Source organism: Saimiri boliviensis, chromosome 15 (genome assembly GCF_048565385.1).
Source record: "Saimiri boliviensis isolate mSaiBol1 chromosome 15, mSaiBol1.pri, whole genome shotgun sequence".
In the NCBI taxonomy this organism is placed as follows: domain Eukaryota; kingdom Metazoa; phylum Chordata; class Mammalia; order Primates; family Cebidae; genus Saimiri; species Saimiri boliviensis.
In genome coordinates, this window is record NC_133463.1 from 29,160,241 (window position 1) to 29,289,303 (window position 129,063).

At 44.9% G+C, this 129,063-nt stretch overlaps 1 protein-coding gene and 2 pseudogenes across 1 annotated transcript; 1 reads left to right on the forward strand and 2 right to left on the reverse strand.

Annotated features, from left to right (window-relative positions):
• The first annotated feature begins 7,840 nt into the window (after positions 1-7,840).
• On the forward strand, positions 7,841-10,900 carry LOC101052764 (AP-1 complex-associated regulatory protein pseudogene; annotated as a pseudogene).
• LOC120362151 (proteasome subunit alpha type-3 pseudogene) lies at positions 10,875-11,862 on the reverse strand (annotated as a pseudogene).
• A 32,392-nt stretch (positions 11,863-44,254) lies between these two features.
• On the reverse strand, positions 44,255-110,417 carry LOC120362152 (lysosomal-associated transmembrane protein 4B-like). Its single transcript, XM_039464402.2, is given in 8 exon segments — positions 44,255-45,775; positions 57,635-57,730; positions 61,497-61,595; positions 66,568-66,690; positions 67,708-67,781; positions 77,789-77,900; positions 109,888-110,309; positions 110,312-110,417. Coding segments are annotated over 8 exon segments (1,095 nt in total). The 5' UTR covers positions 110,403-110,417; the 3' UTR covers positions 44,255-45,697.
• Positions 110,418-129,063: the final 18,646 nt, after the last annotated feature.

A 129,063-nucleotide genomic window follows, 5' to 3' on the forward strand; every position in this document is an offset into this window, starting at 1 on the left:
AACCTGTGCAAAATATTTTTTTTTAATGTGCAGAACTATGTTTTAAATTAAAAAACTGTTTTTAAAAAATGATTTATGGGCCGGTCGCAGTGGCTAATGCCTGCAGTCCCAACAATTTGGGAGGCTGAAGAAGGTGGATCACTTGAAGTTAGGAGTTCAAGACTAGCCTGTTCTACATGGTGAAACCCCCGCCTCTGCTAAAAAATAAAATAAAATAAAATAAAAAATTAGCCAGGCATGGTGTTGTGTGCCTGTAATCCCAGCTAAGTAGCTGGGAGGCTGAGGCACGAGAATCACGTGAACCCGGGAGGCGGAGGTTGCAGTGAGCGGAGATCGCTCCACTGCACTCCATCCTGGGCCATAGAGTGAGAGTCTCAAAAAAAAAAAAAGTTTACTAATGCCTTGCTTCTTTGTCAGCTGAATTTGTGGTGGCTCACCATAATCCATATCACATAGAAAAATATAGATGAGCTAATAAAATCAGTACAAAGAAAAGGAAAAGTCAGGCCCAGGCGCCGTGGCTCATGCCTGTAATCCCAGCACGTTGGGAGACTGAGGCAGGTAGATCACCTGAGGTTGGGAGTTCAAGACCAGTTTGACCAACATGGAGAAATCCTGTCTCTACAAAAAATACAAAATTAGCCAGGTGTGGTGGCGCATGACTGTGATCCCAGCTACTACTCCGGAGGCTGAGGCAGGAGAATCCCTTGAACCTGGGAAGTGGAGTTTTCAGTGAGCCGTGCCACCACACTCCAGCCTGGGCAACAAGAGCGAAACTCCATCTTGTTTCAAAAAAAAAAAAAGAGAGGCCGGGCGCGGTGGCTCAAGCCTGTAATCCCAGCACTTTGGGAGGCCGAGGCGGGTGGATCACGAGGTCGAGAGATCGAGACCATCCTGGTCAACATGGTGAAACCCCGTCTCTACTAAAAATACAAAAAATTAGCTGGGCATGGCGGCACGTGCCTGTAATCCCAGCTACTCAGGAGGCTGAGGCAGGAGAATTGCCTGAACCCAGGAGGCGGAGGTTGCGGTGAGCCGAGATCGCGCCATTGCACTCCAGCCTGGGTAACAAGAGCGAAACTCCGTCTCAAAAAAAAAACAAACAAACAAAAAAAAAAAAAAGAGAGAGAGAGAAAAGTCAGAATAAAATGAAAGGCCAGGAATAAGAACACAGATAATCAAGTCATAGGAGCTTACATAGTTATTAAAATTGGGTCATACATTTGGCTCTGAGCTTCCTGGTGGCCAAAACTAAAAGGAAAACACATGTATGTGCTTTTCTCACTGTCTCTAAGAAGAAACACAGTGTTCTTGGAGACTCTGTGTTTCCCTAGTTGCAGCTTTCAATTTTTTAGGGGCTTTATATAGTGATTTTGAGTAATAAGCAATATCCTTGTTTTCATTACCTATTGTTGGGTAAAAATCTCCCCAAATTTAGCAGCTTAATAAACAATACGCTTTTTTTTTTTCCTCACAGTTTCTTTCTTTCTTTCTTTCTTTCTTTTTTTTTTTTTGAGACGGAGTTTCGCTCTTGTTACCCAGGCTGGAGTGCAATGGCGCGATCTCGGCTCACCGCAACCTCCGCCTCCTGGGTTCAGGCAATTCTCCTGCCTCAGCCTCCTGAGTAGCTGGGATTACAGGCACGCACCACCATGCCCAGCTATTTTTTTTGTATTTTTAGTAGAGACGGGGTTTCACCATGTTGACCAAGATGGTCTCGATCTCTTGACCTTGTGATCCACCCGCCTCGGCCTCCCAAAGTGCTGGGATTACAGGCATTAGCCACCGCGCTCAGCCTTTCCTCACAGTTTCAATGGGCTAGGAGTCTGGGTGAGGTTACCTGTGTCCTCTGGCTCAGGCTCTTATGAGGATACAATCAAGCTGTCAGCCAAGGCTGCACCTCCCTCAAGGCTTGACAATCCTCTTTCAAACTCACTCCCATGGCTGCTGGCAGGCCTCAGGTCCTCTCTGTCTGTTGGCTGGAGGCCTCAGTTCCTGTCCACTTCATAAGAAGCAGCTGGCTTGCCCCAGGGCTAGGGAGGAGAAAGAGGAAGAGAAAGAAAAAGAAAATGAGGGAGAGATCGCAGCCATGTTGTCTAACCTAATACCAAAAATGACATCCCATCACTTTTATGTACTCTATTACTACTCAGAAAATAGCACCTAGGTCCAGCAAGGCATGATGGCTCACACCTGTAATCCCAGAATTTTAGGAGGCCCAGGCAGATAGATCACCTGAGGTCAGGAGTTTAAGACCAGCCTGATCAATATGGTGAAACACCATCTCAACTAAAAATACAAAAATTAGCTGGACATAGTGGAACACCCCTGTAATCCCAACTACTTGGGAAATCGAGGCAGAAGACTCACTTGAACGTGGGAGGCGGAGGTTGAAGTGAGCCAAAATCACACCATTGCACTTCAGCCTGGCCTAGAAGGCAAAACTCTGTAAAAAAAAAAAAAAAAGAAAGAAAAAGAAAAGAAAGAAGAAAGAAAGGAAGAAAGGAAGAAAGAAAAGAGTTCCAATAGTCCTTATGTCCAGCCCTTGCTCAAAGGGAGAGGATTATACAGGATGTAAATATGAGAAGGCTGTTTACCACAGTCCTCAAAAACATCCTCACTCTGCCCAGGTGGGGTGGCTCACAACATTTTGACAGGCTGAGGCAGGATGATTGCTTGAGGCCAGCAGTTCGAGACCAGCCTGAGCAGCATAGGGAGCTCTGGTCTCTGCAAAAAATATACAAAATTAGCTGGGTTGGTGGTGCATGTCTGTTGGTCCAGTCACTTGGGAGGCTGAGGGGGGAGTACTGATTGAGCCCAGGGGTCTTGGGATGGGGGTGTGGGTTGAGGCTGCAATGAGCCGACATTGTCCCACTGCACTCCTACCTGAATGACAGAGTGAGACCCTGATTAAAAAAAAAAAAAAACCTCACTCTGCATCCCTAATGATTTTCATAAATCTAAGTGGACTCCTGTAGCTTCCCTTTGTGGTACTGGAGCCAGCATAGAAAGTCAACACCAAGGGCCGGGCGCGGTGGCTCAAGCCTGTAATCCCAGCACTTTGGGAGGCCAAGGCGGGTGGATCACGAGGTCGAGATATCGAGACCATCCTGGTCAACATGGTGAAACCCCGTCTATACTAAAAATACAAAAAATTAGCTGGGCATGGTGGCGCGTGCCTGTAATCCCAGCTACTCAGGAGGCTGAGGCAGGAGAATTGCCTGAACCCAGGAGGCGGAGGTTGCGGTGAGCCGAGATCGCGCCATTGCACTCCAGCCTGGGTAACAAGAGCGAAACTCCGTCTCAAAAAAAAAAAAAAAAAAGAAAGTCAACACCAAGACAAAAGTATGCCAAATTGCAGGGTCTTTATTGCTGGTGGCCACGGAGGACTTACGTCTCTCCAACCCACGGCCCTCCAAAGGAGGGTGTCAAGACCTTCCATGTCCATAAACCACCTCGGGGGTGAGAGTGAGGGGCTTCAGACATTCCGAGGGCCAGTGGATTCCATAAATCACCTCCTGGGCAGAGATGAGGGTGAGGAGCTCTGGACATTCCGAGGGCCAGGGGACTTTGGACATTCCAATTGTTACTTAAGTGCTTCACAGAAGTCAAGATAAGCATTAGTTTACACATTGCCTGGGTAGGGTGGAAATTATAGACCTTAGTTGCTTATTACAAGTTGCAGGGGCCAAGATGGCGTGGGTTTGGATTGCTTGCCTGTCACATTAGGGTTACAGAGAGCAGTTTCAACAGAAAGCCGAGGTATGGTTGAGGTATGCAGTTTTATGGGCTTTTACCATGTCACACCTTCTTATAGATTCCTTTACTCAGTTAATGAGATCTCTTGATCATCTGGCTTCTTTTATATCTGGGAGGTTTACCCATGTTATTGCAGATAGTGACTGTTACTTTTCATTACTGTGTAATAATCCATTACATTACGTAGCCACAATTTTATTTATCCATTCTATTGCTGTTGGACATCTGGCTCATTTTTAGCTATCATGAATTAAGTTGCTATGGATATTCTGTAAATGAGTTTTGGTGGACATAAGCCCTCATTTCTTTCTTTCTTTCCTTTTTTTTTTTTTTTTTTTTTTTTTTGAGACGGAGTTTCGCTCTTGTTATCTAGGCTGGAGTGCAATGGCGCGATCTCGGCTCACCGCAACCTCCGCCTCCTGGGTTTAGGCAGTTCTCCTGCCTCAGCCTCCTGAGTAGCTGGGATTACAGGCGCGCGCCACCATGCCCCGCTAATTTTTTATATTTTTAGTAGAGACGGGGTTTCACCATGTTGACCAGGATGGTCTCGATCTCTTGACCTCATGATCCACCCACCTCGGCCTCCCAAAGTGCTGGGATTACAGGCTTGAGCCACCGCGCCCAGCCTCTTTCTTTCTTTTTAATTGGAGAGAGAGTTTTGCTCTTGTTACCCAGGCTGGAGTGCAGTGGTGTAATCATGACTCACTGCAACCTCTGCCTCAGTCTCCCAAGTAGCTGGGATTACAGGCATGTGCCACCACAATTGACTATTTATTTATTTGTTTTGTATTTAGTAGGGATGGAGAGTCATCATGTTGGTCAGACTGGTCTTGAACTCCTGACCTCAGGTGATCCACCCATCTCGGCCTCCCAAAGTGCTGGGATTACAGGAAGTGTTGGGATTACAGGCTCATGCCTGTAATCCCAGCACGTTGGGAGACTGAGGCAGGTAGATCACCTGAGGTTGGGAGTTCAAGACCAGTTTGACCAACATGGAGAAATCCTGTCTCTACAAAAAATACAAAATTAGCCAGGTGTGGTGGCGCATGACTGTGATCCCAGCTACTACTCCGGAGGCTGAGGCAGGAGAATCCCTTGAACCTGGGAAGTGGAGTTTTCAGTGAGCCGTGCCACCACACTCCAGCCTGGGCAACAAGAGCGAAACTCCATCTTGTTTCAAAAAAAAAAAAAGAGAGGCCGGGCGCGGTGGCTCAAGCCTGTAATCCCAGCACTTTGGGAGGCCGAGGCGGGTGGATCACGAGGTCGAGAGATCGAGACCATCCTGGTCAACATGGTGAAACCCCGTCTCTACTAAAAATACAAAAAATTAGCTGGGCATGGCGGCACGTGCCTGTAATCCCAGCTACTCAGGAGGCTGAGGCAGGAGAATTGCCTGAACCCAGGAGGCGGAGGTTGCGGTGAGCCGAGATCGCGCCATTGCACTCCAGCCTGGGTAACAAGAGCGAAACTCCGTCTCAAAAAAAAAACAAACAAACAAAAAAAAAAAAAAGAGAGAGAGAGAAAAGTCAGAATAAAATGAAAGGCCAGGAATAAGAACACAGATAATCAAGTCATAGGAGCTTACATAGTTATTAAAATTGGGTCATACATTTGGCTCTGAGCTTCCTGGTGGCCAAAACTAAAAGGAAAACACATGTATGTGCTTTTCTCACTGTCTCTAAGAAGAAACACAGTGTTCTTGGAGACTCTGTGTTTCCCTAGTTGCAGCTTTCAATTTTTTAGGGGCTTTATATAGTGATTTTGAGTAATAAGCAATATCCTTGTTTTCATTACCTATTGTTGGGTAAAAATCTCCCCAAATTTAGCAGCTTAATAAACAATACGCTTTTTTTTTTTCCTCACAGTTTCTTTCTTTCTTTCTTTCTTTCTTTTTTTTTTTTTGAGACGGAGTTTCGCTCTTGTTACCCAGGCTGGAGTGCAATGGCGCGATCTCGGCTCACCGCAACCTCCGCCTCCTGGGTTCAGGCAATTCTCCTGCCTCAGCCTCCTGAGTAGCTGGGATTACAGGCACGCACCACCATGCCCAGCTATTTTTTTTGTATTTTTAGTAGAGACGGGGTTTCACCATGTTGACCAAGATGGTCTCGATCTCTTGACCTTGTGATCCACCCGCCTCGGCCTCCCAAAGTGCTGGGATTACAGGCATTAGCCACCGCGCTCAGCCTTTCCTCACAGTTTCAATGGGCTAGGAGTCTGGGTGAGGTTACCTGTGTCCTCTGGCTCAGGCTCTTATGAGGATACAATCAAGCTGTCAGCCAAGGCTGCACCTCCCTCAAGGCTTGACAATCCTCTTTCAAACTCACTCCCATGGCTGCTGGCAGGCCTCAGGTCCTCTCTGTCTGTTGGCTGGAGGCCTCAGTTCCTGTCCACTTCATAAGAAGCAGCTGGCTTGCCCCAGGGCTAGGGAGGAGAAAGAGGAAGAGAAAGAAAAAGAAAATGAGGGAGAGATCGCAGCCATGTTGTCTAACCTAATACCAAAAATGACATCCCATCACTTTTATGTACTCTATTACTACTCAGAAAATAGCACCTAGGTCCAGCAAGGCATGATGGCTCACACCTGTAATCCCAGAATTTTAGGAGGCCCAGGCAGATAGATCACCTGAGGTCAGGAGTTTAAGACCAGCCTGATCAATATGGTGAAACACCATCTCAACTAAAAATACAAAAATTAGCTGGACATAGTGGAACACCCCTGTAATCCCAACTACTTGGGAAATCGAGGCAGAAGACTCACTTGAACGTGGGAGGCGGAGGTTGAAGTGAGCCAAAATCACACCATTGCACTTCAGCCTGGCCTAGAAGGCAAAACTCTGTAAAAAAAAAAAAAAAAGAAAGAAAAAGAAAAGAAAGAAGAAAGAAAGGAAGAAAGGAAGAAAGAAAAGAGTTCCAATAGTCCTTATGTCCAGCCCTTGCTCAAAGGGAGAGGATTATACAGGATGTAAATATGAGAAGGCTGTTTACCACAGTCCTCAAAAACATCCTCACTCTGCCCAGGTGGGGTGGCTCACAACATTTTGACAGGCTGAGGCAGGATGATTGCTTGAGGCCAGCAGTTCGAGACCAGCCTGAGCAGCATAGGGAGCTCTGGTCTCTGCAAAAAATATACAAAATTAGCTGGGTTGGTGGTGCATGTCTGTTGGTCCAGTCACTTGGGAGGCTGAGGGGGGAGTACTGATTGAGCCCAGGGGTCTTGGGATGGGGGTGTGGGTTGAGGCTGCAATGAGCCGACATTGTCCCACTGCACTCCTACCTGAATGACAGAGTGAGACCCTGATTAAAAAAAAAAAAAAACCTCACTCTGCATCCCTAATGATTTTCATAAATCTAAGTGGACTCCTGTAGCTTCCCTTTGTGGTACTGGAGCCAGCATAGAAAGTCAACACCAAGGGCCGGGCGCGGTGGCTCAAGCCTGTAATCCCAGCACTTTGGGAGGCCAAGGCGGGTGGATCACGAGGTCGAGATATCGAGACCATCCTGGTCAACATGGTGAAACCCCGTCTATACTAAAAATACAAAAAATTAGCTGGGCATGGTGGCGCGTGCCTGTAATCCCAGCTACTCAGGAGGCTGAGGCAGGAGAATTGCCTGAACCCAGGAGGCGGAGGTTGCGGTGAGCCGAGATCGCGCCATTGCACTCCAGCCTGGGTAACAAGAGCGAAACTCCGTCTCAAAAAAAAAAAAAAAAAAGAAAGTCAACACCAAGACAAAAGTATGCCAAATTGCAGGGTCTTTATTGCTGGTGGCCACGGAGGACTTACGTCTCTCCAACCCACGGCCCTCCAAAGGAGGGTGTCAAGACCTTCCATGTCCATAAACCACCTCGGGGGTGAGAGTGAGGGGCTTCAGACATTCCGAGGGCCAGTGGATTCCATAAATCACCTCCTGGGCAGAGATGAGGGTGAGGAGCTCTGGACATTCCGAGGGCCAGGGGACTTTGGACATTCCAATTGTTACTTAAGTGCTTCACAGAAGTCAAGATAAGCATTAGTTTACACATTGCCTGGGTAGGGTGGAAATTATAGACCTTAGTTGCTTATTACAAGTTGCAGGGGCCAAGATGGCGTGGGTTTGGATTGCTTGCCTGTCACATTAGGGTTACAGAGAGCAGTTTCAACAGAAAGCCGAGGTATGGTTGAGGTATGCAGTTTTATGGGCTTTTACCATGTCACACCTTCTTATAGATTCCTTTACTCAGTTAATGAGATCTCTTGATCATCTGGCTTCTTTTATATCTGGGAGGTTTACCCATGTTATTGCAGATAGTGACTGTTACTTTTCATTACTGTGTAATAATCCATTACATTACGTAGCCACAATTTTATTTATCCATTCTATTGCTGTTGGACATCTGGCTCATTTTTAGCTATCATGAATTAAGTTGCTATGGATATTCTGTAAATGAGTTTTGGTGGACATAAGCCCTCATTTCTTTCTTTCTTTCCTTTTTTTTTTTTTTTTTTTTTTTTTTGAGACGGAGTTTCGCTCTTGTTACCTAGGCTGGAGTGCAATGGCGCGATCTCGGCTCACCGCAACCTCCGCCTCCTGGGTTTAGGCAGTTCTCCTGCCTCAGCCTCCTGAGTAGCTGGGATTACAGGCGCGCGCCACCATGCCCCGCTAATTTTTTATATTTTTAGTAGAGACGGGGTTTCACCATGTTGACCAGGATGGTCTCGATCTCTTGACCTCATGATCCACCCACCTCGGCCTCCCAAAGTGCTGGGATTACAGGCTTGAGCCACCGCGCCCAGCCTCTTTCTTTCTTTTTAATTGGAGAGAGAGTTTTGCTCTTGTTACCCAGGCTGGAGTGCAGTGGTGTAATCATGACTCACTGCAACCTCTGCCTCAGTCTCCCAAGTAGCTGGGATTACAGGTATGTGCCACCACAATTGACTATTTATTTATTTGTTTTGTATTTAGTAGGGATGGAGAGTCATCATGTTGGTCAGACTGGTCTTGAACTCCTGACCTCAGGTGATCCACCCATCTCGGCCTCCCAAAGTGCTGGGATTACAGGAAGTGTTGGGATTACAGGCTCATGCCTGTAATCCCAGCACTTTGGGAAGCCAAGGCAGGTAGAACACCTGAGGTCCCGACTTTGAGGCCAGCCTGGACAACATGGCGAAACCCCATCTCTACTAAAAATACAAGCATTAGCCTGGCGTGGTGGTGGATGCCTGTAATTCCAGCTACTTGGGAGGCTGAGGCAGGAGAATCGCTTGAACTCAGGAGGGGGAGGTCCCTGCACGCCATCTCGGCTCTTGCCGCGCGGCTGCGGCTGCTGAGCCTGGGTTTGCGGCACTGAGCAGGAGGAGGAGGAGGGGCGGCGGCGCCTGGGCGGCCGGCGATGGGGAACTGCTGCTCCACGGAAGGAAGCGGGGCGGCTGCCGCGAGTAGGCGGCGGCGGAGGATCCAAGTATTTTAGAACCTGCTCAAGAGGTGAGCACTTAACGACAGAGTTTGAGAATCTGGTAGAAAGTGATGAAGGGGAGAACCCACGAAGCAGTCATGGGCCTCTTACAGAGGAAGAAACTGTTGCCCTAAGAGAAGGGCATTATGATTCTATTGCCGAAAAACAGAAAGATCTTGACAAGAAAATTCAAAAAGAGCCTTGCAGGAAGAGAAGTTAAGACTAGAAGAAGAAGCTTTATACGCTGCACAGCTTGAAGCAGCCAGGGCAGCAAAGCAGCGAAAGCTCTTGGAGCAAGAAAGGCAGAGAATTGTGCAGCGATAGCATCCTTCCAACAATGGAGAATATCAAAGTTCAGGACCAGAAGGTGACTTCGAATCTTGTTGAGGAAATACAAAGTCACAGTATGAAGTTTTTCGAAGTAGTAGACTCTCATCAGATGCTACAGTTTGGACGCCTAATACAGAAAGCAGTTGTGATTTAATGACCAAAACTAAATCAACTAGTGGAAATGACGACAGCACATCCTTAGATCTAGAGTGGGAAGAAGAAGGAAGGAAGGAATAGAATGCTTCCGATGAGAGAACGTTCCAAAACAGAGGACGACATTCTACGGGCAGCACTTATGTCGTGGACCGTCCGGACAGGTAGGCACGTCTGCCCGGGGGTCTCTCGACCTGCAAGAGGGTCCCAATACCTGGAAGAGGGAGTGCGCCTGAGAAAATAATAAAGACAGAGAGAGAGAAAGCGAGGCGTCTGGAGGGCTGATAGGCTGTGCCTAAACAGCAAATTTTATTTTTCAAAGGCCAGGAATAAATACACTTTCTTTGCTCTGGTTTACGTCATAGTAAGAGGAATGTAAATGTATGCCTCACATGGCCTATACAATAGAGAAGTCAGATACACAATGGTTGCAAGAGGAAATGCAAATGTATACCTTACATGGCCTATACAATTGAAAAGTCAGATACACAATCAGTGGTTGTAAAAAGTAACAGAATTTCCTGTAATCACAAAGCATGTTTGCATCCAGACATTATTCCTCCTGGCTGCAGGTATCTCCGGTTTGATCTTGTTTTAGAACTGAGATGTGAAAAGGTTTTCTGGTTTTGCTTATCAGAATATCTTTTAACCAGATTCTCCTTTGTCTACTCCTGACTCAACTTAACTCAATTTCCCCATTCAGGAATCTCTGAGTCAGGAATCAAAGCCATCCCTTATGGTGGCATTTTGCTTTGCAAATATTGACAGTTAAACCATTATCTAGGGTACAAGGCAGTCTGGTAAGTAAGGTTTAAGGATTATTCTTAAAGTCATAAAAAGGTTAAAAGCAGGAACCGGTTGCCGGCAGGGGGTCACTCGGTCTAGCAGCAACGCATAGTTTTAGGCCCAAATGATATTGTGGTTGATATTAGAAACTGATCATTCATCTTTCAGTTCCTATATTTCCGGATAGCTCGACTGCCTCCAGTAGGAAACTGTGTTTGGGATCAAACTCACCGTATAGTGAGACTCATGCCTTTTAGGGGTCTCACATGGAAGTGTTCCCCACACACTTAAGTATAGCAACGAGAAGACTGGAAGTAATCCTACATCAGCCTCTGATGATTCCAATGGGCTAGAGTGGGAGAATGATTTTGTTAGTGCCGAAATGGATGATAACGGAAATTCCGAGTATTCTGGATTTTTATTTTTATTTTTTATTTTTTTATAAGACAAAAATTTAATGAAAATTGGACAGTGAGTATTTATAATCCACAGGGCTAAATAGTTACAGTGGAGGAGAAATTTAAAATACAATAGATGCTGGAGTAAATGTTACATATTATCATCATCTGATTCATCTTCTTCCTTCAGAGATTCCTTAGCATATTTCTCTGCTTCTTCCCTTATATCTTTTGGAACAATTTCATGTCTTCCATTAGTTAATTCACCAACCCAGCTGAGTTCTAGTTCAAAAGCTTTATCCTTAACTTCATCATGTACTATGTAAATTATTTTTGCAACTTCTTTAACAATATCACGGCAGGTCATTCCTTTCATCTGAAGCTTCTCTATTTCCGTCTTTGCAGCTTGCCTCGCTTTGCCGATGGCGCAACCCCAATAACCGTATGAAACACCTGATGGGTCAATCATGTAGAGTTGTGCACCGTCATTTACACTGTAAGACCCTAACATGAAACTGCAGCCAAAAGGTCTAACAGCACTGTAGAGTGTATATGCATGCACATACATGGCCACTCTGTCTGCAAGATGTTTTAGTGGAATGTTGTAGCCAAAGTTAGATCTAAAGTTGGAAGCTTCTTCTCTCGCTATGTCTGCTAAAGAACGAGCATCTGCCAACAAACCTGCTACTGCCATTCCAACATGCCGATCAACATTAAAAAGTCGTTTGTTGGAACCTTCTTCATAAAGTTTAGAAAGGACTAATTTTTCTACCCCAAAGACAACACCATCTTTACATCTGATTCCAATAGCTGTACTACTGTTTTCCACAGCCTTCATAGCATATTCAACTTGAAAAACTCTTCCGTCAGGAGAGAATGTAGAGGCTGACAGGTCATACCCGGTGCCGATGGAGCTCATCGTGCTGAACCCAACCGGAGGCGCAGGGCTTCCAGGCCTAAAGCTCTTCCCCTACACCACAGGACACTGCAGACTAGTAACAGGCCAGCTCATTGGCTGCACCACCAACCAATAGCCTTTTTCTCTATGGATTTTTAAATCCTGTATTAGAACTGTCTGATTCTGGCATAAGGTATTCTGATACAGATCAACAGACTCGATAGGATAAAGTCGTGTGACCTTGTTTATCAGTTATGACCAAATGTTAAAAACCAACTAAAATGTATAAATGATTGTGCTTAGCCTTTTTGTAAGGGAGACGTGTAAGAAACCATGCTGTAAATACTTATTTTATTAGAAAGGAGTATGGATGATAGGATCTGAATTGCTTCAGAATTAAGTGCAATTTCATCATTTGCCTTCCGCTTTTCAATTTAATGGTCCTGTCATGTTACCAATAAAGTTTACTTTAAGTCTTTTCTTTATAGCATTTCTGTTAACTATGGTAGATTTCCACTGTAAATTTTTTTTTTTTTTTTTTTTTTTTTTTGAGACGGAGTTTCGCTCTTGTTACCCAGGCTGGAGTGCAATGGCGCGATCTCGGCTCACCGCAACCTCCGCCTCCTGGGTTCAGGCAATTCTCCTGCCTCAGCCTCCTGAGTAGCTGGGATTACAGGCACGTGCCACCATGCCCAGCTAATTTTTGTATTTTTAGTAGAGACGGGGTTTCACTATGTTGACCAGAATGGTCTCGAACTCTTGACCTCGTGATCCACCCGCCTCGGCCTCCCAAAGTGCTGGGATTACAGGCTTGAGCCACCGCGCCCGGCCCCTTTTTTTTTTTAAGATGGGGTTTCACCATGATGGCCAGGCTGGTCTTAAACTCCTGACCTCAGGTGATTCACCCACCACAGCCTCCCAAAGTGCTAGGATTATAGGCGTGAGCCACTGCAGCCCACTCTTCCACTTTAAATTTTTTAAATTAATTTTACTTTGAATGATTTTGAAGCCTATTTCATTGTCTAACTATGAAAATATTAAGACTTTTTTTGTTAATTCTCAGCAGATGGGAAGGTAGCATGAGGAGGGATTGTCAGATTAAGATTTGGAATATTGAGCCGGGCGCGGTGGCTCAAGCCTGTAATCCCAGCACTTTGGGAGGCCGAGGCGGGTGGATCACGAGGTCAAGAGATCGAGACCATCCTGGTCAACATGGTGAAACCCCGTCTCTACTAAAAATACAAAAAATTAGCTGGGCATGGTGGCACATGCCTGTAATCCCAGCTGCTCAGGAGGCAGAGGCAGGAGAATTGCCTGAACCCAGGAGGCGGAGGTTGCGGTGAGCCGAGATCGCGCCATTGCACTCCAGCCTGGGTAACAAGAGCGAAACTCCGTCTCAAAAAAAAAAAAAAAAAAAAAAAAGATTTGGAATATTGTTCCGTTTTCCAGCATTTGTTTCTATGACTTCTTTGGATTTTATTATCTAATAATAAGCACAATCGATTTGAGTAGATGACTCTAAGAAATGCTGAAGTATTGGTTTTTTTCTATGCTTATTACATGTCCTAGTGTGATAATATTGATTCAATCTGAGCAAAAGATAATATTATAAAAATAACTCTTCGGAGTTTGGACATTTCAAATTGGTAATAGTAAAAAATAATATTTAAGAAGTTACATAATTTAGGTTTTTCCACTTCATTTTATATGCCACCATATTGACTTTAAGTTAATTGATATACAGTATTAAGTTTTTAAGTACCATTATTTTTTTAAAATTCTATATTTCCAATGAATGATCTTAGATAGAGTTTACACAGAACATATTCTCTGCATTATTTAAGAAAGAAAAATCTAAAAAGGTAATACAGGTATCTCAAATAAAATTATTTCTGGTATGAAAGCCTCCATTGATTTTTATTAAGCTTTCCTTTACCTTGTAGTACAAGGTGCTTTAATAGGATAGAACTAAGCATATCAATATCTGTAACTGCATTTTGTGATAGACAGTTAACTGTTCTTTTCTCTAAAATGTATGTGTCAATATAAAAGGCCAGGGATAGAAAACACTCCATAATTGCTTTCCTTCATTTTGCTGAGGATTCGGTATGATTTTAGGAAGCAAACTATTTTTTGTTTTTTCCTTAGTGTTTTTAAATTTTCTTTCTCTTGCAACAAACAAGAACAGTGCATGTTCTTGTAAATATAGGAAGGTCCCGATATAAATAATAACCTGAAGTTCTTGCTGTACTTAAAAAAAAAAATCATGTGGCCCTTTCAATATTTGAACTGCTAAGCAACATCTGTAGTTTTATCTCCTTTTTTATGTTATAGAAATTAATACAACACTTTAAATATGTAAATAGAATACATTAGGTAATGCTATTACTTATAACTGTCTTAACATAATTTAAGTTGTAGCTGTGTCTTGTAAATATTTTTAAGGTAATCTATATTCACATTGTCTGTGTTAATGCTTTTTAAAGTTTGTATACATCAGATGTATATTTTTGGTTTGGCATAAGCTACTATTGTAATTTTTCTTGGCTTTTTGTTCATAAAGAAGTTTTTGAAGGAATGGTAACAAATGGTAATCCACAAATGGTTGTGAATAAACACATTTTTACACTTAAAAATTTTAAAAAATTTATTTTTAAAAAGGCATGGAGCCGGGTGCAGTGGCTCAAGCCTGTAATCCCAGCACTTTGGGAGGCCGAGGCGGGCGGATCACGAGGTCAAGAGATCGAGACCATCCTGGTCAACATGGTGAAACCCCGTCTCTACTAAAAATACAAAAAATTAGCTGGGCATGGTGGCGCATGCCTGTAATCCCAGCTACTCGGGAGGCTGAGGCAGGAGAATTGCCTGAACCCAGGAGGCGGAGGTTGCGGTGAGCCGAGATCATGCCATTGCACTCCAGCCTGGGTAACAAGAGTGAAACTTCGTCTCAAAAAAAAAAAAAAACAAAACAAAACAAAAAAAGGCATGGATGGACACAGTGTCACATGCCTATAATCCCAGCACTTTGAGAAGCCAAGGCAGGAGGATCACTTGCGGCCAGGAGTTCAAGACCAGCCTGGGCAACATGGTGAGATCCTGTCTCTACAAAAAAATAAAATTATTAGCTGGACATAGTGGTATGCATCTGTAGTCCTAGCTACTCGGGAGGCCGAGGTGGGAGGATTGCTTGAGCCCAGGAGGTGGAGGCTGCAGTGAGCCGTGATGGAGCCACTGCACTCCAATCCTATCTAAAATTAAAATTAAATTAAATTGAATTTAAAAAATGAATATTCATGGAGAGCGTACTGACCACCATGCAGGTCTGACAACTGTTTGAGAGCTCTTCAGAGAGCCCAGAGCAAACTGTCCACATAGAAGCTGTTTGTAAGGCAGGAATGGCCTGAATCTGGAATCCCTTGCATGCAGAGTCATTGGCTGGTGCAGCCTGGGAAAAGCATGCCTCAGCATGAAGCCTGTGGTGGGCCCAAGTATGTAGCAGATGGAGTGTCTTAGCCAGCCAGACCTCTTGCAGTAGGCGCTCTCTCGCTCTCTCTCTCTCTCTCTCTTTTTTTTTTTTTTCTTTTTGGAGACAGAGTCCCGCTCTGTCACCCAACCTGGAGTGTAGTGGCATGATCTTGGCTCACTGCAACCTCTGTCTCCCAGGTTCAAGTGATTCTCCTGCCTCAGCCTCCCAAGTAGCTAGAACTAAAGGCACACACTGTCACACTTGGCTAATTTTTGTATTTTTAGTAAAAGTGGGGTTTCACCGAGTTGGCCAGGCTTGTCTTGAACCCCTGATCTCAAGTGATCCACCTGCCTCAGCCTCTCAAAGTGCTGAAATCACAGGCATGAGCCACCATGCCTGCCCCAGTATATATATTTTGAATGAATAAATGAATGGCCACTCAAAAGATGTTAGCTATTAGTATCTTTGCACAAACAATAGACCCACAGCAAATCTTTTCCCAAATAAAAAGGAAGTCCTCACCACAGAGATTAATTATTTCACCACTCCAGACCAAAAAAAAAAAAAAAAAAACAAAAAAAAAACATGGAAACTTTTAAAAGAGAGTTTTGTAGACTGGGCATGGTGGCTCACACCTGTAATCCCAGCACTTTGGGAGGCCAAGGCAGGCAGATCACCTGGGGACAAGAGTTTGAGAGCGGCTTAACATGGAGCAACCCCCTCTCTATTAAAAATGCAAAATTAGCCGGGCATGGTGGCACATGCCTGTAATCCCAGCTACTCAAGGGACTGAGGCAGGAAAATTGCTTGAACCCAGGAGGCAGAGTTTTCAGTGAGCCAAGATTGTGCCACTGCACTCCAACCTGGGCAACAAGAGGTGAAACTCTGTCTCAAAAAAAAAAAAAAAAAAAAAAGGAGCGTTTGTGGTGGAGCACAGAGGCTCACGCCTGTAATCTCAACGCTTTGGGAGGCCAATGTGGGAGAATCGCTTGAGGCCAGGAGTTACAAACCAGCCTGGGCAACATAGCAAGGCCCTATCTCTACAAAAAATAAAAAATAAAAAATTAGCTGGGCATGGTGGCACACACTGTACCCCTAGCTAGGAAGCTGGGGCAGAAGGATTGCTTGAGCCCAGGAGTTCAAGGCTACAATGAACTATGATCGAGCCACTGCACTCCAGCCTGGGTGACAGAGAAACACCCTATCTTTAAAAAAAAAATAATGAATGACATTGTGTTTTGCCTTCTGTTCTTCTGCTTTCCTGAGGATGTCAGCATCCACATGGATGAGCATGCAGTTCACCTGACTCACCATCCCACGTCTTCCTCAGCTCTGAAGACCTTTGCTTCCACTCCCCTTAAGCTGCCACATGAACAGCTCTTGTGATCTTTTGGATGACTAGATTTCTGAAATCTTAAACTCCAGCATTCTTTCTACTTGCCCTCTGTGGCAGATTCTATTTTCCAAGGTGGCTGCAGCAAGTTCTGCCATCCCGTGTGCTCTTCTTTTTTTAATTTTTAGATTTTTAATTGATTAATTTTTTTTGAGACTTGAGTCTCACTCTGTCACCCAGGCTAAAGTGCAATGGTGTCATCTTGGCTCACTGTAACCTCTGTCTCCCGGGTTTAAGTGATTCTCCTGCCTCAGCCTCCTGAGTAGCTGGGATTACAGGTGCCTGCCACCACGTCTGGCTAATTTTTGTATTTTTAGTAGAGACGGGGTTTCTCCATGTTGCCCAGGCTGGTCTCAAACTCCTCACCTCAGGTGACTTGCCTGCCTTACCCACCCAAAGTGCTGGGATTACAAATGTGAGCCACCACATCCAGCCTAATTTTTAAATGTTTTAAATAGGAAACAGTAGACATTGTGGACTACTAGGTGGGGGAGGAGAGAAAAGGGTCTGGGTTGAAAAACTACTTATTATGTGCTGTCCTCACTACCTGGGTGCTAAATACCCTTGTAACAAAACTGCACATGTACCCACTGTATCTAACACAAAAGTTGAGAGCCAGAGCAATGGCTCACGCTTGTAATCCCAGCACTTTGGGAGGCCGAGGTGGGTGGATCACTTGAGCTCAAGAGTTCAAGACCAGCCCGGGCAATGTGGCGACACCGTGTCTCTACAAAAAATACAAAAATTAGCCAGGCATGGTGGTGTGTGACTGTAATCCCAGCTACTCAGAAAGCTGAGGCAGCAGAATCGCTTGAACCCATGAGGCGGAGGTTTCAGCAAGCCAAGATCAAGCCATTGTACTCCAGTCTGGACAACAAGAGTGAAATTTCATCTAAAAAAAAAAAAAAAAAATTAGCCAGGCATGGTGATGTGCACCTGTAGTCCCAGCTACTCAGCGGGCTGAGGTGAAGATTGCTTGAGCCCAGGAAGTCAAGGCTACAGTGAGCCATGATCACACCACTGTACTCCGGCCTGGGTGACAAAGTGAGACCCTGTCTCAAAAATAATAATAAAAGTTAAATTTTTTTTTCTTTTTCTTTTTTTTTTTTTTTTGAGACGGAGTTTCGCTCTTGTTACCCAGGCTGGAGTGCAATGGCGCGATCTCGGCTCACCGCAACCTCCGCCTCCTGGGTTCAGGCAATTCTCCTGCCTCAGCCTCCTGAGTAGCTGGGATTACAGGCACGCGCCATCACGCCCAGCTAATTTTTTGTGTTTTTAGTAGAGACGGGGTTTCACCATGTTGACCAAGATGGTCTCGATCTCTTGACCTCGTGATCCACCCACCTCGGCCTCCCAAAGTGCTGGGATTACAGGCTTGAGCCACCGCGCCCGGCCTTTTTTTTCTTTTTTAGACAGAGTCTTTCTCTGTCACCCAAACTGGAGTGCAGTGACAATCTCAACTGGCTGCAACCTCTGCCTCCTGGGTTGAAGTGATTTTTCTGCCTCAGTCTCCTGAATAGCTGGGATTACAGCTGTGCAACACCATTCTTGGCTAATTTTTGTGTTTTTAGTGGAAACAAGGTTTCACCCTGTTGGTCACACTGGTCTCAAACTCCTGACCTCAAGTGATCTGCCTGCCTCAGCCCCCCAAAGTGCTGGGATTACAGGTATGAGCCACCATACTCAGCCAAATGTTAATTTTTTTTTCCCCCAAAATGGAGTCTCACTCTGCGATCCAGGCTGGAATGCAATGATGCTATCTTGGCTCACTGTAACTTCCACCTCTTGGGTTCAAGTGATTCGCCTGCTTCAGCCTCCCAAGTAGCTGGGAGGACAGGGGCATGTCACCACAGGCTGGCTAATTTTTGTAGTTTTAGTAGAGAAAAGGTTTTGCTATGTTGTCAGGCTGGTCTCAAACTCCCAACCTCAGTTGATTCACCTGCCTTGGCCTCCCAAAGTGTTGGGATTACAGGCGTGAGCCACCCCACCCGGCCAGTTGAATTTTTTAATAAATAAAACCGAAAAAATGTTTCGTCTATTTAGCAGGTACAGGTGCAGGTTTTCTTACTGTGGAGCACTGAGGTCTGGGCTTTGAGTGTAGCCATGATCAAATAGTGAACATCGTACTCAACAGGAGAATATTCACCCCTCACCCTCCTCCCATCTTTTGGAGTCTTCAGTGTACCTATTGTTTAATTCCCAGGCATGAGAACCATCAGTATTTGACTTTGTTTCTGAGTGATTTCACTGAGGATATGCCCTCCAGTTCTATCCACACTGCTGGAAAAGGCATGATTTCATTCTTTCTGTGGCTAAGTCATGTTTCATGGTGTATACGTACCGCATTTTCTTTATCCAGTCATCTGTTGATGGACACTTAGGCTGATTCCATATCTTTGCTACTATGGATAGTGCTGTGATAAACATACGAGTACAGGTACTTTTTGATATATTGATTTCTTTCCCTTTGGGTAGATACCCAGTAGGGAGATTGCTGGTTGAATGGCAGTTCTATTTTCAGTTCTGTGAGAAGTCTCCATACTGTTATCCGGAATGGTTGTACTAATTTACATTCCCACCAACAGTGCATAAGCATTCCCTTTCCTCTGCATCCTCAGCAATATTTGTTGTTTTCTGACTTTTAATTTTTAATTTTTATAGAGATGTGGGGTCTCATTATGTTGCCCAGGCTGGTCTCAAAACCCTGACCTAAATGATCGGCCCACCTCAGCCTCCCAGAGTAGGGGGTTAAAGGCACAAACCACCAAATCTGCCTGTTTTCTAACTTTTTACTAATAGCATGTGCTGGCTGCAGTGACTCACACCTGTAATTCCAGCACTTTGCGGAGCCTAGGTGGGCAGATCACCTGAGGTCAGGAATTTGAGACCAGTCTGGCCAACATGGTGAAACTCCATCTATACTAAAAGTACAAAAATGAGCTGGGCGTGATGGCACGTGCCTGTAATCAGGAGAATTGCTTGACCCCAGGAAGCAGAAGTTACAGTGAGTCAAGATTGTACCACTGCACTCCAGCCTGGGTGACAGAGCAAGACTCCCTCTTTTTTTTTTTTTTTTTGAGGCAGAGTTTCACTTTTGTTGCCCAGGCTGGAGTGCAGTGCCATGATCTCGGCTAACCAAAACCTCCACCTCCCAGGTTCAAGCGATTCTCCTGCCTCAGCCTCCTGAGTAGCTGGGATTACAGGCATATGCCACCAAGCTCAGCTAATTTTGCATTTTTAGTAGAGATGGGGTTTCTCCATGTTGGTCAGGCTGGTCTTGAACTCGTGACCTCAGGTGATCTTCCTGCCACGGCCTCCCAAAGTGCTGAGATTACAGACATGAGCTACTATATCCTGCCCCAAGACTCCCTCTTAATAACAATAATAATAGCATATGCGTCTTCAAACATGACCTTAACATTGCTCCATGATGAGATCAGGTCTGTGCTCCTTCCCTTTGAATTTGAGAAGGTCTGTGACTGGCAGAAGTGATTCAAAGTATATCATAAAAGGTGACATGATTTGCCCATGGTCTTCCTGGGATGCTTGCTCTTTCACTCAGTCGCCATGCTGTGTGGAAGCCCAGATCACAGGGAGAGGCCACAATTTGGTCTTCCAATCCACAGTCCTTGCACAGGTTTCAGATGACAGTCAACATAAGTTGCCAGACATGAGACTGAAGAAGGCTTTGTGATGACTCCAGCCCCAGCCACTGCAACAGTATGAGAGACCCCGAGTGAAAATCACCTACCTGAACCCAGTCAACTCCCAGACCATGAAAAAAAAGAAAAACCCAGATTGTGTTTTTTTTTTTTTTTTTTTTTTGAGACGGAGTTTCGCTCTTGTTACCCAGGTGGAGTGCAATGGCGCAATCTCGGCTCACCGCAACCTCCGCCTCCTGGGTTCAAGCAATTCTCCTGCTTCAGCCTCCCGAGCTGGGATTACAGGCAGGCGCCACCATGCCCAGCTAATTTTTGTATTTTTAGTAGAGACGGGGTTTGACCATGTTGACCAGGATGGTCTCGATCTCTTGACCTTGTGATCCACCCGCCTTGGCCTCCCAAAGTGCTGGGATTATAGGCGTGAGCCACCGCGCCCGGCCCAGATTGTTATTTTAATCACCCAAAGTTTTGGGGTTATATATTATGCAGTAAGAGTAACTCCAGGAGGCTGAGGCAGGAGAATTGCCTGAGCCCAGGAGGCGGAGGTTGCGGTGAGCCGAGATCGCGCCATTGCACTCCAGCCTGGGTAACAAGGGCGAAACTCCGTCTCAAAAAAAAAAAAAAAAAAAAAAAAAAAAAAAAATTAGCAAAAAGCTTTACCTTGTTTTATTTATTTATTTGGTATTTTCCAATATAACTAATTCCGCTGATAACAGAAATTTTTAGAAGAGGCCTCTTTGGGTTAAGAACAATGCTTTCGCCGGGCGCAGTGGCTCAAGCCTGTAATCCCAGCACTTTGGGCGGCCGAGGTGGGCAGATCACAAGGTCAAGAGGTCAAGACCATCCTGGCCAACATGATGAAACCCCATCTCTACTAAAAATACAAAAAATTAGCTGGGTGTGGTGGCATGCATCTGTAATCCCAGTTCTCCAGAGGCTGAGGCAGGAGAATTGCTTGAACCTGGGAGGCAGAGGTTGCAGTGAGCCGAGATTGTGCCACTGCACTCCAGCCTAGTGCCTGGTGACAGAGTGAGACTATGTCTCAAAAAAAAAAAAAAAAAAAAAAAGGTCAATGCTTTCTTTTTAATTGCTCTAGAGAAGAGGAAGAAGAAAAAAGAACAAAACCCATTTAGGCAATTTTTAGCCATGTGTAGAACACAGAACAATGAAAACTTTCTCTTTTATATAAGAAATATATTTTGGCCAGGTGTGGTGGCTCATGCCTGTAATCTGAGCATTTTGGGAGGCCAAGGCAGATCACCTGAGGTCAGGAGTTCAAGACAAGCTTGGCCAACATGGTGAAATCCTGTCTCTACTAAAAATAGAAAAATTAGCCAGGAGTCGTGATGGCTGCCTATAGTCACAGCTACTCAGGAGACAGGCAGGAGGCTTGCTAAAACCTAGGAGGCAGAGGTGGCAGTGAGCTGATATTGCGCCACTGCACTCCAGCCTGGGCAACAGAGTGAGGCTCCATCTCAAAAAAAGCAGAAAAAACATAAACAATTAAAAAAAAAAAAATCAATGTAGATTCTTGGGCTTTGTTTCATATATGATTCCCACCAGCAGAGAGACCTAAGAATGTGCTTTTTTTTGTTTTTGAGACAGAGTCTTGCTCTGTCACCAAGCTATACTGCAATGGTACGATATTGGCTGACTGCAAGCTCTGCCACCTGGGTTCAAGCAATTCTCCTACCTTAGCCTCCTGAGTAGCTGGGACTACAGGTGTGTACCACCACGCCCAGCTAATTTTTTTTTTTTTTTTTTTTTTGTATTTTTAGTAGAGACAAGGTTTCACCACGTGGGCCAGGATGGTCTCGATTTCCTGACCTCGTGATTCACCTGCCTCGGCCTCCCAAAGTGCTGGGATTATAGGTGTGAGCCACCAAGCCCAGCCAAGAGTGCGTACGTTTATCAAACCCTCTAGTGACATTTATGATTAAGCAAACTCAGGTAATCACAGCTGAACTGTAACCCCTTTAGTCACATTGATTGAAGGGTTGGTGAGTGCATATTTTCTAGGTTTAAATGATATTGGACATAGAGCAGCTGTTCTCAATTTTTTTTTTTTTTTTTTTTTGAAGTGAGGTCTCGCTCTGTAGCCCAGGCTGGAGTACAGTGGCACAATCTCAGCTCACTGCAAACTTTGCCTCCCAGGTCGTGGTTCAAGCAATTTTCCTACCTCAGCCTCCCAAGTAGCTGGGATTACAGGTATGAGCCACCATGCCTAGCTAATTTTTGTTTTTTGTTTTTTGTTTTTTTTGAGACGGAGTTTCACTCGTTACCCAGGCTGGAGTGCAATGGCGCGATCTCGGCTCACCGCAACCTCCGCCTCCTGGATTCAGGCAATTCTCCTGCCTCAGCCTCCTGAGTAGCTGGGATTACAGGCACGTGCCGCCATGCCCAGCTAATTTTTTGTATTTTTAGTAGAGACGGGGTTTCACCATGTTGACCAGGATGGTCTCGATCTCTCGACCTCGTGATCCACCCGCCTCGGCCTCCCAAAGTGCTGGGATTACAGGCTTGAGCCACCGCGCCCAGCCGTATTTTTTTTTTTTTTTTTTTTTTAGCAGAGACAGGGTTTCACCCTGTTGGCCAGTCTGGTCTTGAACTCTTGACTTCGTGATCTGCCCACCTTGGTGTCCCAAAGTGCTGAGATTACAAATGTGAACCACTGTGCCTGGCCTGTTCTCAAATTTTAATGTGCTTAAGAATCACCAGGAAAGCTGTTAAAAATTAGATAACCAGAGATTTAGACATTTAGAGATTTAGATTCAGAGTGCTGGGAAACACTCGAAAGTCTGCTATTTAAACCAGTTTCTTCTCTTCAGGGTGAATCATTCAGAGGCCCTTGTCTTCATCCATTCTGTGCTGCTGTAACAGGTAATTTATAATGAACAGAGATTTTTTTGACTCAGGGTTCTGGAGGTTGGGAAGTCCAAGTACAGGGGCTACATCTGGTGAGGACCTTCTTGCTCTGTCGAACAATGGCAGAAAGTATCACATGGTGACAGAGAGCAGGAAGGGGGCTAAATTCATCCTTCATAAGGAACTCACTTGTGTGATAATGAACCAACCCCACTCCCACAATAACCATGTTAATGCATTAAGGCAGAGTCTTTGTGACCGAATCACCTCTTAAAGGTCCCACCTCTCCACATTGTCGTATTGGGGATTAGGTTTCCAACACGTGAGCTTTGGGGGATACATTCAAACCATAACATTCTGCCCCTGATTACCCAAATTCATGTCCTCACATGCAAAATACATTAATTCCATCCCAATAGCTCCAAAAGTCTTAACTCGTTTCAGGAGCAACATGAAAGTTTAAAGTTCAGAGTCTCATCTAAATTAGATATGGGTAAGACCCATGGCACAATTCATCCTGAGGCAAATTTTCTTCCAGCTGTCAGCCTGTGAAATAATAATAAAAATAAAATGATGTGCTTCCAAAATACAATGGTAAGACAGCTATAGGGTAGATGCTTCCTTCCTTTCTTTCTTTTTTTTTTTTTTTTGAAACAGTGTTTCACTCTTGTTGCCCAGGTTGGAGTGCAATGGCGCAATCTCAGTTCACTGCAACCTCTACCTCCTGGGTTCAAGCGATTCTCCTGCTTCAGGCTCCCAAGTAGTTGAGATTACAGGTGCCTGCTACTACACCCAGCTAATTTTTTATATTTTTAAAATATAGAGACGGGGTTTCACCATGTTGGCCAGACTGGTTTTGAACTCCTGACCTCAGGGGATCCACCCACCTCAGCCTCCCAAAGTGCTGGGGTTACAAGCACAAGCCACTGTTCCCGGCAGACATTTTCATTTTAAAAAGGAGAAATCGGCCAAAAGAAAGAAGTAACAGGTCCAAAGTAAGTCCAAAACCCAGCAAGGCAGACAAATTAAATCTTTTTTTTTTTTTTTGACGGAGTTTCGCTCTTGTTACCCAGGCTGGAGTGCAATGGCGCGATCTCTGCTCACCGCAACCTCCACCTCCTGGGTTCAGGCAATTCTCCTGCCTCAGCCTCCTGAGTAGCTGGGATTACAGGCACACACCACCATGCCCAGCTAATTTTTTGTATTTTTAGTAGAGACGGGGTTTCACCATGTTGACCAGGTTGGTCTCGATCTCTCGACCTCGTGATCCACCCGCCTCGGCCTCCCAAAGTGCTGGGATTACAGGCTTGAGCCACCGCGCCCGGCGACAAATGAAATCTTAACACTCCAGAATAATCTTTTATTTCCTGCCCTGCTACCTGGGCGCATAGGGACGGTTGAGTTTCCAAAGCCTAGGGCAGCCCTGCCCCTCTAGAACTAGCAGAATACGGTTACTATACTGCTGTGCCTGCTGGGCTCAGTTCACGCAGAAGCTCTCATGGGTTGAAGTGTTGTGCCTTCAGCTCTCCCAGGCTGGAGTTGCACAGTTCAGCCAGGCACAGTGTAATACCAGCACTTTGGGAGGCCAAGGCTGGTGAATCACCTGAGGTCAGGAGTTTGAGAACAGCCTGGCCAACATGGTGAAACCTCATCTCTACTAAAAATACAAAAATTAGCTGGGCCTGGTGGCACACGCCTGTAATCCCAGCTACTCGGGAGGCTGAAGCAGAAGAATTGCTTGAACCCGGGAAGCAGAGGTTGCATGCAGTGAGCAGAGATTGCGCCACTGCACTCCAGCCTGGGCGATGGAGTGAGACTCTATCTTGAAAAAAGTAAAATAAATAAATAAATAAAAGCTAGATTAGTGTTATACTTTTGGGGTTTTGAAATGCCATGTCAATAGTCTGGGAATCAATCCCCCATTTTATTACAAGTGATCATGACTTCTTTCAGAAGGGAAATGATACGATAAATCTGATGTTTAATTTATCAGATGCTAGTATGTGCAGCACCTAAAGAAATGAAAGAGCCGGGCGCGGTGGCTCAAGCCTGTAATCCCAGCACTTTGGGAGGCTGAGGCGGGTGGATCACGAGGTCGAGAGATCGAGACCATCCTGGTCAACATGGTGAAACCCCGTCTCTACTAAAAGTGCAAAAAATTAGCTGGGCATGGTGGCACGTGCCTGTAATCCCAGCTACTCAGGAGGCTGAGGCAGGAGAATTGCCTGAGCCCAGGAGGCGGAGGTTGCGGTGAGCCGAGATCGCGCCATTGCACTCCAGCCTGGGTAACAAGGGCGAAACTCCGTCTCAAAAAAAAAAAAAAAAAAAAAAAGAAATGAAAGAATAACGGAGATGCAAACTGTTGCATTAGCCATGGTATGAGATGTTAAGTACCCCAACTTTATTAAATCATACTTAATAAATTGCTTGAACCAGGAGGTGGAGATTGCAGTGAGCTGAGATTGTGCCACTGCACTCCAGCCGGGTGACAGAGCAAGACTCTGTCTCAAAAAAGAAACAAAGAAACAACTCTACAGTTGCTGAGTCTCAGAAGTGGCCCCACTCTTGCACTCCATTAGGACATTGCCCTGGTGGGGGTCTTTGTAGTAGCTCCACATCTGTGACAGACTTCTGCCTGGGGCTCCAGGCTGTTCAATACATGTTTTGAAATCTAGGTGGAGGCCACCTTGGCCCCACAGCTCATATACATATGCTGAGTTAACACTGTGTGGATGCTGCCATGGTTTAGAATCCTGTATCTTCTGGAGTGGTGACTGGACCCACTTAAGCTATTGAAGTTGGTAATAAAAACATACCTGAGACTGGGTACTCCTAAGTAGTACCATTGCACTCCAGCCTGTCAACAGAGCGAGAATCTGTCTCAAATAATAATAATAATAATAATAATAAAGTAGAAAAAATTCCAATACAGTTTTACAAAATCAGAGATCATTTGTTTTCATTGGGCATGAAAGGTATTTAATTATTATGCAAAGAGCTGGTGAATGTCTTCACAATTGCAGTATGATATAAACTAAGTAACAAGATAGTGCAAAAGCTTAAGAGGATTTTTAAGCCAATATTTTAAATAAATATTTAATTGTTCAGCATATTTTGGTCCATATTTACACAAACAAGATTCTTGAACTCATTTGTATGAAGGTCACACTAAAACGACATTTAGTTTTGCTTTCGAAATGGGGATCTCTCCTTCTTTAGGCAACATGTCTTCATTCCCAGCAACATTATTTTTTTCAAATCCATTCTCTTGGTTTAATTTTTTTAAGTGCCTTTTGCAACTAGCTTTCAAATAAATCATTTAGCCCTCTGAAACTGTTTTAAACATGAATCTAGCCAGAGCTGATGTAAGTGAACCCAGAGGAACTGACAACCCAAAATGAAAGGTTTGTTCTTAAATGGGGTTATAAAAAAATGAGAAAAATATTGATGGAAGAAGAACTTCAATTTTCAGCCGCCAAAGAGGAGAAATGAGTGCAAGACAAAGTGGGACAAGACTACACTTCCTAGACGTTTCCTTTTCTATCCAGAAGCAATAATTAGCACATTCAGTGCCCACTGTAAATGGACGTGTTGTTAGCTTGTAAAAGCTAATTGTTACATAGCAGAGTACAAGGGTACTTTGTCAAAAACAGAAATATTGCAACAGGCTACAGTAAATGTTTACCAGTACTTAGTTAACATATAAGATGTAATTAAAGAAACAAAAGTAGTTAACAGCAGGCATAAATTTTACAAGGAAGTTTCATTTTGTGGCAAATGGCCAAGGATAGAGAAAAATTAACTGCAATTTTTCTCAAGTTCACAAAGCAAAAATGACAATGTTTGTACTCTGGCTCTTACCCTAAATAAATGTAGAAATGGGAACAGCTTTTGGCCAAAATGGCCAAATTAAATACCATTCGTACCTAATCCGAGTGAGATCCCACCTGGGTTTACAAAAATGCTCCCAGAGGATAAACATGAAGTCTTCCAAGTCTGTCTTACCACAGCTGATGGAAAAACACAAGGAAGACAGCGGGAACACAACAGAGCAAGAAGAAACAGGGCAGAGCTGCTTCAAGGAAGCAGGTGTGGGCAAAGCAATCAGCTGAGGTCTGTTTCTGCAAGAATTGTTTATACCTAAATTAAATCGGAGACTCCAGCCAAGGAAATATCCCCAGGGACTATGAGCCAGGATTCTTGCTAATGCTTTAGCCTGTAATGAACTGTTAAAGGAATATAGTTGGGGCCGGCCGTGGTGGCTCACGCCTGTAATCCAAGCACTTTGGAGGCCAAGGCGGGCGGATAACCTGAGGTCGGGGAGTTCAAGACCAGCCTGACCAACATGGTGAAATCCCGTCTTTAAAAAAAAAAAAAAGAAAGAAAGAAAGTTGGTATAGGAAGAGAATCAGCCTCATTTTCCTACCTACAGACTCCAGATTCCTAGTCCCAGAGTGGGAAGGGACCTTAGCATTCACAATCTTACTATTCATTGAGAAAACTGAAATCCAGAAAGTTTTTTCTAAACTTCATCTCCTCTCAGTGCCTCAGTCTGGGTACCTCCCACGTGCCCTCTGCTCTCTACTGCTTCCCAACAAGCTACCTGCTCCCTTTTACACACACACACACACACATCATACACACATATATACACACACATCATACACACACACACACATACAAACACACACAGGACAAAATCAAGAACATATCTCTCACAGAAATAGAATGGCAAGCAGTTAGTACTCATGATACACTGACAGTGGGATGATGTGGAATTATTGTAAAAGGACAAGTTCAGTGATTGCTACTATCTAGAAATGTGAAAATGAAGTAAGACCGAGAAGAAATAGGCAGACAAAAAATTTATATGTATTCACAGTGAAGAAACCTTCAAACACGATCTCAGCCAGATGATCAAAAGCCACCGTCAACAGTGGTAACTCACGGTGGCACTGTGAATCCTTGGTATAATGTGATAAAAATGGCACTTTGCTCCATGATCTTCCTTTCAAAACACATAATCCCAGTCTTGTCATGAGAAAATGTTAGATAAATTCCAGTTGAGGAGTATTCTATAAATTACTTGACCAGAACTCCTCAAAGCTGCTGTCTCAACCAAGAGGAAGCTAGAGACTAACCAACTATCAGGTTAGCCCTCAGAGCAACAGGTTTTATCTTCTTATCTCTGATAGCGGCACTGAAGAGACAGAAAAAGGTCTGGAACTGACAGTGCTACCCCTCCCCACTCCACAGCAGCAGCATGGTGCAGAAAGCATTTCTTTGTGCAGGGAGAACAAGAATACAGTAAATCCGAGGCATTGAACAGGCATTGCCCTGTTATAGAAGAAGGGAAAAATGAACCAAACTCAGCTACCCACCCACAAAGGGAATATTTAAACAAGCCCTAACCAGGAGGGAATCGCTGATTCCAGCAGTTCGAACTTGATTCCCACAGATCTCACCACCAAGCACTAAAGTGGTCTGGTCACTAAAGTGGTCTGGTCTCTAAGTAAACTGAAAAGGCAGTCTTGGCCATGAAGACTGCGACTCTTGGCCGGGCGCGGTGGCTCAAGCCTGTAATCCCAGCACTTTGGGAGGCCGAGGCGGGTGGATCACGAGGTCGAGAGATCAAGACCATCCTGGTCAACATGGTGAAACCCCGTCTCTACTAAAAATACAAAAAATTAGCTGGGCATGGTGGCACGTGCCTGTAATCCCAGCTACTCAGGAGGCTGAGGCAGGAGAATTGCCTGAACCCAGGAGGCGGAGGTTGCGGTGAGCCGAGATCGCGCCATTGCACTCCAGCCTGGGTAACAAGAGCGAAACTCCGTCTCAAAAAAAAAAAAAAAAAAAAAAAAAAAGACTGCGACTCTTAGGCAAGTCCTACTAGTGCTGAACTGCGCCCGGAGACAGAGGACCTGGAGTGTGGGGGGCACATGACGTACTGAGACACCAGCTGCGGTGGCTAAGGGAGTGCTGGTATCACCCCCTCCCAGACCCCAGGCTGCACAGCTTGTGGTTCCAAAAGATTCTCCTTCCTTCTGCTCAAGAAGAGGAACAGGAGTGGGGAGGACATTGTCTTGCATCTTGGATTATCAGCTCAGCCACAGCAGGATAGGGAACCGGTCAGTGTTGTCAGGCCCTCGTTCCAGACCCTAGTTCTGGGATAACCTTTCTAGACACACCCTGGCCCAGAAGAGAACCTGCTGCCTTGATGCGAAGGACCCAGTCTTGGCAGCATTTGTCACCTGCTGACTGAAGAGCCCTTGGGCCCTGAATAACAAGCAGTGATACTCAAGTAAAGAGTGCCTTGAGTGAGCCTCTGAGACTTCTGGCTTCAGGTGGGACTCAGCACGTTATCAGCTTTGGTGGCTACAGGGTGAAACTCCTTCTGCCTGAGAAAAGCAGAGAGAAAAGTAAAGGGGACTTTATCTTGCAGCTTAGGCACCAGCACAGCCACAGTGGGGGAGAGCACCAAGGAGGCTCTTGGGGAACCGGGTTCCAGGACTTGACTTGGATGGCACCTCTGCACCTGCCTTGGGCCAGAGGGAAGCCCACTGCCCTGAAGGGTGAGTCCCAGGCCAGGCAGTATCACCACAAGCTAACATCAGAGCCCTTAGGCCTTAAGGGACTATCAGTGGTAGCCTGGCGGTACTACTCCTCATGGCCTGTGATAGTGTACTTGGGATGAAGCCCCTTTGCCTTTAAAAAGAAGAGGGAAGAGCAGGAAGGAACGTGTGTTGTAGTTTGAGTGCAGCTTAGCTGCAGTATGATAGAATACTAGCTAGACTCCTAAGGTTTTTGATTCCAGTCCCTGACTCCTCGTTGGTATCTCTGGACCCACCCAGGTTCTGGGGGAACCCAGTGCTCTGATGGGAAGGACATAGGCCTGGCCGGCTTTACCACTTGCTGATTTTAGAGCCACTGGACCTTGAGCAAACATAGGCAGCTGCTAGGGAGAGGTTACAGTAGGCTCTGGGCAAGACGCAGGGCTGTGCTGCGCTCGGTCTGACCACTTCAGGGTCAGGCCAGTGGTGGTGGCAACAAGAGTGCTTATGTAACTTTTCCCTAAGCTTTAGGTGACTCGGAACAGAAAGACTTCATTTCTTTCGGAGAAGTAAAGGAAGAGAAAAAGAAACTGAAGTGGGCCCAGAGACAGATTACCACCCTGGTAATCCAGAAAAGTCTCTTGGATCTTGTCCAAGACTGTCAAGGCAGCATTTCCCCAAGTCTTCAAGAACCACATTATTACTGGTCTTGGGGAGCCCTCTAAATTTAGCAGATACAGCTTAGATCGCAACACCCACATCCTTTCAAATATCTGGAAAGTCTTCCCAAGAAAAATGAGTACAAAGAAGCCCAGACAGTGCCAACTGCAATAAATACCTAATTCTTCATTGCCTAGACACCAAAGAACGATTAGCAGCAACAACATCCAGGAAAGCATGACCTCACCAAATTAACTAATCTACCATGGGGGTTGGGCACGGTGGCTCATGCCTGTAATCCTAGCACTTTGGGAGGCCAAGGCGGGTGGATCACGAGGTCAAGAGATCGAGACCATGCTGGTCAACATGGTGAAACCCCGTCTCTACTAAAAATACAAAAAATTAGCTGGGCATGGTGGCGCGTGCCTGTAATCCCAGCTACTCGGGAGGCTGAGGCAGGAGAATTGCCCGAACCCAGGAGGCGGAGGTTGCGGTGAGGCGAGATCGTGCCATTGCACTCCAGCCTGGGTATGAGAGCGAAACTCCATCTCAAAAAAACAAAACAAAAATCTATCATGGACCAATTCTGGAAAAACAGAGATATGTGACCTTTTGGACACAGAATTCAAAATCGCTGTGTTGAAGAACCTCAAAGAAATTCAAGATAACACAGAGCAGGAACTCAGAATTCTATCAGAAAAATGTAAGAAAGAGATTGAAATAAAAGGAATCAAGCAGAAATTCTGGAGCTGAAAAATGCAAATGGCATACTTACAAGTGCAAAAGAGGCTTTTTATAATAGAATTCATCAAGCAGAAGAAAGAATTAGTGAGCTTGATGATAGGCTATTTGAAAGTAGAGGAGACAAAAGAAAAAAGAATAAAAAACAATGAGGCATGCCTACAGGATATAGAAAATAGCCACAAAAGGGAAAATCTAAGACTTTTTTTTTTTGTTTTGAGTTGGAGTCTGGCTGTGTTACTCAGTCTGGAATGCAGTGGTGTGATCTCGGCTCACTGCAACCTCCACTTCCTGGGTTCAAGTTTCCTGCCTTAGCTTTCCAAGTAGCTGGGATTACAGGTGTGCACCACCATGCCCAGCTAATTTTTGTATTTTCAGTAGAGACGGTGTTTTACCATGCTGGCCAGGCTGGTCTCAAACTCCTGCCCTGAAGTGATCCACCCACAGAAAATCTGTTACTTACCAGCTTTATAGAGGAGGTAAGGAAAGAGATAGATAGGGTAGAAAGTTAATTCAAAAGAATAATAAGAGAGAACTTCTCAACCCTAACGAAAAATATCCACATCAAAGAAAAGGAAGGTTATAGAACACCAAGCAGATTTAACCCCCCCCCCCAAAAAAAAAACTACCTCAAGGCATTTAATAATCAAACTCCCGCCGGGCGCGGTGGCTCAAGCCTGTAATCCCAGCACTTTGGGAGGCCGAGGCGGGTGGATCACGAGGTCAAGAGATCGAGACCATCCTGGTCAACATGGTGAAACCCCGTCTCTACTAAAAATACTAAAAATTAGCTGGGCATGGTGGCGCGTGCCTGTAATCCCAGCTACTCAGGAGGCTGAGACAGGAGAATTGCCTGAACCCAGGAGGCAGAGGTTGCGGTGAGCCGAGATCGCGCCATTGCACTCCAGCCTGGGTAACAAGAGCAAAACTCCGTCTCAAAAAAAAAAAAAAAAAATAATCAAACTCCCAAAGATCAAGGATAAAAATAGACCCTAAAAGCAACAAGAGAAGATAAATTCATAACACACAATGGCGCTCCAATATGTCTGGCAGCAGACTTTTCAGTGGAAATTTTACAGGCCAGAAGAGAGTAACATGACATATTTAAAGTGCCGAAGGAGAAAAATGTTTCCCCTAGAGTAGTATATCTGGCAAAAATAACCTTCAAGCATGAAGACTTTCCTAGACAAGCAAAAGCTGAAGGATTTCATCAACACCAGACCTGTCAAACAATAACGCGTAAGTGGGGAGTCCGTCAATCAGAAAGAAAAGGATGTTAATCAGCAGTAAGTAATCACCTGAAGGTAAACAACTCACTGGAAATAGTAAGTACAAAGAAAAACACAGAATATTATAACCCTGTAACTGTAGTATGTAAACTACTTTAATCCTAAGTAGAAAGACTAAATGATGAACAATCTGAAAATAATAACTACAACAACTTTTCAAGATATACAAAGTACAATAAAATACAAATAGAAACTATAAAAAGTTAAAAAAGTAGAGAGACGAAGTTAAGGCATAGAGTTTTTATTTTCTTTTTGCTGGTTTGTTTGTTTATGCAAATAAGTTAGGTTGTTATCAGGTTAAAATACAGATTTATAAAGTAGTATTTGCCAGCCTCATTGTAACCACAAACCAGAAAACATACATTGGAGTCACACAAATAAAAAGCAAGAAACGAAATCGTATCACCAGAGAAAATCACCTTAACTAAAGACAGAAAGGAAAGAAAGAAGAGAAACACACACCACACACACACACCACACACACACACACACCACACACCACTCACACACACACACACACACACACCACACACACACACACCACACACACCACACACACACACCACACACACACACACCACACACCACACACAACCACACACCACACACACACCACACACACACACACCACACACACACACCACACACACACACCACACACACACACACCCCACACACACCACACCCCCCACACACACACCACACACACACACACACACACACACACCCCAAATCAAATTACAAAATGCAGAAGTCCTTATTTATCAATAGTAATGTTGAATGTAAATAGACTGAACTCTCCAATCGAAAAACAGAGTTGCTGAATGGGTGAAAAAACAAGACCTATACAAACACATTTCACCTGTAGAGACATAAACTGAAAATAGAGTGATGAAAAAAATACTTTATGCCAATGAAAACTAAATAGAGCAGGAGTCACTATACTTACATCAAACAAAACAGATTTCAAGACAAAAACTATAAGAAGAGACAAAGAAGGTCACTGTATAATAATAAAGGGGTCAATTCAGCAAGAGAATATAATGATTTTTAATATATTTGCACCTAACACTGGAACACCCAGATATACAAAGCAAATATTGTTAGAGCCAAAGAGACAGGTTCAGGTCCCAAAACAGTAATAGCTGGAGACTTCAACACCCCATTTTCAGCACTGGACATATCTTCCAGGCAGAAAATCATTAAGCTGCATTATAGACAAAATAGATCTAGTAGATATTCATGGAACATTTCATCCAACAGCTGCAGAATATACCTTCCTTTTGTTGGCATATGGATCATTCTCAAGGATAGACCATATCTTAGATCATAAAACAGGACTTAAAACATTCAAAAAAATAGGCCGGGCGTGGTGGCTCAAGCCTGTAATCCCAGCACTTTGGGAGGCCGAGGTGGGTGGATCACGAGGTCGAGAGATCGAGACCATCCTGGTCAACATGGTGAAACCCCGTCTCTACTAAAAATACAAAAAAAAACCTAGCTGGGCGTGGTGGCGCATGCCTGTAATCCCAGCTACTTAGGAGGCTGAGGCAGGAGAATTGCTTGAGCCCAGGAGGCGGAGGTTGTGGTGAGCCGAGAACGCGCCATTGCACTCCAGCATGGGTAACAAGAGCGAAACTCCGTCTCAAAAAAAAAAAAAAACAAAAAACATTCAAAAAAATTATATCAAGCATCTTCTCTGACTGCAATACAATAAGAATAGAAAATAATGACAAGAAGAATTTTGGAAACTCTACAAATACATGGAAATTAAACAGTATACTCCTGAATGGCTGGTGGGTTAATAGATTAAAAAGGAAATTTGAAAAATTATTGAAACAGGCCGGGCGCGGTGGCACAAGCCTGTAATCCCAGCACTTTGGGAGGCCGAGGCGGGTGGATCACGAGGTCGAGAGATCGAGACCATCCTGGTCAACATGGTGAAATCCCCTCTCTACTAAAAATACAAAAAGTTAGCTGGGCATGGTGGCGCGTGCCAGTAATCCGAGCTACTTAGGAGGCTGAGGCAGGAGAATTGCTTGAGCCCAGGAGGCGGAGGATGCGGTGAGCCGAGATCACGCCATTGCACTCCAGCCTGGGTAACAAGAGCGAAACTCCCGTCTCAAAAAAACAAAAAACAAGGCCGGGCACGGTGGCTCAAGCCTGTAATCCCAGCAGTTTGGGAGGCCGAGGCGGGTGGATCACAAGGTCGAGAGATCGAGACCATCCTGGTCAACATGGTGAAACCCCGTCTCTACTAAAGATACAAAAAAATTAGCTGGGCATGGTGGCACGTGCCTGTAATCCCAGCTACTCAAGAGGCTGAGACAGGAGAATTGCCTGAACCCAGGAGGCGGAGGTTGCGAGGAGGCGGAGGTTGCGGTGAGCCGAGATCGCGCCATTGCACTCCAGCCTGGGTAACGAGCGAAACTCCGTCTCAAAAAAAAAAAAAAAACAAAAAACATTCAAAAAAATAATATCAAGCATCTTCTCTTACTACAATACAATAAGAATAGAAAATAATGACAAGAAGAATTTTGGAAACTCTACAAATACGTGGAAATTAAACAGTACACTCCTGAATGGCTGGTGGGTTATTAGATTAAAAAGGAAATTTAAAAAATTATTGAAACAGGCCGGGGGCAGTGGCACAAGCCTGTAATCCCAGCACTTTGGGAGGCCGAGGCGGGTGTATCACGAGGTCAAGAGATCGAGACCATCCTGGTCCACATGGTGAAACCCCGTCTCTACTAAAAAATACAAAAAATTAGCTGGGCGTGGTGGTGCGTTTCTGTAATCCCAGCTACTCAGGAGGCTGAGGCAGGAGAATTGCCTGAACCCAGGAGGTGGAGGTTGCGGTGAGCCGAGATCGCGCCATTGCACTCCAGCCTGGGTAACAAGAGTGAAACTTCGTCTCAAAAAAAAAAAAAAAAAAAAAAAAATTGAAACAAATTAAAATGGAAATACAACATACCAAAACTTACGGAACCACAGCAAAAGCAGTACTAAGAGGGAAGTTTATAGTTATAAATGCCTACATCACAAAGAAGAAAAACTTTAAGCAATCTAATAATGCATCTTAAAAAACTAGAAAAGCAAGAGCAAACCAAACCCAAAATTAACAGAAGAAAAAATGATAAGGATCTGAGCAGAAATTGAAATGAAGAAAACAATACAAACGGTCAATGAAATAAAAAGTTGGTTTTTGAATAGTTATACAAAATCGACAATGGGGGGAGGGGGAGGAGGAGGAGTAGTAGGAGGAGGAGGGTGAAAAGAGAAGATCTAAATAAGTAAAATCAGAAATGATAAAGGACACACTACAAAAGATGCTACAGAAATTCAAAGATCATTAGTGGCTACTATGAGCTACTATATGTCAATTAATTGGAAAATAGAATAAATGGATATTCCTAGACATATATATCCTACCAAGATTGAACCAGGAAAAATAAAAAATCTGAACGGACCAATAGTAAGTAACTAGATGAAAGCCATAATAAAAATGCTCTCAGTAAAGAAAAACCCAGGACTCAATGGCTTCATGCTGAATTCTACCAAATATTTAGAGAAGAACTAATACCAATCCTACTCAAGCTGTTCCATAAAACAGAGGAGAGAATACTTCAAAACTCTTTTTATATGGCTAGTACTATCCTGATACCTAAATCAGATAAAGACACAGGAAAAAATAAAAACTACAGGCTAATATCTCTCATGAACATTGATGCAAAAACCTTCAACAAAATACTAACAAATCAAATTCAGCAATACATTAGAAAACTCATTCATCATGACCAACGGCATTTATCTCTGGGATGCAATGACGGTTCAACACATGCAAATCAATTAATGTGATACATCATATCAACGGAATGAAGGATAAAACCATATGATTATCTAAAGTGGTGCTGAAAAAGCAGGTGATAAAAATCAACATCCTTCATGACAAAAATCCTTAATAAACTGGATGTAGAAGAAACATACCTCAATGTAATAAAAGCCATCCATGACAGACCCACAGCTAGCATCTTACTGAATGTGGAAAAACTGAAAGTCTTTTTCTCTAATACCTGCAACACGACAAGGATGCTCACTTTTACCACTATTAATCAACAGAGTACTGGAAGTCCTAGCAAAAATAGACAAGAAAAAGCAGAAAAAGAAAGTAAAAAAAAAAAAAAACAGTAACCAAATTGTAATGAAAGAGGTCAAATCATCCTTGTTTGCAGATGATATGATCTTATATTTGGAAAAACCTAAAGACTCTGCAAAAAAAACTACTAGAACTGATAAATTCAGTAAACTTGCTGGATACAAAATCAACATACAAAAATCAGTAGCATTTCTATATGCCAACAGTGAACAATCTGAAAAAAAAAAAATAATCTCATTTACAATGGTCACAAATAAAATTAAATACCTAGGAATTAACCAAAGAACTGAAAGATCTCTATAATGAAAACTATAAAACAATGATGAAAGCAATGGAAAAGGACACCAAAAAATTAAAAAATATCGTGATTATGGATTGAAAGAATATTATTAAAATGTCCATATAACCAAAAGCAATCTAAAGATTTAATGGAATCTCTATTTTAAAATAAATTATTCTTCAAGAAATAGACAAAACAAATCTAAAATTTATATAGAACCAAAAAAGGTAAGTGAAAAGAACAAAACTGAATAGTCACATTACCCAACTTCAAATTATACTACAGAGCTATAGTAACCAAAACAGCATAGTACTGGCATAAAAACAGACACATAGACCAGTGCAGCAGAATAGATAACCCAGAAAAAATCCTACAATGAACTTATTTTTCCATAGTGAACTCATCTTTTTTTTTTTTTTTTTACAAATGTGCCAAGAACATACACTGAAGAAAAGACATTCTCTTCAATTAAATGGTGCTAGGAAAAATGAAGATCCATATGGAGAGGAAAGAAACTAGCTCTTTATAGCTTGCTATATACAAACATCAAATCAAAATGGATTGAAGACTTAAATGTAAGACCTCAAACTATAAAATTACAACAAGAAGACATTGGGGAAAATCTCTAGGATTTGTTGTGTGCAAAAATTTCTTGAGTAACACCCCACAAGCACTGGCAACCAAAGCAAAAATGGACAAATGGGATCACATCACATTAAAAACCTTCTGCTCAACAAAGGAAACAATCAACAGAGTGAAGAGACAATCCACAGAATGCCAGAAAATATCTGCAAACTATCCATCTGACAAGGAATTAATAACCAGACTACATAAGAAGCTCAGACAACTATATAGGAAGAAATCTAATAATCTGATCAAAAAATGGGCAAAAGATTTCAATAGACATTTCTCAAAAGAGGACATACAAATGGTAAACAGATATGAAAAGGTGCTCAATATCATTGATCCTCAGAGAAATGCAAATCAAAACTACAATGAGATACCATCTCACCCCAGTTAAAATGGCGTATGTCCAAAAGACAGACAATAATAAATGCTATCGAGGATGTGGAGAAAAGGGAACCCTCGTACACTGTTGGTGCAAATGCAAATTAGTACAGCCACTGTGGAAAGCCGTTTAGAGGTTCCTCAATGAAGTAAAAATAGAGCTATCATTTGATCCAGCAATTCCACTGCAGTTACATACCCAAAAGAATGTAAGTTTGTATTTTGAAAAGCTATCTGCACTCCCATGTTTGTTACAGCACTGTTCACAATAGCTAAGATTTGGAAGCAACCTAAGAGTCCATTAACAGATGAATGGATAAAGAAAATGGTACATATACACAAGGGAGTACTATTCATCCATTAAAAAAAATGAGATCCTGTCATTTGCAACAACATGCATGGAACTGGAAGTCATTCTGTTAAGTGAAAGAGGCCAGGCAGAGAAAGAGAAACTTCTCATGTTCTCATTTATTTGTGAAAGCCAAAAATCACAACGGAACTCATGGGGATAGAGAGTAGAACGATTGCTACCAGGGGCTGGTGAGGGCAGTAGGGGGCTGAGCTGGAGGTGGGGGTGGTTAATGGGTACAAAAAATACTTAGAAAGAATGAGTAAGAACTACTGTTTCATAGCACAACAGGGTGACTATAGTCAAGAGTAATTATATCCGGGCGCGGTGGCTCAAGCCTGTAATCCCAGCACTTTGGGAGGCCGAGGCGGGTGGATCACGAGGTCAAGAGATCGAGACCATCCTGGTCAACATGGTGAAACCCCGTCTCTACTAAAAATACAAAAAATTAGCTGGGCATGGTGGCGCGTGCCTGTAATCCCAGCTACTCAGGAGGCTGAGGCAGGAGAAGTGCCTGAACCCAGGAGGCGTAGGTTGCGGTGAGCGGAGATCGCGCCATTGCACTCCAGCCTGGGTAACAAAAGCGAAACTCTGTGTCAAAAAAAAAAAAAGAAAAAAGAAAAAAGAAATATAAACAGGTAGATAATGTGACTCCCTTAGTGTGAAATTTAGCAAACACTCTAGTAGGGAGTTTGCCAAAGTAGGTTTCTCTACAAAAATTAATTCTCTGGTAAAATACATTTGGAAAATAGTGTATACCATAGGTTCTCTTAGAAGCTCACAATGTACATTAATGTATTAAAGGTTTTAAGAAGTACTGCAATAAAAAAAAAGTGTTTCAACATTATTTAACCCAGCATTTGAGAAAATATTTGACCAGAGAACTCTTTCTTTCAGGAAGGTTTCTAGTGAGAATTCACTTTGAGAAATGTTCTGATCTAAACTGCCTCCCACTTAGCAATCATCGAGTCAATGTTTTATTTCCTCAGAAGTCAGTTAATGTCACCTTTTTTTATTCTGATAATTTTTGTTTTTCAGAGGGTGACATTTATTGGCTGCCTTCCCAGATTCTGAAACTTCTAGGCTTTTATTCACAAACTATAGAAAAATACTATTCTCTTAGTAAGGAAAGGAGAAAGAAAAAACATAACTTAGTATCATTATCTTATCTCATCATCAAAACAGAAGTTACAGTCATTACCTTGTCACATCATTTAACTATAAAAGTTTCGACAGAAGCCAAGAAAATATAAGAAGCTCCTACTTGATGAAATATACTTTTGGAAAGACCTATTTTTTTGAGGCTCTCTTAAACCTTTGATTGTAGCTGATCTTTTTAAGAGCCCAGGTAAATAAGATAACTAGAGGCCAGGTAAACAAGAGAGGTGTGCCTTTCCTCCCCAGAATTAGGGGTAAGCCAACACTCCAGAAAGACAGGTTAATGAGAGAGATGCAAAGCTAATTTATTTAATCGAAGTTTTATGTGACACAGGAGCCTTGAGATATACAAAGACCCAGGGAAAACTGCATTTTCAAGCTGAGATTCAATGAAAAATGGATAGCCGTGTAGAAATGTGATTTGACAGAAGGTTATGATCTAATGATAATAGACTGAGGGGAAACCCCACCAGGCCTGTGTGTTCTCAGATTCTTCTTGGCCTCTCTGAGTAGCATTTCTTTCTTCCTGGGTATCGGGCAGGATCCACCGGGAATGAGAATCTTCAAGGGAGGAGAGTGATCTTTCTAGGTTTTATGGCTTGTTTCTGGGGAGATGAATTCTAGTTTCTATGATCAGCCCTTGGGAAGGGGAACTCTTAAATTCTTGTTTTTTTTGTTTTTTTTTTTGTTTTTTTTTTCCCAAGACAGAGTCTTGCTCTGTCACCCAGGCTGGAGTACAATGGCAAGATCTTGGCTCACTGCAACCTCTGCCCTCCAGGTTCAAGTGAATCTCTTGCCTCAAACTCCTGAACAGCCGGGACTACAGGCGCCTGCCACCATGTCCAGCTAATTTTTTGTATTTTTAGTAGAGACAGGGTTTCACCATGTTGGCCAGCCTGGTCTTGAACTCCTGACTTCATAATCTGCCCGCCTTGGCTTCCCAAAATGCTGCGATTACAGGCGTGAGCCAAAGCACCTGGCAGAGAAACTCTGGATTCTATGACTCAATTCAGGAAAGAATGAGGCATGGGAGACAGGAGGGCAGGAGAAGGTCAGAGAAACCTTCCAGTTCTGACTCTTTCCAATCTCCTTCAGTTCAAAGTACTCAGCGAGCCAAGATGCCATGCTTTGGAGCACTGTGTTCTGAACTCCGATAGAATCTATTTATTACTTATATGACTGCTGAAGGAGCCTTTTTGGAAACTAAAATTTATTCTATATCTAGCCATCTACAATTTGGCTTTTATCTTAATTTTAAGAGATTAAGACAGCTCAGTGAGTTAAAACCTATTGTTATTTATACTTGATTTTTGTTTTGCTCCTTGGCCAAGAGATCAACAGAACAATTATCATTCTGTCTTTTCTTCATCTACGTATCTCTTAAGGTCCTGACTGACATTTTAGATTCTACACTACGGGAGACTACGGCTTTTTGAAAAGTCAGCCAACCAGTTTGAGAGTGAATACAATCACCCATTTTCTAAAATGAGTAAGCAAGGAAGTAACATACAAACCTGCTAGACTCCTCTGTGGAATCGCAAATAAACTAGAGAAGCTGCCCAGAATTTTAGAATTGAAAAATAAAATGATGAGTATCCTATTTTTCCATTAACAAAAGAGGAGACTTGAGACCAGCCTCTAGGGAGTCTGTGTGGTACCAAGAAAGAGCACCTGCAGTCATGGAGAGCTGGTTCACACCTCAGGTGAGGCAGTGTATCAGCTGTGTGACCCGAGGAACTCCTTCAACCCCTCTGCAACTGTCTCTCCTCCTGCAAAATGTAACAACTGCTGCTGTGCCCTCCTCATGGGATGTTGAAAAGAGTTAAGTAATATCATAGGCATGGGCAAGGACTTCATGGCTAAAACGCAAAAAGCAACAGCAACAAAAGCCAAAATAGACAAACGGGATCTAATTAAACTTAAGAGCTTCTGCACAGCAAAAGAAACTATCATTACAGTGAACTGGCAACCAACAGAATGGGAAATTTTTTGCAATCTGCCCATCTGACAAAGGGCTAATATCCAGGATATACAAAGAACTAAAACAGATTTACAAGAAAACAAACAAACAAACCCATTCAAAAGTGGGCGAAGGATATGAACAGACACTTTTCAAAAGAAGACATAGGCTCGGCGTGGTGGCTCATGTCTCTAATCCCAACACTTTGGGAGGCCAAGGCGGACGGATCACAAAGTCAGAAGTTCTAGACCAGCCTGACCAACATGATGAAACCCCGTCTCTCCTAAAAATAAAAAAATTAAAGAAAGAAAAAATAAACTTAAAAAAAAGATAAAAAGAAGAAGAAGACATATATGATGGCAACAAACATATGAAAAAATGCTCATCATCACTGGTCATTAGAGAAATGCAAATCAAAACCACACTGAGATACCATCTCACGCCAGTTAGAATGGCAATCATTAAAAAATCTGGAGACAACAGATGCTGGAGAGGATGTAGAAGGAACACTTTCACACTGTTGGTGGGAGTGTAAATTAGTTCAACCATTGTGGAAGACAGTATGGCGATTCCTCAAGGAACTAGATATAGAAATTCCATTTGACCCAGCAATCCCATTACTCGGTATATATCCAAAGGATTATAAATTATTCTATTATGAAGACACATGCACACGTATGTTCACTGAGGCACTGTTTACAATAGCAAACACCTGGATCCAACACAAATACCCATCAATGATAAGACTGGACAGGGAAAATGTGGTGCGTATACATCATGGAATACTATGCACCCATACAAAGTAAGTTTGTGTTCTTTGCAGGGACATGGATGAAACTGGAAACCATCATTCTTGGCAAACTGACACAAGAACAGAAAATCAAACACCACATGTTCTCACTCATAGGCAGGTGTTGAACAATGAGAACACATGGACTCAGGGAGGGGAGCATCACACACTGAAGTCTGTTGGGGGGACTAGGGTAGGGACAGTGGGGAATGGGGAGTTGGGGAGAGATAGCATGGGGAGAAATGCCAGATATAGATGATGGGGATGGAGGCAGCAAATCACATTGTCATGTATGTACCTATGGAACAATCCTGCGTGTTCTGCACATGTACCCCCCCAAAACCTAAACTGCAATATATATATATATATATATAAAGTATAAAATGGACATCACACAAAGGCTACCACACCAGGTGCAAGGGGGGTCCCTGCCACATGTGACAACATGGTCCTTTATGCTGTTGCTGGTCACAGACAACAGACCCATTGTTCCTTGTCTTCTTGGAGCCAGGACTTTCCTTAGGCACAGTTGAAGCCTCATCTGCCCCTGAGTAGGCCCAGCTTGGACATCCCCATCTAGGAGCCCAGGAATTGGAACATGTCACCTGGATAGCAGGGGCTAAGACATCACAGCCCAGACCTATGACTAGCAAGTAGCACCCAGGATGATGCCACACTCAGCCTTTCCTGAGAGAAACATGGCTCCTACCATCATTGCTGGTGAACTATGAGCAACCCGCCCTGAATCTCACAGTGCCTTACAAAACTAACTTTGCTCTATTGAAGCAATATACCTGCTACCTGTTGACATACATTAAGGAACATATAATTTTTATTTCCTGGGTTAAAAGGTTTCTGTCTTAATAAAAGCTGTGTTTACACTATTGATGACTTAAAAAAACAAAAATAAACTACTTCTGCTGCTCCTGGTTTGCTGAAAACCTGATACCTTTTTTTTGGGGTGGGGGGGACAGAATCTCACTGTCACCAGGCTGGAGTACAGTGGCACTCGAACACTGCACTCGGCTCACTGCAAACTCCACCTCCTGGGTTTAAGTTGATTCCCCTGCCTCAGCTTCCAAACTACTTGAGATTACAGGTATGTACCACTACGCCCAGATAATTTTTGTATTTTTAGTAGAAATGGGGTTTTGCCATGTTGGTCAGTCGGACTGGTCTCGAACACCTGACCTCAGGTGATACACTCGCCTCAGCATCCCATAGTGTTGGGATTACAGGCGTGAGCCACTAAGGCTTGCCTGATCATGTACCATTTCTCATACTGCAAAAATGATTAGGCAAAGAGCTATAAAATCATGGGGAATAACATACAATCAACTGTGATTTCCTATGTGCCTTCCCCAGGGATCATCAACTACCTGATAGGCCTTTCCCATTCTTTGTTTTGAGACAAGGTCTCAGTCTGTCACCCAAGCTGGAGTGCAAATAGCATAATCGTGGCCACAGTTCACTGCAGCCTCAACCTCCTGGACTCAAGCGATCCTCCCATCTGAGCTTCCTGAGTAGCTGAGACTACAGGAACAAGCCACTGGGCCCAGTTAATTTTTACACTTTGCATAGAGATGAAGTATCACTATGTGGCGAGGCTGGTCTCTAACTCCTGGGCTCAAGTGATCCTCTTGCCTTGTTCTTCCAAGATATTGGGATTATGGGCATGAGTCACTGCCCCAGGAACCTCTCCATTCCCAATAAGTCATGTGTTTAACTTTGTGTCAATTTTCTAGACATAAAGCTTCAAGGACAGAATTACTTACGTTGAGTTTATAAAGAATGCCAATGAGACACCCCCAAAAAAAAACACACAAAAACACTTAGGCAGATTCCTTGGGATAAAAATCCCCCTTATCTCTCTTATTTAATCTCCCTTGGAATGTAGCAAAATCTTAACTGCTTATTAAAAGTGCATATGGACATAAAGCAATCATAAGCAAAACAGCTGAACACATGGTTAGGAATGTTGGAAGCTCGAGTCTGTTGGTTCTCCATTCCTCTTGACCTCAGATGCTGATTTTATCAGCACTGGGATATTAAAAACACTGTGTGTAAATCAAACCATAAAGCCTACTCCTCAGGCTGAACTGTGTGCATCTGCCCGGCCACATGTAGGGGGAAAGGTCCTCAGACACAATCAGCAGAGTCACAAGGTCATCTTGGATGTGGGCAAATCTCTTTTTAATTGCAAAAGACTTCATTTATAGCACATTCAGTAATGAACCAACAGGAGAGTTGCTGACTTTGGAAGAGATGAATATATAAAAATCCCTTGCAGTTCAGGTAGTCAAGATAATAAGCGCATACAAGGAAAGCAACCTTCAATTTTCTGAAAATGTTTACATTTTAAAAGGTCACTGGGTATACTTGGAAGTTCAAAGCGGTAGAATGTACCTGGGAGGGAAAGGAGGAGGAAAACCCTTTTCCGTGTTGTCAGGCAAATGTATATGAAATATATCCCAGTTCCGCTTGGTAAAGTCAGCTGGACGACCTCCTTGAACCAGGCTGGGGCAGAACACTTAGTGAAAGCGGGCCCTGGGTCGGGATGTGAATCCAGGAGAGGAGCAGCAGATCTCGTGCAGTGCCAAACACACCCGTCCCACCCTCTAACACAGACCAGGCACGTCACCCCATGTCCCTGGACCCAGATGCACGAGAACAGTCATCAGATGGTTACTGCTCCCACGGCCTAGCGCTTTCTAATGGTCTTGATTTAGGCCATGGAGAAAAATCCTTTACCAGCAAGTGCAAATCGTCATTGAACTTAAGCCATAAGGGATGCTGTGGGGCAAATTCTTGTAATACATATATAAGGACTTCTATTTACCTAATTAGACCAATGATTACACAATTGACATTCCTGTTTTCATAAGGGTTTGTTTTCTTTTTTTTTTTTTGAGACGGAGTTTCGCTCTTGTTACCCAGGCTGGAGTGCAATGGCGCGATCTCGGCTCACCGCAACCTCCGCCTCCTGGGCTCAGGCAATTCTCCTGCCTCAGCCTCCTCAGTAGCTGGGATTACAGGCATGTGCCACCATGCCCAGCTAATTTTTTGTATCTTTAGTAGAGACGGGGTTTCACCATGTTGACCAGGATGGTCTCGATCTCTCGACCTCGTGATCCACTCGCCTCAGCCTCCCAAAGTGCTGGGATTACAGGCTTGAGCCACCGCGCCCGGCTAAGGGTTTGTTTTCTAAACTGGAATGGCTTAAGAAAAAGTTGTCTGCTTTTGGTTTTATTTTACACTTTCAAATAGAGGGAGTAGAGAGAAAAAGTGTGACTAACTGCCTAACTTTGGAGCCCAGCAGGTACAAAAGCGAACTTCTCTGAATCTCGGTCCATCAGAACTGGGGGAAGTTTCAGTGCCTGGGGAAGGTTAGTGAAGCCCATTACACCCCGAATCCTACAGAAATAATTCTACAGCTCATCTATCACAGTGTTCTAGTAAAGCATATGTTGAAAAGTACAGGTTTCAACCTAACATCTAAATTTTTAAAAGTAGCATTTCAGCAACAAACAAGCTCAGAGAGCTCATCGCAAAAGTGAAATAACAGAACTACTGCTCAGATGTCAAAAAAGTCAAGCTGCTGCCCTCAGCTCCGCTTAGGCAGACACGTAAGGTGGTGGCGGCTCCTTGGCAGCACCATTCACAGTGGCATCATCATACGGGGGTAGCAGCACCTGAGAAGAAAGAGGGACGGTAAGTTAGCGTTTAAAGAGCACGCACGTTCCCCAAGGTTTAGCTGTCACTGAACTTTTACGCAACTAAAGACGTTCCACAACTTGTACCAAGTTCAATTTTCTAGTAAGTGGATACACTTCATTAAACGACTTTCTGAAACCTTCAAGAAACAAACGAAGAGAGACTCTCAAGCCCTGAGTTTTTCTAACCTTGTCCATGCGTACCTGGATGGCCAGAGGGCTTTGACTCTAGGAATAAAGAAATGGTCATGGCTCTGAAGAGGAAAAAGGACCCCTAGGTGAGTGTCAGTGTACACACACAAACAGGACAGGCACTTGACCGACCACCGGCAAACACTCATGGCAAGAGCTGCAACATGTAGTGAAAACACCAAGCTTTTAGCGTCAGCCTGGAACCAAAGCTGGGGTCAATCACACATTATCAGCGCAGCCTTGGGTAAGTTACTTAACATCAGTTTCCATGACTATGAAATAGGGATACCTGAGAGTTAGCGGTCTATACACTGGCAGATTTGGGCTTTCTTGGAGTAGAAAATGGAACACAGAATAGATCAACTCAATATAAACACTCTTGATTCAGTAAACTAGCATTTATTATGCCTCCAGTACATAACAATCATTGTGGGTAAAAGATAATTAAGGTAAAAGACAGTCCCTGCCCCTTAGGAGTTCAGAGATGAGAAGACTAAATAAAACCTCACCTACTGCCGGGGGCAGTGGCTCAAGCCTGTAATCCCAGCACTTTGGGAGACCAAGGCAGGTGAAACACGAGGTCAAGAGATCGAGACCGTCCTGGTCAACATAGTGAAACCCCGTTTCTACTAAAAATACAAAACATTAGCTGGGCATGATGGCGCGTGCCTGTAATCCCAGCTACTCAGGAGGCTGAGGCAGGAGAATTGCCTGAACCCAGGAGGCGGAGGTTGCGGTGAGCCGAGATCGCGTCATTGCACTCCAGCCTGGGTAACAAGAGCGAAACTCCGTCTCAAAAAACAAAACAGGGCCGGGCGCGGTGGCTCAAGCCTGTAATCCCAGCACTTTGGGAGGCCGAGGCGGGTGGATCACAAGGTCGAGAGATCGAGACCATCCTGGTCAACATGGTGAAACCCCGTCTCTACTAAAAATAGAAAAAATTAGCTGGGCATGGTGGCACGTGCCTGTAATCCCAGCTACTCAGGAGGCTGAGGCAGGAGAATTGCCTGAACCCAGGAGGCGGAGGTTGCGGTGAGCCGAGATCGCGCCATTGCACTCCAGCCTGGGTAACAAGAGCAAAACTCCGTCTCAAAAAAAAAAAAAAAAAAAAAAAAAAAAAAACAAAACAAAACAAAAAAACCTCACCTACCTCAAGTGATTGGTGGAAAGGGAAAGACTAGTCACAAACAAAACCACACTTGGTTAAATTTTGTATTAGGGATATCACTTATGCTCAGAGCGGTATTCATCAATTTCATGAATTCTCATTTATCTGTCCCTTTAGCTCCTACAAGAACACTAAAATTTTAAGTTTCTGTTTCCAGTTTCTGTCACATTGCACTCTCCCAAACACACACACACCCCTCCTCTCTAGCTCTGCACACTTCATTACTGCTCTCCTCCCAGTCCTGGAGCTCCTGTGGGGCTGAAGCTGGGTCTCACTTCCCTGAGGGTGGTCCAGTGCCTATTTGACAGCAGGAACTCAGATGTTTGCCGAGTGACAGAAGTGCCATTTAGGCTGGTCCCTGAAAAGCCTGTATGGTTCCTTCAGCCAACTAGGCAGAGGGCATCTGTATTAGCTGGGGTCCAATCAGAACACAGAAGCCACACAGTGATGTGAATGAAGTTTAATGAAGAATTATTAACAGGGGCCTGAGGAACAGGGAACTGACTAATGGGGGGAAGAGAGCACTAATGGGTATCAGGATTGAAGGAGGGCACCAGGGGGGCTAGGACGGAGGTCCCCAAGGCTGGGCTGAGACACGGCGGGGGAAGGTGTGGCTGAAGCCCCCTGGACGTGGAGAAGCCTCCTGCTGAACCAGGTGCGCACAGAAGCATCCGCAGGAAGCCACCCGAGAGGCAGTGGGTGCTGGCAGACCTGTCATGAAAAGGTGCTGCCGCCACTGTCCCCACTTGCACTGGGCCCTGGGGGGCACTGCCAACAAGGTCCGAACACCACAGAAGCACACAGGAACGGGAGAGGGGCTTCCTCCTGCAGCGACCCCTGCTGGCCTGGCTGAGCAGGGTCAGGAGGTAAAGGAGCAGCATCCGCAAGGCCCAGCCCAAGTCAAGCTAAATGGGACTCTGGAACTGTGATGCAAGAAGCAGATACACAGCCGGCAACACACAGGCAAAGGAATGCGCTAGAGTCACGCCTGGCAGCAGCTCCCTAGCCTTTGTCCCTGAAAGAGGTAGTGGCCTTTGCCTATGTGCTAAATACTTTCAACGTCAGGTACTACCCAAGGTACAGACGCTGGGGTAATGTTCAGCATTGCCCACGTGGAAAAGGAATGGAGTAGGCAAGATACGCTCAGGACAGAACACCCGCCGGAGGCAGGGAGGCACAACAGGAAACCACGCCCAACAAACCAGCACCCCCTGAGCACCTACATGTCCAGGGCACTCACTCACAGCGACTCAAGCCTGAAGGCATGTCTCTGTCTGCTCAGGGACCTGCAGTCTAGCGGAAGGCAGACACAGTAAGACTGAACATGAGCCATGTGTGGATATAGACAAGATATTAACCAAGGAGACAGGGACGACCAACATAGGCTGCAGAGTCGAGGGAGGGTGCTCAGTAGGATGAGAAGGAGGTTACCTGGTGTGGCGCGGCGTAAGGAGGATGACATTGCAGTAGGGAATTAAGAGGGAAGCACACGACGAGGCACTTTCTGGGAACTGCAAGGGGTATGCTACAGTGAACACTGAAGGGAGAATGTGGCAGAGATGAAGCTGGAAAGACGGGCGAGGGTCAGCACATGAGAGAGCCTCACGGACGAGCCTGACAAGTTCCAGCCAGTATCTAACAAGAGCATCTCCACTAGCAGTTCCACAGGGTCAGCTTGAGCTGAGGGAAGAAAAAAGTCCTCTCTAAAACTAAGCAACAGCTCTCTTCTCTGTGTCTGCTTATCTGACTTTAGGACTGAGCCTCCAGCCCATATACATGTGTGTACATTAGATACAGCAAATTATAACAAGTGGAAACAGCTGTGTCCAGCACCAGAAATATTAAATTTAGCATGACTGAGCTTCAGCACAATGCCCCACCACTGCATTAAACATTAACTGACTCATATACTTACTGTTAGATAAATTATTCTAAAACACAGTAGAGCTACTTAAATGTTTAACACATAGAAATGGGGTCTTCCCTGTTGCCCAGGCTGGTCTAGAACTCCTGGCCTCAAGTGATCCTCCCACCTCAGCTTCCCAAAGTGTTGGGATTACAGGTGTGAGCCACCTTCCCAGCCTTTAGAGCCACTTAAAAGGTAAAAATCAGCCATCATATCCACCATTTTTTTCTGAGCAAAATGCAATATTCAAATTTAAATCTCCAAAATGTTCACAGAACATAAAATACTCTTAAAAAGACAAAAAAAGGTGCTGGAAATCTGCCTTTTGTCAAAATAAAACTTTCACATTTCATTTGGCAGTCTGCCACTATTTCTTGCTATTCATCTTCAAACTTGTTTTAAAGTTTCATTTTAAATCAATACTTTAACATTTTTGGGGAGGGGGACACAGCCTCCTGAGTAGCTGCGAATACAAGCATGAGCCACCACGACCAGCTAATTTTTGTACATTGTGGTAGTTTTAGTAGAGATGGGGTTTCACCACATTTGCCAGGCTGGTCCCGAACTCCTGACCTCAGATGATTTGCCCTCCTCAGCCTCCCAAAGTTCTGGGATTACAGGCATGGGCCACCACACCAAGCAAATACTCTAACATCTTGATAATCTTTTCTTTCAAATATTCTGTTGCCTTGGACCCGTAATCCAAAGCTCAAGAGGCCTGGAGAAGAATTTCTCCTTTCATGAAAGTTTCTGACACCCTCCCTTGTTTTCACTTTTCCTTCAACACGTACTAAATACTGACTGCAAAATATTCCCCAGATGACGCCTTTGGACTAGTTTCAAAAGGTCTCTACATGGAATTGGCTTTAACTCCTTGTAGGGGCAGCATCATCTTTTTATCTAAGTGATGCTGATACTAGTGATGATAAAAGCGAAGGGCTGGTGAAGGAAGCATTGCCACAGTTTCCACTGCAGTCTATTGACTAAAAGCACTTGCTATTTCTCTTTACTACAAGGATCTGTAAAGTACTCCAAAATCTGAGAAAATAACTATAGGATCAATGAACACAGAATGTGCCCATTAAGATGCCATATGGCTGGGAGCATGGGCTCACACCTGTAATCCTAGCATTTTGGGAGGCAGCGGCAGGCAGATCACTTCTGGTCAGGAGTTCGAGACCAGCCTGGCTAACACAGTGAAACCCTGTTTCTATTAAAAATACAAAAAATTAGCTGGGCATGGTGGCGGGCACCTGTAATCCCAGCTACTGAGGAGGCTGAGGCAGGAGAATCACTTGAACACGGGAGGGGGAGGTTGCAGTGAGCCGAGATTGCACCATTGCACTCCAGCTTGGGCAATAAGAGCAAAACTCTCTCTTAGGTAAAAAAAAAAAAAAAAGCCATATAACAAAACTGGCGACAACATTATTATGTCGACATTTGTGGAAGCTGGTGTTACTTAAAACCATTCTTTTTAATTTTGTTTTTAAAAACTTAATCATTCACCATCAATGACCAAAAATAGTCTCCAAGAACTAAGAATACAGGGCATGTCCTACTTCTGAAGTCACATCCTGACAAGCAGCAGCTACTCAAGGGGCATCCAGATAAACATACTCATGAGCTTAATACCACAACCACAGACCTCTTTAGGTCAAGCAGTGCTCAATACAATCACATGCTAATCTAAGCTCAGTTTCTTGGACTTGATCTTAACATGAGTTCAGTCATGGAATGGCTGGATGATAGTGGAACTCTCTTCCACACAAAAGGGAAAATCCCTCTTGCTAATGACCTCTGAAGTTCATTAGAAAGACTACCCTCTATCTGTACATAATGCCTCTTCTATTGAAGTTGTCATGCTAGGTGACAGCCTGCTGGTAGGAAAGAAACTCATCATCCATTTCAATTTAACTCAACAGAGATTCAGAGTGTTACCAGAGGTAACTTCACACTCCTCAGTTACATCAACATATACAACAGTTGGAGAGAGAAATAAGTCAAAGTCAAAGGTTGCAAAATCTGACATTCTAGAATAAAAGTGATTCTAACTAGGCAAAAATCCATAAGATATTAATAATTGGGGGAACAGGCTAGGTTCATGCCTGTAATCCCAGGAGTCTGGGAGATTGAGTCAGGTGGGTATATGTTTGAGCTCATGAGTTTGAGACTACCCTGGGCAAAATAGCAAGACTCCATGTCTCTATTTAAATTGTAAAACATTTTCAGGAAAACGAATTCACTCCATCAAGTAATGATAAATAAAAATATGCTCAGGGGAAAAGAACTATTTACTGGTAAAAATAGAAAATATTTGGATACTATGGTTAGAACTGGACTTTAATATTAGTTAAGTCACAAAAGGCTTATTTGGAATTCTACAGTTGCTAGCATTACATTCCCCAAAGTATGAAGTTTAAGTTACACTAGGGTCTTCAGACATTCATAAGAATATATCACAAAACATTAAAAGATATGATTGTGTTAGGGTGGTAGCTCATACCTGTTACTCCAACACTTTGGGAAGCCAAAGCAGGAGGACTCCCTGAGCTCAGGAGTTCCAGGCCAGTGTGGACAATATAGAAGACTCAGTCTCTACAAAAAATACAAAAATTAGCCTCAGGAGGCTGAGGTGGGAGAATTGTTTGAGCCCAAAGTGTTGAGGTTGCAGTGAAGCATGATTGTACCACTGCTCTCCAACCTGGGTAACAGAGCAAGACCCTGCCTCAAAAAAAAAAAAAAAAAAAAAAAAAGGCAAATAAAGAGACGCTGATTGTGATCATGGATTCTTGGGGATCCACAAATGGACTGCAAGGAATCTACAAGTCCCCTGAAATTGCAGGCCAAATTTTCCATCTACATGTTTATTTTCCCAGGAAGGCTGTCTAGAGTTTTCATCAGACTTTCAAAGAACCACCTTGGAGATTCCGAGGTCTAACGCTGGGTGTGGGGGCAGTATAAAGCACAAGGTAATTGCACCGAAAGTCTGCTCACTGGTCCCCACATCCTGGTAAGGGTGAGGTAAAGCTATAACAAAATCAATGCCCAGATGACAACCGTGTGGCCCCTCACCTGGTCTGGAACAGGGTGAGGCGAAGCCTCGGGAAACAGAACTGACAAAGTGTCTTACAGATCAAACGTTTGGAAAACAATATTAATAGGTAACTCACAGCTCTGAGAGCCACCTAGAAAAGTCTGGGGCTAGATAAAAGGTTAAAAAAAAAAAAAAAAAAAAAAAAACCGCCGGGCGCGGTGGCTCAAGCCTGTAATCCCAGCACTTTGGGAGGCCGAGGCAGGTGGATCACGAGGTCGAGAGATCGAGACCATCCTGGTCAACATGGTGAAACCCCGTCTCTACTAAAAGTGCAAAAAATTAGCTGGGCATGGTGGCACGTGCCTGTAATCCCAGCTACTCAGGAGGCTGGGGCAGAATTGCCTGAGCCCAGGAGGCGGAGGTTGCGGTGAGCCGAGATCGCGCCATTGCACTCCAGCCTGGGTAACAAGGGCGAAACTCTGTCTCAAAAAAAAAAAAAAAAAAAATCCTAGAATGGAAAAAAAACAAGGCAAATGATAGTCTTGGAAAATCGAGAGTTGTATGAGGAAGGAAATGTACACTACAGAGCTCTGTGCTGAAGGATATTCACATATTCATAGAGGCAAAGTAAGCACTAGCTGATGACGCAGGCAAAGCATGAGATGAAACTAAACGAGGAGATGAGAAGAATGAGAATTACATCCTAATCAAAAGGCATCTCACATTGATCATCAGTAACTAGCAAAGGAGACGATTTTAAATTATGGAGGTAAGTACAGAAGAAATGCATGAAAGAGTTTTCTGCTGGGTTCAAAAAGTGGAGGATGGGGGAAGGAGTGACGGGCGATTAAAAAGGAAATATTTTGATTCTGTGATTTTTAGGGATGTGTGTGCAATATGGCATTAAAAGCAACATTTTCTTTGTTTTGTTTTTTGCTTTTTGTTTTTTGTTTTTTTTTTTGAGATGGAGTCTTGCCCTGTCACCCAGGCTGGACTGTAGTGGCGTGATATCGTCTCACTGTAACCTCTGCCCCTGGGGTTCAAGCAATTCTCCTGCCTCAGCCTCCTGAGTAGCTGGGATTACAGGCTCCTGCCACCACAACTGGCTAATTTTTGTGTTTTTTGTAGAGAAGGGGTTTTACCATGATGGTCAGGCTGTTCTCAAACTCCTGACCTCATGATCCACCCATCTTGTTCTCTCAGAGTCCTGGATTACAGGGGTGAGCCACTGCCCCCGGCCTAAATATCTTTAATAAATGTATTTATGTGGCTCAAGCCTGTAATTCCAGCACTTTGGGAGGCCAAGGTGGGCAGATCACCTGAGGCAGGGAGTTCGAGACCAGCCTGGTCAACATGGCAAAATCCTGTCTCTAATAAAATTACAAAACTTAGCCGGATGTGGTGGTAGGCACCTGTAATCCCAGCTACTAGGGATGCTGAGGCAGGAGAATTGATTGAAACACAGGGGCAAAGGTTGCAGTGAGCTGAGACTGTGCCACTTCACTCCAGCCTGAGCAAATCAAGCAAGACTGTGTCTCAAAAAAAAAAAAAAAATTTTAAATTGGTTATACCACATTTGCCTATTTTGATGTGAGATTCCTTTACTCAAGCCAAACAGGATAGGGGAGGTAAGTATATAATGTCTGGGCTTACCTTTAAGATACCTGGTTGAAGTAGCTCACACCTCTAATCCCAGCACTTTGGGAGGCCTGGGCGACAGGATCACCTAAGGTCAGAAGTTCAAGACCAGCCTGGCCAACATGGTGAAACCCCATCTCTACCAAACCAACAGAAATTTTGGCACATGCCTGTACTCCCAGCAACTCGGGAGCCTGAGGCAGGAGAATCGCTTGAACCCAGCAGGTAGAGGCTGCGGCAAGCCAACATCACGCCACTGAACTCCAGCCTGGGCAACGAGAGTGAAATTCTGTCTCAAGTAATAATAATAATAATAACAACAACAATGATATCTAAAATAAGCCAGGCGCAGTGGCCCACAGCTGTGATCCCCACCTGCGCTTTCAGAGGCTGAGACGGGTGTTAGCTAAAGGTCAGATGTTTGAGACCAGCCCGACTAACATGACGAACCCCAATATCTACTTAAAAATACAAAAATTAGCGGATGTGATGGCAAGTGCCTGTAATCCCAGCTACTTGGGAGCCTGAGGCAGGAGAATTGCTTGAACCCGGGAGGTGGAGGTTGTGGTGAGCCGAGAGTGCGCCATTGCACTCCACCATGGGTGACAGAGATTCTGCCGCGCCAAAAAAAAAAAAAAAAAAAAAAGGTATCTAGAATTACGTTTCCAAACTTTTTGAATGCCCCTGCCTTTGATATACACTATAAGTAAACACAGACACACAACTCTGTATTTTTTTTTTGAGATGGAGTTTCGCTCTTGTTACCCAGGCTGGAGTGCAATGGCGCGATCTCGGCTCACCGCAACCTCCATCTCCTGGGTTCAGGCAATTCTCCTGCCTCAGCCTCCTGAGGAGCTGGGATTACAGGCACGCACCACCATGCCCAGTTAATGTTTTGTATTTTTAGTAGAGACGGGGTTTCACCATGTTGACCAGGACAGTCTTGATCTCGTGACCTCATGATCCACCTGCCTCGGCTTCCCAAAGTGCTGGGATTACGGGCTTGAGCCACCACGCCCAGCCTACAACTCTGTATTTTTAATTTTAAGGTATACATTTTGGTACATCTTAACATCTCACAATTTGGCTGTGCCTTTTAACTGACAGCACCTCACAGTTAGAAGCACCTAAAATAACAGTGCTATTGACAACTAATAACATCTTGTATTCAATGAATCTAAGGGCCAGGCGCGGTGGCTCAAGCCTGTAATCCCAGCACTTTGGGAGGCCAAGGCGGGTGGATCACGAGGTCAAGAGATCAAGACCATCCTGGTGAACATGGTGAAACCCCGTCTCTACTAAAGGTGCAAAAAATTAGGTGGGCATGGTGGCGCGTGCCTGTAATCCCAGCTATTCCGGAGGCTGAGGCAGGAGAATTGCCCGAACCCAGGAGGCAGAGGTTGCGGTGAGCCGAGACCGCGCCATTGTACTCCAGCCTGGGTAATAAGAGCGAAACACTGTCTCAAAAAAAAAAAAAAAATCAAATCAATGAATCTGAGACACCAGGAGATGAGAGTATAAACACATTTTGGGGGTTCTAATGAGAAACTGTCCTCTCACCTAGAGTAAGGAATTATTTCCAAAGGCAAACAAGATACAGGTTGATTTTATATTCAATTTACTGTAAAACTACTGTTTTCTTCACTTCATAATAGGAGGTAGCCTATTAAATCTAAATGTAGGGAAGTTTAATTCTCAGCAAAGGAGCTATCCAAATTATTTGATACAGATTGTACCCAAAATATAGAATTCACATTGCAAATACTTTCAATTGGCTCCAAAAATTAGAAAATACCAAAATAATAGTGGCCCAAACTGAAAGGTAAAATGGTTCTGCACACTTAAGTATTTTAACAGTTAAGTAAACATTGGATATTTAAATATTGAGGAAATGGAATGAGCAGTGCGCTATCACCTCGGGAACCCTATCAGAGGCATCCCAGCAGCTGCCTCTCCATGTTCCCGAAGCCCGAATGCACGACGCCACCTACTGTACATGACAACAACCGTTCCAGGGGACTCCAATCCCAGCACTCCCAGCTGCTGGTGCAAAACGTTGGCTGGAAAAGGAGGGGTGCAGGGACTGCTCAGAACCTTGGATATCAGACTCCCATTTCACCTGCCTCCCCGCCCCACATCCTTCCCTGCCACCTCCCTTGCAGAACTGGAAAGGGAAATACATTCCCAGAAACCTTTCCTAAACTGTAAAAAGATAAAATGCCATGCCTCATTTGTCCCTACAGTAAAATCAATATGGACTCTGAGGCACCTTATTAAATAAGTTCTGTGCTGGCTCACACCTGTAATCCCAGCGCTTTGGGAGGCTAAGGGAGGCAGATCACCTGATGTCAGGAGTTCGAGACCAGCCTGACCAACATGGAGAAACCCCATCTCTACTAAAAACACAAAATTAGCCAGGCATGCCTGTAAGTCCAGCTACTTGGGAGGCTGAGGCAGGAGAATCGCTTGAATTCAGGAAGTGTAGGTTATGGTGAGCCAAGATCACCTGGACAACAAGAGCAAAACTCCGTCTCAAAAAGAGATGGCGGAGTCAGATGACGTTCAAGGTGTTACCCTACCCTGCAAGTGTATGATTCTATGTTAAGTGAGTCACACACAAGACAGCTCCTGTCACTCCAGCTCCCTCAATGATCAACTATTAACTACCTCCAACAGCTCTCCCATCTGCCCGCCTCACTCCCCGCACTCTTGCCCTGGGCCACACCTGGGTATGCCAGGTTTTGTGAATCTGGTCACGGCTGTCTATTAAACCATTGCTCATGCGTATTTGATTGAACTCAAGAAATGTGTGGTGAGCATATACAGAAACTGTTCGTGCATAACATGCTTTAAAAATCCCACAGAGTTCTCAGTAATACAGCAGCTTACGCCCATATATTTAATACAAAGTCTGTACCTGTTTTATTCTCATTTTATACACAAGAAAGTAATGCAAGGAACAGGCTGGATGATTTTGATAAGGTCAGAGTGAGCAAGTCACCAGAGAAAACAAAAACACAAAACTCTGCTCTAGTATAAATGTGACCTCCTACCATTTGTGTTCCTTTCACATGGCCAGTCCATACTGTCCTGTCTGATCCTATCCGTTTTGACCCACCCATCTTGTCCCGTGCCACACAGTGACAAGTCATCCATTGCCATCGTTGTCACTAACCTCGCATGGAGCACTTCCTGGTACCAAGCATGACATCAGGCCCTGTGCTGAAAATGCTGATGATGGAGACACCCTAAGGACTTATACCTTCATCTCACCATGAACCAGGAAATTTCAAGATAATTTACATGAAGTCGGTATGTTTTCATGGACTCTTCCAGTGAAGACACATTTTCAAAGATCTTTTTATGACAGGATTGTCATTTTAAAGTATGAACAACTAGTAGCAGAACAGAGATCATTTAAATTCTTTTACTAAGAATGTATACATAGGGTAAGTTATGAAGACATAATAACCTTGGTTTTTTTTTTTTAACCTACCTGTAAACATCGCATCTCAGTTTATCTTCACATACAAAGTGAGGTAACATAATGTCATACAATGCAGAAACGATATCTAGAATTATATACCATGGTTCAATAATGCAAGTTTAAGATACATAATTAATGTAAGGTGCATACACTATCTATCTGTAATGTATTTTAAAATAAACCAAAGTTGAACCATCTACATGTTAATGTCCTGTAAGAAAAACAAAATACATTTCATTTCACTTTAAAGTTAAATGAATGTTTTGATAATGAAGATGAATCTTTTCATAACTAAGGAGCTCATGAGTATGTTTCAATAACAATGAAAATATAGCAGACCCTAGAAACATTTAAAGATCATCATACAGTAGAGGTGTGGGCGAGAGCTCTACCGTAAGTGACATCATACCTACCGTATTGTCATTGCTGGTAACGTAAACCAGGACATCGGAGGAGTTCCTGCCGTTGATGTATCGGTAGCAGTTCCAAACACAGCTAATCAAGTAACCCTGAAAATGAGGAGTGATTATCAGATTTTTAATTTTCAAACTGCAGGTAATTTCAAATACCACACAGATGAAGCCATATTAAAAAGTTTTTATTGACATAAGCAATAAATTCACATACTCTAACAACTCTACTCAACCGAAAGTCCTTAAAAGCACACATGTTGTGTATAGTAACTTCTTGGCACTGTGCTACTGGAGCCGTATTCTATCACATAATGGGGGTGTCCGGGTGGTACTGCGGGAAGGTGGCAGAGAGAGGGGTTGAGAGTTGAACAAGAAATTTCTAAGACTAGGTGTCTGGAAAGAACAAGTACACAGTTAACATTTATTGCTCCTGAATTCACAGAACCATCAAATGTATTAATCCATTTATCACCATACTTTAACTGCTTCTTTGGAAATTTTTATTCTATGTGATTATCTGCAATTTTACTATACAACCAGTTTTTGTTTTTAAAATTTCATAGCATATAAATTTATCTCAGTCAATAAGATTCACTAAAACATTTCCCTTTTATTAATGAAATATCCGACAAAGATACTTAAAAATACTGTCCAAAATAAACACTGCTTAGAAATAAAACATGAGTTCATGGGAGATGCTTAAGTTATGAGCTCTGTACTTTCATTTCATCATTTGTAATTGGATTATCTAAATACTTTAACATTAAAATTCTCTGATTAAGCCGGGCACAGTGGCTCAAGCCTGTAATCCCAGCACTTTGGGAGGCCGAGGCGGGTGAATCACAAGGTCAAGAGATCGAGACCAACCTGGTCAACATGGTGAAACCCCGTCTCTACTAAAAATACAAAAAATTAGCTAGGCATGGTGGCGCGTGCCTGTAATCCCAGCTACTCAGGAGGCTGAGGCAGGAGAATTGCCTGAACCCAGGAGGCGGAGGTTGCGGTGAGCCGAGATCGCGCCATTGCACTCCAGCCTGGGTAACAAGAGTGAAACTCCATCTCAAAAAACAACAACAAAAAAATTCTCTGATTAAAAGTTTAAACAGAGAGAGAAACCTGATTGCTAAAATCCAGGAAATAAATTGCTTATGAGAATGTAAAATAGTTGTAACCACTGTGGAAAAGTCTGGCACTTCCTCAAAAGGTTGAACAGAGTTACAACATGACCTAGCAATTCCACTCCTAGGTATTACATATACATATACATTGTGTGTGTGTGTGTGTCTGTGTGTGTGTGTGTTTGTGTGTGTGTGTGTGTATAAAATATATACATATTATATACCCAAGAAAATTAAAATATACATCCACACAAAGCTTGAATGTTCACAGCAGCATGATTCATAAAAATCAAAAAGCAGAAGCAACCCAAATGTCCCTCAGCTGATGAATGGATAGACAAAATGCGTCACCATCCATACAATGCGGTATTAACAGCAATAAAATAAAGGGGTCAGGTACGGTGGCTCACACCTGTAATCCCAGCACTTTCAGAGGCTGAGGCGGGTGGATCACTTGAGCCCAGGAGTTTGAGACCACTCTGGCCAGCACGGTGAAACCCCGTCTCTTATGAAAATACAGTAGTGAGCCGGGCATGCCTGTAATTCCAGCTACTTCACAGGCTGAGGAAAGAGAATCGACTGAACACTGGAGGCAGAGGTTTTTGCACTCCAGCCTGGGCAATAGACTCTGTCTCAAAACAAACAAACAAACAAAAAAAACCACAACAACCACCTGGCGTCTCACTGTGACTTGGGCTGGAGTGTAGTGCCACTGTCGTAGCACACTACAGCCTCACATACTGGACTCAAGGGATCCTCTCACTTCAGTCTCCCGAAGTGTTGCCATCACAGCTGTGAGCCATCTCACCTGGCCAAATGATTTCCAATGAACCATTTTCTTTCTACTCCTTTTCATCATAGGACCCATATGAATTTTTTGCCTTAATGCAGCTTTCCAAAGTTTACTGAGGAATGATTTTTGAAGAATGAGCTAATTTTACGCCAAAATTAAGACAATGAAAAGCACTGAGATTTAAAAATTCAAAGCATGCTCATCGCAGTGGCTCACACCTGGAATCCCACAACTCTGGGAGACCAAGCAGGAGGCAGCCTAGGCTACACGGAGAGACCCTGCCTCACAAAAAATAAAAAGGAAACAAGAAAAGGAAACAACAGTTCAAAGCATAAAGAACCAGGGAGTTTTCTACCTTATAGTAGCTCACAAGCACAAGTTATCGTGATGTTTTTACAAACGGATTGACCAAGACGAAAAAGAATTGATGCACTCCTGCTGGAAGTAGAAGTCATTTAACTTTGGGAGGCATCAATTTGACAACTTATCAAAGGCTTTCCAACCATCAATACCCTGATTTTAAGAAATTTACCTTCAGGAAACAGATGCATAAATATACGGTTGTAGGCCGGGCGCAGTGGCTCAAGCCTGTAATCCCAGCACTTTGGGAGGCCGAGACGGGTGGATCACGAGGTCAAGAGATCAAGACCATCCTAGTCAACATGGTGAAACCCCGTCTCTACTAAAAATACTAAAAATTAGCTGTGCATGGTGGCGTGTGCCTGTAATCCCAGCTACTCAGGAGGCTGAGGCAGGAGAATTGCCTGAACCCAGGAGGCGGAGGTTGCGGTGAGCCGAGATCGCGCCATTGCACTCCAGCCTGGGCAACAAGAGCGAAACTCCGTCTCAAAAAAAAAAAAAAAAAAAAAAAAAAAAAGGGCCGGGCGCAGTGGCTCAAGCCTGTAATCCCAGCACTTTGGGAGGCCGAGGCGGGTGGATCACAAGGTCAAGAGATCGAGACCATCCTGGTCAACATGGTGAAACCCCGTCTCTACTAAAAATACAAAAATTAGCTGGGCATGGTGGCGCACGCCTGTAGTCCCAGCTACTAGGGAGGCTGAGGCAGGAGAATTGCTTGAACCCAGGGGGCGGAGGTTGCGGTGAGCCGAGATCGTGCCATTGCACTCCAGCCTGGGTAACAAGAGCAAAACCCCGTCTCAAAAAAAAAAAAAAAAAAAAAAAAAAATATACGGTTGTACTTAAATATATTCACTGCAGCCCTATTAAGTAAAAAATGTCTCAATATTCAACAATAGGTAATTTATTAAATAATGATACTCATATAATGGATTGAGACAGAACAATGTTCAGAAAAATACTACACTTTGGCCCAAAAATTACAAAACAATATTTATTACACAGATTTTTTTTTTTCTTTGAGACGGAGTTTCGCTCTTGTTACCCAGGCTGGAGTGCAATGGCGCGATCTCGGCTCACCGCAACCTCCGCCTCCTGGGTTCCGGCAATTCTCCTGCCTCAGCCTCCTGAGTAGCTGGGATTACAGGCACGCGCCACCATGCCCAGCTAATTTTTTTTGTATTTTTAGTAGAGACGGGGTTTCACCATGTTGGCCAGGATGGTCTCAATCTCTTGACCTCGTGATCCACCCCCCTCGGCCTCCCAAAGTGCTGGGATTACAGGCGTGAGCCACCGCACCCGGCCCTATTACACAGATCTTATAATGGATGTTGCAGTATTGTATACTGTGTAATGTATAACATTATGTTAACTTATCTCTGTCCAGATATATTTTGGACTCCTTGATCAAGCTGTGGAATTGTGGTTAGTGCTTTCCTCTAATGTAGACATAAAGAACTGTTATCTTAGGTAATCCAAAAGCAACTTCGATGTCCAAAGAAAGACAATCAACTGACCAAAGTTTTTTTTACTTCTTTGGCATTCAGGAATACACTTAATATTTTTAGACTATAAGTAAAATCTTCATGCTTACCTTGAAAGTCAAGATGATGCTAATAAACAGAAGAATAATAAGGACCAAACAGGTAGGATTCACTGACATGACATCATCTCTGTAGGGAAAATTAGGAGGCTGCAAAAGAAAAAGGCCTCGTTAGCAAATCTCTCTCATCATTCCAGAGAGTATTCCTTGGGCAGCAATTCAGACATGCTTATCAGAAAGCAACGGATTAAAGCAGACAGCTAATATTTAGGACCAGCACAAAAGTTCTATTGTGACTCTGCCCTCCTACCACATACAAGTTAGAAGTCACCGGTCTGGATCCAGGGACATTTTGTTTATCTGGGGACCTCTGAAATGTGGATTCTCTACAAGTTCTGAGCTTTTTTTTTTTTTTTTTTTTTTTTTAAGATTGAGTTTCTCTCTCTCTCACCCAGCTCAGCAAGATGGGAGGCTGAGGTGAGCAAATCACTTGGGCCCCGGTGGTGAAGGTTTAAGTGAGCCAAGATCATGCCACTGCACTCCAGCTGCCTGGGTGACAGAGCTAGACCACGTCTCAGGAAAAAAGAAAAAAAATAAAAAAGATTTGGATACATAAGCTTCCAAATACTTAAGAATTCTGTTTGGTTTCAGCTGCTGTCTGTCTGGGCCTTATCTATAGTTTTTTTTTTGAGATGGAGTTTCATTCTGTAGCCCAGGCTAGAGTGCAGTGGCACAATCTTGGCTCCCAGCAACCTCCCCCTACTGGGTTTGAGTGATTATCTTGCCTCAGCCTCCCGAGTAAGTGGGACCACATGCATCACCCCCACACATAGGTAAAATTTTTGTCTTTGTAGTACAGATGAGGTTTCATCAGGTTGGTCAGGCTGCTTTTGAACTACTGACCTCAAAAGATCCACCCACCTCAGACTCCCAAAGTGCTGGGATTACAGGCATGAGCCACCGTGCCCAGCCTAGTTCTGAACCATTAAAGGGTGTATGCAGGGCAAGGGACAGAAACCTATTAAAATGCTGTTTTCTTTGCAAAGAGCATTTTTGTTGATGATACTTCCTTCAACACCGCATATTCTCTTATAACTAGCAAGTACTTCTGGGGCAGTGAGGGTGGAGGAATTAAGCCCTACCATCTGACCACAACACCAGGTCAAAGGGAACCTCTTTAGGAGGATCAAAGCCTGCTACTATGGTTAGAGGGAGTTGCCAGACTTTCCCCACAAAACACTCACACAGCATTGATCAACGCCTACATCACTGGCCTAGGGAAGTGAATGGGAAGGCAGCCTACTGTGCTATCTCATCTTTTCTTTCTTCCTCACCATTCAATACTATGTGTTTGGATTCCTGAGCAAGATTCCAAAGCAAAGTTGTTTCCAATGTTGAGGAAGAACATGGAGAAAGCCCATGACTCCTGTGCTTGGCTCCTGCTCACCAGGGTGAACACCACCTAATGGTTTTCAGAGTCTCCTTGCACGTAGGACAAAATATCTAAGAAATAAAACTGACAATCATCGTGATCAGATCATGCAATTTTATTCTTTTATTAAGAATTAAAGGCCGGACACAGTGGCTCACGCCTGAAATCCCAGCGCTTTGGGAGGCCGAGGTGAGTGGATCACAAGGTCAGGAGTTCGAGACCAGCCTGGCCAACATGGTGAAAACCCCATCTCTACTAAAACTAAAAAAATTAGCCAGGCGTGCTGGCAGGCACCTGTAGTCCCAGATACTTGGGAGAGGCAAGAGAAATGCTTGAACCCGGGAGGTGGAGGTTGCAGTGAGCTGAGACTGCACCACAGCATTCCAGCCTGGACAACAGAGGGAGACTCTGCTCCAAACAAACAAACAAACAAATAATAAATAAATAAATTGGCTGAGCATAGTGGCTCACACCTGTAATTTCAGCACTTTGGGAGACTGAGGTAGGCAGATTGCTTGAGTATAGGAGTTTGAGACCAGCCTGGACAACATAGTGAAACACCATCTCTATTAAAAATACAAATTTAGCCAGGCATGGTGGCACATGTCTGTAGTCCAAACTACTTCGGAGGCTAAGTGGGAGGATCACTTGAGCCCAGAAGATTGAGGTTGCAGGCCAGGCATGGTGGCTCACACCTGTAATCTCAGCACCTGGGAGGCTGAGGCAGGCAATCACCTGAGATCAGGATTTCAAGACCAGCCTGGCCAATATAGTGAAACCCCATCTCTACTAAAAAAATATAGCCGGGCGCTGTGGCTCACGCCTGTAATCCCAGCTCTTAGGGAGGCAGAGGCGGGAGGATAGCTTGAGCCCAGGAGTTTGAGACCTGCCTGGGCAATATAGCGAGACCCCGTTCTCCACAAAAAGGAAAAAAACAAAAAGACCAAAAAAAAAATTTTTTTATATATATATATATAAAAGACAGCAGGGCGTGGTAGTGGGCACCTGTATTCCCAGCTATTCAGGAGGCACTGGCAGGAGAAACACTTAAACCCGGGAGGCAGAAGTTGCAGTGAGCTGAGATCCTGTCACTGAACTCCAGCCTGGGCGACAAGAGCAAAACTCTGTCACAAAAAAAAAAAAAAAAAAAGAAAGAAAAAGAAGACTGAGGTTGCAGTAAGCCTAGGCCACACCGCTGCATACCAGACTGGGTGATAGAGTGAGATCCTGTCCCCCGTACCCCAAAAACAGAATAAATTAACTTGGCATTGTTGAGAAATTGCACTATTCCTGTGTCTAAATTTTTTTTCCTTTTTTTGAGATAGAGTCTCGCTCTGTCACCCAGGCTGGAGTGCAGTGGGCCTCACTACAACCTCCACCTCCTGGGTTCCAACTATTCTCCTGCCTCAGCCTCCCAAGTAGCTTGGACTACAGACATGTACTACCACGACCGGCTAATTTTTGTGTTTTTAGTAGAGATGGCCTTCCACCATGTTGGCCAGGCTGGTCTCAAATTCCTGCCTCAAGGGATCCACCAACCCTGGCCTCCCAAAGTGCTGAGATTACAGGTCTTAGCCACCGCGCTGTGTCTAATTTTTAAAAGAGATTAAAATGCAAGTATGTGGCCGGGAGTGGTGGCTCACACCTGTAATCCTAGCACTTTGAGAGGCTAAGGAAGGTGGATTCCTTGAGGGCAAGAGGTCAAGACCAGCCTGGCCAACATGGTAAAACCCTATCTCTACTAAAAACACAAAAATTAGCTGGGTATGATACCCAGCACCTGAAATCCCAGCACTCCTGGAGGCTGATGTGGGTGGATCCCTTCGGGCTAAATGTTTCAGACCAGCCTGGCCAAGATGGTAAAACCCCATCTCTACTAAAAATAGAAAAATTAGCCAGGCATGGTAGCAGGTGCCTGTAATCCCAGCTATTTGGGAGGCTGACGCAGGAGAATCGCTTGAACCAGGGAGGCAGAGACTGCAATGAGCTGAGATCAATTGCACCCACTGCACTCCAGCCTGGGTAACAGAGCAAGACTCCATCTCAAAAAATACAATAAAATTGGGCCAGGCACAGTGGCTCACACCTATAATCCCAGCACTTTGGGAGGCTGAGGTGGGGGGATCGACCGCGGTCAGGAGTTCGAGACCAGCCTGGCTAACAGTGAAACCCTGTCTCTAATTAAGGTACAAAAAATCAGCCAGGCATGGTGGCACATGCCTGTAGTCCCAGCTCCTCAGGAGGCTAAGGCAGGAGAATCACCTGAACTTGGGAGAAGGAGGTTGCAGTGAGCTGAGCTTGTGTCACTGCACTCCAGCGTGGGTGACAGAGCAAGACTCCACCTCAAAAAATGAAAATAAATAAATAAATAAATAAAGTTGGCTTGGTACAGTGACTCACACCTATAATGCCAGCACTTTGGGAGGCCAAGGCTGGAGGATCACTTAAGTCCAGGAGTTTCAGGCAAGTCTGGACAAGATGGTGAAACCCCATCTCTACAAAACATACACACACAAAAAAAAATTTAGTTGGGCATGGTGGTGCATGCCTGTAGTGCCAGGTATTCAAGAAGTTGGGATGTGAGGATCATGTGAGCCTGGGAGGTCAACGCTGCAATGCGCCAAAATAACGCCACTGTACTCCAGCCTGGGTGACAGAAACCCTGTCTCAAAAAAAATAATAATAATAAAGTTACAGAGGTATCCCAACCTCATAACCACTGTAAGTTTCTTAACACCCAGCCACTAATGTTCACTCATATGGTCACAAAGGACATTTAACCATAAACTAGTCCCAAAATAATGCTTGGGAAAGGAGGGATAGTAGGGTCAAACGTATTTGGGAACTAATATAGAGCAGAGTTCCACTTTCTTTTGATTTTTCTTTTTTCTTTCTTTCTTTTTTTTTTTTAAGATTCTGCCTCGCTCTATTGCTCAGGCTTGAGCGCAATGGAGTGACCTTGGCTCACTGCAGCCTCCACCTCCCAAGTTCTAGCAAATTCTCCTACCTCAGCCTCCCGAGTAGCTGGGGTAACAGGTATGTGCCACCTCTCCCAGCTAAGTATTTTGTTTGTTTGTTTTTGAGCAGAGTTCCACTTTCAATACACTAGCAGAGGCAAAAAGCTATCCTTTTTTGATAACTGAGAAAATTACATTTTACCAAACAAGATTCTTAGTAACCAGACTATAATTTAGGTAGGCACATCAAATACCGACATCACTGCTACCAATAATAACCCCGGCCCTCAAAAATTTCTTATCAGGCCAGGCACAGTGGCTCAGACCTGTAATCCCAGCATTATGGAAGGCTGAGGTGGGTGGATCACCTGAGGTCAGGAGTTTGAGACCAGCCTGACCAACATGGAGAAACCGCATCTCTACTAAAATACAAAATTGGTCAGGTATGTTAGTGCATGTCTGTAATTCCAGACTCTTGGGAGGCTGAGACAGGAGAATCACTCAAACCCAGGAGACAGAGGTTGCAGGGAGCCGAGATTGCGTCATTGCACTCCAGCCTGGGTGGCAAGAGCACGACTCCATCTAAAAAATAAATCACTAAATAAATAATTCTATCAGTAACTCAGCTGCGAGCTAAAAATCCTGAAATTAATGTCTGTGTCTCTCTATGACTCTACATCCCTTACTTAACCGGCTCTCCCTAATAAAAAGAAGCAGTAAGAGGCCCACATACCAGTTGTCGTATGTATTCCTGAATGGAGTTTGGATAAACAAGCACAGTGATTGCAACCAAGGTGTTCAGGGCAAAATCAAAGATCTGGTAACAGAAGAATGGGATAATCCAGGCTGCGTGTTGCTAAAAAGAACAGAAAACAGAGAGTTAATGTGTTCAATATTATAAAATATTATTTTTTCAAATTCAAAGAAATATTTTATTAATCTGAAAGGAAATGGAAAAATTGAAATTCATTAAACAAGGTCTTGGTGGAAACCGCTATGCTAAATATAAGCAGTCAACAAACAAGCTTCAATGAACATTTCCAGGAGGTGGGGTGGAGTGGCTCACACCTGTAATCCCAGCATTTTGGGAGGCTGAGGTGGATGGATCACCTGAGGTCAGGAATTCGAGACCATCCCAGCCAACATGGTAAAATCAGATCTCTACCAAAAAACACAAAAATGAGCAAGGTGTGGTGGCACACACCTGTAGTCCCAGCTACTCTAGAGGCTGAGGTGGGAGAATTGCTTAAACCTGGGAGGTGGAGGTTGCAGTGAGCTGAGATTGTGCCACTCCACTCCAGTCTGTGCGACAGTCTGTCCCCCTCAAAAAAACAAAACAAAAGCAAACAAACAAACAAAAAACATTTCCAGGACTATAATACTGATTTTATTGCTTTTCCTAGTACCATCTAATACAAACGAGAGATATAAACATTATTCAGAGATTCTTTTTTTTTTTTTTTTTTTTTTTTTGAGATGGAGTTTCTCACTTGTTACCCAGGCTGCAGTGCAATGGCACGATCTCGGCTCACCGCAACCTCCGCCTCCTAGGTTCAGGCAATTCTCCTGCCTCAGCCTCCTGAGTAGCTGGAATTACAGGCATGTGCCACCATACCCAGCTAATTTTTTGTATTTTTAGTAGAGATGGGGTTTCACCATGTTGACCAGGATGGTCTCGATCTTTTGACCTCGTGATCCACCCACCTCAGCTTCCTAAAGTGCTGGGATTACAGGCTTCAGCCACCGTGCCCGGCCTATTCAGAGATTCTTACAGAAAGCTGGAAAGTCCCTTCTTTCTTACTATAGATAGCAGCACAGATGAACCATGTAAGAGACCCAGGAAAAGGCCAGCATCTAATTGCAAGCTGCTTACCTTGTATGCTCCATAAGTAGCCATAGCACATATCAGAATCATGAGAAGAGAAATCGCAATGGCAATGCACATGTCTGCCGAAGATTAAAAAGAAATTTTTAAAAAGAGGCAATCAGTAGTGGATCAACTGTTTGAATACTTTCAGTCTCTTCTCAAAGACATTTTTTAAATAAACTAGAATAAAGTTAATAAAAACTTTATATTAAGAGATTATTTCAAAATAGAGAAAGGGATATTAGTTTACAAGTATTTTTTAATGTTTGGTCATCTCGTCCTCTAAATTATATAAATAATGATTAGGTATTACTTTATAGATACATAGGTGTCTAACTTCTATTTTATAAACACACTGTATGACTCAAAGCTCTAATAAAAGTCTTCACATATTGCCATCTTATTTAAAATAAAACCACTTCTTATCAAGGCCTTGATGATCCGATTTCAGAGCATGTCTACCTCTCTAATCTCACCTCACCTCATCCCACTCTCTTGCTCACTATAAGATAACCATAACATCTAATTCATTTTATTTAATTTTTATCTATCTATCCATTTATCTATCTATTTATTTATTGAGATGGAGTCTCAGTCAGTCACCCAGGTTGGAATGTAGTGGTGCAATATCAGCATAACACAACCTCCACCTCCCAGGCTCAAGTGAGTCTCCCACCTCAGCCCCCTAACTAGCTGAGACTACGGGTGTGCTCCATCATGCCCAGCTGATTTTTGTATTTTTGGTAGATATGAGGTTTCACCATGTTGGCCAGGTGGGTCATGAACTTCTGATCTCAAGTGATCTGTCAGCCTCAGCCTCCCAAAGTGTGGGGTTGATAGGCATGAGCCGCCACACCCAGCCTTTTTTTCTTTAGTCAGTCTCTGATAAATAAGGGGCGTTCTTCTGTTTCCCAAGCTGGAGCTGCAGTGGTGTGATCATGGCTCACTGCAGCCTCGATTGCCTGGGCATTGCCACTATGCGATTACAGACATGAACCACTGCACACGGCCAAACACTTCTTAAAACAACTTGGCAGGTACACAAGTGCTTGTAGCACCATTAGTTGCTACAGGTAATAAATATTTTATGAATATTCTTTTATACCTACTCAATATTTAATAAGAAATAATTCTATAAAAATCAACTCCAAACGACTGGGTTTTTAAAACGGCTTTTCTTAAATCTGGCAGAACAAATTATTGTTAATGAGAAAAATAATACTGGTTTTTATTGTACATGCAACTTTTCTAAATAAAAGCTTTGAATATTTTCAACATAAAGATCTAGAGGGGAAAAAATGATCCTTATACTAAATCTCTGCTAAATTGCAAATCACATCCTGATTTCAAAAACATTAAAATGTAAACAACAACAACAACAATATGCATCGGAGAAGAAGCTGCTGAGAACAGAACAGGAAAAGAGGAATACTGGACACCAGAGCTGATCTAGCTCCTGCTCAGCCAGTGGAGAGTAGGCTTAGTGCATCTGTGATGGTTAATACTGAGTGCCAACTTGACTGGACTGAAAGATGCAAAATATTGTTCCTGGATGGGCCTGTGAGGGTGCTGCCAAAGGAGGTGAACAATTCAGTCCGTGGACTGGGAGATACAGACCCACCCTCGATCTGGGTGGGCATCATCTAATCAGCTCCCCGCCCGGCTAGAATAAAGCAGGCAGGAGAAGATGGACGAGCAGACTTGCTGAGTCTTCTGGCCCTTCCTCTTTCTCCAGTGCTGGATGCTTCCTGCCCTCGAACATCAGATGCCAAATTCTTCAGCTTTTGGACTCCTGGACTTACACCAGTGGTTTGCCACGGGTTCTCAGGTCTTTGGCCACAGACTGAAGGCCACGTTGTCAGCTTCCCTACTTTTGAGGTTTTGGGACTCAGACTTATCCATCACTGGCTTCCTTGCTCCTCAACTTGTAGACGGCCTATCATGGGACTTTACCTTGTGATTGTGTGAGTCAATTCTCCATAGTAAACTCCCTTAAATATATCCCATTAGTGCTGTCCCTCTAGAGAACCCTAATACAGCATCCAAAGATTTCAGTAAGACATTTAGCAGAGCTTTTCATAGTATTTTTGTAGGCAAAGTAGGGAAATGTACACCAAGTAAACAGCTTGGTTAGGTGGAACGTCAAGATAAGTAGTGGAGTGGCTCATCCAGCTGACTTCCAGTGCTGTTCCAAATCCACTCTTCAATACCCTGTTCTCTGCCCCGGCAGTGATCTGTACGGGCTCTCGATATACAGCTTCTCTGCCCTCCACCCTCTGGTGAGGGAATGAGATCAGATGGGGGAAGAGAGTGAGGGTGCCTTCCACTCTGAGCTCGTCTTGGGTTGGTGACAGACCTAGTCCAAATGCCACTGCCCCTCACGAAGAGGTTAAACCTAGGTGGCTGTCTCATTCCCAGCTCCAGTAACTATGGCCTTCCAAGATTATCCAAGTGACTTTACCATCTCTAGTGGTCTTCTCATACATACAAAGGTGTACCCTTGCAAAAAATCTTGAAAATAATCATCTAGGCCGAGCGTGAGCCAGTGGCTCATGCCTGTAATCCCGGCACTCTGGGGCCAAGGCAGGCAGATCACTTGAGGTCAGGAGTTCAAGACCAGCCTGGTCAACATGATGAAACCCCATCTCACCTAAAAACACAAAAATTAGCTGGGCATGGTGGGGCATACCTGTACTTTCAGCTACTCGGGAAGCCAAGGCAGGAGAATCACTTGAACCTGGGAGGTGGAGCTTGCAGTGAGCCGAGATAGCACCACTGTACTCCAGCCTGGGTGACAGAGTGAGACTTCAACTCAAACAACAACAACAACAACAAATAATTCATTGAATTATCCTTTTAACACAAAGTCAAGTTAGAATTGTTCTAAGTTCTAAAAAAAGACAAAAAAAAAGTAACGATGTAGAGTATGCTTCCTTTTGAACCATGTGACTTAAAAGATAAACAGTTGAAAGAATAGGAAGGAGGATGGACGGAAATACAGAGCCAGGCCAGGCACGGTGCTCACTCCTGCAATCCCAGTACTTTTGGAGGCCAAGGTAGATGATTGCTTGAGCCCAGGAGTTCAAGACCAACCTGGGCAACACGGCAAAACCCCATCTGTTTCCTATTTCTCAGTTTTTATTATCAAAACTCTCAAACATACACACAGAAGTACAGTTAACTCTCATCACCTTTCGCTTATGTTGTTTCATCTGTGATTGCTTCATTTTTGCCCATTCTACCATTGGTGGAAATCTGGATTGTTTCCAACTTTTGGCTATTAGAAATAAAGCTACTATGACCACTTTTACACATGGCTGACGATGGATTTATGACGCACCCATTTCTCTAGGGTGTATGTCTAGGGCTGGGTTGTGTGGCGCTCACTCCTGGAGTGTACATACATCAAGGAATGGAATGCAGGGCCATAACGCAGATGCATATTCAGCTTTAGTTTTCCAAGGTGGTTGGCATGATTTACATTCCCAGCCATGACTGGAAAGTTCCAGTTGTTCGGCTTCGACACCCACAGGTTTTTGTCAACTGTGTTAATGTTGGTCATTTTGAAGGGGCACAGTAATTTACTACTGTGGTTGTAATTTGCGATTGCCTGAAACTTGTATGTGGAGAATACTCTCTTACGGATATCTTCTTTTGCAGCTGTCTGTCTTTCTCTTATTGATTTCACCCAGAACCATTTATTGAAAAGACCATCCTTTCTCCAGTAAATGTACGGGTGTCTTTAGCCTAAATCAGGGGACTGTATATATAAATAGCCATCATTTCTTGACAACTTATCTGGCCATTCTTTCTTCAGGCTAACTTTGTCTGCCCAGGGAAGAAAGTAAGTTTGACTACAAAGACAAATCTGCCACAAAATTAATTAGAAATAAATCTGGATGAACTGCTGTTTGATACTATGCATAGCAGGGACACCTCAGGTTATAATTCTTTACCAAACAAAATTTCACAAATAAAATTCCGTGAAATCTACCTCTACTGAAAGCTATGAGTGTGTAACACAATATGCCACACATACATGCTTTTCAATCATTACTCTTTGAGCTTCTAGGTCAGTGGACTGAACTACTTTTTCTTAAACTTTTTATTCCGAAGTCATTTTGCACGTATAGGAACGTTACAAACACAGCAGAATTAACTTATACCCTTCACCCTGCTTCCCTTATTAACAATTTACCTAGCTCTAGCACAACTTCCCAAACCAGGAAATTAACACTGGTACAACACTATTAATGAAACTGTACAACTGATTTTTTTTTTTTTTTTTTTTTTGAGATGGAGTCTTGCTCTGTCACCAGGATGGAGTGCAGTGGCACAATCCCAGCTCACTGCAACCTCCGCCTCCTGGGTTCAAGCAATTATTCCACCTGAGCCTCCCGAGTAGCTGGGACCACAGTTGTGTGCCATCACGCCCGGCCAATTTTTTTGTATTTTTAGTAGACACAGGGTTTCACCGTGTTGTTGGCCAGGATGGTCTTGACTTCTTTACCTCGTGATCCACCCACCTCGGCCTCCCAAAGTGCTGGGATTACAGATATAAGCCACCGCGCCTGGCCAACTAATTTGAATTTCACCTGTTCTCCCTCCATGTCCTTTTTCTTTTCCAGAATCTAATCCAGAATCCCACACTGCATTTAACGGTGTCTCTTCCAATCTGTGACAGTTCCACATTCTTTCCCAGTATACTCAACTGAAGCTGGGTAGGGTGGCTTATGTCTATAATCCCAGCACTTTGGGAGGTCGAGGAGTATGAAGTGCTTCAGCTTGGGAGTTCAAGACCAGCCTGGGCAACATGGCAAAACCCCACCGCTACAAAAAATTAGCCAGGTGTAGTGGCTCATGCCTCTAGTTATAGCTACTTGAGAGGCTAAGGTGAGAGAATCACTTGAGTCCAGGATGTAGAGATTACAGTAAACCCAGATTGTGTGCGACACAGCATTCCAGCCTGGTGACAGAGTGGGAACCTGTCTCAAAAAAATTTTTTTGAGGCCGGGCGCGGTGGCTCAAGCCTGTAATCCCAGCACTTTGGGAGGCCGAGGCGGGTGGATCACGAGGTCAAGAGATCGAGACCATCCTGGTCAACATGGTGAAACCCCGTCTCTACTAAAAATACAAAAAATTAGCTGGGCATGGTGGCTCGTGCCTGTAATCCCAGCTACTCAGGAGGCTGAGGCAGGAGAATTGCCTGAACCCAGGAGGCGGAGGTTGCGGTGAGCCGAGATCGCGCCATTGCACTCCAGCCTGGGTAACAAGAGCGAAACTCCGTCTCAAAAAAAAAAAAAAAAAAAAAAAAAAAATTTTTTTGGCCTGGCGCGGTGGCTCACGCCTGTAATCCCAGCACTTTGGGAGCCCGAGGCGGGTGGATCACAAGGTCAAGAGATTGAGACCATCCTGGTCAACATGGTGAAACCCCGTCTCTACTAAAAATACAAAAAATTAGCTGGGCATGGTGGCGTGTGCCTGTAATCCCAGCTACTCAGGAGGCTGAGGCAGGAGAATTGCCTGAACCCAGGAGGCGGAGATTGCGGTGAGCCGAGATCGTGCCATTGCACTCCAGTCTGGGTAACAAGAGCGAAACTCAGTCTCAAAAAAACAAAAAAAAAAGAAAAAAAGAAAAGAAAAAAGAAAAAAAATTTTAAGCTATTTCCTTCTATTTTCTTTTTTTATTCCAGTAGATTCTCCTATATACCTCGTTTTAATATAAACTGGAATTTAGCTTTCTTCTACCAGATTATGGGGGGAAAAAAATCACATGTAAAAGTGAGAAAGAGTTGTGCTCTGAAGATGAAATCTTCGGATAGGTGTCACCACTACAAAAAGATAACAAGTTAAAATTGCTATATTAACTTTCATAATTTTTTTTGTTTTGTTTTTCTGAGACAAGGTCTCGCTATGTCCCCTGGGCTAGAGTGCAGTGGCACAGTCTCGGCTCACTGCAACATCTGTCCCCAGGCTTAAGCAATCTTCCCACCTCAGCCTCCCAAGTATCTGAGAATATAGACACGCACCATCACACCCGGCTAATTTCTGTATTTTTACTTGAGCAGGGTTTCGCCATGTTGCCCAGGCTGATCTCGAACTCCTGAGCTCAAGCAATCCTCCTATTTCAGCTTCCCAAAGTGCTGGGATTACAAGTGTGAGCCACTGCACCTGGTCTAACATTTCTTATTCTCTCTATTCTGAATGACCCCCATTACTCATATGAATTCTTTCAGAAAGAATAATGAGTTTAATTAATGTTAAATTAACATCACTCTGTTTTCTTTCCCTCCGGATTAAAGCTACACAATTCCAGTAGCAGGATTTCCTTTCTTAGGTAATTGAAGTTAGGAAAAGAAGTTGTAAATGCTAATGCTATGGTTCTATCTGGATCGAATATGTAGTAACACTGCATGTCTTATTTTCATCACCAGAGATTAAGCTGGGTAATGACCATGTGACATGATAGCCTATATTTAGCTACCTTGAAAGACTTGCTGGTACTTCAGACTTCAAAATAGTTATTGTTTTACAATGTCCTGGATGTTAATTCCAGTGCGTTTTTGGTTTCTCTTGTATTTTATATATTTGAAAGGAATGAATGGTTTGTAATTACTTTCTTTTTTTTCCCCCAGACAGAGTCTTCCTCTGTCACCCACGATGGAGTACTGCGGCATTATCTCAGCTCACTGCAGCCTCAGTCTCCCAAGTACCTAGGACCAAAGGCACGTGCCACCACATCCAAACAATTTTTGTATTTTTAGTAGAGACAGGGTTTCGTCATGCCTATAATCCCAGCACTTTGGGAGGCCAATGTGGGGGAATCATGAGGTCAGGAGATCAAGACCATCGTTGGCCAAAACCCCACCTCTACTAAAATGTAAAAAAAAAAAAAAAAAAAATAGCTGGGCACATAGTCCCAGCTACAGGGAGGCTGAGGCAGGGGTTCAATCACTTGAATCCAGAAGGCCAAGGTTGCAGTGAGCCGAAATACACTGCACTCCAGACAGCTGACAGAGCAAGACTCCATCTCAAAAAAAAAAAAAAAAAAAAAAAATCAGATGGTTATAAAGAATCACCTTTCCTCCAGTTCTTATCTCCATCTGAGACCACCTCAGTCAGCCTCGACCTTATTATTCACATCATTATCAACATATTTGTCAAAGCCATTCAACAAGTCTCTAGGAAGTTCTAATTTTTCCCATTTTTTTTTTTTTTTTTTTTTTTTTTGAGATGGAGTTTCGCTCTTGTTACCCAGGCTGGAGTGCAATGGCGCGATCTCGGCTCACCGCAACCTCCGCCTCCTGGGTTCAGGCAATTCTCCTGCCTCAGCCTCCTGAGTAGCTGGGATTACAGGCACACGCCACCATGCCCAGCTGATTTTTTGTATTTTTAGTAGAGACGGGGTTTCACCATGTCGACCAGGATGGTCTCGAACTCTTGACCTCATGATCCACCCGCCTCGGCCTCCCAAAGTGCTGGGATTACAGGCTTGAGCCACCGCGCCCGGCTCTTTTTCTGTTTTTTTTTTTTTTTTTTTTTTTTTTTTTTTTAAGACGGAGCCGTGCTCTGTCACCCAGGCTGGAGTGCAGTGGTTCGATATTCACTCACTGCAACTTCTGCCTCCGGGGCTCACTGCAACCTCTGCCCCTGTGGTTCAAACAATTCTCCTGCCTCAGCCTCCTGAGTAGCTGGGATTACAGGAGTGCACCACCATGTCTAGCTAATTTTTGTATTTTTAGTAGAGACAGGATTTCACCATGATAGCCAGGTTGGTCTTGAACTCCTAACCTCATGATCCACCCACCTTGGCCTCCCAATGTGCTGGAATTACAGGCATGAGTCACCTCGCCTTGCCACTTTCCCACATTTTCCTGTTTTCTTCTGAACCCTCCAAACTGTTCCAACTTCTGCCTGTTGCTCAGTTCCAAACTCACTTCCACATTTTGAGGTATCTTTTCAGTAAAACTCTATTCTACTGGTACCAATTTACTGTATTAGTCCATTTACACAGGGCTGATAAAGACACACCCAAGACTGGGGAAGAGGTTTAACTGGATTTAACCTCAGTTCCATTTGGCTGGGGAGGCCTCAGAATCACGGCAGAGGGTGAAAAGCATTTCTTCCATGGTGGTGACAAGAGCGAATGAGGAGAAGCAAAAGTGGAAACTCCTAATATACCTATGAGATCTCATGAGACTTAATCATTATCACAATATTAGCAAAGGAAAGACCAGCTCCCATAATTCAATCACCTCCACGTGGGTCCCTCCTACAATATAGGGGAATTCCGGGAGATACAATTCAAGTTGAGATTTAGGTGGGAACACGCCAAACCTATCAATCCCTAACAACTGTGCTCAGCTAGTTACTGAAATTAAAGTCGAGTTTTGCCCCCCAGGTCTGTTCCCACCTCCCGACTCCCAGACTTTCTCAGCTCAGTAAAGACACAGGTCATCTCCTCAAGCTTGAAGGCAGAAGTTATCTTTGATTCCTCCGTTTCCTTCACCGCCCAAACCAGCAAATTCTGCCAAATCTCTCCCTGTTCTCTAACCCCAGTGCAGCCTAGGTGCTATCCCCAATACCACTCTCCCAGCCTCTGTGCTCACACACACAGTCCCCCAAACGTACCCTCCACTCAGCAAAAAAAGGGATCTTAAATGCACACGTCAGTTCATGCATTCAGTTAAAACCACTGAACGGCTTTTTCTCACGTGGAGAAACAGAGCCCTCACCACGTCTTTCGAATGCTTCCTATCTAGCTCTAAAACTGCGTGCTGAGCCACTCTCTCCCTCCCCTCTTATTTCCTCCAATGATTTTTATGAAAAGCTCACTTGAAGTTCTCCAAAGCCAATGAGAAATAAATCTGTACTATCTTCTCTTAAGATTATGCACAGTACTGCCCCTCTCCTTTGCCATGGACTCAGCATGATTATGATTATAAAATGATTAGGCTGCAGTGATCTTTAAGCTGGGAGCCTAGCTTCCTCCCTATTTACCCCATATCCGTGTACATATTTCCATTCACTGGAAAAACATCCTAAATTCCCCCAAATAATCTGCAACATCATTTCTAGAATGGAAAAGAATCACCTCCTAGAATAAAAATAAATACTGAAACATAATAGAAGACACAAGGAGATAAGCACGAGCTTTTCACCTTCCTTCCTGCCATTTATGCCTCTTCCTCTCAAAAAAGGCCAAAAGGAGGCCGGGCGCGGTGGCTCAAGCCTGTAATCCCAGCACTTTGGGAGGCCAAGGCGGGTGGATCACGAGGTCAAGAGATCGAGACCATCCTGGTCAACATGGTGAAACCCCGTCTCTACTAAAAATACAAAAAAAAATCAGCTGGGCATGGTGGCGCGTGTCTGTAATCCCAGCTACTCAGGAGGCTGAGGCAGGAGAATTGCCTGAACCCAGGAGGCGGAGGTTGCGGTGAGCCGAGATCGCGCCATTGCACTCCAGCCTGGGTAACAAGAGCAAAACTCCGTCTCAAAAAAAAGAAAAAAAAAAGGCCAAAAGGCTCAGGGTAGAAAGTCTACGACAATGCAATAGATTTTTATATGAGTAAGTTAACACGAGATGAAAAAAGATCTTATTTAGACTCTTGCACCTAGAAGACAGTCAGAACGTGGGCGCACACAAGTATTTATTTTTTTTTTTTTTGAGACGGAGTTTCGCTCTTGTTACCCAGGCTGGAGTGCAATGGCGCGATCTCGGCTCACCGCAACCTCCGCCTCCTGGGTTCAAGCAATTCTCCTGCCTTAGCCTCCTGACTAGCTGGGATTACAGGCATGTGCCACCATGCCCAGCTAATTTTTTGTATTTTTAGTAGAGACGGGGTTTCACCAGGTTGACCAGGATGGTCTCGATCTCTCGACCTCGTGATCCACCCGCCTCGGCCTCCCAAAGTGCTGGGATTACAGGCTTGAGCCACCGCGCCCGGCCACAAGTATTTGTTGATTTGTGATGACAGAAACTTATGTATCAGCTCAAATAGGCTCACGAGTCAATATCTGTAACTTAATAGGAAGTACTGGAGTCAGATTCCCTGCCCTTGAAAATACCAAAATATCTACTACTTACTGGCATCATCCATGAACTCAAAGTCACCGCCCAGTTCAGAACTTGAAAAGTGATACTGATCCGGATCAGCCAGGGCACTCAATAAAATCAACAGTACCACGGCATTGATGATCTGCAATAAGAAGAAAAAAAAGAATTTAAGTAACTCCAGGAGGCGGTCCTTTATCAAAGAAAATTACACTGACCACATGGAGTCAAGCTGGTCACAGGCAACTTCCTCAGTGGCTTGACTCTCAACACTAAGCCCCACCCATGGAGGGAGCAGACAAACATTCCCAAGGCAGAAATCCTGCCAGCCCATTCAGTTGCAGCCAAGCGTACAAGGCTTGGAGTGAAGACAACAGCGGGATTTTACCACGTTCTCCCCTGGCCCAGGCACCACAGAGCAGGGAACACACACACACACACACACACGCAGTAGCCCTGGCGCCAGTGGTTGGAAAAAGCACAAAAACTTTCCAGTTAGTCAACTACAGTCTGGAGCTAAAGGTGAGTAACCTCAAGTTGTCTCAGTTCATCAGACATTTTTCACAGGTTCAAACCGGTGGAGCTTTGGGAGCTTTGAAGCCATCTAGGAAGCAGTTTCAGAGAATGAATGCAAAGCTACATAGTGGATCCAGCATCATCACTCCTGCAACAACCCAAGTAATTCCCTTTCCCGGCCAGGCCAGCAGTCCTGTCTTCTGGATACTGCCCTTGGCTACTTTAAACTCAGCTCCTCTAAATGAAAATCATCTTCTTTAACATCTCCTACCTCTGATCCTCCTTGTTTGTTTTCTAGCTTAAAAACTGGCCTTGCTATTAATAATTAATAAAAAGGCCGGGTGCAGTGGCTCAAGCCTGTAATCCCAGCACTTTGGGAGGCCAAGGCGGGTGGATCACGAGGTCAAGAGATTGAGACCATCCTGGTCAACATGGTGAAACCCCGTCTCTACTAAAAATACAAAAAATTAGCTGGGCATGGTGGCGCGTGCCTGTAATCCCAGCTACTCAAGATGCCGAGGCAGGAGAATTGTCTGAACCCAGGAGGTGGACGTTTCGGTGAGCAGAGATCACACCATTGCACTCTAGCCTGGGTAACAAAGAGTGAAACTCCGTCTCAAAAAAAATAATAAAATAATAATAATAATAATAAACATTCAGGCACTAAGCTAAGTAAGTGCTTTATGTGGACTTTCTCTAAAGCCCCGCAATAACCTAATGAAGTGGGTACTAAATTATTTCCATTTATACATAGCAAACTGAGGCTCGGAGGTTAAAAAATGCTGCCCAGGAACAAACAGCTACCAAGCTATAGAGATGGGATTTGAATCCAGGAATCTAGTTCCAAAGCCTAATCTCTACAAGTCTCCCGTCCATACATGAAACTTCATCATCTGAGTTTACCATCTTTATCCTGCATACCCAACCAACTGCAAAACACTGACCATTCTACCTCTTCATTTCTATTTCCTTTATTCTTCCTAACTGTCATTGCTGAATAATACACAGCATATCAACTTTGATGGGACTGGGGTAGCAAGGACCACAGAGTTTAAGTCAGGCATCAGCTAAGAGCGTTGTTTGTTAAAAAACAAGGTGTTGGCCAGGCACGGTGGCTCACACCTGTAATCCCAGCACTTTAGGAGGCTGAGGCAGGTGGATCACGAGGTCAGGAGTTCAAGACCACCGTGGCCAAGATAGTGAAACCCCATCTCTACTAAAAATACAAAAAATTAGCCGGGCATGGTGGTATGTGCCTGTAATCCCAGCTACTCAGCAGGCGGAACTGGGCAACTGCTTGAACCTGGGAGGGAGAGGTTGTAGTGAGCTGAAATCGTGCCACTGTACCCCAGCCTGGGGGACAGAGCTAGACTCTGTCTCCCAAAAAACAAACAAACAAAAAAACAAAAAAAAAAAACAACAAAAACAAAAAAACTAAAATAAAACAAAGAGAGAGAAAGAGAGAAGGTGTGTCTATATTGCCTAGGCTGGCTTCTAACTCCTGGGCTCAAGCAATCCTACCTTCGCCTCCCAAGTAGCTGGAACTACAGGTGCAAAGCACCTGTAACAAGTAACAAGACTGGCTTGTTACTTCTTTACTATTTATTCTAAGTTCAGAATCTTATGACAGAGTTCTATGTTTTACTCTTCTCAAATGGAGTGCAGATATGAATAACCTTGATGCACAGAGAAAAGCCTTTTACTAACACTAATGATCAGCATATCCTACCACAAAAATCTTATTTGGGCTGACACAGTGGCTCATTTCTATAAAGGCTGAGGTGGGAAGTTCACCTGAGCCCAGGAGCTCAAGACAAGCCTAGGCAACATAATGAGACCCCATCTCAACAAGCAAACAAAAAACAAGCCAGGCATGGTGGCACATGCCTGTATTCCCAGCTACTCGGGAGGCTGAGGTGGGAGGATCACTTGAGCCCAGGAGTTTGAGGCTACAGTAAGCTGATGTGCCACTGTACTCTAACCTGTGCAACACAGTAAGACCTTTCCTCAAAAACAAATAAACAAAAATCCACATATTTAGAAATACCTGTTTATAGGAAGTGTAAGTGTTCTACAGAACATCCACTCAAGAGTTTACTTTTGGCGGGGCAAGGAGGCTCACACCTGTAATCCCACCGCTTTGGAAGGCCAAGGTGGGTGGATCACTTAAGGCTGGAGTTCAAGACCAGCCTAGCCAACATGGTAAAATCTTGTCTCTACTAAAAATGCAAATCTGCTGGGTGTGGTGGTGGGCGCCTGTAATCCCAGCTACTTGGAAGGCTTAGGCAGGAGAATGTCTTCAACCTGGGAGGCGGAGGTTCCAGTGAGCCCAGATTGTGCCCCTGCCTTCCAGCCGGGGTAACGCAGCAAGACCCTGTCTCCAAAAAAAAAAAAAAAAAAAGTTCATTTTTAATGACAACCCCAATTTGTTGTTTCAGAATTATTATAGGATTTGGAGTAATCTCCTTTTTTTTTTTTTTTTTGAAGATGGAGTTTCGCTCGTTACCCAGGCTGGAGTGCAATGGCACGATCTTGGCTCACCGCAACCTCCGTCTCCTGGGTTCAGGCAATTCTCCTGCCTCGGCCTCCTGAGTAGCTGGGACTGCAGGCATGCGCCACCATGCCCAGCTCATGTTTTCTATTTTTAGTAGAGACGGGGTTTCACCAGGTTGACCAGGTTGGTCTCGATCTCTTGACCTTGTGATCCACCCGCCTCAGCCTCCCAAAGTGCTGGGATTACAGGCTTGAGCCACCGCACCCGGCCCTTTTTTTTTTTCTTGGAGACAGAGAGTCTCACTCTGTGGCCCAGGCTGGAGTACAGTGGGACAACCTTAGTTCACTGCAACCTCTACCCTCCAGTTCAAGTGATTCTCCTGCCTCAGCCTCCCAAGTAGCTGAGATTACAGGTGACTGCCACTGCGCCCAGCTAATTTTTGTATTTTTAGTAAAGACAGGGTTTCACCATCTAGGCCAGGCTGGTCTTGAACTCTGGACATGATCCACCCACCTCAGCCTCCCAAACTGCTGAGATTACAGGAGTAAGCCACCACACCCAGCTGGAATGACTTTTTTCTTCCTATATTTTCCAAATTGTCAAATACAAGCTGACTGCTTTTGAAGAACAGCAACTTTCCAGCGTTTACATATACATATAACTAATTTAAACAGACACTACAAGCATGTGTTTAACCAAATTTCTGAAGGTGCAAAGAGTATATAGCGAAAAGCTACCCTCTCTGTCAGAGGCAAATGAACCCAAGGGACTCCACCATGAATAGGGGCTTGGTAAAATGAGGCTAAGGCCCACTGGGCTGCACTCCCAGGAGGCTAGGCATTCTAAGCCACAGGATAAGATAGGAAGACCCTGCAGATAAAACAGGTGATGGTAAAGGAGTCGGCCAAAACTCAACAAAACCAAGATGGCGACAAAAGTGACTGCTGGTTGTCCTCACTGCTCATTATGCACTAACTATAATACATTAGCATGCATGCTAAAAGACACTCCCCCCCTCCCCCCCCACCATGACAGTTTACAAATGCCATGGCAATATTAGGGAGTTACCCATATATGGTCTGAAAGGGGGAGGAACTCTCATTTCTGAGAATTGCCCACCCTTTTCCTGGAAAACTCATGAATAATCCACCCCTTGTTTAGCATATAATCAGTAAATAATTATGGCATTATCAGCTATTGCTCTGCCTATGGAGTTTTCATTCTTTTGTTTCTTTACTTAATAAACTTACATTCACTTTACTATATGGACTCCAACTGAATTATTTTTTGCATGAGGTCTAAGAACCGTCTCTTGGGATCTGGATCAGGACCCCTTTCCAGTAACATCTCCACAGTAATTATTATAACAGTTTATTTCTCTCCAAAGATCTAAGAAATTTTATAGCACATCTTAAAGCGTATGATTAACAAAACTCTATTTGGAGAAAACTTTTCGTAACAACTCCAAGGCTTAAAGGAAGCACACAGGCCAGTCCCACAACTGGCATTATGATGTTTGGCAAAGATGTTATTTGATAAACTGTCGAGTTTTCTTGGCATTTCAATCCCTCTACACCCCTTTTTTCTTTTTTTTTTTGAGATGGAGTCTCGCACTGTCATCCAAGCTGGAGTGCAGTGGCACAAGCTCAGCTCACCACAACCTCCACTCCCGGGTTCAAATGATTCTCCAGCCTCAGTGGCCACCAGTAACTGGGATTATAGGCACCTGCCACTAACTATGCCTGGCTAATTTTTTTTTTTTTTTTTTTTGTGAAGAGTTTCGCTCTTGTTACCCAGGCTGGAGTGCAATGGCGCGATCTCGGCTCACCGCAACCTCTGCCTCCTGGGTTCAAGCAATTCTCCTGCCTCAGCCTCCTGAGTAGCTGGGATTACAGGCACGTGCCACCATGCCCAGCTAATTTTTTGTATCTTTAGTAGAGATGGGGTTTCACCATGTTGACCAGGATGGTCTCGATCTCTCGACCTTGTGATCCACCCACCTCGGCCTCCCAAAGTGCTGGGATTACAGGCTTGAGCCACCGCGCCCGGCTTTTTTTTTTTTTTTTTTTTTTTTTAAAATAGAGACAGGGTTTCACCAAGTCAGCCAGGCTGGTCTCAAACTCCTGACCTCAAGTGATCTGCCCACCTCAGACTCCCAAAGTGCTGGGATTACAGGTGTGAGCCACTGTACCCAACTCCTCTATACTCTTCAAAAGGTATATGGAAAATTGTGGACTGAAATGAGATCAAATGAAATAAGAGAAATGTGCTTTGAAAAAGTATAAAGAACCACACAAGGGCAATGTACTCCATTATTGTTATCAGAATGGGGTAGGGTTTTAAAGTTGAAATGAAAAAAAACATAAATTTGGGATTCATGAACAAAAAGCTTTAAAGGGGAGCAGAGTAAGGAGTTCGCCAGATAAAATGGAAAGCTGATGAGGTAGAGTGCAGTGTCAGTGTGGGATCCTGTAGGGCTACTCATGGAGGCCTTTCTTTTTTTTTTTTTTTTGAGACGGAGTTTCGCTCTTGTTACCCAGGCTGGAGTGCAATGGCGCGATCTCGGCTCACCGCAACCTCTGCCTCCTGGGTTCAAGCAATTCTCCTGCCTCAGCCTCCTGAGTAGCTGGGATTACAGGCACGCACCACCATACCCAGCTAATTTTTTGTATTTTTTTAGTAGAGACGGGGTTTCACCATGTTGACCAGGATGGTCTCAATCTCTTGACCTCGTGATCCACCCGCCTCGACCTCCCAAAGTGCTGGGATTACAGGCTTGAGCCACCGTGCCCGTCTGGCCTCATCTCTTGAAAAAAAAAAAAAAAAAAAAAAAAAAAGCCGGGCGCGGTGGCTCACGCCTATAATCCCAGCACTTTGGGAGGCCAGGTGGGTGGATCACGAGGTCAAGAGATCGAGGTCAAGAGATTGAGACCATCCTGGCCACCAACTGGCCAGATCTTTTGTATTTTATTCTAAATTTAACAATAAGTCAATGGATGTTATTATGAAGAGGGAGACCCAGGCATCTCAGATCAACTTCCCCTTTTCATTCCTAGGACTGTAAACTGAAACCCTTTTCATATGAAATCCCTGAGACTGTAAACTTCCCCTTTTCATTCCTAAGACTGTAAACTGAAGCCCTTTTCATATGTAATTCCTGAGACTATAAACTGAAACCCTTTTAATATGTAATCACTAAGATTGTAAACTGAAACCCTTTTCGTATGTTAAGCTACAAACCTAAGATTCTTCCTCCTGTAACATCTAAAGTATAAGCCTATATAAAGAAGCAACCTTCCTTTGTTAGGGGAGCTTCCCTGTTAGGCAACAATGCCACCTTGCTCCTGGCCCACCTTCCTCCTGTATTAGGTTTCCTGAGGCTGCTCCTGCTACAATTACAGAAGAGAAGAATGTCATCTAGCCAGAGTTCAAATGACCGAATATACATAAAATACCTAGACTGGCATACAATAGCCCCTCATATTAATTATCTTACCTCTTCACACCTTAACAAGAACCATATTGGCCGGGTGCGGTGGCTCAAGCCTGTAATCCCAGCACTTTGGGAGGCCGAGGCGGGTGGATCATGAATGAGGTCAAGAGATCGAGACCATCCTGGTCAACGTGGTGAAACCCTGTCTCTACTAAAAGTACAAAAAATTAGCTGGGCATGGTGGCGCGTGCCTGTAATCCCAGCTACTCAGGAGGCTGACGCAGGAGAATTGCCTGAGCCCAGGAAGCGGAGGTTGCGGTGAGCCGAGATCACGCCATTGCACTCCAGCCTGGGTAACAAGAGCGAAACTCGGTCTCAAAAAAAAAAAAAAAAATTAATGCTTTTGTTTCCTAGTTTTCTAGATCTTCTAAAGCCAGTGTACTCTCAGTCCTGCTTTCCTGTACCCTCAAGTCCCTAGGGACCTGTTAACTCTTAATCGGCTTATTATTCTTCCCCAGTGGGGTCTACTCATCATATACAGTTACTAATTGCCTGTAACACATACTTGCTAAGTGCTTAGGAAGGACTCCCCAAGACTCAGAACATGAAGTTAAATAACTCCACACCCAAAAAACACAAAGCATAAAGCAGTGAGTATGACAAGAGCTCAGAGAAAGAATCATGGAAGTTAAGGAGAGGTACAGTCTGGGGTTGCAGGGACCTGCAACAGAGATGGTAGCAATTGAACAGGAACTCAAAAGATGAAGATTTAGAGCCTGAAAGGTATGGAATTCTCCTGCCTTAGCCTCCTGAGTAGCTGGGATTACAGGCACCTGCCACCATGCCCAGCTAATTTTTTGTATTTTTAGTAGAGATGGGGTTTCACCATGTTGTCCAGGATGGTCTCGATCTCTTGACCTCGTGATCCACCCGCCTTGGCCTCCCAAAGTGCTGGGATTACAGGTGTGAGCCAGCACGCCTGGCTGCCATAAAGGTTTTTGAGGAAGGATATGACCTGATGAGAGCTCTGTTATTAGAAAGATCAAACTGCTCGAAGTGGGAAGGCTAAATTAGATGCAGGAATCCAATCTGGTATTAAATAAAAAATTATAGCCGGGCGCGGTGGCTCAAGCCTGTAATCCCAGCACTTTGGGAGGCCAAGGCGGGTGGGTGGCGAGGTCAAGAGATCGAAACCATCCTGGTCAACATGGTGAAACCCCGTCTCTACTAATAATACAAAAAATTAACTGGGCATGGTGGTGGGCGCCTATAGTCCCAGCTACGTGGGAGGCTGAGGCAGGAGAATTGCCTGAACCCAGGAGGCGGAGGTTGTGGTGAGCTGAGATCATGCCATTGCACTCCAGCCTGGTTAACAAGAGCGAAACTCCCGTCTCAAAAAAACTAAAAACAAAATAAAATAAAATTAATTAATTAATAAAAAATTATAGGTGGCCGCAGTTGCAGACTGAGCTCCTGCACAAAAGGCCCCAACCGACTAGAATCCAAACCAAATGCACTCACCAGTGCTCAGGTTGATGAAAACCTGAAGTCACCTGATGCTGTGACATGGAAATTGCCTCATAAACTGCATACCTCACCCATACTTCGGCTTTCCATTGAAACTGCTCTCTGTAACCCTAATGTGACAAGCAAGCAGTCCAAACCAACGCCATTTAGGCCGGGCGTGGTGGCTCACACCTGTAATTCCAGCACTTTGGGAGGCCAAGGTGGGCAGATCACTTGAGGTCAGGAGTTCAAGATCAGCCTGACCAACATGGAGAAACCCCATCTCTTAAAAAAAAAAAGAAAAGAAAGAAAAATCAAGACTTGTAATAAGTAACTAAGGTTTGTAATTTCCCACCCTACCCAGACAATGTGTAAACTAATGCTTATCTTGACTTCTGTGCACCACTTAAGTAACAATAGGAATGTCCAAAGTCCCCTGGCCCTCAGAATGTTCAAAGCCCCTAGCCCTCACCTCCGCCCAGGAGGTGGCTTACGGAATGTCCAAAGCCTGCTAGCCCTCAGAATGTCTAAAGCCCCTAGTCCCCACTGCCGCTGAGGAGGTGGTTTACAGGCATAAAAGGTCTTGACACCCTCCTTTCGGGGCCGTGGGTTAGAGTGGGTTAGAGAGACTCGAGTCCCTCCGTGGCCACCAGCAATAAAGACCCTGTAATTTGGCCTATTCTTTGTCTCAGTGGTGATTTCCCCCTCGCTGGGTTACAACAATGCTAACCATCAGTTATTTTTCTATTGTTCTGTCTCCCTGCCCCTGCCTTACAAGAAAAGTCCCTTTGATACAACCCATCTGCTTTTAGTTCTTCGTTTCTGATTTCTTTAGCCTATTTCTGTCTATAAAGCCAAGCTCTTCTGCTTAGCTCATGGGATACTTTTATACATTTTATAGGATGAAGTGTTGCCCAATTCTAGAAAGCCAATTAAGATCTTTAAACTAAAATCGTTGTAATTTTGTCCTTTGACTCTGGAAATACCTACAATAGTCTGGGGCTAAGAAGTAATAGGGCATTTTATCTCCAATTCTCAAGACAATCCTGTGAGATGGTCATCTTCCACGTTACCTGGAAAGGTTTAGTGACTTTCTCTTAGGGCCTATGTGTGGGGGAGAGAGCCAAGGTTGGAACCCCAAGACCTTTCCACATGGGAGGAAGAATTACTAGAGATACAGTAACTGACTAGATGCAAAGAACATGGAAAGGGAAGCAAAGAAGACCTGAGTCTTCAAGCCTGGTGACAGGATGCGTCTTGTCATTATCAGAAATAGGGAAGGTCAGTGAAAGGGTGATGACAACATCAATTTTGGATACACTGTACTGAAAGTACTTGCAGAATGTCCAAATAATCCTATTTTTAGCTTATCCATCTGGCCTCTAATCTTCTGCTTTGTATTCGCCCTGTGGTATTCATGTGTGCCCTGTTTTTCTGTTTGCTACCGGAGTTCTGACAGCCCGATGCTGTCAGATACTTACATGCCTTTCTGCCCTCTCCTGCTCCGTCTCTGTAACACATCACATGGTGTCTGACAACAGAGTTCTGGCTGCCAGCTTGGTGTGTCCCTCTTACTCCGGAATGGATCTTGGGTCCTATGCCTGCTGGGGTCATAAATGATGTAGAAACTATTATCACTCACTCTACCTCAAGCCCTGTGATGCTTCTCTTGGCGGTGGTGGGGAACAAGTCCCCTTCCAGGTATCCTGGTTTCTTGGGAGACAGTCCAGTTAGAGGAGACACAGACAGGTAAGCTCATTACCCATCACAAATGACTCACCATTGTGGCTTTCAATCAGTGTGGAATTTTCCTAATAGAAGAAGGTCTGTGCACCACCATACAGCTACTGCACTATATAAAACCTCAATTGTGGTTGGGCGCTGCGGCTCACGCCTGTCATCCTAGCACTTTGGGAGGCTGAGGTGGATGGATCACCTGAGGTCAGGAGTTCAAGACCAGCCTGGCCATCATGGTGAAACTCCATCTTTTAAAAAACAAAAAAACGAAAAACCTCAATTGTTAGATGGGAATCTGGCACACCATGGATGATGTGAATAGAAAATGGGGAGCCAAGGGGACCTATGGCTGTGCAAAGGGGTTAGGGATAGCTACCAAATCCAGACAGATGGAAAGGTCAAACATGAGTCAAAGCCCCAACAACATTGGGTAAGAAGAACTTTCTGAAAGAGAGAAAATGGCAATCACCCAATCATCCATTCTAAGCAAGAATAAACATCACCACAAATGAGAACCAAGACGACCACTCAGGCTTGCGACCGCTCAGGCTTGCCAGGAGCACATTACGTAATGACCACAGCTAATCTAAATGCAAAAGAGAAGACATACTTATGCTCTAATTCAGTTAATGCTCACTTACATTTCGGCTTTCTTTGTCTGTTTTGTTGTGTCCTGTACAAACTGTTCCTGTTCTATTTATAAACTGTTCCTGTGATGTCACCTATTTTTCCTTGTTCTTAACAATGATTACTTCTACACGTAAATAAATCCAACTTCTGTCCAATTCCTTAAGTAATGTTAGGCTCCTAAAAATGCTCCAGAAATACAAAGTGCTTTCCACCCCATAAGTCATCTATCAGATCCCAAATAAGAGACTTGCAGCTTGAATCTAAACAACTGAAAATGTAATTGTCAGCTCTCCTTTTTTTTTTTTTTGAGACGGAGTTTCGCTCTTGTTACCCAGGCTGGAGTGCAATGGCGCGATCTCGGCTCACAGCAACCTCCGCCTCCTGGGTTTAGGCAATTCTCCTGCCTCAGCCTCCTGAGTAGCTGGGATTACAGGCACGCACCACCATGCCCAGCTATTTTTTTTTTGTATTTTTAGTAGAGACGGGGTTTCACCATGTTGACCAAGATGGTCTCGATCTCTTGACCTTGTGATCCACCCGCCTCGGCCTCCCAAAGTGCTGGGATTACAGGCTTGAGCCACCATGCCTGGCCAGCTCTCCTTTTTAAAAAGCCTCAATAAAAGACCCTTAAGGCCAGGCACAGTGGGTCACACCTGTAATCCTAGCACTTTGGGAAGCTGAGGTGGGTGGATCACCTGAGGTTGGGAGTTTGAGACCAGCCTGACCAACATGGAGAAACCCAATCTCTACAAAAATACAAAATTAGTAGGGGCAAGCGCCTGTAATCCCAGCTACTCAGGAGGCTGAGGCAGGAGAATCACTTGAACAAGGGAGGCAGAGGTTGTGGTGAGCCAAGATCAAGCCATTGCACTCTAGCCTGGCAACAAAGGCAAAATTCCATTTCAAAGAAAAAAAAAAAAAAAGAACCTTAAAACCCACTGATTCAGCCGGGCACGGGTCACCATGCCCAGCTAATTTTTTGTATTTCTCGATCTCTTGACCTCGTGATCCACCCGCCTCAGCCTCCCAAAGTGCTGGGATTACAGGCTTGAGCCACCACGCCCGGCCTGCAAATAATATTTTTTAAAAATAGCTGGGTATAGTAGCATGTGCCTGTGATCCCAGCTACTTGGGAGGCTGACGTGGGAAAACTGCTTGAGCCTGAGTGGTCAAGGTTGCAATGAGGTGTGACTGTACCACTGCATTCCAGCCTGGGAAATAAAGTGAGGCCCTCCATCTCAAAAAAAAAAAAAAAAAAAAAAAAAAAAAAACCTAGGTCAGGCACAGTGGCACATACCTGTAATCCCAGCTACTTGGGAGGCTGAGACACGAGAATCGCTTGAACCCAGGAAGAAGAGATTGCAGTGAGCCAGGACTGCACCACTGCACTCCAGCCTGGGCAATAGAGCCAGACTTTGTCCTAAAACACGTAACAGTCCAGGCGTGGTGGCTGACTCCTGTAATCCCAGCACTTGAGAGGCTGAGGTGGGCAGGTAACTTGAGATCAGGAGTTTGAGACCACTCTGGCCAACATGGTGAAACCCCATTCTACTAAAAATACAAAAATTAAGGCCTGTCCCAGCACTTTGGGAGGCTGAGGTAGGAGGATTACGAGGTTAGGAATTCCAGACCAGCCTCACCAACACAGTCAAACTCCATCTCTACTAAAAATATAAAAATTAGCTAGGTGTGGTGATACACGCCTATAGTCCCAGCTACTTGGGAGGCTGAGGCAGGAGAATCACTTGAACCCAGGAGGGGGAGGTCGCAGTAAGCCAAGACCGTGCCATTGTGCTCCAGTCTAGGTGACAGAGCAAGACTTCATCTTAAAAACAAAAGAAGTGGCCGGGCGCAGTGGCTCAAGCCTGTAATCCCAGCACTTTGGGAGGCCGAGGCGGGTGGATCACGAGGTCAAGAGATCGAGACCATCCTGGTCAACATGGTGAAACCCCGTCTCTAAAAATACAAAAAAAAAAAATTAGCTGGGTATGGTGGTGCATGCCTGTAATCCCAGCTACTCAGGAGGCTGAGGCAGGAGAATTGCCTGAACCCAAGAGGCGGAGGTTGCGGTGAGCCGAGATCGCGCCATTGCACTCCAGCCTGGGTAACAAGAGCGAAACTCCGTCTCAAAAAAAAAAAAAAAAAAAAAAAAAAAAGAAAAAAATACAAAAATTAGCTGGGCATGGTGGTGCACTTGTAGTCCTAGCTACTCTCAGGAGGCAGAGGTTGCAGTGAGCCAAGATCACACCACTGCACTCCAGCCTGGTAACAGAGTGAGGTTGTCTCAAAATACTACTACTAATGAGGGAAGGTGTTCTCTTTCCAGATCCACAAGGGAGTGTAGTTTTAAGGGCAAGAACTTCCCAGTATCATGCCCCGCTCCCATCTCTCTCCATCCAGGAGATTTAATGGTCTGTTTTAATTTTCCTAGGCACTGCAAGAAAAGTCAATCACTCCATGAGAAGTTCTAAGGAACTCCTTTCACCGGCCAGGGGTCTTAAGAGAATGTAAAGGTGGGGGTTCCTCCCAGGTTAAAAGTCCCCTTCTTCCTCACCCCTTCAGACTCCATTTTGGATATTCTCTCTCTTTTTCTTTCTCTCTCTCTCTCTCTCTCTCTCTCTCTCTCTCTCTCTCCCCCCTTCTCTTTCTCTACTAAATAAAATCACTTTTCTGCAACACTGTTTGGGGTCTGCTATTTACTTTGCAAGCACACCTGGTCCCCTCTCTCATTCTTGAGAGAACAGGAGACCAAGAACCGTGGAGAAATGTCTTCTCAGGGGAACTATGGGCTCTCCTGAACCCCTGAACCCCAACAATAATTTGTCATCAAAACTACAAGGTGAAGGTTGGGTGCAGTGACTCACACCTGTAATCCCAGCACTTTGGGAGGCAGAGGTGGACAGATCACCTGAGGTCAGGAGTTTGAAACCAGCCTGGTCAACATGGAGAAACCCCATCTCTACTAAAATACAAAAATTAGCCAGGCATGGTGGCACACATCTGTAATCCCAGCTACTCTGGAGGCTGAGGCAGCAGAACTGCTTGAACCCAGGAGATGGAGGTTGCAGTGAACTGTGATGGCACCACTACACTCCAACCTGGGTGACAGAATGGGACTACGTCTCCAAAAAACCAAAAACAAAAATACTACAATGCTAAATCATCTCACCCCAGTTGAAATTCCTTTTATCCAAAAGTCAGGCAATAAGAAATGCTGACGAGAAAGCAGAAAAAACTGAATTTTTATATACTATTAGTGGGAATGCATATACAGCCACTATGAAGAACAGTCTGGAAGTTCCTCAAAAAACTAAAAATAGAGCTATCATACAACGCATCAATCCCACACCTAAAGAAAGGAAATAAGTCTATCAAAAAAAATAGTTGTACTCCCATTTTATTGCAGCATTATACACAAAGATCTGTAAGCTACCTGTGTCCATCAACAGATGAAGGTATAAAGAACATTTGGTATATATACACGATGGAGTACTACTCAGCCATAATGAGATCTTGTCATTTGCAACAACATGGACGGAACTAGAGGTCATTATGTTAAGTGAAATAAGCCAGGCATAAGAAACCGAACTTTGCACGTTCTCAAGTATTTATGGGAACTAAAACTGTAAAGAATTGAACTCATGACTGCCGAGCGCAGTGGCTCACGCCTGTAATCCCAGCACTTTGGGAGGCAGAGGCAGGTGGGTCATGAGGTCAAGAGATCGAGACCATCCTGGACAACATGGTGAAACCCCGTCTCTACTAAAAATACAAAAAATTAGCTGGGCATGGTGACGCGTGCCTGTAATCCCAGCTCCTCAGGAGGCTGAGGCAGGAGAATTGCCTGAACCCGGGAGGTGGAGGTTGCAGTGAGCCGAGATCACGCCACTGCACTCCAGCCTGGGTAACGAGAGCGAAACTCCGTCTCAAAAAAAAAAAAAAAAAAAAAAAGAAAGAAAGAATTGAACTCATGAAGCTAGAGAGTAGAAAGATGGTTACCAGAGGCTTAGAAGGGTAGTGGGGAGTGACAAAGCAGAAGGTTAATGGGTACAAAAAAGTGGAAAGAGGCCGGACCCAGTGGCTCATGCCTGTAATCCCAGCACAGAGGCTGAGGAGGGTGGATCACTTGAGCCTAGGATGTCCAAAAAAAAAAAAAAGAAAGAAAATACAAAACTTAGCCATGTGCTTGTAATCCCAGCTACTGGGGAGGTTGAGGCAGGAGAATCCACTTGAGCCTGGGTGGAGAGGGTTGCACTGAGCGGAGACCATGCCACTGCACTCCAGCTTGGGATCTCAAAAAAAAAAAAAAAAAGGGAAGAAAAATAGAGTGTGACTTCTAAAACAGTAAATGGGAAAAATGGATAGAAGAAAATTCAGTCAATCTGAAACATGGCAACGAAGGAGAAAAACAGAAACAATGACTGAAATATATCTCAGGGAATTAATTTGTCCAGTTAAAGACAAGCATTGTCAGGCTGCCTAACACTGTCCCTCCCGTCTTCAAACTCTCCTATGTGCCTTATCATAGTGCCACACACTCTCCTTTGTAGTATTTACCATACCTGTGATCCTGTACATTACTAAGTTATATTAATTACTGGTTAATATATATTTCCTCTACTTCAACACAGATTCGACACTGGCAAGGACTGGGTCTATTTTCAATCAACATTGCATCACCAACACCTAGCACAGTTCTTAACATAGAGGAAGTTCTCCACAAAATCTGCTGACGGAGGAGCAACGAAAAGGAAGGAGGGAAGAAACTGAATCTGCATCAGCATTCCTTCCAGACTTCAACTGTCTGCAATTATTTTCTTCTGAGATGGAATGTCCTTATACATAACTTCTCTGATTCACAAATGAGATGCATTGTGTCTTACAGAGATGACTGCTCTCGTGCTGAAATTACTATTCATGTTAATTTCATTTCATCTTTTAAAAATTCTTAGGAGTCGGCCAGGCGCGGTGGCTCAAGTCTGTAATCCCAGCACTTTGGTAGGCCGAGGAGGTGGATCACGAGGTCAAGAGATCGAGACCATCCTGGTCAACATGGTGAAACCCCGTCTCTACTAAAAATACAGAAAAAATTAGCTGGGCATGGTGGTGCATGCCTGTAATCCCAGCTACTCAGGAGGCTGAGGCAGGAGAAGTGCCTGAACCCAGGAGGCGGAGGTTGCGGTGAGCCGAGATCGTGCCATTGCACTCCAACCTGGGTAACAAGAGCAAAACTCCGCCTCAAAATAAAAAAAAAAAATTCTTAGGAGTCAATTAAAAATCCATTAATGGACACACCCTAAGAAAGTTGCATTCTCATTGGATACTACTTCATTTCATGAATAATCATAACTATTTTTTAAATTTTGTTTTATATTTATACATAATTTCATGTTTTTGATTTTATATTTGGCTGGGTGTGGTGGCTCACACCTGTAATTCCAGCATTTCAGGAGGCTGAGGCGGGAGAATTACCTGAGGTCAGAGTTTGAGACCAGCCTGGACAACACAGCAAAACTTCGTCTCTACTAAAAATACAAATATTAGCCAGCTGTGGTGGTAAATGCCTGTAATCCCAGTTACTTAGGAGGCACAGGCATGAGAATGGCTTGAACCCAGGAGGCAGAGGTTGCAGTGTGCCAAGATCCTGTCACTGTACTCCAGCCTGGGGACAGAGCGGACTCTGTCTCAATCAAAAATATATATATTTTGTTTAAGCTACTTTATGAAATGTTAACCCAAAACTGAATAACTGAGGCAAGTATCTCAAGCAGTCAAGGTTTATTGAGCCAAAGTTTAAGGGCATGCCTGGGAAAAACATGAGCCACAGAAACATCTGTGGCCTACGCTTTTCCAAAGAGGGTTTTGGGAACTCAGTATTTAAGTTAAGAGCGCAGGTAGGAAAAAAAAAGGGAGGTGGAGCAAGCAGTGAGGTAAATGATTACATGATTCTGAGGCTCCAATTAGTGCTCAGTAAAGCTATTTTATTTATTTTATTTTACTTTCTTTTTTTTTTTGGAGATGGAGTTTCGCTCTTGTTACCCAGGCTGGAGTGCAATGGCGCAGTCTTGGCTCACCGCAACCTCCGCCTCCTGGGTTCAGGCAATTCTCCTGCCTCAGCCTCCTGAGTAGCTGGGATTACAGGCACACACCACCATGCCCAGCTAATTTTTTGTATTTTTAGTAGAGACGGGGTTTTACCATGTTGACCAGGATGGTCTCGATCTCTTGACCTCGTGATCCACCCGCCTCGGCCTCCCAAAGTGCTGGGATTACAGGCGTGAGCCACCGCGCCCAGCCTATTTTACTTTCTTTATTTGAGACGCAGTTTTGCTCTTGTTGCCCAGGCTGGAGTGCAACAGCAAAATCTTGGCTCATCGCAACCTCTGCCTCCTGGGTTCAAACGATTGTCCTGCCTCAGCCTCCTGAGTAGCTGGGATTACAGGCATGTGCCACCATGCCTGGCTATCTTGTATTTTAGTAGAGATAGGGTTTCTCCATGTTGGTCAGCCTGGTCTCGAACTCCCAACCTGAGATGATTCACCTGCCTCGACCTCCCAAAGTGCTGGGATTACAGGCATGAGCCACCACGCCTGGCCATCTACCTTACACATAAGGTAAACACTGGAAAAGACCAGTAGAGGAAGGAGTCAATTATGCAGCCACCTCCGAGTGAGTGATCACCTCTTGTCTTTGTTCTGTACCTGAGAAGACAAGCTTGTAATCAACATTATCAGTGTGAGATTTAACAGAAGTCAGTTTTAGGAGTTAAACTTACGTTGCAGACCTAAGGTTACAACTGGCAGGTGCTTGTTTTATAGGGGGATATGTATCCTGAAACATTTAGGGTCCAGCAAGCAATTTCCTTGGGCGCAGTTTGTGAAAGCAGCCATCGGGAGAGGCCCTTCCTTGTTGTGAGAATCTGGCTTATGCAGCATACTACTGTGACCTAAGGTGGTGAAATTACAGCTATTTGTTTGGGAAAAAGCACAGCAGTGTTGCGTGACTCAGTTCTCAGGCTTAACACTCCTCTTGGCATAACTAGTTGAGGGGGGTGTGGTCCCTGAGATTTTATTTTCTTACAGTTACTTTTTTTTTTTTTGGAGACAGAGTCTCGCACTGTCGCCCAGGCTGGAGTGCAATGGCCTTGGCTCACTGCAACCTCCGCCTCCTGGGTTCAAGCCATTCTCCTGCTTCAGCCTACGGAGTAGCTGGGATTACAGGCACCCTCCACCATGCCTGGCTAACTTTTGTATTTTTAGTAGAGACAGGGTTTCACTGTGTTGGCCAGGCTGATCTCAAACTCCTGATCTTGTGATCCGCCCACCTCAGCCTTGCAAAGTGCTAGGATTACAAGCATGAGCCACCGCACCAGGCCCTCTTACAGTTACTTTCTTCTTCTTTTTTTTTCTTTGAGACAGAGTCTTGCTCTGTTGCAGAGGCTGGAGTGCAGTGACGCGATCTCGTCTCTCACTGCAATCTCGGCCTCCCAGGTTCAAGCAATTCTCTTGCCTCTCAGCCTCCTGAGTAGCTGAGATTACAGGCACACGCCCCCATGCCTGGCTAATTTTTGTATTTTTAGTAGAGACAGGGTTTCACTGTGTTGGCCAGGCTGGTCTCAAACTCCCGACCTCGTGATCCACCAGCCTCAGCCTCCCAAAGTGCTGGGATTACAAGCAAGAGCCACTGCGCCCGACCTACAGTTACTTTTAAAATAACTATTTATTTAGAATTATTTATTTTTAGAATTAGTAACTCCAATTTACAGAGGAAAACTGAAGTCCTAAACATCAACAAGTACTACCTTACAGACTGGAATTAAAGCCTCTAGTAGTTAGCACAGGACATTCACTGGGCAACAGGGAGGGCGGACCCTCAGGGATTTACAGCATTTTGGGAGGGTGAGGCAGGAAGATTGCTAGAGCCCATGAGTTTGAGACCAGCCTGGGTGACAGAGTGAGACCTTATCTCAAAACAAAAAACAAAGAAGAAATAAGGCTGCCCTTAAGTGGCATCTGATGTCCTCTGGAACTGCTCTCCCTTCAGGCTCATCAGTTGTATGACTCCCCAGTTAAAGAAACATCTCCTAGCCTCCCTTATAGCTAAGGTCACATGTCTTGTTTTTGGTCACCAGGATGTAAGTTAGAGTGACATATGCAATTTCCATTTCATATCCTTAAGAAAATAAAGCTCCTTGTCCTTCAGATGCCCCTTTCTCCCTTCAGCAGGCCAGGACACAAACATGGTGGTAGTTATGTCTCCAGCCATGAAGACAAACATAAAGGAAACAGCCTCCTTTGTTTTTTTTTTTTTTTTTTTGAGACGGAGTTTTGCTCTCCTTACCCAGGCTGGAATGCAATGGCGCGATCTCGGCTCACCGCAACCTCCGCCTCCTGGGTTCAGGCAATTCTCCTGCCTCAGCCTCCTGAGTAGCTGGGATTACAGGCATGCGCCACCACGCCCAGCTAATTTTTTGTATTTTAAATAGAGACGGGGTTCCACCATGTTGACCAGGATGGTCTCGATCTCTTGACCTCGTGATCCACCCGCCTCGGCCTCCCAAAGTGCTGGGATTACAGGCTTGAGCCACCGCACCCGGCCAACAGCCTCCTTCGAACCAGAGAAGGAACCCATGCACAATATTTGGGATGGTGGAGCTAAGCCCCATCTCCAGCTTGGGTCTCCGGATGGCCACAAGGAACAATGTTGGCCAACACTCCCTGCACTGTTAATAGGATAGAAATAAACTTCTATCTTCCTGCAGTTTTGCATTTCTTTGTTATAGCAACTTTATCTATACCATAACTGATGCTCACGCGGTCAAGAGATCGAGACCATGGCGAAACCCCGTCTCTACTAAAATATACAAAAATTAGCTGGGCATGGTGGCATGTGCCTGCGGTCCCAGCTACTCGGGCGGCTGAGGCAGGAGAATTGCTTGAACCCAGCAGTCACATGTTGCAGTGAGCAGAGATTGAGCCACTGCACTCCAGCCTGAGGCCTGGCGACAGAGCAAGACTGTCTCAAAAAATAATAATAATAATAATATAAATAAATAAATATTAAAACAAAAGAGAAAAAACACAGCTCTCAGAGAAGCCAATGCTACCTTAAAAAGGAAAATAAGCCAGGCGCAGTGGCTCAAGCCTGTAATCACAGCACTTTGAGAGGCCTGAAGCAGGTGGAACATTGAGATCAGGAGCTGGAGACCAGCCTGGCCAACATAGTGAAACCCCCTCTCTACTAAATATATAAAAATTAGCTGGCTATGGTGGCGCACCTGTAATCCCAGCTACTTGGGAGGCTGACAGGAGAAGTGCTTGCACCTGGGAGACAGAGGTTGCAGTAAGCTGGGACTGTACCATTGAACTCCAGCCTGGGCAACAAGAGTGAAACTCCAACTCAAAAAATAAAATACAAATAAAAAACTCAGACCAGCAACTAGATCAAAGATGGGGATCAAAACTGAGAACCTGGGCTGGGCACAGTGGCTCATGCTGCCTGTAATTCCAGCACTTTAGGAGGCTCAGGCAGGTGGATCACTTCAGGCCAGGAGTTCGAGACCAGCCTGGCCAACATGGTGAAACCTCATCTCTACTAAAAATACAAAAATTAGCCAAGCATAGTAGTGCATGCCTGTAATCCTAGCTACTCTAGAGGATGAGGCACAAGAATCGCTTGAATTTGGGAGGCGGAGGTTGCAGTGAGCCTGAGCCAAGATCAGGTCACTGCACTCCAGCCTCCGCGACAGAGCAAGACTCTGTCTCAAAAAATAATAACAAAACAAAACAAAAAAAACCTGACAACAAGACTGTACAAGAGACAAACCCCATTTTTAAGGATGTTCGTTAGAAGACATGCTGTCCAGGCCTAGAGACCTGTTACCTCTTTTGTGAAGCTGGACTGGCCAAGGCTGCTTTTTTTTTTTTTTTGAGACGGAGTTTCGCTCTTGTTACCCAGGCTGGAGTGCAATGGCACGATCTCGGCTCACCGCAACCTCCGCCTCCTGGGTTCAGGCAATTCTCCTGCCTCAGCCTCCTAGTAGCTGGGATTACAGGCATGTGCCACCATGCCCAGCTAATTTTTTTTTTTGTATTTTAGTAGAGACGGGGTTTCACCATGTTGACCAGGATGGTCTCGATCTCTTGACCTCGTGATCCACCCGCCTCGGCCTCCCAAAGTGCTGGGATTACAGGCTTGAGCCACCGCGCCCGGCCTAAGGCTGCTTTAATGAAAAGCCATTAACTACTCAAATGATTAGTGTCCGCTAAAAGAATACATATGCCTAAGGATAAGAGTATTCATCTTAATGACAATTATATTTCCTTTTTTTTTTTTTTTTTTTGAGACGGAGTTTCGCTCTTGTTACCCAGGCTGGAGTGCAATGGCGCGATCTCGGCTCACCAAAACCTCTGCCTCCTGGGTTCAGGCAATTCTCCTGCCTCAGCCTCCTGAGTAGCTGGGATTACAGGCACGCACCACCACGCCCAGCTAGTTTTTTGTATTTTTAGTAGAGACGGGGTTTCACCATGTTGACCAGGATGGTCTCGATCTCTCGACCTTGTGATCCACCCGCCTCGGCCTCCCAAAGTGCTGGGATTACAGGCTTGAGCCACCGCGCCCGGCAACAATTATATTTCCTTACTGAATATTTGGTATTCTGGCTTTACATGCCAATCTGCTATGAGTTTAGTTAGTATGAATTAGGCCTTAACTTTCGGGTGCTGACAAGATCAAATCTCTTCACCAGGAAGGCTGAGGGATCACTAAGGGAGGTCCAAACTGATGCATTTCATCTGGCCTTACTTAGATGACTCCCTCCAGTGCTTCTTTCTTTCCAACCTGTAACACCTCCAGTGGTTTGTTTCAGACAGGGTGTTGCTCTGTCACCCAGGCTGGAGTGCAGTGGTATGAATCTCAGCTCACTGCAACCTCTGCATTTCTTTGGCTCTAGTGATTATCCCACCTCAGCCTCCCAAGCAGCTGGAACTAGAGGCACATACCACCATCCTGAGCTTTTTTTTTTTTTTTTGGAGGTGAGCCAGTTTTGCAACCCCCAAGTCCAACACAGATCTCAGTACCTACTACACACTAAGGGTTACTGCTTCACCATCTCTGCACCATAGAACCAACTGGCTGTGTAATTTTAGTAGCTCAAGGTTAATTTCTTTTTCTTTTTTTTTTTTTTTTTTGAGACGGAGTTTCGCTCTTGTTACCCAGGCTGGAGTGCAATGGTGCGATCTCGGCTCACCGCAACCTCTGCCCCCTGGGTTCAGGCAATTCTTCTGCCTCAGCCTCCTGAGTAGCTGGGATTACAGGCACGAGCCACCATGCCCAGCTAATTTTTAGTATTTTTAGTAGAGACGGGGTTTCACCATGTTGACCAGGATGGTCTTGATCTCTTGACCTTGTGATCCACCCGCCTCGGCCTCCCAAAGTGCTGGGATTACAGGCTTGAGCCACCGCGCCCGGCTCCTTTTTTTTTTTTTTAAGACAGAATCTCGCTGTTTCCCAAGCTGGAGTGCAGTGGCGCGATCCAGCATGCCACCATGACTGGCTAGTTTGTTTGAACCAGGAGGAGGAAAAGGACAAGGCAGTGAATTACACTGCCAGGGCTCACAGATTACTTCCACTAGCATTCCTTTTAGTAGAGACAGGGTTTCACTATGTTGGCCAGGCTGGTCTCGAACTCCTGACCTTGTGATCGGCCCACCTCGGCCTCCCAAAGTGCTGGGATTACAGGTGTGAGCCACTATGCCTGGCCTTTTTTTTTTAGTTCAATCTTATTTTTACTAATAATTTGAAATCACATTTCCTCAAGTATGTTTTCTTTCTTTCTTTTTTTCTTTTTTTTTTAACCTCCCACATATTTCCCTGACTGAGAAACACTTTCCCTTGGAAGCTGTAACTGCAAAGAGACAACTCTAAACTATTAAAATGAGAAGAGCAACTGAAGAAGTGTAGTCTGCTTACTTTTTACTTTGCTTCAAGCAAAATGAGTTGACCAATAACTCAACAACTCTCATTAAGTCTCCAAAAGCTCTACTGAAAGTCTCAGGAACCAGGAGGAGGAAAAGGGCAAAGCAGTGAATTACGCTGCTAGGGTTCACCCATCACTTCCACTAGCATTCCTTTATGACTGAGCCCTCTTCCTTCAGGGCCAAGAATCAAAGTTAAATTGAGGAAACAAATGTATTACTCACTCAAACATTGTATTACGTTTGAGTTGTAGGACAAAACTCATGTTAATATGTAACACTTCATGCTTTGTTAAGTTACTGAGAAAAGAACTTTCATCTAAGGAACGCAAGTCTTTATTATCAGGCGAGAGAAACATTAAAATGATACAGCAATCACTTTCTAAGCTCCCTCCCTCCCTTTTGAGCTCTGTCTTCATCTCTTGAAACTGCTGGCTTTTGCCACAAGTAGCTACAAATTAATCTAATAATGCATAGCTCAACAATAGATAAAGACAATCAGGAACCAATGTTGTTTCTGTAAACCAAGAACAATTCCTGACAAACAACTTTGTATCAGCACACTTCCTGTCCCTTCCTTCAGTCTTTAAAAATCCCTTATAACTGCTGCTAACCTGTGTGTGTAGTTAGGGCAACACCAATCTATATTCTGGGGTTGCAATCCTCAAGCCTGGACCAAATAAACTTGCTAGTTATATTAACTTTGACTCAGCATCTTCCTTTTAGGTCAACATTAGATATATTTAAAGGGAATCCCAGAGAGAAGAGTATTAATAAACAGTTTTGATAGCAATCTTTATTTATTGGCCACCTTGTTTGTAAAACATTCTAATGAACATTTATCATAATAATGTAATAAAGTGGCTAAGGCCTGTAATCCCAGTACTTCGGGAGGCCGAGGCGGGTGGATGAGGAGGCCAGGAGTCGGAGACCAGCCTGGCCAACATGGTTAAACCCTGTCTCTACTAAAAATACAAAAATTAGCTAGGTGTAGTGGCAGGTGCCTGTAATCCCAGCTACTCGGGAGGCAGAGGCAGGAGAATCGCTTGAACCAGAAGGCAGAGGTTGCAGTGAACCGAGATGGCGCCATTGCACTCCATCCTGGGTGACACAGTGAGACTCTGTCTCAAAAAAAAAAAAAAAGCTTAAAAAGATATTGAATACCACTGAAATCTCCACCAATGAATAGTCTATAGAACTGCCCCTGATCCTTTATTAGATGGGGAAAACCTATACTTTAAAAATCCAGGCCGGGCGCGGTGGCTCAAGCCTGTAATCCCAGCACTTTGGGAGGCCGAGGCGGGTGGATCACAAGGTCGAGAGATCGAGACCATCCTGGTCAACACGGTGAAACCCCGTCTCTAATAAAAATACCAAAAAAAAAAAAAAAAAAAAAAATTAGCTGGGCATGGTGGCGCGTGCCTGTAATCCCAGCTACTCAGGAGGCTGAGGCAGGAGAATTGCCTGAACTCGGGAGGCGGAGGTTGCGGTGAGCCGAGATCGCGCCATTGCACTCCAGCCTGGGTAACAAGAGCGAAACTCCGTCTCAAGAAGAAAATAATAATAATAATAATAATAATAGGCCGGGCGCGGTGGCTCACGCCTATAATCCCAGCACGGGAGGCCGAGGCGGGTGGATCACGAGGTCAAGAGATCGAGACCATCCTGGTCAACATGGTGAAACCCCATCTCTACTAAAAATACGAAAAATTAGCTGGGCATGGTGGCACGTGCCTGTAATCCCAGCTACTCCGAAGGCTGAGGCAAGAGAATTGCCTGAGTCCAGGAGGCGGAGGTTGCAGTGAGCCGAGATCACGCCATTGCACTCCAGCCTGGGTAACAAGAGCGAAACTCCGTCTCAAAAAAAAGAAAAAAAAAAAACAAAAAGAAAAAGAAAACCAAACAGCCTATCTTCTAAGGCCGGGCGCGGTGGCTCAAGCCTGTAATCCCAGTACTTTGGGAGGCCGAGGCGGGTGGATCACGAGGTCAAGAGATCGAGACCATCCTGGTCAACATGGTGAAACCCCATCTCTACTAAAAATACAAAAAATTAGCTGGGCATGGTGGCATGTGCCTGTAATCCCAGCTACTCAGGAGGCTGAGGCAGGAGAATTGCCTGAACCCAGGAGGTGGAGGTTGCGGTGAGCCGAGATCGTGCCATTGCACTCCAGCCTGGGTAACAAGAGCGAAACTCTGTCTAAAAAAAAAAAAAAGAGGCCGGGCGCGGTGGCTCACGCCTGTAATCCCAGCACTTTGGGAGGCTGAGGCAGGTGGATCACGAGGTCGAGAGATCGAGACCAACCTAGTCAACATGGTGAAACCCCATCTCTACTAAAAATACAAAAAATTAGCTGGGCATGGTGGCGCGTGCCTGTAATCCCAGCTACTCGGGAGGCTGAGGCAGGAGAATTGCCTGAACCCAGGAGGTGGAGGTTGCAGTGAGCCGAGATCGCGCCATTGCACTCCAGACTGGGTAACCAGAGCGAAACTCCAGCTCAAAAAAAAAAAAAAAAAAGAATAAAATCCAAACTCTTTAGCCTACTATTTAGTCTTTTACAATCTAACATACTAGGAAAAACACCAGGCAATAAAGATGACACAAGTACCACAAATCAGCCCTAGAATTATGGGCCACTTCATAGAATCTGACAGTTAGAAAGAAGCTATTAATCTTAAAAGAGCACATCACCACCTATCATGCCTGACCCAGGGTTGCTCTGAGGTCTAAATAAGAACAAATGTGAAAGCACACTGAAAACTATCAGCCACTCTACAAATACAGGATGTCAGTCTTCCTAGCCTATACTCAGACAAATCAGTAGTTATTGAACTTCTCAGGATACAAAGAAGAGAATCTATCAGGCTTGTGAAGAGGTAAAGAAAATTCTCTCCCCTCTGCAACTTCTCAAGGTTTAATCATTTCAGCCTATAAAACAAACTGATAATAGATCAACAGCAAAAAAGCGTACAAACGTATTACATGCAAACAAACACAGGAGTCATAGGATAAGAAAACGCAAAGGAAGGGCCAGATAGCTTAAGTTTTAATACTGTCCTGAGGTTACAGAAAGAATAGGAGTTTAGATCATGGCAAAATGGGTTACGGGAGGGAATGATGGAAAGGGCTGGCTAAGGAAGGTAGTCTTGTTATGCAAATGAGACCTCACAGGTAGCAGCCCTGAGAAAAAATAGTTGCCAGCCTGTGTTATGGTAAACTTCTCTATCAGACCTCCAAAGGTGTGAGACTCTCAATCTCTCTGTCCCATGAGTTAATCTTTCCTAGGTCTGAACCTGGGGAATGGGGTGGAGAGGAGGTGTAGTCAGAGAAAGCCTGGTTGTTTATTTCACTAATGTAGATTTTCCCTAAAGATGCAAATCTCCACAAAAGGCAGCTTTTCAGAGCTATTCTTGATTGCAGTTTCTCTAACACTATCTTGAAATATTGAGCGGGGCGCGGTGGCTCAAGCCTGTAATCCCAGCACTTTGGGAGGCCGAGGCGGGTGGACCCTGAGGTCAGGAGTTAAGAGACCATCCTGGTCAACATGGTGAAACCCAATCTCTATTAAAAATACAAAAAATCAGCTGGGCATGGTGGCTCGTGCCTGTAATCCCAGCTACTCAGGAGGCTGAGGCAGGAGAATTGCCTGAACCCAGGAGGCGGAGGTTGCGGTGAGCCGAGATCGCGCCATTGCACTCCAGCCTGGGTAACAAGAGCGAAACTCTGTCTCAAAAAAAAAAAAAAAAAAAAAAAAAGCCGGGCGCGGTGGCTCAAGCCTGTAATCCCAGCACTTTGGGAGGCCGAGGCGGGTGGATCACGAGGTCGAGAGATCGAGACCATACTGGTCAACATGGTGAAACCCCGTCTCTACTAAAAGTGCAAAAAATTAGCTGGGCATGGTGGCACATGCCTGTAATCCCAGCTACTCAGGAGGCTGAGGCAGGAGAATTGCCTGAATCCAGGAGGTGGAGGTTGCGGTGAGCCGAGATTGCGCCATTGCCCTCCAGCCTGGGTAACAAGAGCGAAACTCCGTCTCAAAAAAAAAAAAAAAAAAAAAAAAAATGGCCAGGTGCAGTGGCTCACGCCTGTAATCCCAGCACTTTGGGAGGCTGGGGCAGGTGGACCCTGAGGTCAGGAGTTAAGAGACCAGCCTGACCAAATGGAGAAACCTTGCCTCTACTAAAAATACAAAATTATCCAGGCATGGTGGCACATGCCTGTAATCCCAACTACTTGAGAGGCTGAGACAGGAGAATCACCTGAACCCGGAAAGCAGAAGTTGCAGTGAACCAAGACTGCACCACTGCACTCTGGTGCCTAGGCAACAGGAGAGAAACTCCATCTCAAAACAAAAAAAAAAAGTCCCTAAAGTCTTGTTCAATACTGTTTGAAGCAGCTTTATTTATCACAGCCCCAAATTAGAAATAACCCAAATATCCAATATCCGGCAAATGGATAAACAAATTTTGGTATATTTATACAATAAAACAATACTCAGCAATAAAAAGCAACACTCCAAGAAACTGAATGAATCTGAAAGAAGTTATGCTAAGTGAAAGAAGCTAGATACACAAGGGTACATACCACATAATCCATTTACATGAAAAAGCAAAACTTACCTACAATGATGGGGGGCAGGTGGCAGGGGTTAACTGGGAAATGGCACCAGGAAACTTTCTGGGGTTTTGGAAATGTTCTCAAGGAATAGGAGTTATATTACATAGGCACTTGTCAGCTCAATAAACTGCTACAACTGTCAATTTTGTAGTATGTAAATTACAACTCAACTAAAAAAGAGAGAGAGAGACAAACAAAAAATGATCCCTAATAACAAATACCTGAAGTCTCTCAAAATTAGCTTGGCACAGAATATTTATTTATTTATTGAGACAAAGTCTTGCTCTTGTTGCCAGGCTGGAATGCAATGGCACAATCTTGGCTCACTGCAACCTCCGCCTCCTGGGTTCAAGCTACTCTCCTGCCTCAGCCTCCCGAGTAGCTGGGATTACAGGCATGCACTATCACACCAAGCTAATTTTTTGTATTTTTTTAAAAATAGAGATGGGGTTTCACTATGTTGGCCAGGCTGGTCTCAAACTCCTAACCTCAGGTGATCCACCGGCCTCAGCATCCCGAAGTGCTGGAATTACAGTCATGAGCCACCGTGCCCAGCCCCAGAATTTTAAAGACAGTAGTAATAATAAATACCCGAAGCCAATATACATTATTTCTGGACTGAAGGAAACTTTTTTTTTTTAAGAGGGGGTTTCACCATGTTGGTCAGGCTGGTCTTGAACTCCCAACCTCAGATGATCCGCCCGACCTCAGGTGATCGACCTCAGGTGATCCGCCCACCTTGGCCTCCAAAGTGCTTTGATTACAGGCGTGAGCCACCACGCCGGGCCTTGAAGGAAACTTTTATTCCAAGCCAAAACCAAAACACATCCACAACTTTTATAAGTAAAACAGTGAAAACAAAACAGATGAAAACATCACTCAGACCATAAACCAACCACTGTATGGCATTTGAAGATCTCAAGTAAATCACCAAAGTTCTCTTAGCTTCAGTTTTCTCATCTGTAAAATGGGAATAAGAAAATCCACCTCACCAGGAATATGTAAAAATTAACTTTATGCAAAATACCTAGTAAAGTACTTGATATGAGTATCTGAGAGCACTAGTAAATGGTATTGGTAAGAATCAACAAGGAGAAAACAAATAAAAAAGATCCACTTGGGCCGGGCGCGGTGGCTCAAGCCTGTAATCCCAGCACTTTGGGAGGCCGAGACGGGTGGATCACGAGGTCAAGAGATCGAGACCATCCCGGTCAACATAGTGAAACCCCGTCTCTACTACAAATACAAAAAATTAGCTGGACATGGTGGCGCGTGCCTGTAATCCCAGCTACTCAGGAGGCTGAGGCAGGAGAATTGCCTGAACCCAGGAGGCGGAGGTTGCGGTGAGCCGAGATCGCGCCATTGCACTCCAGCCTGGGTAACGAGAGCGAAACTCCGTCTCAAAAAAAAAAAAAAAAAAAAGATCCACTTTACCTATGTTGCAAAACAGGAAATTATTTAAAACAGGCCCTAGGGAAGAGATAGCATGAGGAGAAATGCCAGATACAGGTGAGGGGGAGGAAGGCAGCAAGTCACACCGCCATGTGTGTACCTGTGCAACGATCTTGCATGTTCTTCACATGTATCCCAAAACCTAAAATGCAATTAAAAAAAAAAAAAACCCTTATTGTGAACTCTTATTTAAATATCTGCCTTTTGTGAAAATGCTCCCCTTTTGTTCCTTTTTTATTCTTTATGTATTTATTTAGAGATGAGTCTCACTTTGTCGCCCAGGCTGGGGATCAGTGGCATGATCTCTGCTCACTGCAACCTCTGCCACCCAGGTTCAAGTGTTTCTCCTGCTCAGCCTCCCAAGTAACGGAGATTGCAGCTAATTTTTGTATTTCCCAGCTAGTTTTTGTATTTTTAGTAGAGACAGCATTTCACCATGTTGGCCAGGCTGGTCTTGAACTCCTCACCTCAGGTGATCCACCTGCCTTGGCCTCCCCAAGTGCTGGGATTACAGGTGTGAGCCACTGTACTTGGCCTCCTTGTTTCTTTTTTAAGAGACAGGGCAACCAGGCACGGTGGCTCACATCTGTAATACCAGCACTTTGAGAGGCTGAGGCAGGTGGATCACAAGGTCAGGAGTTTGAGACCAACCTGACCAACATAATAAAACCCCATCTCTACTAAAAATACAAAAATTAGCCGGGCGTGGTGGTGCACACCTGTAATCCCAGCTACTTAGGAGGGTGAGGCAGAAGGATGCTTGAACCGGGAGGTGGAGGTTGCAGTGAGCCAAGATAGCACCACTGCACTCCAGTTTGGGCGACAGAGCGAGCCTCTGTGGCAAAAAAAAAAAAAAAAAAAAAAAAAAAAGCTGGGCGCGGTGGCTCAAGCCTGTAATCCCAGCACTTTGGGAGGCTGAGGCGGGTGGATCACGAGGTCGAGAGATCGAGACCATCCTGGTCAACATGGTGAAACCCCGTCTCTACTAAAAATACAAAAAATAAGCTGGGCATGGTGGCACGTGCCTGTAATCCCAGCTACTCAGGAGGCTGAGGCAGGAGAATTGCCTGAACCCAGGAGGCGGAGGTTGCGGTGAGCCGAGATCGCGCCATTGCACTCCAGCCTGGGTAACAAGAGCTAAACTCCGTCTCAAAAAAAAAAAGGGAGAGAGAGAGAGAAACAGAGAGAGAGAGGGAGAGAGAGAGAAAAAGAGAGAGAGAGAGAAAGAGAGAGAGAGAGAGAGAGACAAGGCTTACTCTGTTGCCCAGGCTGGAGTGCAGTGGCCCAATCACCACTCACTGTAGCTTATGGGACTCAAGCTGGGACTATAGGCAGGAGCCACCACATCTGGCTAATTTTTAACTCTCCACTTTCTGATAACCGACCCCATTCCATCCAGATGGCTGGGGGAGAGAAGCGGGTAGGGCAAACGGGGGAAGATGCCTTGTTTTACAGTGGTCCTGCTCCCCAGCCACACAACACTGTCTTAAATATGTTCACAAAAATCAAAGTTTTGGACAAGCAAATGATATTTACAGGTTTCGGTGAAACTCACTACTTAAAAAAAAAAAGGCTTACATTGCCTTGTGAAATGCAAAAGACTATAAAGATTCTCAGTACTTAAGCCAGGTTTTGCAGAAATAGGGTTTACCTACAGCAACATCTGCTAGAAAGCTTTCTGATTACCTTTCAAAAGGCCATTTCTTTCCAAATGCTGGACAAGCACACCAATAACTACTTTCCACAGTGTGCTCAAACAGTAGACAAAGCATGCTGAGTACCGTCCTTTTGATCACACCAACACTGTCTGGTTGGATTGCAGCCAACAACAGGGCTCAAGCAGGATTTATCTTTCCTGTAGATCACGTAGTACATTTGCCTAATGCAGTGCCCTAGATTTTGCAAATTAGATTCACTGATGTACTTGCAAGTCGGCAGATTTGAACATTTTCAAGGAAGGCAGACACTTGTATAAAACAGTCTGTCTTGATCATCAATAAAAACACCAACTATTTTGAGCCACCTACTATGCTTTTGCTGTAGTTTTCAATTTCTGTAAAGAATTTCTTGGCTTTTAGCAAAGTCGAGGTTGAGCTAATACGCTGATGTTACATCTGTATTTGCACTGCACAGGAAGACCCCATAGACCCTAAATATCTGTTTGAAATATACTCAGGCCAAAAATTTCTATTGTGTGGCCATGACAGGCACTGACTAAAGGAAACTTGAAACTATAAATAGCACAGTGAACACCATATGCCTGGGATGAAATGTTTTGCCTAAAATGGTACAAGGAAGGGGTTCACAGTTCGGCAAACAGTCCGTATATCAAAAAATGAGCAAAAAACAAAAAAACCACACACACACACCCCTAATTCGTTATTAAAGAGATACTAATTTTTCTCTACCGGGCACGGTAGCTCTTGCCTGTAATCCTAACACTATGGGAGGCTGAGGCGTGCGAATCATTAGGTCAGGAGTTCTAGACCAGCCTGATCAACATGGTTAACTCAGCCTCTACTGAAAAGACAAAAACTTAGCTGGGCGTAGTGGTGGGCGCCTGTAATCCCAGCCACTCGGGAGGTTGGGGCAGGAGAATCGCTTGAACCCGGGAAGTGGAGGTTGCGGTGAGCTCGGATCAGGCCACTACACTCCAGCCCGAGGCACAGAGTGAGACTCCGTCTCAAAAAACAAAATAATAATAATAATAATAATAACAATAATAATTTTTCTCACTAAAAAAAGATATATACCATTTGTCTACCATTTTCAGGGCATTTCCTCTAGATGCAGTGGTATTCACTGCAAAGCAGCTCGGGTCTAACTCTCCACCATGATGGCACAAAACCCAAAATGCAGTGGACTCTGACAAAGTGCTGCTGCACTCTAGGGGTGCCAACAACCAACGCAGGGCAGGTGCTGAGCAAGACCGCATCAGGTTTCCTCCCTACCTCTGAAAATCACTGCTCCTCATATAAAGAAAATGTTCAAAGTTCCAACCAGGAAAAAAATGCCGTATGTGCCTGATGAGTCTGTCAAGAAAAGGTCCTAGGACCACCTGTCCATGCGCAGGAAAAATGTGGATGTAAAATGGCTTCCCCAGGCAGATGGAGTATCACAAGCACATCCCTTCCACGAGTAAGGGCTTTAAAACATGGGCGGGGGACCCATTCACAAGAGGATGCCAAGAACCTCCAGCTACTTCAGCGCGGGATCCGAACATGCGACGGGCGTTAAAGTGCAGGCCACCCGAACAGAGACGCGGCCAGGGAGACCAGGCACCGAGAACTCCGCAATCCTAACCACTAAGTTTCAAAATATGCCCCGTCACCTCCGCTGGGCCGTCCCGCAGCCGTCGAAACACAAAGCGCACGGGCTTTAAGAAGAAAGGAAACACGTGCTACGCAGATAAACAGAGTTTCTTGGCCCCGGGTGCGCCCCGCGCGACGCCGCGAAGCTGCGCGGAGGCTGGAGGCCGGAGGCCGGCTCCACGCACCACCTGGGCGCCCTGGGTCGGGTACCGTTCCCCGCCCCGCGACCCCGGCCCCTCATCGCCCCGACCGCCTGGCGCCCCAAACTCCCGGCCTCCCCCGTCGGCTCTGGCCTAGCCGGGAAAAGCGCGGACGCGGCGCCGGGAGAATTAAGTTTCTAATAATACAACTTTAGGCGGATGAGCGCGCGCCTCACCCCACCGCGAGGCCGGGCCAGGAGCCCAGCTGGGGGCGCGGAAGCAACGTGGGTCCCGGGGCCCAGGGCCGGGCGACCCGCACTCACCAGGTACCAGACACCGAGCAGGATGGTGCCGGTGCGGACATGGCAGCACAGGCAGCAGCTGTTGGAGTAGAACCGCGTCCAGGGCGCGACCATCTTCATAGCTGCGGTGGCAACGGCGCGAGCGCGCGCCCAAGTTTTCAGGAGCGTCGACCGCCTTGTCCGGAGCTCGCCGCGCCGCTGCTGCCGACTCCTCAACCGCTCCGGCTCCCGGCCGACTCGCCCGTGCGCCCACAGGCCTCCCTCCTCGATCCCCCGAGAGCTGCGAGCGGCTGCCGCGGCGAGACCCGGCGCTCCGAAGGCGGCGGCGGCGCGGGCGGGGAGGGGGCGGGGGCGGTTTCGCCACGTGACTCCGGCCCGTGACGTCACCGCGGGCTCCTGCCAGCTGCAGGAGCTGCGATCCCGGGTGAATAAATTCATCAGCTGTGCACCCTCTGCCGGGTGCGTCCGTCCCCGTGTCGGCCCGTGGTGTAGGTACGGGCCTTCGCTCTTTCATCTGGCCATTCGTGTAACTTCATTCCGGGGTTGGGATTCCTTTAGTCTAGTTCCTTGTGGATTTCTTCCCTTCTACTACTCTTTTTTTTTTTTTTTTTTTTTTGAGACGGAGTCTTGCTGTCGCGCAGGCTGGAGAGCAAGGGTGCGATCCCGGATCATTGCAACCTCCGCCTCCCAGGTTCAAGTGATTCTCCGGCCCCAGGCTTCTAAGTAGCTAGGATTACAGGCGCCCGCCACTACGTTCAGCTAATTTTTTGTATTTTTATATAGACAGTGTTTCACCATGTTGGTCAGGCTGGTCTGGAACTCCTGACCTCAGGTGATCAGCCCGCCTCGGCCTCCCAAAGTGTTGGGATTACAGGCGTGAGCCACGCACCCGGCGGCCCCCTTCTACTTCTATCTTGCAGGCAATCGATACAGCTCCTATCACTCTTCTCTGGCACAAAGGAAGGAAAACTGCGCGGTGCTATTCCAGTCAATTGCAGTACTTTGAACCGCCGCCGACAGCAATTTGTCTCTGCTTCCCAGCTCAATTACTGTGGTAGTAATCTTTTCCCAGAAAATAGGATGTGTTTCAAGGACATCCTCTCTGTGCTTAGGGTAGCATTTTTAATCATTTTTAGAGTGCAGCTCTAAAGATTCAGTTCCACCTGGGCAACATGGCGAAACCCCGGCTTTACAAAAAATACCAAAATTACCCGGGCGTGGTGGCGCGAGCCTGTGGTCCCAGCTACTCTGGGAGAATCACCTGAGCCCGGGAGTTCGAGGCTCATTGCGCCACTGCACTCCAGCCTGGGAGACGGGAATGAGACCCTTCTCAAAACATAAGAAAGAGAAGTAGTCATCCAACCAGTTACACGAGGTCTCTGCAAGACACAACACAGTATTAGCGAGAGTGAAAGATAGCTCCGCTTTGGAGTTTATTTCCTCCCAACTCGTGTTTTGTCTAGAAGCACCCTTGTCCGATATTAGCTCATGGACTACTGTTAAAGCCAAGAATCTGGGATCGTTTCCATTATTAGCACGGGTGAAAGTTTTATTTCAGACATGGAGCAAAACAAAAATTGATTTGATCTAAATTTCCTAAAATTAGGCTAAATAGGAAGAAAGGCACTGTTTAAAACTATTCAGTTACAGAACCGGTAGTTTCACAAGGCTTTAAAGATGCAACATTCTCACAGTGTAGCTTAATCCTGGAAGCAAGAGCCATCCCTACTATGTTAAGTGTACGCCCTTAATCATAAATTATAAGTAACATTATTTGAGGAGTTAATCAGAAAAGCAAACAAAAGCTCCATTTTCGTTTTGTGTTTTCACTACAAAATTCTGGTTTCTGGCCGGGCGCGGTGGCTCACGCCTGTGATCCCAGAACTTTGGGAGGCCGAGGTGGGCGGATCACGAGGTCAAGAGATGGAGACCAACCTGGTCAACATGGTGAAACCCCGTCTCTACTAAAAATACAAAAAATTAGCTGGGCATGGTGGCGTGTGCCTGTAATCCCAGCTACTCAGGAGGCTGAGGCAGGAGAATTGCCTGAACCCAGGAGGCAGAGGTTGTGGTCAGCCGAGATCGTGCCATTGCACTCCAGCCTGGGTTACAAGAGTGAAACTCCGTCTCAAAAAAAAAAAAAAATAAATAAATAAATAAAAAAATTCTGGTTTCTTCAAGTTGAATGATGAACAACAACAAAAATTCTGGTTCTTTTCACATTGGAGATCATTTTCTCTCTGGGATCTTCCATTAAAATTTAATTATGCCCAAAGCCATATATATATACATAGGATAATAGAAGACATATATATATATGATATATATACATAGGAGATATATATATGAGATATATATCCTAGTCAAATGCAGTAGTGACGGGGGGAGAGGGGGAGAGTAGAACAAGGAGTTCCATCTGTAACTGACCATAAACAATGAGATAACAAACTACCTTCAGACCAGCTCACAGCACCGTTTTTTGGTTTTTGGTTTTTGGTATTTTGGGGTGGAGTGCAGTAGTGCGTGCAATCTTGGCTCACTGCAACCTCTCCGCCTCCGGGTTCAAGCAATTCTTCTGCCTCAGCCTCCACACGGGTTACAGGCGCCCGCCACCACACCAAGTTAATTTTTTTTTTTTTTCGAGACGGAGTTTTGCTCTTGTTACCCAGGCTGGAATGCAATGGCGCTGTCTCAGCTCACTGCAACCTCTGCCTCCTGGGTTCAGGCAATTCTCCTGCCTCAGCCTCCTGAGTAGCTGGGACTACAGGCATGCACCACCATGCCCAGCTAATTTTTTGTATTTTTAGTAGAGATGGGGTTTCACCATGATGACCAGGATGGTCTCGATCTCTTGACCTCGTGATCCACCCATCTCAGCCTCCCAAAGTGCTGGGATTATAGGCGTGAGCCACTGCGCCCGGCCTGCTAATTTTTTTTTTTTTTTTTTTTTTTTTTTTTTGAGACGGAGTTTCGCTCTTGTTACCCAGGCTGGAGTGCAATGGCGCGATCTCGGCTCACCACAACCTCCGCCTCCTGGGTTCAGGCAATTCTCCTGCCTCAGCCTCCTGAGTAGCTGGGATTACAGGCACGCACCACCACGCCCAGCAAGTTTTTTTTTTGTATTTTTAGTAGAGACGGGGTTTCACCATGTTGACCAGGATGGTCTTGATCTCTCGACCTCGTGATCCACCCACCTCGGCCTCCCAAAGTGCTGGGATTACAGGCTTGAGCCACCGCGCCCGGCCTTTTTTTTTTTTTTTTGAGACAAAGTCTCACTCTTGTTGCTCAGGCTGGAGTACAAGGGCACAGTGTTGGCTCACCACAACCTCTCCCTTCCAGGTTCAAGTGATTCTCCTGCCTCAGCCTCCCAAGTAGCTGGGATTACAGGCATGTGCCACCATGCCTGGCTAATTTTGTATTTTTAGTAGAGATGGGGTTTCTCCATGTTGGTCAGGCTGGTCTTGAACTCCCGGCCTCAGATGATTCACCTGCCTTGGCCTTCCAAAGTGCTGGCATTACAGGTGTGAGCCACTGTGCCTGGCCCCAGCTATTTTTTTGTATTTTTAGTAGAGATGGGGTTTCACTATGTTGGCCAGGCTGGTCTCAAACTCCTGACCTCCTGATCCACGGGGAACTGCCTCGGTCTTTCAAAGTGCTGGGGGATTACAGGCATGAGCCACCGTGCCCAGCTCACAGCCACTTTTAATATTGGACACGCATTTTTGCTCTGAGAAAGAATAGAGATGTAGTATCAGAATGGGAAATGCTACCTTGAAAGAGACTTTTTCAACAATTAAACGCCCATCAAGCTCCCATAGTTACCTTCCCTTTTCCCGTCCCCACCAGAATTTTACACAAGTTAGGCAAATCAGTCATTGATTCAAGGGAATTTTATATTTTAGAAATATTACTGTTTAAGATCTGAACTTACAGACAGTTGCCAAATTTGTGTAGATAAGACAGAATAGAGGGAAGCTAGCTGGAGGAAAAAAAGAGAGAGAGAGAGGCAAATGCCTTTGCAGGTAAAGTTTATGAAATAAAGCTCAGTATCAGTGTTTTTGGAGGTGTATTTTTTTGGGTGCTAGAGAGTATGGGAACTGGCTTCAAAAGAACAGATGAAACCACCTTTCCAAAATTATAGCTAAGGAAATTATGGCAAGTGAAAGACATCAGATCTAACCAACTCTTTTTTTTTTGTTTTGTTTTGTTTTTTGTTTTTTTGTTTTTTTTTTTTTTGAGACGGAGTTTCGCTCTTGTTACCCAGGCTGGAGTGCAATGGCGCGATCTCGGCTCACCACAACCTCCGCCTCCTGGGTTCAGGCAATTCTCCTGCCTCAGCCTCCTGAGTAGTTGGGATTACAGGCACGCGCCACCATGCCCAGCTAATTTTTTGTATTTTTAGTAAAGACGGGGTTTCACCATGTTGACCAGGACGGTCTCGATCTCTTGACCTCGTGATCCACCCGCCTCGGCCTCCCAAAGTGCTGGGATTACAGGCTTGAGCCACCGCGCCCGGCCTTTTTTTTTTTTTAATAGACGGGGTTTCACCATGCCAAGGGGGGCAGATCACAAGTTCATGAGTTAGAGACCAGTCTGGCCAACATGGTGAAATCCTGTCTCTACTAAAAATGGGGAAAAAAATAGCTGGGTATGGTGGTAGGTGCCTGTAGTCCCAGCTACTTGGGAGGCTGAAGCAGGAGAATCCCCTGAACCCGGGAGACAGAGGTTGTAGTGAGCCAAGATCACGCCACTGCACTCCAGCCTGGGCGGCAGAGTGAGACTCCGCCTCAAAAAAAAAAAAAAAAAGATGACCATCTAACCTAGTGGCACAAGTCACTATGATATATGTCAGCATGTATGCTGTAGATCATTAAAAGTAAAAAAAGGAAAAAAAAAAAAAAAAAAAAAAAAAAGGCCAGGCCCAATAGCTCTCACCTGTAATCCCAGCACTCAGCACTTTGGGAGGCCGAGGCAAGTGGATTACCTACCTGAGGTCATGAGTTTGAGACCAGCCTGGCCAACATTGTGAAACCCCGTCTCTAGTAAAAATACAAAATTAGGCCGGGCACGGTGGCTCAAGCCTGTAATCCCAGCACTTTGGGAGGCCGAGGCGGGTGGATCACGAGGTCAAGAGATCGAGACCATCCTGGTCAACATGGTGAAACCCCGTCTCTACCAAAAATACAAAAAATGAGCTGGGCATGGTAGCGCGTGCCTGTAATCCCCGCTACTCAGGAGGCTGAGGCAGGAGAATTGCCTGAGCCCAGGAGGCGGAGGTTGCGGTGAGCCGAGATCGCGCCATTGCACTCCAGCCTGGGTAACAAGAGCGAAACTCCGTCTCAAAAAAAAAAAAAAAAAAAAAAAAAGAAAAAAAAAATTAGCTGGACACGATGGTGCGTGCCGGTAATCCCAGCCACTTGAGAGGCTGAGGCAGGAGAATCGCTGGAACCGAGGAGGTGAAGGTTGCAGTGAGCTGAGATCGCACCACTGCACTTTAGCCCAGGCGACAAAGGGAGACTCCATCTCGAAAAAAAAAAAAAAAAAAAAGTAGAAAAAAAAACGAACTAAGACAGCTGGAAGAGATTAATTACAATTGTAATTGTGGGGAGTTCGAATTTTAGTTGTTTCTTGAGAAGGGTGAATAGACCACAAAAGGTGAAGGAACAGACACTTGCTTTCTGGATTGGACCAGAAAGTCCTTTGGGGTTGGGAAGATTTCACTTGAACTACCTCTATAACCTGGGCAAGGGTCTCAAGAGAGACCTCAGGACCCCTCTCACAGCTGAAAAATTCGGAGAGCTACATGTAGGTAGTTTTCCTAGAAAGGAAAATAAATAAATAAAACTAAACAGAATAAAATACATATATGTTTTGGAGACAGGGTCTCAACAGAGGCAGGGTCTGGCTCTGTTGCCCAGGCTGGAGTATAGTGGCTCAATCACAGCTCACTACAACCTCCGCCTACCAGGCTCAAGTAATTCTCTCACCTCAGCCTTTAGAGTAGCTGGTACTACAAACACGTGCCACCACGTGTGGCTAATTTTTGTGGGTTTTTGGATAGAGACAGGGTGCTTCCATGTTGCCCATGCTGGTAAACAAAAGGAAATTTTGTGAGCTCTCTCATTTTTGTCAGAACACAGGGAACTGCGTCCCGGAGGCCATGATAATTGTGAGTTTCATAGGAGTGGGAGGAAGAAAATAAGTAGTATGCCAGATGATTCATTAAAGAGTCTGGCGCTTGTCCAGAGTCAGGCCTGTGAAGGTCAGAATGTGGAGCTGGCTCCAGTCCTGAATTGCAGCCAAGGTGGAAGTCAAGAATTATGATTGATATGCTCTCAGAGATCCATGTAATTAATCAGATATTTATTAAACCACGTTTGGGGTTTGGCCAGGTTCTGGACTGGGGTTGTGAGAGAGTACATAAGACACAACCCCTGCCTCCAAGAAACTCAAAATAACAATGTTCCTGGAAAGGAGTTCTGATCCAGACCCCAAGAGAGGGTTTTTGGATCTCACACAAGAAAGAATTTAAGGCAAATCCATAAAGTAAAGTGAAAATCAGTTTATTAAGAAAGTAAGGCTGGGCGCAGTGGCCCACACCTGTAATCAATCCCAGCAATTTAGGAAGTCGAGGCAGGTGGATCACTTGAGGCTAGGAGTTCGAGAACAGCCTGGCTAACATGGTGAAACCCTGTATCTACAAAATAATTAGCCAGGTGTGGTGGCATGTACCTGTAATTCCAGCTACTCAGGAGGCTGAGGCAGGATAATTGCTAGAACTCAGGAGGCAGAGGTTGCAGTGAGCCCAGATGGTGCCACTGCACTCCAGCCTAGGTGACTGAGACTCTGTCTCCAAAAAAAAAAAAAAAAAAGTAAAGGAATAAAGAATGGCTACTCCATAGGCAGAGGGGCCTCATGGCTGCTCCACTAAAGATATTTACAGTTATTTCTTGATTATACGTTCAACAAGGGGTGGATTATTCATGAGTTTTCCAGGAAAGAGGTGACCGATTCCCAGAACTGAAGGTTCCTCCCCCTTTTAGACCATATAGGGTAACTACCTGGCATTGCCATGGCCTTTGTAAACTGTCATGGTGATGGTGAGAGTGTTTTAGCATGCTAATATATTGTAATTAGCATACGATGAACAGTGAGCACGACCAGAGGTCACTTTTGTCGCCATCTTGGTTTTGATGGGATTTGGCTGGCTTCTTTCCTGCAATCTGTTTTATCAGCAAGGTCTTTATGACCCACACTCTGTGCTGACTTCCTATCTCATCCAGTGACTCAGAATGCCTAGCCTTCAGGGAATGCAGCCCAGCAGGTCTCAGCCTCATTTTACCTAGCCCCTATTCAAGATGGAGTCACTCTGGTTCCAACGCCTCTGACAATTAGAGACAAAGATGGGCAGATGCAGTCATTAGTGGTAGATTTGTGCAGCTAATAGTAAAAACAAACAAAACAACAGTATTCTGATTAATGGTGATATTATTATGGCATCAGTATAGTTTATCAATGTGAAAGATTGGGAATGCAATTAAATATATCTGTATTGGTCAGAGTCCAGTGAGGAAAACAACCATTCTCGATATTTCAAACAGAGGCAATATAATACAGGGAATTGTCTGCTGTAATAAAATATTTTACAAGTGTCATCCTGACCCAGTTTTGAAGTCATGGCTAAAAATTCTCTATTTCCCATCACAGGCAGTTTGCTAAGGCCTTACTCCAACTACTTTCCTTATCAGGTGGTAACACACCTGGGTTACAATATGCACAGATTCAGGGCCAGAGGCCCCGGTTGCGGTTACGTTTCACTCAGTAATGGCCTTTTCTTGTTTTGTCACAGAATGATCACAATACTCAAACTCCAGGAAGCCCTAAAAACCTCCTTTGCATTACAGAAGCCACCTCAGACACTTCCAACTTGCTGTTACTCTTCCTGGTGCGACCCCCAGTGTGGCAGCCTTCTCTCCTTTGGAGCAATAAGTAACAGAGAGTTCTGCCTTTCACCTCCCCACTCCCAGCGTCACTGTGTCCTGTGTCAGCAGCGGAAGCATCTTTAGGCTTTTTTTTTTTTTTTTTTGAGACAGAGTTTCGCTCTTGTTACCCAGGCTGGAGTGCAATGGCACGATCTCGGCTCACCGCAACCTCCGCCTCCTGGGTTCAGGCAATTCTCCTGCCTCAGCCTCCTGAGTAGCTGGGATTACAGGCACGCACCACCATGCCCAGCTAATTTTTTTTTGTATTTTTTAGTAGAGACGGGGTTTCACCATGTTGACCAGGTTGGTCTCGATCTCTTGACCTTGTGATCCACCCGCCTCGGCCTCCCAAAGTGCTGGGATTACAGGCTTGAGCCACCGCGCCCGGCATCTTTAGGCTTTTCTGAAGATGGTGCCAGAGGTAGAGAAGGAAGGTCCTGCCCCTCCCAAACCCGAGGACAAGGCAAAGGTTTTGAAGGCGAAGAAGGCAGTGCGGAAAGGCTTCCACAGCCACAGGAAAAGGGATCTGCAAGTCACCCAGCTTCTAGCAGCCCAAGACACTGCAGCTGTGGTGGCCTAGAATTAGAGCCTAAACACCATTGTATAAAAGAAAAAGCTGATTTTCAAAAATAAGTTGTAAAGGCTGCCCCATTCTCTTCACAATAACTGCCTCTGTAAATACAACTGCTAGTTTACTTTGCAAAATGCAAAAAAGTAAAGCCGCTTATCAGTGACTGCCAGAGTTGCTAGCCTTTGCTTACTGGTAATAACCAGAATAAGCATCCCCATCTAATTCCATCCTGGCTCCTGCAGCTTGTAGTAAGTGACTAAGATCTGTTATTTCTACCTTAACTCAGACAATGTGCCAACTAACGCCTATCTTGACTTCTGTAAGCCACTTAGGTAACAATCGAAGTGACAACCAATCTTCTAGCCCTCGGAATGTCCAGAGACCTGCACCCTCCTCCCTGCCCGGGAAGTGATTTACGGAATCCCCTGTCCCTCAGAATGTCTGAATCCCTTCACCCCCACCCCCGCCCCACACTCTCACCCCCAAAGGCGGCCAGTGTTGGTTGGGCGTGGTGGCTCACGCCTGTAATCTAAGCACTTCAGAGGCCAAGGCAGTCGGATCACCTGAGGTCGGGAGTTCAAGACCAGTCTGACCAACACGGTGAAACTCCGTCTTAAAAAAAAAAAAAAAAAAAAAAAAATTAGCCAGTGTCGTGTCACACCCCTGTAGGTCCAGCTACTCAGGAGGCTGAGGCAAGAGAATCGCTTGAGTCCGGGAGGTCAAAGCTGCAATGAGCCGCAAATTCACCACTACACTCCAGCCTTGACCCTGTCTTTAAAAAAAAAAAAAAAAAAAAAAAAAAAAAGTCAGCTAAATATGAGTAGCCTCTACATAATATGTTCATGGAAATAAACATGAAACCAGAATGTCCACAAGTTGACCCCATGAAGTTTCTGTTCCCAGAGAGTTAAAAAAAATCTTTCTAATTATACCCCAAGTGTTTTTTTGTTGTTGTTGTTGGTTTTTTTTTTTTGAGTCGGAGTTTCCCTCTTGTCACCCAGGCTGGAGTGTAATGGCAGAATCTCTGCCCACAGCAACCTCGGCCTCCCAGGTTCAAGCAATTCTCCTGCCTCCAAGCAGCTGGGATTATAGGTATGCACCACCACACCCAGCTAACTTTTTGTATTTTTAGTAGAGATGAGGTTTCTCCATGTTGGTCACGCTGGTCTTGAACTCCTGACTGCAGGTGATACGCCCGCCTCAGCCTCCCAAAGTGCTGGGATTACAGGCATGAGCCACAGTGTCTGGCTTTTTTTTTTTTTTTTTTTTTTGAGAGGGAGTCTTTATCGCCCAGGCTTGAGTGCAGTAGCCAGTAGCACGATCTCTACTCACTTCAACCTCCACCTCCCGGGTTCAAGCAATTCTGCCTCAGCCTCCTGAGTAGCTTGGACTACAGGTGCTGGCCACCACACTCGGCTACTTTTGTATTTTTGGTAGACACAGGGTTTCACCATGTTGGCCAAGCTGCTCTTGAACTCCTGACCTCAGGTGACCTGCCCAACTTGGCCTCCCAAAGTGCTGGAATTACAGGCATGAGCCACAGCTCCTGCCTGTTTTTTTGTTTTGTTTTGTTTTGTTGACACAGGATTTTACTCTTGCCCAGGCTGGAATGCAGTGGTGTGATCACAGCTCACTGCAGCCTCCACCTCCTGGGCTCAAGTGATCCTCCTGCCTCAGTCTCCTAAATAGCTGTGACAACAGGCACGCATCCTGGCTACTACAGGTTTGGCCAGAACAGCTTTGATCTCCCGACCTCATGATCTACCCACTTTGGCTTCCCAAAGTGCTGGGATTACAGGCGTGAGTCACCATGCCCGGCCCCTGCTACAGGTTTCTTAATTTGCTTCCTTCACAACTGAGCAGAGTCCGTTAGCTTAGACGGCCTGGGGAAACTGACTGAGACAGATGCAGCCTCTGGCATATCCAAGGAATTGTCTCCTGTGTGTTAAGCTTATGAGACCTATGCTTTTTATGACTATGACTCATAGCAGCACTTTAATTTTCATTTTCTATCCATGGTTATAAATTAATAAGGGGTAAAATGCAATAAAATATGTAAAGGCTGTATAAATAGAGGGCAACGCTGCTGAAATTGGCAGTATCAGCAGGTGAGATGGTTATATGAGAATGGTTGTCAGCTGAGGGAGATGAAAGTTCAAATTCAGCAGAAGTAATGTTCCTAAAGAATGTGTGGTAGATTGCATTACTAATCAAGTTCACCAAGTAATCTGTCTCCTCTGTGGTACCGCTGAAGCATGCTGAGAATAATCTAATTAACAACTTTTTTTTTTTTTTGAGACGGAGTTTCGCTCTTGTTACCCAGGCTGGAGTGCAATGGTGCGATCTCGGCTCACCGCAACCTCCGCCTCCTGGGTTCAGGCAATTCTCCTGCCTCAGCTTCCTGAGTAGCTGGGATTACAGGCACGCGCCACCATGCCCAGCTAATTTTTTGTATTTTTAGTAGAGACGGGGTTTCACTGTGTTGACCAGGATGGTCTCGATCTCTCGACCTCGTGATCCACCCTCCTCGGCCTCCCAAAGTGCTGGGATTACAGGCTTGAGCCACCGCGCCCGGCCAACAACTTTTTTTTATTCCGTTACTCAGATTTCATCACATCCTAAGATTTTGCCATTTTTGGTTCATATTCTTTCTAAGGAAATCAAACGTGGCCAGGCATGGTAGCTCTCGCCTATAATCCCAGCACTTTGGGAGGCCAAGACAGGTAGATCATGCACAAGGTCAGGAGTTGGAGAGTAGCCCGTCCAATATAGTGAAATCCCATCTATACTAAAAAATACAAAAATTAACCAGGCGTGGTGGCATGCATCTGTAGTCCCAGCTACTCAGGAGGCACACTTGAACTCAGGAGGCGGAAGTTGCAGTGAGCCAAGATCGCACCACTGCACTCCAGCCTGGGTGACAGAGTGAGACTCTGTCTCAAAAAAAAAAAAAAAAAAAAAAAAAAAAGAAATTGCCCAGGCTAGAGTGCAATGGCACAATCTCAGCTTACCTCAACCCCTGCCTCCCAGGTTCAAGTGATTCTCCTGCCTCAGCCTCTCGAGTAGCTGAGATTACAGGTACCTGCCACCATGCCTGCCTAGTTTTTGTATATATATATATATATATATACATATATATATATATATATATATTTTAGTAGAGCCGAGGTTTCACCATGTTGGCCAGGCTGGTCTCGAACGCCTGACCTTGTGATCTGCCCGCCTTGGCCTCCCAAAGTGTTGGGATTACAGTCATGAGCCATTGTGCCCCACCATTTTTTTTTTTTTTTTGAGACAGAGTCTTGCTCTGTTGCCCAGGCTGGAGTGCATGGCGTGATCTCGGCTCACTGCAACCTCCACCTCCCAGATTCAAACAATTCTTCTGCCTCAGCCTCCCAAGTAGCTGGGATTACAGGCACACACCATCAAGCCCAGCTAATTTTTGTATTTTTTTAGTAGAGAGAACCTGAGAGGCAGAGGTTGGAGATTACACCACTGTACTCCAGCCTGGGCAGCAAGAGTGAAACTCAGTCTCGAAAAAAAAAAAAAAAAAAAATTAACTGGCCAGGCATAGTGGCTCAAGCCTGTAATCCCAGCACTTTGGGAGGCTGAGGCGGGTGGATCACGAGGTCAAGAGATCGAGACCATCCTGGTCAACGTGGTGAAACCCCGTCTCTACTAAAGATACAAAAAATTAGCTGGGCATGGTGGCGCGTGCCTGTAATCCCAGCTACTCAGGAGGCTGAGGCAGGAGAATTGCTTGAACCCAGGAGGCGGAGGTTGCGGTGAGCTGAGATTGCGCCATTGCACTCCAGCCTGGGTAACAAGAGCGAAACTCCGTCTCAAAAAAAAAAAAAAAAATTAACCAAAAAAATAAAATTCAATACATAAATAATTTTTTTGACTAAGCAAGTGTTATGGCTTTCATAGTCAAGAGAGGGGGAGGGAGTGGTGTCCAGTGGCTTTTTCACTCCTGCAGATTGGCGTGCAGGTGAGGGTATTATGAACCCTTTTATTCCCACCACCCATAGCTCAGTGAGCAGAAGGTGAGCAGAAGGGAGTTGCACCCAGCAGCTTTATTCACTCCCGTGGTTCGGTGAGTGACAGTGGTATGTTATATATAGTTCTTTTCACTCCCGCTGTTCCATGGGTTCCAGGTTCTTGGTTTGTGACCAAAAGGAATGTGGGGCCCGGCGTCATGGTTCATGCCTGTATTCCCAGCACTTTGGGAGGCTGAGGCAGGCTGATCATTTGAATTCGGGAATTTGAGACCAGCCTGGCCAACATGGAAAAACTGCGTCTCTACTAAAAATACAAAAATTAGCTGGGCATGTTGGTGCGTGCCTGTAGTTCCAGCTATTTAGGAGGCTGAGGCAGGAGAATTGCTTCAACCCAGGAGGTGGAGGTTGCAGTGAGCTGAGACTGTGGCACTGCACTCCAGCCTGGGTGACAGAATGAGACTCCAACTCAAAAAAAAAAGAAAGAGAGAAAGAAAGAAAGAGAGAGAGAGAAAGGAAGGAAGGAAGGAAAAAAGAAAGAAGGAAGGAAGAAAGGAAAGAAAGAATAAAGAAAGAAAGAGAGAGCCGGGCGCGGTGGCTCAAGCCTGTAATCCCAGCACTTTGGGAGGCCGAGGAGGGTGGAGCACAAGGTCAAGAGATCAAGACCATCCTGGTCAACATGGTGAAACCCCGTCTCTATTAAAAATACAAAAAATTAGCTGCGCGTGGTGGCGCGTGCCTGTAATCCCAGCTACTCAGGAGGCTGAGGCAGGAGAATTGCCTGAGCCCAGGAGGCGGAGGTTGCGGTGAGCCAAGATCGTGCCATTGCACTCCAGCCTGGGTAACAAGAGCGAAACTCCGTCTCAAAAAAAAAAAAAAAAAGAGAGAGAGAGAAAGAAAGGAAGGAAATAAAGAAAGAAGGAATAAGGGTTTGTGGACACTGGAGGGTATTCAAGGCCGAGTAGAATTTTACTGAGCAACAGAAAAGCTCTCGACAAAGAGAGGAGACCTGAAGTGGGTAGCCATCTGTGAAGTTGAGTTAGGGGCATTTATCAGCTTAGAATGGGGGAGTGTGTGCTGATTGGTCCCTGGAGGTCTTGGAAAAAAGCACCATTCAATTGGTTAAAAGGCAACATCCAGAAGGGACCCATCTAGGGAGAGCAGGTAAGTTCTGACTCTGGTCATGGACTGGGATCTGGAACTGGCAACTTGGTTTTCAGACTTTAGACTGTCCTTAGCTTGAAGGTTGAGTTTCACTGGGATCTGTCCTTCTGTCCTTGTTTGCCTAGAAATTTATCTGTCTCCTGTCACCATCACAAGCAGCAGCACTGAACACAGGAGGTTTTAGGATGAAGACACAGCTTCCTAATGAGGTACACATGCTTATATATCATCCTGAGGTTACAGAACAAATGGGGGCTTAGATCTTGTTAAAACAGGTTATGGGGCTCAGCATGGCGACTCATGCCTATAATTCTAGCACTTTGGGAGGCCAAGGCAGGAGGATCACTTGAAGTCAGGAGTTCAATACTAGCCTGGTCAAGACGGGGAAAACCCCATCTCTAGGCCGGGCGTAGTGGCTCAGGCTTGTAATCCAAGCACTTTGGAGGCCAAGGCAGGCGGATCACCTGAGGTCGGGAGTTCAAGACCAGCCTGACCAACATTGTGAAACCTCATCTTTTTTTTTTTTTTTTTTTTGAGACAGAGTTTCGCTCTTGTTACCCAGGCTGGAGTGCAATGGCTCGATCTCGGCTCACCACAACCTCCACCTCCTGGGCTCAGGCAATTCTCCTGCCTCAGCCTCCTGAGTAGCTGGGATTACAGGCACGTGCCACCATGCCCAGCTAATTTTTTGTATTTTTAGTAAAGATGGGGTTTCACCATGTTGACCAGGATGGTCTTGATCTCTCGACCTCGTGATCCACCCGCCTCGGCCTCCCAAAGTGCTGGGATTACAGGCTTGAGCCACCGAGCCCGGCTCTCTTCCTCTTCTTATTCTTCCTCCTCCTCCTCCTTCCTCTTCCTCTTTCTTTCTTTTTTTTGAGATGGAATCTTGTACTGTCACCCAGGCTGGAGTGCAATGGCATGATCTCGGCTCACTGCAACCTCCACCTCCCGGGTTTAAGTGGTTCTCCTGCCTCAGCCTCCTGAGTAGCTGGGATTACAGGCATCCGCTACCACATCTGGCTAATTTTTTGTATTTTTAGTGGAGGCAGCCACTATGTTGGCCAGGCTGGTCTCAAACTTCTGACCTTGTGATACACCTGCTGCGGCTTCCCAAAGTGCAGAAATTACAGGCGTGAGCCACCGTATCTGGCTCTTCTTCTTCCTCTTCTTTCTTCTTCTTTTTTAAAATTTTATTTATTTTATTTTAAAGAATAGAAAAGGCCGGGCATGGTGTCTTTTTTTTTTTTTTGAGACGGAGTTTCGCTCTTGCTACCCAGGCTGGAGTGCAATGGCGCGATGTCGGCTCACCGCAACCTCCATCTCCTGGGTTCAGGCAATTCTCCTGCCTCAGCCTCCTGAGTAGCTGGGATTACAGGCACACGCCACCATGCCCAGCTAATTTTTAGTATTTTTAGTAGAGACGGGGTTTCACCATGTTGACCAGGATGGTCTCGATCTCTCGACCTCGTGATCCACCCGCCTCGGCCTCCCAAAGTGCTGGGATTACAGGCTTGAGCCACCGCGCCCGGCAAAGGGCATGGTGTCTTACACCTGTAATCTCAGCACTTTAGGAGGCTGAAGTGGGCAGAACCTGATGTCAGGAGGTTGAGACCAGCCTGGCCAACACGGTGAAATGCCACCTCTGCTAAAAATAAAAAAAAATTAGCTGGGTTTTGTGGTGGGCACCTGTAATCCCAGCTACTTAGGAAGCTGAGGCAGAAGAATTACTTGAACCTGGGAGGCGGAGGCTGCAGTGAGCCGAGATGGTGCCGCTGCACCACTGCACTGCAGTCTAGGTGATAGGACAAGACTCTGTCTCAAAAAAAAAAAAAAGAAAGAAAAAGAAATAGAGAAACCAGGTGGGGTGGCTTACACCTGTAATTCCAGCACTTAGGGAGGTTGAGGCAGGTGAATCACCTGTCAGGAGTTGGAGACCAGCCTGGCCAACATGATGAAACCCTGTCTCTACTAAAAATATAAAAAATTAGACAGATATGGTTGTGGGCATCTGTAATACCAGCTACTTGGGAGGCTGAGGCAGGGGAATCACTTGAACCAAGGAGGCAGAGGTTGCAATGAGCCGAGATCCCACCATTGCACTCCAACTTGGGCAATAAGAGTGAAACTCTGTCTCAAGAAAAGAAAGAAAGAAAGAGGGCGCGGTGGCTCACGCCTGTAATCCCAGCACTTTGGGAGGCTGAGGCAGGTGGATCACGAGGTCAAGAGATCGAGACCATCCTAGTCAACATGGTGAAACCCCGTCTCTACTAAAAATACAAAAAATTAGCTGGGCATGGTGGCGCGTGCCTGTAATCCCAGCTACTCAGGAGGCTGAGGCAGGAGAATTGCCTGAGCCCAGGAGGCGGAGGTTGTGGTGAGCCGAGATCACGCCATTGCACTCCAGCCTGGGTAACGAGAGTGAAACTCTGCCTCCAAAAAAAAAAAAAAAAGAAAGAAAGAAAGAAGGAAGGCAGGAAGGAAGGAGGGAGGGAGGGAAGGAAGGAAGGAAAGAAAGAAAGAAAAAAAGAATAGCGAAAGGGTCTCACCATGTTGCCCAAACTGGTCTCAAACTTCTGACCTCAGGTGATCTGCCCTCCTCGGCTTCCGAGAGTGCTGGGATTACAGGCCTGACCCACCACGCCTGGCCCAAGCACAGATTTCTGTTCTCTGTGTCACTGCCTGGTCTGGTGTGCCTACATCCACTCTCACCTCCGCATGACAAGCAAAGGGAGTCAGAGCCCTTCCCACATGGCCCCCATCCCAGCTCTGCAGTATCTGGCCATAACTAGCCTCCTTCGCCCAACTGGCTTTAGAAGAGGCTAGCAGCCTTCGGTGTTATCCTGAATGAGTCAGGTTCCCTTGTGGTGACCCTAATGTTCACTATCTTGGCATCTTAACTTATTTATCCTGGCATTTATCCTCTTGCCCCCAAAATTAACTTCTTACCCCTGTAGGGGCAAGTCAGTAAAAAGATAGGTGTGTCATGTTTCTTTGTTGACTGTTGTATCCCTGCACCTACCACAGTGTCTTGAATACAGCAGGTATTCAATACTGCAAAAGGAAAGGGTAGTGTTTTTTTTGTTGTTATTGTTGTTGTTTTTTTTAGGAGTAGCTTTTTGGTCTTCAATTTAGGAACAGAGGCAACATGACATGTTAGGCCAAGCACATCTCTTTTTTTTTTTTTTTGAGGCAAGGTCTTGCTCGGTTGCCCAGGCTAGAGCTCAGTGGCATGATCTCAGCTCATCACAGCATCAACCCCCTGTTCTCAAGCAATCTTCCCACCTCAGCCTCCAAGTAGCTGGGACTACAGGCTTTTGCCACCACCTTCCACTAATTAAAAAGAAAATTGTGCCAGGCGCGGTGGCTCAAGCCTGTAATCCCAGCACTTTGGGAGGCCGAGGCGGGTGGATCACAAGGTCAAGAGATCGAGACCATCCTGGTCAACATGGTGAAACCCCATCTCTACTAAAGGTGCAAAAAATTAGCTGGGCATGGTGGCGTGTGCCTGTAATCCCAGCTACTCAGGAGGCTGAGGCAGGAGAATTGCCTGAACCCAGGAGGCGGAGGTTGCGGTGAGCCGATATCGCGCCATTGCACTCCAGCCTGGGTAACAAGAGCAAAACTCCGTCTCAAAAAAAAAAAAAGAAAGAAAGAAAATTGTAGGGTGGGTGTGGTGGCTCTGGTCTGTAATCCCAGCACTTTGGGAGGCCAAGGCAGGAGGATCACATGAGAATAGGAGTTCAGGGATGTGTTCTTTGCTTTGTTAATTAAAAAAAAAAAAAAAAAAAAGAGACTAGGAGTTCAAGACCAGCCTGGGCAACACAGGGAGACTCCATCTCTACAAAAAGTACAAAACACAGCCAGGCATGGTGGCACTTGCTTGTAGTACCAGCTATTCAGGAGGCTGAGGTGGGAGGGTTGCTTAAGCTGGGGAAGTGGAGGCTGCAGTGAGTGGTGATTACACCACAGCACTCCATTCTGGGAGACAGAACAAGACCCTGTCTTGAAAAAGGTAAAATATAATAAAAAATAAAAAAATAAATTTTTTTGTAGAGCCAGGGTCTCACTATATTGCCCAGGCTGGTCTCAAACTCCTGGCCTCAAGCAATTCTCCCATCTTGGCTTCCCAAACTGCTGAGACTGCAAATGTGAGCCACTGTGACGGGCCAAGCACACCTTCTTTATAAAATGGGCAACATGTTTGACATGGATCCATTTATTTACATTCTCTTTTTTTTGAGACAAAGTCTGGCTCTGTCAGCCAGGCTGGAGTGCAGTGGTGCGATCTTGGCTCACTACAACCTCTGACATCCAGGCTCAAACAATTCTCCTCCCTCAGCTTCTTGAGTAGCTGGGATTACAGGCATGCACCACCAAACCTGGCTAATTTTTGTATTTCTAGTAGAGACGGGGTTTCACCATGTTGGCCAGGCTGGTCTCGAACTCCTGACCTCAGGTAATCTGCCGGCCTTAGCCTCCCACAGTGCTAGGATTACACTGCGCCTGGCCTACCTACATTCTCATTAAATAAATTTTTTTTTCTTTTTTCTTTTTTTTTTTTTTGAGACGGAGTTTCACTCTTGTTATCCAGGCTGGAGTGCAATGGCGCGATCTCGGCTCACCGCAACCTCCGTCTCCTGGGTTCAAGCAATTCTCCTGCCTCAGCCTCCTGAGTAGCTGGGATTACAGGCACGCGCCACCATGCCCAGCTAATTTTTGTATTTTTGGTAGAGACGGGGTTTCACCATGTTGACCAGTATGGTCTCGATCTCTTGACCTCGTGATCCACCCGCCTCGGCCTCTCAAAGTGCTGGGATTACAGGCTTGAGCCACCACGCCCGGCTTCTTTTTTTTTTTTTTTGAGACAAGAGTTTCTCTCTTGTTGCCTAGACTGTAATGCAGTGGCATAATCTCAGCTCACTACAACCTCTGCCTCCTGGGTTTAAGTGATTCTCCTGCCTCAGCTTCCTGAGTAGCCGGGATTACAGGCATGCACCACCATGCCTGGCTAATTTTTGTATTTTTAGTAGAGATGGGGTTTTACCATGTTGGTTAGGCTGGTCTTGAACTCTGGACCTCAAGTGATCCACCTGCCTTGGCCTCCCAAAGTGTTGGAATTACAGGTGTGAGCCACTGTGCCTGGTAAAATAAATATTTTTTGAGGACCTACACCAGGCTAGTTGTGGGTGCCAGAGATACAGTGGTAAACTCAAAAGGCAGGCTGTTTTGTACAGTACTATGTTTAAAATAAATTCCTGGCAGCAGATCTAAGCCTTACTGGGTTCACCTTCCTTTTTCCTTCAGAGAAGGTTTAATCTTGTGCTTTTTACAGTAAGTATTCAATAAATCTCAATTGAGAGACTGGTTGAAACAAGAAGGACAGAGTGAATGATTTTAAATGTCCCCATTACTATCCCAATTTCCTCTTTAAAAATGTTACTTGGGGGTTGGGCACAATGGTTCACACCTGTAATCCCAG